At 47.4% G+C, this 144,179-nt stretch overlaps 2 protein-coding genes and 1 long non-coding RNA gene across 5 annotated transcripts in view; 2 read left to right on the top strand and 1 right to left on the bottom strand.

The window, feature by feature from the left end:
* Positions 1-59,213: 59,213 nt before the first annotated feature.
* LOC144893737 (uncharacterized) lies at positions 59,214-65,263 on the top strand. Its single transcript, XM_078785137.1, has 4 exons — positions 59,214-59,726; positions 59,946-60,318; positions 64,743-64,916; positions 65,186-65,263. Exons 1-4 carry the CDS (start codon positions 59,413-59,415, stop codon positions 65,261-65,263), a joined length of 939 nt encoding a protein of 312 aa, XP_078641263.1. The 5' UTR covers positions 59,214-59,412.
* Positions 65,264-66,989: 1,726 nt separating this feature from the next.
* Positions 66,990-128,385, bottom strand: LOC137434881 (cytoplasmic dynein 1 light intermediate chain 2). 3 transcript variants are annotated; one of them, XM_068128057.2, is made up of 13 exons: positions 128,297-128,385; positions 127,976-128,049; positions 118,972-119,088; positions 118,406-118,636; positions 117,820-117,983; positions 110,169-110,262; positions 108,888-109,023; positions 108,693-108,804; positions 108,404-108,463; positions 105,785-105,823; positions 75,401-75,519; positions 73,382-73,497; positions 66,990-68,159 (listed from the first exon to the last, which is right to left on the bottom strand). In XM_068128057.2, exons 1-13 carry the CDS (start codon positions 128,359-128,361, stop codon positions 68,050-68,052), a joined length of 1,437 nt encoding a protein of 478 aa, XP_067984158.2. In that variant the 5' UTR covers positions 128,362-128,385; the 3' UTR covers positions 66,990-68,049. The 3 variants fall into 3 exon arrangements, with proteins under 3 accessions (XP_067984158.2, XP_067984157.2, XP_078641104.1); XM_068128056.2 differs by having other exon boundaries at positions 73,382-73,501; positions 75,405-75,519; XM_078784978.1 differs by lacking the exons at positions 66,990-68,159; positions 73,382-73,497; positions 75,401-75,519 and adding an exon at positions 102,894-103,575.
* Positions 128,386-132,583: 4,198 nt separating this feature from the next.
* Positions 132,584-144,179, top strand: part of LOC137434637 (uncharacterized) — a 28,318-nt gene continuing 16,722 nt past the window's right edge. Inside the window, exons 1-2 of the long non-coding RNA XR_010985890.2 lie at positions 132,584-132,731; positions 136,966-137,046. This is a non-coding gene — a long non-coding RNA (uncharacterized LOC137434637). The remainder of the gene's footprint in view (positions 132,732-136,965; positions 137,047-144,179) is intronic.

The following is a 144,179-nucleotide window of genomic DNA, read 5'->3' as shown; positions in this document are numbered from 1 at the left end:
CTTTTACGGCGGCCGGAGTGCGGATCTTACCACCAACCTCCTTGAGAGAGAGAGGACCCAGGACCCTGGTGCTCATTTCGCCGATGACAGACGACATCAACTCCACCTGGTATTAATTCAACAGCTGAACGGGATTCGAACTCAGAACCTGAGGATCCCAAGCCTGCCACCTTAACCTTTAATCCAACAACACAACCACATCTCAACCCTCCTTCCCATAACCACCTGCAACCCACGATCTAAAATTACTCTCTTTCGTTCACCAGTCACCACTAATCAACAAGCACTAACACGGGCTATAACCACCCCTCCCCCCTCCTCATTTCGCCACGGACAAACCAAACCCACCACGGTCTCCAACCTTCCTGAATTTGGTGTCACATATATCAAAACCCAACTCAACCACACAACCGCTGCAAACATCCATGCGGTAAAGATGAAGTGAGATCAGATTTAAGATTAAACAAATAAAATGAGCAAACAGCTCGGAGAGAATAAACAAACAAAAACGTAAGGAAAACGTAAAATGAGGATCGTCTTGTGAAAGATAAAGACATAAAAAAAACCCGCAATCTCTCACTGCAGATCCCACCGAGAACAGCCGTCAAGAAAATGGGGGCGGGGCGTGGCGGGGCCTATCGAGGCTGCCCGACACTTTGCCTGAATACCAATAACGCATCCAAATAATAAAATCAATTTTAATTTCTGCTTCTTCAAATTGTTTATTAATTTTTCTGTTTAATAAGAATCAATGAGATTATCGGGTTGAAAGAACCGTCTCTGTATATTTACACACAATTAATTAAATATATTTTTGGTATCGATTCTTCCAATCTTGAATCGAGTGTTTAATAAAAATTAGGTTCTGCATATAAATAACTTTTGGTACAGATGGAGATCGAGGAATTAACTGGTTTATATTAAGAACTCAACGTGCTTACATCAAATTGGCCAAATTCGGAACTGACCACGGAAGTACTGCCTGATTGGACGTGCAATCTGTGTCATACGTTTATTGGTTGAAAAAAAAGCACGTCATTTCCGCATTTTGAATTCGAACCGTTCAACGTTTTTCCAAATATCTCGTGCGTGTTCTATCGGCGAGGCGTTCTTGGAGAAAAACAGAATAAACTTGATTAGTTTACATTCAACCGCCTCCGGCAGCTCTTACTTGGTCACGTTACATCATCAGTCAAGAGCCTGGATAAACACGGCTGAAAGTAAGTGAATAACCTGTTTAATGTTCGCACCTGCTGCACACCTGCTTATCTGGAGGTTGTGTGTGCCGAACGGTATTTAAATGTTTTCGGTGTCATTGATCGATGTACGGGGTGGCCACAATGTCTTGTCACCGGGTGTAAAAAATTGGGACATTCAGATTTATATTAATTTGTGAGAAATACCTGCTCCCCACGGTGATGTGTGTAACGGGGACACGTGTACGTACGCACACACCTGGCCGACGGCGGTTTGTTAATATTATTCTTGTTCTTTAGCGGCCCCAATGATTTCCTCGACGTTTTAGTGTTGGTTGGGGGAGGGGAAAGGTTAATCAAAGTCTTTCACGAACCGGCTGGCCAGGCCTGACGTTCGACTGTCGGGTGAAGTGGGGGAAGGGACGTGGAGTGGGGAAAGGGGAGTATGGGACGTGGGGAAGGGGGGGGGAATGGGGAGGAAGGGACGTGCATGGCGATTGTGATATACGGCAGGTTCAATGATATGTTCGGCCTGAACGGCATATAAATATAAATCAAAATGGCGGTGTGTGGAGTCGGCCATTGTACGCTGTCATGACATCAGATGTAATCGCATCACCCTGTCACGTGACCAGATTCTCAGCTCTGATTGGTAAACGTTTGAGGGGACATACATGCAGACGGACAAACACTCCGCCCGATGGGCTGCGCCGTAAAAATTTGGTTCCGCATGTAAATAACTTTTTTGTACAGATTCAGATCGAGGAATAAACTGACTCGCATCTGATTGGCCTATAGTTGCGCGTCGACACAGGCGCGCACGCTGATTGGTTGAAATGAAGCCCGCCCCCTTCTGCTCTGCGACCTTTTCGAGTCCGAATCTGATCGTCGTTGGTCTCGTCGTCCGACCCCGACGTGTTGCATTCCCGTTTATTATCACAAAGTGCTGGATGTAGTTTTGAAAAGTAACTAACCGGTTTGATTGGCTGAGTCTTTAATGACGTAAACGATCAACTTTTCATTCATTGTGGAACAGTTGAAAGAACGATCGTGACGTTTCCTGGGATGCATCCCTCATCGGCGACCTGTCAGTGTCCCCGTCACGTCGTTGGAGCCATGGATAATGACGAGAACGACGGTAAGTTATTGTTCACCGTTTTTTGCTCGGTCTCCCTGTCTGGAAGAAAGTTTTGTGCACGTGACTGGTGGTTGACCGTTTTCGGTGTCATTGAGCGACGATGTTTGAAAGTGTATTATAAGGTGATAAAATTAAGGAGGAGTGGGTAATGAGGTCGATGTAGCGAATAAGTGTTAGAGTTACGGAGAGGAGGTGTTTCGGATAATTGTGGAAGTTTGTGTGGAAGGAGTGAAGGCAGTTGGTGACGAGGAGGAGGTGTGGAAGAGGTAAAAGAAGATCAAGGAGACGGCAACACCTGCAGCCAGATGTGGGGTTAATACACCTGCACGGACAATCTTGTTAAAATTAAAAGGTGTGTGTGTGTGTGTGTGTAAAGTTACACTCCGTACTTGTATCTCTTCGTCATGTACTGTTTGAATGTCAGTTGCACCGTGATTACGTCTCTTATTTACGTACTATTGGAACGTACCTTTTAAACCTCAAGCTTCACACCGCTTAGACTCACTTTGACTCTTCAGAGTTTAGACCCTTTTGACATGAAGACCTTTTTAAGACCCAAAATGACCCGATGAGACACTTTACACATTTTTAGACTCCTTGGCCCTTTTGACATTCGGACCCCTGTAAACCCTATAGACCCCCAACTACGATTAGAACATACCCTTAGAGAACCTTTTTATTAGTGGGGCGGCTTAGCCCAAATATTCAAAAGAATTGTGCATTTTGTGATACAAGCACCAAATTTGGCACAAATGTACATTAATATGTTGCGAACATTTTCAGATATTGGGCCACTTGATATTCCGTAATTCTTTTTTTCAAATTTTTTCAAATTTCGTAATTTCAAATTTTTCGGGTGACACCGTCACAATTTCGGTCTTCGAGGCCGGCCGATAGGCAAAGTGTGACCGGAAGGGACGAGGTTCTCCTGACCACGTGGCCCTCGATCTGGGAAGATCCTTCTGACCCCTTGATCCTTCTGACATTTTAGATCACTTACATATTGGTCCCCCCCCCCCCCCCCCCATTCTAGCGAGCAGCCATTGTTTATCTCATTCACGCGATGATGCAATGTTAGTGCCAATATCGCCTGTAATGGGTTTAATTGGGGAGTGTTTTAGGGAAGAAAAGGAAGGAATTTATTTAATTCCATGGTTATTTACCAATGCTGACTCCCTGCGGGATCCTTTGTGTTTTATATCATTTACAGGTAATGAGCTAAAATAAGTGGTAATTCCGGTCCATTGCACTGAGGTAACTGTGATAACAGGGTAATCAGTGACGTGGTGGTAAGGGGGTGGTTTGGGATGTGGAATGAAAAGGAGGAGGGGGAGAAATTTTAAGGGGATGGTGTGAAGTGGAGGTTTGTGGGCGAAAGGAGGAGGGGAAGGAAGATTCAGGTGAGTGAAGTATCCCATGGGAGTTATGGGGTTTGAGATGGAGGAACGAACAGGTGGATTCAGGTGAGGGAAGTTTCCCATGGGAGTTACAAGGTTTGAGATGGAGGAACGAACAGGTGGATTCAGGTAAGGGAAGTTTCCCTTGGGAGTTACGGGGCTTGAGATGGAGGAACGAACAGGTGGATTCAGGTGAGGGAAGTTTCCCTTGGGAGTTATGGGGTTTGAGATGGAGGAATGAACAGGTGGATTCAGGTGAGGAAAGTTTCCCATGGGAGTTGTGGGGTTTGAGATGGAGGAATGAACAGATGGATTGATGTGAGGGGACTTCCATGAGTTACGGGATTTTAAATGAACAAACAGGTGGATTCAGGTGAGAGAAGGTTCCCATGGGAGTTGCAGGGTTTGAGATGGAGGAACGAACAGGTGGATTCAGGTGAGTGAAGTTTTGCATGGGAATTACGGGATTTGAAAGGCAAAACGGGCAAGGCTGTGAGGACAGAGTTACTGTTTGGAAGCTGAAGGGTGAGGGACTGGTGATGGATGGTTAGCCGAAGTTAAAAAAGGGTCGACAGATTTTTTGAAGTGGGATAAACAGATGGAGGGATGAAAGTGGGATTGATGTATGGAGGGATTAAAGTGTGATTGAAATATGGATGGACAGACATACATTCGGATGATATCCCTGACCCATGAGCGCACTCTCGCAGTGTTACTCTTCATATATTTACGTCAAACGGTGTCTATTTCATTTCATATTGTATGCGTATTGGTTCCCTTGAACAGTTGTAAATGGTCAAAATGTTGTCTTTTGTGCTGTGAAGTTTTTATTTATTTATTTATTTGCATGGCCAAATAATCGTGTTCATATCATGATATGGTTGCACCCGCAGGTCAGCCGGCTTTCAGCACACCATGGAACGGCTGGTATCAATGGTGCAATCACAACCATTCTGCTACAAGTGAGAAAAAAAACAACACAAACCCTCCCCAACCCTCCTGAACTTTACCAGGTTCTGATTTACAACTTTAGCAGGTAGATCTGATATTTACCAGGTTCTGATTTACAACTTTAGCAGGTAGATCTGATATTTACCAGGTTCTGATTTACAACTTTAGCAGGTTGATCTGATATTTACCAGGTTCTGATTTACAACTTTAGCAGGTTGATCTGATATTTACCAGGTTCTGATTTACAACTTTAGCAGGTTCATCTGATATTTACCAGGTTCTGATTTACAACTTTAGCAGGTTGATCTGATATTTACCAGGTTCTGATTTACAACTTTAGCAGGTAGATCTGATATTTACCAGGTTCTGATTTACAACTTTAGCAGGTTGATCTGACATTTACCAGGTTCTGATTTACAACTTTAGCAGGTTGATCTGATATTTACCAGGTTCTGATTTACAAATTTAGCAGGTTGATCTGATATTTACCAGGTTCTGATTTACAACTTTAGCAGGTTGATCTGATATTTACCAGGTTCTGATTTACAACTTTAGCAGGTTGATCTGATATTTACCAGGTTCTGATTTACAACTTTAGCAGGTTGATCTGATATTTACCAGGTTCTGATTTACAACTTTAGCAGGTTGATCTGATATTTACCAGGTTCTGATTTACAACTTTAGCAGGTTGATCTGATATTTACCAGGTTCTGATTTACAACTTTAGCAGGTTGATCTGATATTTACCAGGTTCTGATTTACAACTTTAGCAGGTTGATCTGATATTTACCAGGTTCTGATTTACAACTTTAGCAGGTTGATCTGATATTTACCAGGTTCTGATTTACAACTTTAGCAGGTTGATCTGATATTTACCAGTTTCTGATTTACAACTTTAGCAGGTTGATCTGATATTTACCAGGTTCTGATTTACAACTTTAGCAGGTTGATCTGATATTTACCAGGTTCTGATTTACAACTTTAGCAGGTTGATCTGATATTTACCAGGTTCTGATTTACAACTTTAGCAGGTTGATCTGATATTTACCAGGTTCTGATTTACAACTTTAGCAGGTTGATCTGATATTTACCAGGTTCTGATTTACAACTTTAGCAGGTTGATCTGATATTTACCAGGTTCTGATTTACAACTTTAGCAGGTTGATCTGATATTTACCAGGTTCTGATTTACAACTTTAGCAGGTTGATCTGATATTTACCAGTTTCTGATTTACAACTTTAGCAGGTTGATCTGATATTTACCAGTTTCTGATTTACAACTTTAGCAGGTTGACCTGATATTTACCAGGTTCTGATTTACAACTTTAGCAGGTTGATCTGATATTTACCAGGTTCTGATTTACAACTTTAGCAGGTTGATCTGATATTTACCAGGTTCTGATTTACAACTTTAGCAGGTTGATCTGATATTTACCAGGTTCTGATTTACAACTTTAGCAGGTTGATCTGATATTTACCAGGTTCTGATTTACAACTTTAGCAGGTTGATCTGATATTTACCAGGTTCTGATTTACAACTTTAGCAGGTTGATCTGATATTTACCAGGTTCTGATTTACAACTTTAGCAGGTAAATCTGATATTTACCAGGTTCTGATTTACAACTTTAGCAGGTTGATCTGACATTTACCAGGTTCTGATTTACAACTTTAGCAGGTTGATCTGATATTTACCAGTTTCTGATTTACAACTTTAGCAGGTTGATCTGATATTTACCAGGTTCTGATTTACAACTTTAGCAGGTTGATCTGATATTTACCAGGTTCTGATTTACAACTTTAGCAGGTTGATCTGATATTTACCAGGTTCTGATTTACAACTTTAGCAGGTTGATCTGATATTTACCAGGTTCTGATTTACAACTTTAGCAGGTTGATCTGATATTTACCAGGTTCTGATTTACAACTTTAGCAGGTTGATCTGATATTTACCAGGTTCTGATTTACAACTTTAGCAGGTTGATCTGATATTTACCAGGTTCTGATTTACAAATTTAGCAGGTTGATCTGATATTTACCAGGTTCTGATTTACAACTTTAGCAGGTTGATCTGATATTTACCAGGTTCTGATTTACAACTTTAGCAGGTTGATCTGATATTTACCAGGTTCTGATTTACAACTTTAGCAGGTTGATCTGATATTTACCAGCTTCTGATTTACAACTTTAGCAGGTTGATCTGATATTTACCAGGTTCTCATTTACAACTTTAGCAGGTTGATCTGATATTTACCAGGTTCTGATTTACAACTTTAGCAGGTTGATCTGATATTTACCAGGTTCTGATTTACAAATTTAGCAGGTTGATCTGATATTTACCAGGTTCTGATTTACAACTTTAGCAGGTTGATCTGATATTTACCAGGTTCTCATTTACAACTTTAGCAGGTTGATCTGATATTTACCAGGTTCTGATTTACAACTTTAGCAGGTTGATCTGATATTTACCAGGTTCTCATTTACAACTTTAGCAGGTTGATCTGATATTTACCAGGTTCTGATTTACAAATTTAGCAGGTTGATCTGATATTTACCAGGTTCTGATTTACAACTTTAGCAGGTTGATCTGATATTTACCAGGTTCTGATTTACAACTTTAGCAGGTTGATCTGATATTTACCAGGTTCTGATTTACAACTTTAGCAGGTTGATCTGATATTTACCAGGTTCTGATTTACAACTTTAGCAGGTTGATCTGATATTTACCAGGTTCTGATTTACAACTTTAGCAGGTTGATCTGATATTTACCAGGTTCTGATTTACAACTTTAGCAGGTTGATCTGATATTTACCAGGTTCTGATTTACAACTTTAGCAGGTTGATCTGATATTTACCAGGTCAGTCGCTGATTTACTTCGAGTCTATTTGCTTCATTTCCATAGAACGTGGTTAACATGTTATGGGACAGCAGTCAATTTAAGTCACGCTAGTCCGATATAACATCATTTTAAAATTTTTTTTAAAGTACAGTGTACTTCCGTTCATTTGATACCTAGGTTACGTATCTTTGTGAATAACCTGTAAATAAATGCTTTTGCGTCCGTGTTACCGTTTACTTATGAAATACACGCATGAAGTCACTTTGTCTCGGAGTGAGTTGGGTTGCCCTGATCACAGACGGCTTCAGTTATGAATCGTCCGTTAAATAACGGACTGGGTTTGGGAAGATTAGCGTCTGCACGGAAAGCCCCCCTCATCCGGAGCGGTGACCCCCCAAAACTGCTATTTTGGTGCCGGATGTGAGGGAGTATTGGTGCCGGATGTGAGGGAGTACTGGTGCCGGATGTGAGGGAGTACGAGCAGGTACCTGCATCTCCCTTCCGGTAGTCTCTTCACCCTCAACCCACGCCATTAAATTGTCTATTTGTGTACTTCCATAATTTCAATCATGTTCTGCATTGATTTGTTGAATTTTTCTCTTCAATATGTACTGAAATGAAGCTTAAGTTAAGTTCGGGTAACCAAATGTTTCTTTCCTAAGCAACACGTCATGCATCCCACTACGTATGTGGGAAAATCATATCCGCATAACATCGCAGTTTTCAGGAATGCATCCACGCCGTAAATCGCCGACTTACTGTACTGTAATTAAAACTTCTTTGTTTTTTTTTAAAAACTCAACTGGACCATGTCCAGCTGAATTTTTGTCGACACCCAGTGTCCGTCGTCTGTCTGTCTGTCTGTCTGTCATCTGTAATCAATTCGACGTCTACGCTCTAAAAATCACAAATATTGATTAAATTTGATGCAACTTGTTACGCAGCATCCTTAAGACATACACTCGTTTGGGATTGCATTTGGGCGTTGCATGCCGAAAAATGGGCGTGGCAGGGCGGCCATATTGAAAATCAATTTTTGTCATATATTTTTAGCACATATAAACTATGTAGTTTATGGTTCTATTATGCATATTCTAACCATGTTGATATAGACCAGTTGAGTTCAGGTTCCCTGGAACCTCGAGTTTTGTATTCACAGTCCAGACTCGTGGAAGAGCTGCAAAAACACGCAACAGGTAAGGACGTAACAGAAAAAAGGAACAACAAAAATAGAATGTGGAAATGCCACGATGGAGTGAGTAAACAGATGGAGACGGACAAACAAAGCATGCAGGTATGGGCGAGGGGTAGGAGAAAACACAAGGGGTGGAAGGGTGGATACAGAAGTAAAATTTGTGGGCGGGGTGGGAGGATGGGGGACTTGGGGGTGCTTCAACGGGTTAAGAATTATCTTGGTTTTGGATTGGGGATGATCGCAGTTTGTGATGAACAGCTATCATGAAGACCTGGAGGAAAGAATGAGATTCAAGAGAATGTGGAAGTTGGTTCCACAGTTGGGGGGGGGGGGGGGGGAGAAAGAGGAATGAATGAGTGGAGGTATACAGGGATTGTGTATTTTAGGATTTTCACCAGAATGGTGATATGTGGACCATGTGCTCCCGTCAGAAACCTGGGGTGACAGAGCACAGAAGGACCAGACGGTGCGAGACAAGAAAGGAGGCGGTGGAAGACAGAGAAAATGACCTGTCTGCGATGAGAAAGTGATAGACTGATCGGCTCAGCCTCAGCGTGGGAGAATTCAATAATCTTGAAGGCCTTGGTTTCCATGGAGTGAAGCTGAGCAAGGTGTGAGGCAGGGGAGGCAGTCCAGAGGTGGAGAGCTCTACTCCATGAAGCAGTGGATTAAAGCCTTGTAGGTGGGTAGGAGTTCAGGTGTGCCAAGGACGGACTTTGCACGACGAGGATTCCCAGTCACCGGTTGGATTTGGAGGCCAATTTTGAAATGAGATTAAACCCAAGAAAGATCATGGCTGGTAGTGAGACCCAGGAGTTTGAGTAACTGGACTTCCTCAAGAGGATTGTTAAGAAAGTATATTGGGAGAGGGAGGGGGTTGCCAGGTGGTCTTTTCAGAAAGAGAGATTGTGAATCTCAGGATTGAAAGACTTATTCCAAGTGTTTGATCAGCTTGTGATTCTGTCAAGGTCTGAAGAGAGTTATCGATGTCATGTTCTTGAAAACTGTGGGTTTTCTGTCGATGTCCCACTGTTTTCTCATGATAAATGTGACATTGCATCTAAAAACCCCATTTATGTTTGCTTAATTGTACATAGTCTCCTGATGTTTTCTTCTTTCCTGAAATACTCGTACACGCATGAGTTCGATGATCTTGAGATATTTAATAGAAAATGAGAAGCTGTCTTATTATTTTTTAAATATCCTCATGTCTGTGGTTTTAGATGACAGGGAGGGAGATGGAGATGACGACAGTCGGAAAATACACCTTGAGCATCTGGTGGATCAGCTGACCAACAACCCGGTAAATTTTGATGAAAATGAACTTGTAATGCTATTATTATTTTTTCCCTTTACTCTCACGTGCACACCCTGAATGTTGTTGAACCACAAATTGACGTTGGTGTTCTGCGGCAGTGTTTCCTTGATGGGCACAATGGAATGTCCAGATCCCAAGCCTTAGTGCTACGTTGGCATGAAAAATATCAGAGGGACGAAAGTGTACCTGTGCAAGTGCATGACAATGAGGCCATCAGGTGAGTGCGCAATACGGATTTTGTACGTTAGAACTGTCATGCTTCTTTCCCTCGCTTACACCTTTGCAATTCACATATTATGTATTTTCTTTCACTTCTCGACACCTTTCAAACATCCCCACCCCAAATAACACAACATGGTGGGATATTTCAAATCTTCACGAACTGAAGGTAGAATTTCCTTGTCTCTGAATTATTGTGTCAAAGAAATTCAAATATGGATGTCGATGAACTTGCTCAAACTCACTGATACTTGCAGAATGGAGAACATATTTTGATTGTGATGGTTTCTTGAACACCTGGAAAGCACCAAACATTTATATCAGTGGGTGAGTGTGTCAGTGGTGAGAAAAAGCTCTGTATTATGTGAGCAGAAGTCCCTGGTAAAAATGCCACGATGGAAAAAAAGGAAGCACTGGTTGGAAGAGATCAAAACTGTGTGGTCGTACAAGGAATGTCGAGTTGTTGTGTGCACCTGGTGCTCAAAGGTCCACAGAATCAGATTTATTTATTTTTGCATTTGATTACATTGATTTTTAAGTAATGAAGAAAGAACTGAACGTGTTTTCTAATTCCAATAATTTTTTGAGGTGTTCCAGTTAGTTTTTGAGGAATTGGATAACTGGTTCTAATAGTACAGTACTGATAGGTGTGCAGACCAGCGACTGTTAGCCGATACACCGCCCATGCATAAGTACGTCAATTCCCATTTGGAGAGTTTAAAAATGCGAACGACCAATAGGAATACGATTATGCATCAAATAAAGGTCACAATTGGGCTGTTGGAGTGCCGGTGTCAAGAACACTTGAAACCATGGCTGGGAGAAATCACATACGAGGCCCCAATATATGCCATAAACTAGACCAGCACTCGGTAGAGCGCATACCTCCGCCAGGCTGAACGGCTTATATTTTGTTTCCCACTGATAGGCCGGATCTGGATTCGGACCTCAACCAAAATCTAATCGGCTTGGGCTCGTCACCTAGCCAACTCGTCCTCCACGTTTAGTCATAACTCTTTTAAATATCATGTTATATATCGCTTTTTGCCTGATCTCTCAATGTTGAAGAATCACTTTAAAATTACATTTTCGTATGCGAATCCAGATTCGGATATTCACCAAAATGTAATCGATTCGTCCTTGTCAGACACCCAACCTCTCCACCAAGTTTCGTCCAAATCCGTCCAGAACTTTTTGAGATATCATGCTATTTATAGTTTTTGGCCATATCACCCAAGGGTGAAGAATCGCAAAAAAAAATTACACTGGCCGGATCCAGATCTTCACCAAAATCTAATAATTTCGTCCGTGTCACATAAGCTACCTTTCTGCCAAATTTCGTCCAAATCCGTCCAGAACTTTTTGAGATATCCTGTTCGCAGACAGGGGTGAAAACATAACCTCCATCCACCTTCAGTGGTGGAGGTAACAATCCATATACTGTTTACAAATAATCTGATTGCGAGAAAAATCAGACAGGCATGGGATTCAACATTTACGCGTAGACTCGCGTCTCGCGTAGACATCGTTGTTAGCTTATGATCATTGTCGCTTTCCTCAGCCTAGAAAGTCGAGACAGTCCTGATCTGTTTGTCACATCTGAGGGGAATGCGCTAAGTACAGAATGCCTTAAGCATGTCGAGTTTCCACCATACTTCTTCCAGTTCAGTCGTGCCTTGTGCGGGAGAGAAGTTAAATCGTTACAACCTACGTCATGTGACCCTGAGTCCCCCTGTCAAGTTTGGTTGAGATTGGATAAGTAACGACTGAATGTATCTGTCAGACAAACAGACTCCCATACACCAAATTGTGTATTCTTGTATGATTGAGGCCGATTATTATTTTGAATTTCTCAAACCAGCCCATGCTGGCGTGGAACTTGTGAATAGCCGTGGTGGAACTGGAGTCTTCGACCCCGGATGTCTTGTGCAAACGTTGATAAATGCGCAATGATTTCTCCCGTATCATCGGTCCACTGGAAGACACACTTTTCTGTTTCCATCCCGACATTAAGGGCTTTTCCCATCCTTTGAAGTAAGGATTACGGGCCTGGAATTGCACTTTTGTGCTTTGCGGAGCTCTGACGAAAACACTTGCATAGATATTTGACTCACTTTTTACGGATATACCTCACAGTCGCTTTTTTGATTCCATATTGTCGGCCGACAAATGCCACCTGATCTTACAACAAGATTTTTTTTTTCGCACGACTATTCTTTTCATAACCTTTCTCTGCCTTTTGGCATAATTAATTTTGTCCATCGTTTTGCCATCTTGGGCGCCATTGTTAACGGTGCATGAGAACCAACAAAAGGCTCATAATGCGAGATAATCGTGTATGCAGATGCAAATGATGATTCATCTCAGCTCAAAAACCGCAATTGGTCGAAATTAAGTCCCGCAATAACTTAATTTACACAATAGGTTGCCTGTGATTGGTCAAACCGATGATATTCAAACCCATGATATTCAAACCTATGATATTCAAACCCATGATATTCAAACCCATGATATTCAAACCCATGATATACAAACCTATGATATTCAAACCCATGATATTCAAACCCATGATATTCAAACCCATGATATTCAAACCCATGATATTCAAACCTATGATATTCAAACCCATGATATTCAAACCCATGATATACAAACCTATGATATTCAAACCCATGATATTCAAACCCATGATATACAAACCCATGATATTCAAACCCATGATATTCAAACCCATGATATACAAACCTATGATATTCAAACCCATGATATTCAAACCCATGATATACAAACCTATGATATTCAAACCCATGATATTCAAACCCATGATATACAAACCCATGATATTCAAACCCATGATATTCAAACCCATGATATTCAAACCTATGATATTCAAACCCATGATATTCAAACCCATGATATACAAACCTATGATATTCAAACCCATGATATTCAAACCCATGATATACAAACCTATGATATTCAAACCCATGATATTCAAACCTATGATATTTAAGTGTTTACTGCACGAAGAACAAAATGAAATGCTCTTGAGCTCATCATTTAGTTAGTTTTGCCCGAAAGGGGATGCGAGACTATTGCAATGATGGTCAGTCTGTCTCAGCGTTAATATTGTTACGGTTTTTAGAACCTTCACTAGTAAATTTTAGTTAATGTTTCCCTTATAAATGTTCCCCTGTAAATATCCCCATCAATTGGTTTGTTAAAGATCGCACCCGAGTTAGTCCATGTATAATAATTCATCATATAATTCATTCATCATATCATATAATTCATGTAATCCATGTATAATAATTCATCATATAATGTATATAATAATTCATGTATAATAATTCAATAATATAATAATGTATAATAATTCATGTATAATATAATATGTATAATAATTCATTTATTTTGTATAGCGCTTTTCAAGTCGCCCAAAGGCGCTTTGACAGAGTGCAAAACATAATGCATAACAATACATGAAAACCACAATTGCAAAAAGACAAGAATCAATAGGGAAATATTTAAAGCAAAAGGAGGGAGAAGGAGAAGAGATAGTCAGAGGTTAAATGCTGTGGGTTGAATGTTGAATGCAGTGTTGAACAGGTGGGTCTTTAGTGATGTTTTGAATGTGGTGAGTGAGGAGGAGTCTCTGATGGTGTGAGGTAGTGAGTTCCAGAGGGTGGGAGCAGCGATGGAGAAGGCCCTTTCCCCCCAGGATCTGAATTTGGTCCGGATGGAGGGGGTCAGGAGGTTGGTACCAGCAGAGCGAAGGTTGCGGGTGGGAGTGTGTCTGGAGAGGAGGTCAGCCAGGTAGGATGGGGCCAGGTTATGGAGGGCTTTGTATGTCAAGAGGAGGATTTTGTACTGGATTCTCTGGGGGATGGGGAGCCAGTGAAGCTTGTAAAGGACGGGGGTGATGTGGTCACGGGTCCGGGAATGGGTGAGTAGACGGGCAGCGGAGTTCTGAATGTATTGGAGTTTATTGGTGATTTTTGAGGGTGAACCATAGAGGAGGCTATTGCAGTAGTCGAACACGTAGCGAACCACAGGACCTCTCCGTAGTTATTTCATTATTATGTGTTTCAGTTAAGGATCTGTTCCCAGTAGTTGAATCTGTGTTGCATTAATCAAATAAGATAGGCCCCTTTCAATTTCCCCAATCGCCTCACCCACGTCTCCGCAAAGTAACGGTCGAGCAGCGTTCGCTTCCCCTTGTCTTGGTTCGTTTGATTGCCCCAAGCCGCCATTAGCCATGCGGTCAAGCCGAGGAAGAAGGGGGCGGAGCCGCCAGATAACGGGCGTGGCACGCCGACGCACCACCCGAGGCTGGGCCAGCGAGCCCCCACCAGCCAACCAGGGCTGACGAAAGGCCATCGCGGGCGTGGCTCCATGAAGCGTGCATTGATTGCAACACGGTAATATAAGGACGAGCGCGAAGCCTTTTTACAGAGAAGGCAGAGAGAGACGCGTGAGAAGGTACGAGTCAGGTGAGAAGGTACCAGTTGAGTGAGGGTTCAAGAGAGTTGGAGAGAGGGACGCGTGAGAAGACGGAGCATCCCAATCCCATCGCTATATGCAACGTCCGCTCGCGGTGAACGATACGCGCTCACTGCCTGCCAGGGTTTTCCCGCCACGACGCGAGTCGACTCCTGGAGCCGGACCTCGACGCCCACCGTCTGCCTGGGCCTTCTCATCCCTTCTTCCAGTCATTCCTGCCTGCTATTCCCCTTTCGTGTAAATCTGTTGGTCTGTCCTGTTTGTTGTCTTGGGGAATAATATAAGAGTGCTTTAGGCTGCCCTGTGCCTTCTTCTTCTTCTGTATATTACTTTCGTTTCTTCTTTGGTTTTGTACATAATTAATAAATGTCTGGTATTCCTTACTTTGGTTTCTTCTTTCCCCCGATCGCTTTAGTCCCTTCTTTCGATTGAGTACCTGTGGCACGATTTGGCCAACGCTCGGAATCGGGTGGGTCAAATGCTAATGGCTCAAATCGCGGATTGCTAAACCGCTCGGCAAATACCATCTTGTCCGTGGTTCGAGCGGTACTTGTCTCCCTGTTTTGCGGAGGGATTGGTAAAGCTATTCGGGAGAACACCTTGACCAATAACCCTGACCAATTTCACCCCGCAAAAGAGCGTTATAAGTGCCAGGACCAGAGACGGCCAGCTTAACAGGCCAAGGGGAGTGCCGTCTCTGAGATCCATAACAATTGGTAGTCAGGAGTCAGGAGGGATCTGGAACCTGGGACTAAATTATTAGACCAAATTTTGGACACCAATTGTGCGCCCACCGTCTTCCGAAACGGAAGACATTTTGTTGTGTGTAAAAGATAACGAGTTTATAAAACCTGTATCAGACCAGTGTTGATGTATGGAAACGAAACGTGGGAAAGGTGGATCGAAAATGTAGAAAGAGTAGAAATAAGCGAGATGAGAATGATACGATGGATGAATGGATTGTCCCTGAAAGAAAGAATATCGAGTTCAGAAATCAGGAGGAGGTTAAAAATCAATACTCGTGAAGAAGATCTTAGGAAGAGAGGACTTGGTTGGTAGGGTCATGTGCAACGAAAGTGAGATGATGCTCATGGTAGAAGGAAGAAAGCCGAGAGGACGTCCTCACGGGGCATGGATTGAATATGTCAAGAAAGATATGGAATGTGGGTTTGCATGGAATGGATGCAATGGATAGATCCGTATGGAGGAGGAATGCCATCATTCGACCAAGCACTTTAAACAAGGTGTGCGTGCAGATTCGTGCAACCTTCAATTTGTACATTGTGAGTGCAATAAGTATCTAAAAATACTGCCAGCAGTCTCTTTATTGAAATGTACTTTTTGGTGTTTGTTGAATTGGGCATTAGTGCCAAGATTTAAGCAGATGAAATGATTGATTAAAAAACAATTTTATCACGTCGACATGGCGAAAACATACTCAGGTACCTCACTTTCTCCCCCTCTCTTTTTCCGATGCAGAGAACAGAAAATAATTGAGAGGTTACGGGAAATAGCATCAAATTTGAATGCTACCATGGAAGGAGAAGGTGCGATATCCAACAAAGCACCTATTGATGAAGGTGTGCCGATGGCTATTCCTTCAACAAGCAAGCTAAACGCATGTCGGAATAACAGCGAGATGCTTCCCTTGATGCTCGATTCTCCACCTGCACGCACGTTTGCTCCTGGAGCACAGAGCACTCCTCTGCTGAGGAGATCGTTTAAGAACAACAATGGTTCAAATTGCCAAGATATGAATGAGGAAACTACATGGCAAAATATATTTGATAACAGCCCTGGCTCTTTTTTAAACAACTTCACTCCGGTTGAGTCGCCTGCTCACACAGGTTTATCAGGACTGTTGCAACGTGGTGCCTCTCCCAAAGGCAGTCCTTCATGGTCCTTCAGGAAGCGTGGCAGAACCAAACATGGCGAAAGGACACCAAAACGGGAAGAGTTCAGGGTGTTGGGTCGAGGAAGAAACAACATCGCGACAGACCTTTCTAATGTGGCTGGGCCATCTGGTATTCAGTCAATGAACCGAACCAACCTCAAACATATTGTAAAGAGTCACAAAAAATGGGATGATGATTCATTTGACGATGTCATTTCACAGGATCCACATTGTTTGAATGAGATCGACACGGTGAGTGGGACGTTGAGCGGTGTATATTACAGCAAGGCTATTGTGACAGCTGACCTCACGAACAAGCGGAAAAAATATGAAAATGGCAAACTGAGGTCAAAACCATGTTTGCTCCCGAAAACAGACACTCAACCAATTGGCGCTCTTGCACAAGCTCAGGAAGCTGGTATGCAAGCTGCGAAAGATTGCATTGAGGATGTCATGGCCACGTGGCAAAATGATAGCTGGGACAATCAGCAGGAAGTCGGCCAAATGTCTGCTTCCACTGAACAGGACAAAGGGAAATCTGCAAGAAATCTGCCGTGTGTTTCTCACAAAGTGAGTGCACGGCGCACCCTACGGCTGGGTGAGTTGACACCATTGCTTCCACCCGTGTACCCGATTAGAAATCTAAAAAGCCGTTCTTGTATTCTTTAGGCCATTGCTTCGTGCTCATTTCCATACACAGCACATTGCTTCACATCGTCATGGCAACACATTATTGTATAATCAGCCAGTATATAACCAGAAAGGCTTCAAAGTCACCAAGTGGATGAAACGGTGATGTTGCAATGGCGGGCCTGAGCAAGGGAGAACTTGGTCGGTAGCTTCACTTTTAGTCTGCATGGTGATCGCTTTTGACTGACGTTTTTGTACTGCAAGAGCCCCTCTGTGTTTGCAGTCGTGACATTGTTGTGATGACGTCATCACAGCGTTTATCCAAGATTGGAGCACTTCAATAACCCCATTTTTATATCACCCGACTCCACAACAATGGTGATTTTAAAAAAAAAATTGGTATACTGAATCGAGGCTCGTGAAAGAGCTAACATTTACTTCACAAACAAATCAACCAGACAAACAAAATATATAAAAAGAGGGAGCGGAAGACAAGATGGGGAGAGAAGGGGAAGCACACAAACACAACATTTGAGAGCAGGGAGATGTGTGGGAGGAAGAGAGCTTGGGGGGAGGAGGCGTGGGATGGGGCGGGGTGGGAGAAGTATAAAACACAAGGACACCAAGGACTTCCAGGACAGAAGTTGGTATTTCAAAAAAGTGGAATTGGGGTGAAATTAGCAGGGGTAGAAAAGATCAAGGTTTTGGATGGGGGAAGATAAGAGATGGTGGTGAACAGCTGTTTTAAAGACCTGGAGGGTGGAGTGAGATTGAAGAGAGTGAGGGAGTTTGTTCCAGAGGCGGGAGAAAAGGGGAATGAAGGAGTGAAGGTGAGCAGAGAGTCTTGATTTTGGCAGTTTAACCATAAGAGGGTTGCAGGCAGATCTTGTGCGACCTGTAGGAATATTTGCGGGACAGATCCCAGAGAGAGCTGGGGGGCAAGGCCAGAGAGGAGTCAGTAGAAGACGGAAAGACCACCAACCTGCCTGCGGTGAGTGAGTGAGAGGCCCTTGGAGTTAGCTTCATCGCGGGAGATTCCAATGATTCTGAATGCTTTGGTTTCAACAGCGTGAAGACGAGCTAGGTGTGAGGCAGGAGCACCAGCCCAGAGGGGAGAGCAGTATTCCATTGAGCTGCGGATGAAAGCCTTGTATGTGGTGAGGAGCTCAGGTGTGCCAAGGAAGGACTTCGCACGACAGAGGATGCCCAGTCGGCGACTGGCTTTGGAGGCCAGATTTGAAATGTGGTTTTCCCAGGAAAGATCATGGCAGATAGTGAGACCCAAAAGCTTGAGTGACAGAACTTCTTGGAGAGGATTATTCAGAAAGTGTATGGGAGGGTTGTCCAGTCGGTCTTTTCGGAGAGACATCGTAAGAGTGTGAGATTTGTCAGGATTGAAAGACATGTTCCACTTGTTTGCCCAGTCTGTGATTTTGTCCAGGTCTGCAGAGAGTGAGGAGGCTGCAGACTGCCGATCTGAGGGATGAAGAATGGAGCGACAGAGAGTAGAGTCCTCAGCAAAGAGATAGAGAGGATTTTCAAGAGAGTCAGAGAGATCATTGATGAAGACCAGAAAAAGCACAGGGCCCAGAACACTGCCTTGGGGAACTCCAGCCTGAACAGGAAGAGGAGATGAGAGAAACCCATTCAGGGCCACACGTTGACTACGACTAGAGAGGAAGTCCGCCAGCCATGCGTGGAGATTTCCATGGATACCAAAAGAGGAGAGTTTGGTGAGCAGAGCGGGGTGCCAGACCGTATCGAAGGCACGTGATATGTCAAGGGAGACAGCTCTAATTTCCTGTTTGGCATTGAGGACCTCCATCCATTGTTGAGAAAGCAGAAGCAGCATGTCCAGAGTAGAGTGACCAGGTCTGAAACCAAATTGATGATCAGAGATCAAGCCATTGGAGAAGAGGAAAGATTTCATATCTGAAGCAATGATGGAATCCATGACTTTGCTGATAATTGGGAGAAGGCTGATTGGTCTGTAGTTGCTGGGATCTGTTTTTGCACCTTTTTTGTGCAAAGCGGTGATGTTGGCAGATTTCCAAGCAGATGGCAGATGACCTTGAGCAAAAGAGAGGGTGAAGAGAACAGAGAGAGGGAGTGAAAGAGTGGAAGAACAGGATTTTAGGACCCGTGGGCTGATGCCGTCAGGTCCAGTTGCAGAATCAGAGTCGAGGGTTGACAGAAACTTTTCCACCTTGTCAGGAGGAAAGGACACAGAGTCCCTGAGCAGCTGGGTATGACTGGGTACAGTGGATAGAGAGAGGGATGGGTTTGGGACACAAGATTTAGAGGCAAACACAGAGTTGAGGCATTCAGCTTTTTCACTTGCGGAGTCGGCCGTGTGGCCGTTTGAGGTGAGGGAGGGGATTGAGGGGGAACAAACACCAGAAACAGATTTGACCAGATGCCACCAGGATTTGGAAGAGGGAGACAGATAAGAGAGTTCGGTCCTGAGAACGGAGAGATATTGTTTCCTGGCTCTCCTGAGGGTGGACACACACATGTTTCGGGCTTTGTGAAAAGAAATGAGATTTCCTTCCGTTGGATTTGCTTTCCAGGAGGCGAAAGCAAGTTGTTTCTGGGCAATAGCCTCGCCACAAGATTCCGTGTACCATGGACGGGAGGAAAGGTATGACAACTGAAGACGAGATGGGGTAAATCTGTGCATGAGAGAAAGCAATTTACTTTGGAAGAATTCCCAGGATGAGTTTATGTCAGAGGCGGTAGAGATGGGAGACCAGTCCAGATGATTGATGGCTGCTTGAAGACCGTGCCAGTTGGCCTGAGTGAAATGCCAGACTCGTCGACGCTGAGGAGGCTCTCTGAGAATGGTCAGAGAGATGTCCACTTTAACAAGCACATGATCAGATGAGCCGATTGGAGCAGAAGAAGAGCAGCAGACATTTTCAGGGAAGTTAGTCATAACCAAGTCCAGAAGAGAAGATGCTCCGTTGACTGAGATCCGGGTCGGGAAATTGACAAATTGTGTCGGTCTCAGTGAGTCGCAGAAGTCCTTTGCTGAAGAGCCATGGCTGGTGAGAGAGGTACCCACACCCAGCCAACTGGCATGGTGACAATTGAAATCACCACATATGAGGAAGAGAGAGTTGGGATGGGTTGATAGAAGTTGGTCCATATTATCAGACGAGATGTAGATGGAGTCATCACTGTTTGGTGGACGGCACAACACACATATGAACAAAAGGTGGGAGCGAAGGGGAAGCCGTAGCCAAAGGTATTTCTGGGGGTGAGGTGGAGAGAGGGCAGTGCAGGGCGAGTGAGGAAGAGTTTTTTAAATAAAGATAGCAACCCCATATCCAGGACGAGGCTCAGGTCTATCATACCGGAGGAGGGAGTAACCTGGGAGAGATACCAAGGAATCAGAGACATCATGAAGGAGGAAAATTTCTGACAAGCAGATCACGTCTGGTTTGTCAGAATCAACCTGTATGGAGAGATCAGTCAAGTTTGAGCGAAGGCTCCGGATGTTTGAGGTCCATACTGTTAAAGAAGAGGAAGGGGGAGCATCGGATACAGCACAGGGGGGGTGGTAGGGTAAGATGTGGAAGAGGAGGAAGAGGTAGGGAGAGCTGTTGAAGGTGTGTCAGAGATTTCAGAATAGCTTGGAGAAAGGGAAGAATGGGGCGGACAAAAGGTTTGATGGTGATTGGGTGTGGCGAGGTGTTATTTGAGGAGGGGGAAGAGTGAGGCAGAAGGCTGAGGGAGATGAAGGTGAAAGTTGGAAGGGGGAAGAAGCGGGGAGGATGCTTTGAGGAGGAGGGGTGAGGGGAGTCTAGGAGGGGAGGAGTGAGAGAGAGTCTCAGAGGGGAGAGGTGTGGGGGGAGTTTAGGAGGGAAGGGGTAAGGGGGGAGATTTGAAAGGGATGGGTGATGGGGAAGATTTGGAGGGGAGGGGCAAGGGGGTAGATTTAGAGGGGAGGGGTGATGGGGAAGTTTTGGAGGGAAGGGGTGATGGGGAAGATTTGGAGGGGAGGGGCAAGGGGGAAGATTTGAAAGGGATGGGTGATGGGGAAGATTTGGAGGGGAGGGGCAAGGGGGAATATTTAAAAGAGATGGGTGATGGGCAAGATTTGGAGGGGAGGGGCAAGGGGGTAGATTTGGAGGGGAGGGGTGATGGGGAAGTTTTGAAGGGGAGGGGTGATGGGGAAGTTTTGGAGGGAAGGGGTGATGGGGAAGATTTGGAGGGGAGGGGTGAGATTGGATTTTGAAAAGTGTACGATTAATGGGAAACGAACATTTATTGCAAAATGAGTTTCTTGAGACCTTAGAGTCAAAAATATGTTTGAGGACGCTTAAGGATGGGTGGAGTGCTGGAGAGTTTAGGGAATGTATGAAAGAGGCACTGTAAGAGATGGAATTTTTTTTTGGAATGAATAGATTTGGTGAGCAAGTTGAAAGCATCCTTTTATAGAAGAGGAAGAAAAAGGTGTTATAGTATACGACAGAATAGTTCTTCAGGGGACAGTTTAAACATTTTTTTAAACGTGATCACGTGATCACGAACAACGTGGTCGAAGAACGAATGAACAAATAAGAACGAACAAACGGATAAGAACAGAGAAGGAAATATATATATATATATATATTTTTTTTTTTTTTTTTTTTTTTTTTGAGTTGAGATTTTAAAACAAGGAAGTATGGGGTGAAAAGACTGTGAAAAACAGAGACCGAAAGTAATTGCAGCGCAATCGAAGAACCGCTGAGACAAAAACAAAGCCTCAAGCCAAGGTCGGACACGGTAGCCTACTACACTAGGCCTCAGAATACGTGACACGAACTAACCGACGATTCTGTACACAGGTATGAAAAACCAACACCGAGAATCCTATTAAAGACACACCAATAGTTACATACACCGAAAGAAAGATACAGTTTCGACAAAAACACAATTGTGAAAAAATTACTTAACTTCGAAAGCGTGCGCGCATGGACAGCTTTAAAGAGACGTGACCTCCAATCTTGCGCATGCGCAGTATGTCAAACTTTATCAAACTATGTCAAACGCATGCGCAGTATGCGCAGTATGTGCAGTATGTGCATGCGCAGTGTGATGCTTCCTGATTGTGATTGGTGGGCGAAACATGATGTCCACGTGGCAGATGGCACTCGGGAGTTTCAAATACTATCTGGCCTCACCAATCACAATTAGTGGTGCACCATCCGCCAGTACACACAGACACACCCACACAGACAGGCACGCAAACACAGACACACTTATTTTTAATTAATTTTCTGAAGTTTGTAGAACTTGATTTTCACTTGGATGTTGTGGGTTACGATGTGTAAATAAAGGTGGAAAAAGTTTGATTTAATGCAATTTAATTGCAGGCTACAAGGCAACAAAAGGTGAAAAATTTCAAGGGTTTGTAAACTTTCGTGTGTGTGTGTGTGTGTGTGTGTGTGTGTGTGTGTGTGTGTGTGTGTGTGTGTGTGTGTGTGTGTGTGTGTGTGTGTGTGTGTGTGTGTGTGTGTGTGTGTGTGTGTGTGTGTGTGTGTGTGTGTGTGTGTGTGTGTGTGTGTGTGTGTGTGTGTGTGTGTGTGTGTGTGTGTGTGTGTGTGTGTGTGTGTGTGTGTGTGTGTGTGTGTGTGTGTGTGTGTGTGGTTATTATTTTAATATAATTTGAAAATGTAAAAGTGCCGTTTATTTGACCACCCTCAGTATTAATTATCTTGCTTCTCACTGTCCCATCGGTGTTATTTGTATGCAATGTTGTCGTTATAACTCTCGTTTGTTTACTGATCAATCAGAAGCCAAGAAATGCACTCCTGAAGAGATAGAGCAGAAGAGAAGACTGGCTCTCAGAAAGCTGAGGAAGGCACCGTAAACTTTTTTTTTGTTGTTTTTGCAGCTGAGCTGATTTCTTTTTTTTCTTCTTTTTATTTTCATGCAAATTGGCATCCTTGCATTTATGGTTCAGGAGTGGTCAGTTGGAGGACCCCTCTCATTGAACTCTCTCCGTTACATTTTTGTATGTTTTGAGTTTTAACCTCGACGCACTTTGAGCTGCTCATCTCTCCAAGTTCAATGTCAGACAATCGTATTGACTGTCCATATTGTTTTTGGTGCCTTAATGCACTTTTTTTTTTTCTTTCGTGGCACTTTTTTTTGTTGTTTCAAACTTTATGCCATTGATACTTCCAAAGTCGAAAATGTGACATTTTATTTTTTAAATAACTGTTGTTACACTTCAACCCTTCAACAGGCAATTTGTTTGTTGTGGATTCGTGTCGTGGTGTGGATGCAGAAGTTGTGTGAACAGGCTTACCTTTTCAAAGACCAATATGTGATTGTATTTCAGTTTAAGCAACGACTGTAATCGAACCCGTGATATTCACTAAAGGATGTGAAAAGCAACAGAATGTGTTTGCACATGCCTGTGATGACTGCCATTGAGAGAATTGTCTGACATTTGTTTTTCATTATGAACTGTGGAGCATGAAAAAGGAAAGAATTGGTTTACAAAACTAGAATTTAGCAACAGATGGCTCCAGGGCTGCCAAGTTAACTAGCTCAAGGGATGCACACTCGAGTTGTCATAATCATCCCCCAGAGATAGATGGAGTAAAAAAAGGTTTTTGAAAGGTGATGGGGTGGCCAGCCGATGGGGCCGTATTCCGAAGACTACAGGAGTTGGCGAGGTTTGCAGTTTACTCATCCACTGGTAGTTCCACGACGAACACGTCTCCTTCGCCAGAACTCCTCTGAGCAGTCCAGCCTTGTTGTAGATCTCGACCCAGCTATAAACTGTCATTTGGTGTTTCGCAGGCAGGACGAGACCAATTAGTGCACCGTCGTTTGCGTGGACATTACAATGGGTCCCCCTCTGTCAGCATTAGTTTGTGGACGTTTAAAGATCCCACGGGGCTTTCGTGTAGAGTCCAACCCAGTGTCCCGTTCATGGCAGTGCGGTGCAAGGAAAGTGCAGTTAAAGCAACCTGGGAAGCCGATCGCATCAATTGCCTTCCAGCACAATACCCGAGCCCTGGACAGTGGAAGAGAAGTCCACATTTGGAGCAACAGGTGATTTTGCAACTCTGATCTATGGAAGGGAAAGAATAAACAAAGAAAAACATTACAAACTCGGTCAAGCTAGTCACTATCATTGCAGCTCTGGCTCATAACTCTCATCTATTTACCATAGATAGCTGTTTGCAAGTGGAAGCACAAAAAGAAAGTTTTTGTTGCATCAACATACCAATAACACTTAGACATCTTTGGCTTTGTAATCATTTTGTGACGTTTATCAAAGGTAACCAAATTAATGTGATGAAGGCTCGTGCAAAACTCCAGTTTTCAGCGATTATTCATTGTGGAAATAAAACAAACACGTGACCTGTCATGATGGAAATTAGTTGGAAGTTAACAGTTTTTTGTTTTTTTAACCTGTGACGGCGCAGGTCTACAAAAGCTTCGCGTTGTTGTTGGGGTTCTCATTGGGGGGCCATTTTTGAAATGTGCACCCATTGGTCATTGAGCCTCTGGACCACACCCACATATGTCGCTTGACTCCACCCACCATAGCACGAGATGAAATATGGCCGCCATCTTCGTTTTCTCGTGGGCCTAACACATTCGGCCTGCAGGCCTCTGCTGATAATACACTGCCCAGGTTTGTTGTCAGATTTCCATTGGCTTTGTTTGGGTCGAGTGTAATTCATGACAAGGGAACCCAAAAAAATCTAATATGTTGAATAATAGTCAGGTTTAATCAATCCCATCAGAAAGCACGGTAATCACACGTTACGTTAGGTGGTCAAATGTTATGTTACGCAAATGATTAAGAACCAAAAAAATAGCGTAACGTAATTTTTGAACAGCCCCTTGTTGGAGTGAAGCAATCTGTGACTGTGTCACGTCATGAATCGGCTAGTTCTGATATAACCGTGGCGAGGGTGACGTGGGTGAGAGGTGTCGAGTTGATCTTTGAATAGCGCATGAAATATGTTTCCCAATCTGCCCGTCACCACATGTTGTGCTGCTGGTCGCTTGTTCCAAAATGTACAGAAATCAAGAACAAAAGGGATATCTAAAATATGATGATACCAGGTTCTCGCGTTATGGGTAAATATGCTGAGGGTTGTGAGAAACGTAGAAATGGAAAATCAAGTGTGAACGTTTTGTGCTGTTCTCTGCAAACTCAGCTCAACGGATAATTGTCATGTGTGTCCTTGACCTGGAACTGTTACCGGCAGTGTTGGGGTCAGGTAGCCATCAGTGGTGAAATGTAAACGAAAGTGACCTGCTGATTCTCATTGGACAAACGAGCTATATCCACACCTCCTCGTGGTATAGACCGGAAACTAGCTCTGAGGAACCAGGCTAATGGGGCTGTGGTCTTCAGGATGACCACCTTACAAATTACATCAGGGAAATACTGACTGTGTTGGCCTGCCTTCCTCAAAAACCAAGGTGGGAGCCTCACCAGCCGACTTTGTCCGCACGAGCTTAGGGAGCCAGCTGTGCTAGATAATCTCCTGGAGAAAAAAAACAAAACGATGAGAGAAACGGAGGGATCTATCCAGATGTACCACCTGGAATACCCTCGACCGATGGATTCATCAAATTATACACATCACTGCATGCAACATCCAATCTATGATGCCCTCAAGAACTGATACACATGCCCAGCGAATTGGAGGGACTACAAGTAACCACAGAGGGATTAACAGAAGTTAGGTGGACTGGAAGCGGTACTTTAGCGGTCCACACACGTACACAAATGTATTCAGGCCGCGATGCCGATTTACTCAGCGAAGGACTTTCTATCACCATGGAGCACAATGCCAAGAACGCACTCACGACCTGGTCCCCAATCAACAGTAGGTTAGTCACAGCCAGATTCAGGCACAGATATGAACACCTCACAATTATTGCAGGTTGTGCTCCAACAAATGAGAATAATTCGATGAGAAGGAGGAATTTGACACCAAGCCAAGGTCTCATCCGGGTCCTTGATGACTGATGTTTGTTCTTGATGACAAGCCACGGATTGCATCTCGCACGACAGAAACTGCATAATCTGCAAAGCACGAGCGGCCTGTGTGCCACCCATTAAAGCCAGGAGGTGCCTTCTTGCATTTAATACAAGAGTTTGGCCCTCATTGGTAAGAATTTTTGCATTATGCCGTTCTGATGAGAACGGCATGGTGTTGAAATCATGGGGACTCACTCCTATGGAGGAGGGGTCCAATTGTATGACCATGCATTCTGGCCCTTCGGGGTCAGGATGCATGTGTTTTGATTGACCATGTGCTTCAGCCTTTGGGCTGAGGTGCATGTGTATGCTAATGCAACAGCCTTGATAGATGGTGTGCCTTGGCCATGGGGTCAAGGTGCACGTCCAAAGCTTTATAAATGTTTCATTATTTTTAACCTTTTTATATGGAAAGTCACCTTCAAAAGAGGCAAATAAGGCCGAAATCTGGATTGGCAGCTCTGTTTGCTGTTTAACCAATGATGACCAAAGAATCAAATCTCTGTTTGACAAAGTAGCCGGGCTGATGCCTCTGGGACGAAGGTGACATTTTGTTCTTCGACTTCCGTCCGTAGGAGATCATGACAGCGTTCTTTACGATGTATGTCGTTGATTATTATCTCCGCCATTCACAGCACACCCCCCTGGTTTTGGTTTGCATTGGTGATAATGATGGTCTGGGTGATAGACAGGCTGTTCATTCTTTGTGGATTATGCGGTTTCCACTGAGACGTAATCCGTGGCTGGTGCTCACCATTAAAGCCACGAGGTGCCTTTTGCATACGCACACACACAGACAGACAAACACACACAGTTTCTCTGCCACCCTTCCTGGTTGAGCTGGTCTGGCCTGTGTCCTGGCGTCTGCTCACCTGTATACTTGCCTGCCATGGTTCTTGCTTGCTCACCTGCACGCTACCGGCTTATGGTTCTTCGAGCAGGCACACGGCGCCAAGCCCAATGCGAAATGACCCGGAGCAATCGTGGGGAGTGGGACCACACGGTGTACGGAACGTTTCTGCACTCTTCTCCGTCCATCTCGTCATCCCAAGTGAATTAAACTAGGTTAACCATGAAGTCGTCAAGAGCGCCTGGGTTATGACCCTTGCCAGAGGAGAGGGTATTGCATGTGGGTCCGTTTGTTTGACTTTGTTTGTTTGTCCGCACACAACGTCAATATGTTTTTCTCTGCAACCGTTGGTCCGATTGGCACGAATTTTTCCCCGTAGGAGCACCTCCTCCTGCAGAATTTTTAACTAAATGCAACGTCGTAGGTCACGTGGTATGGGCGCCATTTTGGTGAAATCGAAAAACTCTCTGCCTCAATCTCCAAAACCACTCCACGCAATAAATTGAAACATGGCTCAGTGCCAAGAACTCCCCATGGGGAACAACATATACGACGGGCAGTAAAGAAGTAACCTTAAAATATTTTCCAAGACTTGTTTATTGCATGTATGTGGCAACAACTGTTATTTTCAACATAATCTCCATTGCGTTCAATGCATTTTTTCCACTGCAAATGTTCGCATTCAAATTAGCGACGAGCAAAACGTTAACGTTGAATGAAGCACAGAAGTAACCTTTTTGTGAAGGGATTGGGATTTTGCGTTACTTTCCTGTATTCTTTCTTCGTATTCCATGGTACCTGTAATAGTAATACCGACTCTTCTTCAAACAGAAACCGAGTTCCTACTGAATTATTCAGTCCATACCAAATGGTGGTAAAACAAACGAGGAGTATGATGGCATTGTTGTGCAGGCAAGCCCTAAATTCAAATTAGAAGGATGAATCTCCCTCATTTTTCATCACCCAGCGGTGACCAGTCCAGTGTCGGGTGTGTGTTTGTGCTGGTTTAGCTCGATTCGCTGGAGTGTTCTCGTCAAAATTGCCAAACTCGAGCACGCAGTCCAGACGCTGCTCTGGTGTTGGCGGGAAGAAGGCCTCGACGCGCCCTTGTTCGCGCGCTGCTAGCCAGGCGTATGCGGCTGCAGCCTCGCTTCCCCGCGTCGTCGCTCACGAGGTCCCGTGCGTGAACGCAGGGAAGGAGGATCGTCAGCGCTCCAACATCATGTGTTGGTTTGGCGAATGTGTTGGTTTGGCGGATGTGTTGGTTTGGCGGATGTGTTGGTTTGGCGAATGTGTTGGTTTGGCGCATGTGTTGGTTTGGCGGATGTGTTGGTTTGGCGCATGTGTTGGTTTGGCGCATGTGTTGGTTTGGTGCATGTGTTGGTTTGGTGCATGTGTTGGTTTGGTGCATGTGTTGGTTTGGCGGATGTGTTGGTTTGGCGGATGTGTTGGTTTGGTGCATGTGTTGGTTTGGTGCATGTGTTGGTTTGGTGCATGTGTTGGTTTGGCGGATGTGTTGGTTTGGCGGATGTGTTGGTTTGGCGAATGTGTTGGTTTGGCGAATGTGTTGGTTTGGCACGTGTGTTGGTTTGGCGAATGTGTTGGTTTGGCGAATGTGTTGGTTTGGCTAATGTGTTGGTTTGGCGAATGTGTTGGTTTGGCTAATGTGTTGGTTTGGCTAATGTGTTGGTTTGGCTAATGTGTTGGTTTGGCGAATGTGTTGGTTTGGCTAATGTGTTGGTTTGGCGAATGTGTTGGTTTGGCACGTGTGTTGGTTTGGCGAATGCGTTGGTTTGGCGAATGTGTTGGTTTGGCTAATGTGTTGGTTTGGCGAATGTGTTGGTTTGGCTAATGTGTTGGTTTGGCTAATGTGTTGGTTTGGCTAATGTGTTGGTTTGGCGAATGTGTTGGTTTGGCTAATGTGTTGGTTTGGCGAATGTGTTGGTTTGGCTAATGTGTTGGTTTGGCACGTGTGTTGGTTTGGCGAATGTGTTGGTTTGGCTAATGTGTTGGTTTGGCTAATGTGTTGGTTTGGCTAATGTGTTGGTTTGGCGAATGTGTTGGTTTGGCTAATGTGTTGGTTTGGCGAATGTGTTGGCTTGGCACGTGTGTTGGTTTGGCGAATGCGTTGGTTTGGCGAATGTGTTGGTTTGGCTGATGTGTTGGTTTGGCAGATGTGTTAGTTTGGCGGATGTGTTAGTTTGGTGGACGTGTTGGTTTGGCAGATGTGTTGATTTGGCGAATGTGTTGGTTTGGCGAATGTGTTGATTTGGCGATTGTTTTGGTTTGGTGGATGGGATGTGTTGGTCTGGGGGATGTGTTCGTTTGGCGGGTGTGTTGGTTTGGGGGATGTGTTGGTTTGGTGGATGTGTTGGTTGGCGATTGTATTGGTTTGGTGGATGTGTTGGTTTCGTGATTGTATTGGTTTGGTGGATGGGATGTGTTGGTTTGGGGGATGTGTTAGTTTGGCAGATGTGTTGGTTTGGTGGATGTGTTAGTTTGGTGGATGTGTTGGTTTGGTGGATGTGTTCATTTGGCGAATGTGTTGGTTTGGCGGATGTGTTGGTTTGGCGAATGTGTTGGTTTGGCGAATGTGTTGGTTTGGCGAATGTGTTGGTTTGGCGAATGTGTTGGTTTGGCGGCTGTGTTGGTTTGGCGGATGTGTTGGTTTGGCGAATGTGTTGGTTTGGCGAATGTGTTGGTTTGGCGGATGTGTTGGTTTGGCGGATGTGTTGGTTTGGCGGATGTGTTGGTTTGGCGGATGTGTTGGTTTGGCGGATGTGTTCGTTTGGCGGATGTGTTAGTTTGGCGGATGTGTTGGTTTGGCGGATGTGTTGGTTTGGGGGATGTGTTGGTTTGGTGGATGTGTTGGTTGGCGATTGTATTGGTTTGGTGGATGTGTTGGTTTTGTGATTGTATTGGTTTGGTGGATGGGATGTGTTGGTTTGGGGGATGTGTTAGTTTGGCGGATGTGTTGGTTTGGTGGATGTGTTAGTTTGGTGGATGTGTCGGTTTGTGTTGGCGGATGTGTCGGTTTGGCGGATGTGTCGGTTTGGCGGATGTGTCGGTTTGGCGGATGTGTCGGTTTGGCGGATGTGTCGGTTCGGCGGATGTGTCGGTTCGGCGGATGTGTCGGTTCGGCGGATGTGTCGGTTCGGCGGATGTGTCGGTTCGGCGGATGTGTCGGTTCGTCGGATGTGTCGGTTCGGCGGATGTGTCGGTTCGGCGGATGTGTCGGTTCGGCGGATGTGTCGGTTCGGCGGATGTGTCGGTTCGGCGGATGTGTCGGTTCGGCGGATGTGTCGGTTCGGCGGATGTGTCGGTTCGGCGGATGTGTCGGTTCGGCGGATGTGTCGGTTCGGCGGATGTGTCGGTTCGGCGGATGTGTCGGTTCGGCGGATGTGTCGGTTCGGCGGATGTGTCGGTTCGGCGGATGTGTCGGTTCGGCGGATGTGTCGGTTCGGCGGATGTGTCGGTTCGGCGGATGTGTCGGTTCGGCGGATGTGTCGGTTCGGCGGATGTGTCGGTTCGGCGGATGTGTCGGTTCGGCGGATGTGTCGGTTCGGCGGATGTGTCGGTTCGGCGGATGTGTCGGTTCGGCGGATGTGTCGGTTCGGCGGATGTGTCGGTTCGGCGGATGTGTCGGTTCGGCGGATGTGTCGGTTCGGCGGATGTGTCGGTTTGGCGGATGTTTTGGTTCGGTGGATGTGTTGGTTCGGTGGATGTGTTGGTTTGGCAGATGTATTTGTTTGGTGGACGTGCAGCAGCGGATCCAGGGGGGAGTGGGGTTCAGGGGGTGCGCACCCCCCCTCCGGACTTTTGATAAATTATAAGCTATGAATATCCTGGATCGCCCCTCAAGCCCTCATGTCCAGATTATTTTGAACAAGGAACGTTTCAGGCAGCTTACCAGCGCTCAGAGGTTTAAAATCACTTTTGCTTTATTATAAAACACTCCAAGTGCGACGGTAAAAAATCATACTTTCATCACATAAATCCATCGTCCAAACACTGCCGCCAATACTCCCTTGATCTTCTACCTCAGAAACATGTGCATTCAATTTCTCGACCACCTCAGCCAGGAAATGGATACCCGGTTCTGTGCTGAAAATCGGGGAGGTAGTAATCTGTTTTTGCTGATGCCATCTGCAATAATCGCCGATACCTGCGACATATTAGCCCTACATCAGAAGCTCTTGCGTTGGAAAAACGACATGGAACATCCCGCAGGACTGATAAATGAGCTTCGAGACTGGCAGATGTTTTGGACAAGGAAGCCCAACAACACGCTTCCAAACACATTCATGGATTGTTTCTGTCCAGTCGATGGAGACGAATTTCCATCCATCAAAGTCCGACTCCATATTGGATGCACCCTCCCTGTCGGCTCCTGTGAGGCCCAACGCTCATTTTCTTGGCTGCGTCGTCTGAAGACTTTCCTAAGATATTCAATGGGAGAAAGTCGCCTGGCATCTCTGGCCCTCATGAACATACACCATGACGTCACCATATCCGCACATGATGTGTGTGACATTTTCATTCAGAAACACAAGCGCCGTCTATTCTAAAATAGCATAATTTACGATTAATAAAATAATTCACATTCCGCTGTCCAATCTGAACTTTTTTGTGGGGACAACCCCCTGCCTTGAGCTTCACAACCTCGGCGCATGGCGGTGCCGGGCTTTGACCAGCACACACTGTCATCGCCATCATTTCACACTATGGGAGTGCACAGGTCTTTTTCAACTACGAGTGAGCCCGTTGGTCCAAATGGACCAAATTTTCATCGCCTTTCATGGCCTTGCAGCACACCTGCCTGCTGCAGTGCTTGAGTATAAATGCTATGTAAAATATTATCATTGTTTTTGTTATTTATTTAGTAATGAGAATGGCATGCCATGGAAGGACCTATTAAGCTGCTTCTATACACCTAAACATGGCGTGCGTTTAGAAACATGGGAATTATTCTGGTGTGGCGGACACGATAGCTCACTGGCGTGATGGCATCATTCCGCGCACCAAGTGGGCGTCGGCCACGCCCGAGGGGTAGGCGTGGCCTCGGGATACACACGGGGCTCGCAGCCCCGAGCTCCTGAGTGCTACAATAGGGCTCTTTCAATAAAGACCTCTCTCTGTGGTTCGGAGGGCAGGTCTTCCGGTGGTCGTTCGTCACTGCCGACGTGCCCATGGCACTGCTTGGCGCGGACTTCCTGTGTGCAAATGGGCTGTTGGTGGACATAAAGCACAGAAGGCTCATCCAGGCCGAGACGTTCAGCTCGCTCGCTTGCGCGCTGCCCGGCTCGTTGAGCAGCTCCCGGAGCGGCTCGCCGAGCGGCTTGCTGAGCGGTTCGGTTCCGGCCAGGTTGATCTGTATGCTTCCGGCAGCGGACGAATTCACCCGCCTCCTCGCCGGCTTCCCGGCCCTCACGCGGCCCACCTTCTCGGCAGGGGCCGTCAAGCACGGGGTGGAACACCACATCCCCACCGCCGGGCCACCGGTCTATGCCCGGGCACGCCGCCTCGAGCCGACGAAGCTCGCGGTAGCTAAAGCGGAGTTCGCTATGCTGGAGCGGCTCGGCATCGTGCGTCGCTCCGAGAGTGCTTGGGCGTCGCCGCTCCACATCGTGCCAAAGCCCGGCGGGGGATGGCGACCGTGCGGGGACTACCGGCGCCTCAACGACGCCACCACCCCCGACCGCTACCCCGTCCCCCACATTCAGGACTTCTCCGCCCGGTTGGCGGGCATGTCCTTCTTTTCAAAGGTGGACCTCATACGCGGCTACCATCAGGTCCCCGTCAGGCCGGAGGACATCCCGAAGACGGCCGTCATCACGCCATTCGGACTTTTCGAATTTCTTCGGATGCCCTTCGGGTTGAAGAATGCGGCTCAGGCGTTCCAGCGACTAATGGACAGCGTCTTGCGCGACTTGGATTTCGTGTACGTCTACCTGGACGACATCCTCGTCCCCAGCGCGTCCCGCGAAGAGCACCTCCACCATCTCCGCACGCTCTTCGAATGCCTGGGCCAGCATGGCCTCATCGTGAACCCCGCCAAGTGCCGGTTCGGCGTCGCCGACATCGACATTTTGGGGCACCGCGTCACCAGGCACGGGGCCGTCCCCCTAGCGGCCAAAGTGGAGGCGGTGAAGCGGTTTCCGTGCCTTCGCACGATCAAGGGGCTCCAGGAGTTCCTGGGCATGGTAAACGTTTACCATCGGTTCCTGCCCCGCATCGCCCAGCTCCTGCGCCCCCTGCACGAGGCCCTCCGAGGGAAGCCGGGCAAAGGTGACGTTACCTGGACCGAGCAGATGGACGTGGCGTTCGCGGGCGCGAAGCTCGCCTTGGCTAACGCCACCATGCTCGCGCACCCGGCGCCCGATGCACCGATCGCCCTCACCACCGACGCCTCGGACTACGCCGCGGTGGGCGCGGTGCACGAGCAATGGGTGCGTGGTGCCTGGCAACCGCTAAAGTTCTTCAGCCGGCAGCTTCGCCCGCCCGAACGCCGTTATAGTACCTTCGACCGCGAGTTGCTCGGGCTTCACCTGGCGGTCAGGCACTTCCGCCATCTGCTCAAGGGCCGTGCGTTCATGGCCTTCGTCGACCACAAGCCACTGGTCTTCGCGATGGGCAAGGTCACCGAGCCGTGGTCGGCCCGGCAGCAGCGTCACCTCTCGGCCGTGTCCGAATATACGACGGACATCCGGCACGTCACGGGGAAGGACAACCCGGTGGCGGATTGCCTTTCCCGGTCCGTCGCCCACGCAGTCCACCTCGGCATCAACTATGCCCGGATGGCGGCGGACCAGGCCGCCGACCCCGGCGTCCAGGCCTTGCGGACCGCCGTCATGGGCCTCCGCATCACCGAGGTGCCGTTCTCTTGTGCGACGTCTCCCTCGGGCGGCCTCGCCCCATCGTGCCCGCGGGCTGGCAGCACCAGGTTTTTGACGCCATCCACGGCCTGTCCCACCCGGGCACGAAGGCCTCCCAGAGGTTGGTCGCCGACAAGTTTGTCTGGCATGGCCTCCGGAAGGCCGTCCGCGGCTGGACCAGGACGTGCCTCGCGTGCCAGCGCGCGAAGGTGCACCGACACACCCAGGCCCCATTGGCCCCGTTTACGGTGCCAGAACGTAGGTTCGACCACGTTCACGTGGACCTGGTGGGACCTCTGCCCCCCTCGCGGGGTTTCACCCATGTCCTCACAATGGTGGACCGAACCACCCGGTGGCCGGAGGCCGTGCCTTTGGCGGCGACGACGGCGGCGGACTTCGCGCAGGCGTTCACCGCCACCTGGGTCGCCCGGTTCGGCGCCCCCTCGGAAATCTCGTCCGACCGGGGCCCCCAGTTCACCTCGGAGCTTTGGGGGGCGGTCGCGTGGGGGCTCGGGGTCCAGCTGCACCGAACCACGGCCTACCACCCCCAGGCCAATGGCCTGTGCGAGCGGTTCCACCACTCGTTGAAGGCCACGCTCCGGACCACCCTCCGCGACGGCGGCTGGGTCGACAGGCTCCCCTGGGTCCTGCTGGGCCTCCGGACGGCGCCCAAGGACGACCTGCGCACATCTGCGGCGGAGTTGGTCTTCGGACAACCGCTGCGGGTGCCGGGCGAGTTCCTCCCCGACCCCACGGCACCATGGTCCGCGGCGCAGGAGCGCTCCGCGCTGCAGGAGACAGCCCGGAGGTTCGCCCCGGTGCCGACGGCGCACCACGGGCACCCACCTACGCACGTCGCCCCGGAGCTTCGCACCGCGGAGTACGTCTTCGTCCGGCACGACGCCCACCGGACACCACTGCGGCCCCCGTACGGCGGGCCTTTCTGCGTGCTGGAGACCGGGGTGAAACATTTTACCTTGGACATCGGCGGTACTCCCGACCGCGTCTCAGTGGATCACCTCAACCCGGCCCACCTCGATGTGGACCACCCACCGCCGGTGGCTCGGCCCCTGCGTGGACCCCCGGCACCGCCCAGCCCCGCCGGCACGCCGCCCCCCGGTCCTGCCCCCATCCCGGGTGCAGCCGGAGGCATCCCAGCTGGCATCCCTGCACCCCGGACGCCGCCAGTCGCCAGAGGGCGCTTCGGCCGGGTCATCCGTTTGCCCCGCAAACTGGTCCTCCAGGTGCGCGGGAATTCTGGGGGGGCGCGTGTGGCGGACACGAAAGCTCACTGGCATGATGGCATCATTCCGCGCACCAAGTGGGCGTCGGCCACGCCCGAGGGGTAGGCGTGGCCTCGGGATATACACGGGGCTCGCAGCCCCGAGCTCCTGAGTGCTACAGTAGGGCTCTTTCAATAAAGACCCTTTTGATTTACCGCGTTGTCTGCTTCCTCCTTGGTAAGCAAGTAGCGCGCGTAGCACTGCGCTTCACTGGATTCTTTGTAGTTAATTAACCTATTGGACCAGGGAAGAACGCGAGGAACTGCAAAACTTCCAAGAACGCACGAAATGCCGTTTCTGACGATCAATTTTTTTTTTTAATTTCCTGGGGGAGAACCCCCAGACCCCCTCAAACCCTTCCTCCCCAGCGCTATAGTTTAATGCACCCCCCCTCCCCCCCCCCCGGGTCTTGAAATTTCTGGATCCACCCCTGGAGAGGTTGGGTGTACGACAAGGACGAAATGATTAGATTTGGGTGAAGCTCCGAATTCGGATCTGGATACTCGAATTTTTATGCTTCCGCTGACGAAGTCGGAGGAAGTAAAAAGTGAAACGGAACCCAAGTGCGTGGATTTCTTTCCCTCAGCCATGGCAGATATCGTGGTATTTGCATAGAGTGATGTGATTGGCTGCATTCCTTTTCAAATCAGGTTCACAACTTTGGGTGAAAGAGGGAATGCAGAAGAGGCAACAAAAGGGGATGTGGCGGGTGGGGATGGGAGGGGGTCTTTTGAGTTCTCTGGGTCATTTCGATCGTCGGCGACTTTTGGATCTTCGGGGTCTTTTGGGTCCTCGGGGACTTTTGGGTATTTTTGGTCCTCGGGGATTTTTGCGTCTACTTGATATTTTGGGTCCTCGGGGTCTTTTGTGTAATCTGGGGCTTTCAGGTCCTCAAGGGCTTTTGAGTCATCTGGGTCTTTGAGGACTTTTGGGTCATTTTGGTCTTTAGGGTTCTCGGGGACTTTCCTCTGCGTCTTCAAGGGTCTTTTGGGTCTGAAGGATCTTAGGGGGTCTTATACCGGCACCTGGTCTCTAACGCTGGCACCGTCCGAACAATGGAGATCAGTGGTGGAGACTGAATAAATTTGTTGTCGGATTGACGAACACTCGCACCCCCTGCTAACCAATAAGAATGGACAGGATTCGAATATTTTCGAATTGCCGCAGTTACCATCATAATCGATGACAAAAACCGCAATCTATAATAATTCACCAAATGTCCGTCCTGTTACATATTTATGTGAATGTATGTGAATTACCATGCAGGTGTTTGCTTCCGTGTGTAGTATATTAAGTTGTTGTGTAGTTGTTGTGGTTGGAGGGTCAGGAGCCCTTCTGAAAGTGTGGCAGGAAACGGAAGTGGCCGGAAGCGGAAGTGACGGGAAACGGAGGAGAAAAGACACGAGGGAAAGGAAGGTTTCTTCTTCCTCGCCCCGCTCCGACAAAAGGTGGAAGCGACCTTGCGCTGCGTGGAAAACGCGCCGTTTCGAAACGTCTGGCGAGAGGAGTTACCTGGGCGGTAAATACCTTTTGACACGTCCAGTCACCGTGAGTTCGTGCACGAAACCAAGCGTCCGGGACAGTTTGCCCCGTCTACAAAGACGCGTACGGGTCCGCACGTTGGGCCTCGCTCGCGTCGGAAGCCGCGCTGGGTTTTTGCCCATCTACAAGGACGCGTAAGGGTCGCACTTGGGGCCTCGCGCACGTTGGACGCCGCGCTGGGTTTGCCCCGTGGCTTGGCAAGGAGGTGCGCTGCAGCCGCGGCCCCAGTACGAGACTGCACGTTGGGAGCACGTCCGCCCGGGGTTCGTCCAACCGTCCGTGTGCGGAGAGGAGAGACATTGACCACGGAGGGAGTCAGGAGTGGGGCTCACGTGAGGAATGTATAAGATTAAGATGGCCATCTTAGAGTTTGTGTAGATGAGTTCACATGGTTGTAATATTGATTGTGCCTGGTTGTGTATTGTTGATTGCTCGGGGAAAATCTCCGTGGTTGTGTCTTTGAAAGTGTTTGGTATCATTACCATTGGAAATATATACTTGCACATCAGTTGTCTCCTGGGTGAAATTCCTATGGATTGCGTGGCGAATGCGCCTATATAATACTATTTGCTGGCGAAGGTCCTCTCACGGTCCGGGGGTCACCGAGACCTGGTATGCACTGAGGGGACCACGTAACAGAATTGGGGGCTCGTCCAAATTACGATTTGCGGTTTCGCAATTGGGTCTACGTCCGGGATCTAAAAGTGTATAAAATAATAAAATAATAATATTTTTGGTAATTAAAATTTATTAATTAATTATTAATTGGTAATATTTTTTTTTGAGAAATTGGGGAAAGTCTTGGGGTGAAGGTTAACAGGTGTTAACGATAGGCACCATGGCGTTTGTGGCACAGAACTTTGGGGTAACCCCGAGTGAGGCACAGTTCCGAGCGTTGCTAAAGTCGGATCTCTTGAAATTGGCCAAACATTTTAACTTGGAGGTCCGAACTAATTTGAGGAAGGCAGAGTTGCAGGCCACGGTGATACAATCTATGGTGGGATTAGGAACATGGGACGAGTTAGCCTGGGAGTGGCTACCCGAAGAACCAGAAGACGTGGAGCTCCGGAAACTGGAGTTGCAATTACGGAGCCAGGAACGGATCAAAGAAGAAGAAAGGAAAGCAGAAGAGAGAAGAGAAGAGAAGCAAGCAGAGGAAAGGAGAGTGGAACGAGAACTCCAGGAAAGGTTAAAAGAAGAAGAAAGGAAAGCAGAAGAGAGGAGAGAAGAGAAACAAGCAGAGGAAAGGAGAGTGGAACGAGAACTCCAGGAAAGGTTAGCAGAAGAAGAAAGGAAAGCAGAAAAGGAAAGAGCAGAAGAAGAAAGGAAAGCAGAAAAGGAAAGAGCAGAAGAAGAAAGGAAAGCAGAAAAGGAAAGAGCAGAAGAAGAAAGGAAAGCAGAAAAGGAAAGAGCAGAAGAAGAAAGGAAAGCAGAGGAGAGGAGAGAAGAGAAACAAGCAGAAGAAAGGATGAAAACAAGGGAACTCGAAGCAGAGGAGAGAAAAGCGGAAAGGGAATTAAAGGAACGTGACATGGAGCTTCAGCGGGAAATCAAGTTCAAGGAGCTGGAGTTAATGAGAGAACGGGGAGAGGCACCACCCTTGCTGACGGGGTCGACACCTCACCAGAAAACCTGGGATGTGGGCAGACAGGTGAGGCTGGTTCCACCGTTCAGTGAAAAGGAAGTCGCGAAATTCTTCCCACACTTTGAGAAAGTGGCTCGACAATTAAACTGGCCGGAGGAGGCCTGGACCATACTCGTACAAAGTGTGCTGGTGGGGAAAGCTCAGGAAATTTATTCGGCGCTACCAATGGACCAATGTGCAGATTATGAGGTACTGAAGAAGCACATCCTCAAGGCCTATGAGTTGGTTCCGGAAGCTTACAGGCAAAAATTCAGGAATGCCAGGAAGAGGGAGAGTGAGACCCATGTGGAGTTTGCCAGAGTGAAAGAAAACATGTTTGATCGGTGGTGTGAGTCAAAAGGAGTCGGGAAAGACTTCGAGACATTGCGGGACTTGATCCTGGTGGAGGAATTCCAGCAGTGTGTCCACGAGGACATCAAAGTGTACCTGCAGGAAAAGAAGGTACCAAAGTTGTGGGACGCAGCCACCATGGCAGATGATTATGCCTTAACCCACCGAATAGGGGTCCACGAACCTAACTCCTCGCCTAGATCTCCGCAGGGGAGGTGGGGAACAGCAGGTGCGGAGAACGACCATACATGGCGGCGGCCTCGAGATGATTATGGGGACAACTATGATACCCCACCGGTTCGAAATCAGAGGGATGCGGGCCCAAGACAAACTTATAGTTCGGGGGGCCCGAGGCAGACCCCGAGTTTTTCCTCCGGGCCTACTTGCGCGTTTTGCAAAAAACCTGGACACTTGATGTCCAGTTGTTACCTCATGAAAAGGGACAACCCAGAGCGGAGTCCGACTATTACAACTCCGAATGCGATGGCTAGCGTAAGAAATCGCCATCAAGAGGGTTACCAACCATTTATTTCCGAGGGGTTTGTGTCACTGGATGGAGCCTCGACTAACCGGAGACCGGTTAGGATATTGAGAGACACAGGGGCCCATCAATCTTTAATGCTTGAAGGCATTTTGCCATGGTCCGAGGAGACGGCAACGGGGGATAGTGTTCGTTTACAGGGGATCGGGGGCGGTGTTAGTGCTCCCCTTCAGGTCATCCAGTTGGAGTCCGATTTGGTGTCAGGACCGGTCACCGTCGGTTTACAAGCCACGTTTCCTGTAGAGGGTGTATCTGTGGTTCTCGGGAATGATTTGGCCGGGGGTCAAGTTTATGGTAACCTGAGGGTTGATAAAGAGCCCAGCAGGGAAAATAACACCACACCAGCTCGGGATGGTGACAAAAGTGCCAAGTTATTTGTAGGGGGACTGAACTTCAAAACAGAGGAAGAAGTTCTGACCTCTGTCTTCAACAGATATGGGCCGCTGGTGGAAGTGCGGTTGGTAAGAGACTGGGAAACGCAACAGTCAAGAGGGTTCGGCTTTGTCACGTTTGCCAGCACAAAAGACGCCAGAGAGGCAGAGAAGAATTGGAATGGCAAGGATTTGGAGGGTCGGACCATAACAGTAGGGAAGGCATTTCGTAGGCGTCGAGAGGTCTACAGGAGAGGACAACTGGGCGGTAGTTTTGGTGGTGGCCGCAGTCAATATTATTATGGAGGCTCCCTGAGTTACGGCCGCTCCCGAAGGAAGAATTGGCAAAGTAGTGGCCGAGAAGAAGACCGGTATTCAGGGGACTACAGGGACCAGTGGTCCCACCCTAATTATTAGGGACGTTCTGAGAAGTTGAAGCACTGAAGGCGGCGGAGCCGCCGAGCCAAGATTCCTACACGAATTAACCGTGAACGCCGTTCCTAAAGGCGCCCATGTAGAGAACTTTCCTGCACGGACTAACCGTGAACTCCACGTTCCTCAAGGCGCCCATGTAGAGAACTTTCCTGCACGGACTAACCGTGAACTCCGCGTTCCTAAAGGCATCCATGTAGTGAATACTCGGCTTGGCCTCCCGGAAAAGTGCTATCGAGTGGCTTAACTGGCTTTATTTTTAAGTGATAACTGTGCCCGGGGGGAACTGATAATGTGGGGGGGTTGAGTTATCTGGTTTGTTTCTCCAAATTGGCCGGCAAAGAAAGTTTTCGCTGGGTTCAAACTTTCTTTCTTGAAGGGGGGGAGTGTTACATATTTATGTGAATGTATGTGAATTACCATGCAGGTGTTTGCTTCCGTGTGTAGTATATTAAGTTGTTGTGTAGTTGTTGTGGTTGGAGGGTCAGGAGCCCTTCTGAAAGTGTGGCAGGAAACGGAAGTGGCCGGAAGCGGAAGTGACGGGAAACGGAGGAGAAAAGACACGAGGGACAGGAAGGTTTCTTCTTCCTCGCCCCGCTCCGACAAAAGGTGGAAGCGACCTTGCGCTGCGTGGAAAACGCGCCGTTTCGAAACGTCTGGCGAGAGGAGTTACCTGGGCGGTAAATACCTTTTGACACGTCCAGTCACCGTGAGTTCGTGCACGAAACCAAGCGTCCGGGACAGTTTGCCCCGTCTACAAAGACGCGTACGGGTCCGCACGTTGGGCCTCGCTCGCGTCGGAAGCCGCGCTGGGTTTTTGCCCATCTACAAGGACGCGTAAGGGTCGCACTTGGGGCCTCGCGCACGTTGGACGCCGCGCTGGGTTTGCCCCGTGGCTTGGCAAGGAGGTGCGCTGCAGCCGCGGCCCCAGTACGAGACTGCACGTTGGGAGCACGTCCGCCCGGGGTTCGTCCAACCGTCCGTGTGCGGAGAGGAGAGACATTGACCACGGAGGGAGTCAGGAGTGGGGCTCACGTGAGGAATGTATAAGATTAAGATGGCCATCTTAGAGTTTGTGTAGATGAGTTCACATGGTTGTAATATTGATTGTGCCTGGTTGTGTATTGTTGATTGCTCGGGGAAAATCTCCGTGGTTGTGTCTTTGAAAGTGTTTGGTATCATTACCATTGGAAATATATACTTGCACATCAGTTGTCTCCTGGGTGAAATTCCTATGGATTGCGTGGCGAATGCGCCTATATAATACTATTTGCTGGCGAAGGTCCTCTCACGGTCCGGGGGTCACCGAGACCTGGTATGCACTGAGGGGACCACGTAACAGTCCGTCTATCTGTTTGTCTGTCCGTCCGTTCGAAGGTACCGCAAAAACGGCTGAACCGATCGCAACGATATTTTGGGTGGGCAATCCTGGGATCCCCTGGAGTAAAATAGGCTATATAGTTTTTCCAATTTCAGCTTTGGCCTCCAGCATTTTCAGGTTTGGACTCCCGCATAACATTATTTTCCCGGGTACCGCACAAACTGCTGCACCGATCGCTGCACTGCTGAACTGCACCGATCGGACTCGGTGACCTCGGACAAAGACCTTTAATAAGGACATGGGTTGAATCCCTGCTTGAGAGAATGCCAATCCTCTCTCCGCCATCACGGTCGTCTCTCCAACTCACAATCCCACGAGATATGCGGAAAGGACGACCCAAAACCAATTATCTTCTTTTTGATTCATATATAAACATCATGAAAAGTAAATAATGACCTCAGCCAAAGTTCAAACGATGTGGGTTTAATCTCTACATGAGAGAATTCCACATAGCTATTTGGGCGGTGTATATGCTAACAGATCGCTGTCTCCATCGATCTTGCCAAGGCCGTAACACCTATCGGCTCAAAATCCTTTTAACTGTTGACTTGGTAGTTTTTACAATGAAGGAAACATTAACAATGTTGTGAAAAGTTTCTTTTGTGATTAATTAGTGATTGGAGATATGTTGTTTGGAATGAAAAAAAGAGATATCGAGTTCAAGTGAATGACGACATGCCGTGATGGTTTCTACTTTCTAAAATCTAAACGTGAACTTCGCGGATCGCCATATGCAGATTCGCCACGGACCCACGATCGATGTTTCTTTCCGTGAACGTACCCGTTTGTTTTCGAACGGTACGTTTTTCATGGAAGTCCTTCACGAACTTGCTGTCCATGTCTGACGTGCGACTGAGGGTGCTACAGGAATGTGGAATTTATTGGTTTTATGCTTTAGCATTCGCCGTATCTGCATTGCCTGTTTGCTTTTGGCCTCCCACCCGTGCATAGCACGGGTATCTCACTAGTCCATAATAATTTATAGATTAAAAATTTGGAAACGCTCTGCGACCCTCTCACAGGTATGCAGGTGTGTTACATTATTAATAAACTTGTAGAGTGCTCGCCTGATTTTAAACACTCAAGCAAGCACTCCAAAGAAACTGTTGATAAGGAACGGCTGGTTTGGCAAGTGGTAGCAAGCCGATTGCTTATGGCAAATACATTATGTTGCAAAGCCTGGTTGTCGTTAAGGGCGCAAAGACTGCCTGGAAACCTGGACTGCCTGGGGTCTTTTGAGTTCTCTGGGTCTTTTCGATCGTCACTTTTGGATCTTCGGGGTCTTTTGGTTATTTTTGGTCCCTGGGGATTTTTGGGTCTTCGGGAACTTACGACAATTCACCAAATGTCCGTCTGTCCGTCCGTTCCCAGGTACCGCAAAAACGGCTGAACCAATCGCAACGACATTTTGGGTGGGTAATCCTGGGACCCCCTGGAGTAAAATAGGCGATATTGTTTTTCCAATTTTTCCCTATTTTCCCAATTTTTCCAATTATCCAGTTTTTCCAAACACGATGGAATAATATTTACCGATATGAACAGTGATGTGGCTTTTATTGAAATTCTACAAATACTGTTTAGATTTTGATGATGTGCGTGTGATATGATTTAACGGATGTTTATATAAATCGTTTAAAATTAAAAAGCCTTCAATTTCTGATATTTTGCTTTTTCATTTGGGCCTCCGAATTGAAGCCCCGCCCTTAGGGCCGGTAGGCTCCCCCAGCTCTCTCTGTGCTCTGTCCCCCAAATATTCCTACAGGTCACACAAGATCTGCCAGCAACCCTCTTATGGTTAAACTGCCAAAATCAAGACTCTCTGCTCACCTTCACTCCTCTTTTCTCCCGCCTCTGGAACAAACTCCCTCACTCTCTTCAATCCCACTCCTCCCTCCAGGTCTTTAAAACAGCTGTTCACCACCATCTCTTATCTTCCCCCATCCAAAACCTTGATCTTTTCTACCCCCGCTAATTCACCCCAGATACACTTTTTTGAAATTCCAACTTCTTTCCTGGAAGTCCTTGGTGTACTGTGTTTATACTTCTCCCACCACCCCCCCCCCCTTCCCACGCCGCCTTCCCCCAATCCCTCTCCCTCCCACACATTCCCGATGTCCCTGCTCTCAAATGTTGTGTTTATGTGCTTCCCCTTCTCTCCCCATCGCTCCCCTTTTTATATACTTTGTTTGTTTGTCTTTGATTTTTTTTGTGATAAATGTTAGCTCTTTCACGAGCCTCGATTCTGTATACAAAAAAAAAAAAAAAATTTTTTTTTGAAAAAGAGCATGGTAAAGGCTCACGAGTTTGCGAGGAAGCAAATTTACCTGGCTTCCTCACATATGAAATTATAGAATGACGCTCGGGCACACACCTCGTTTCCTGCCCGGATACCTTATTTGGCCCTACTGGCCCTGGAGGAGGGAGGGTGTGTGCCCACAACTCTCCTCGCCCTGCAAGGGCCCCAGGGTGGTGCTTCGGCAGGTGACTGATGTGGTGTTCAAAATTCAGATGGGCCCGCATGCCCTTGCAAAGATAGTCCACGGGGATAGATTGAGCTCCTACATGGGTCGGGAGGCTCCTGGGTGGATTAGAAGGGTGAGGGGGAAACTAGGTGTGGTGGATGGCACTCTTGGACCCGAACAACCTGCAACTATCTGCACTTGAGGTAAGTGCCTTGATGTGTACTGTCCCAGGCTTCAGGACGTGTTTATGTAAATTGGGACATGATAATTTGGAGTAGGGCGTGGGTGAGAGTGATGGAATAATTGATGGTTTAAAGGGAGAATTGAATGCCCAGAGTGACAAAATTGATGGATGGACAAGTGAAATAGAGAAAACAAAATAATGAAACCCAGCCTGATACAATTGGGGCACAGGAAGAGCAGGAATGGGCAACATAATTTGATTCAAAACGGGAAGAGATGGCATTGGGAATGGAAGTGTGAAATCGAAGCTGATACACTTGGGGCACAGGAGAGGGAAAATTTAAATAGGGCATGTTTAGAGGTAAACAGGGAAAACTCAAATTTTAAAGGGGAATGTTTGACTGGAAAAGACCTGGAAGGTTGTCGCGCTTATGTGGATGTCACAATGTACCAGCAGGTGGAGGAATTGGAAAGTGTGCATCACCGGGGCGGTGGTTTCGAACAGGTAAAGGAATTGGAGCCCCGTGTTACAGAACCGGACCGGGTATTTATCGATAAAGACCTGTTGGGGTCAGAATTGATTGGGGATGATGATGTGAATGAATTTGCACCGGAGCGGCTGAGCACCTCGGACAGTATCATCAGGGAGGGGATTGATTGAGTCCCAGAGAGTCTGGGGGATGAGGTGGGTCAGTTCGTGAAATATCCCCAGGATGAAATTCAAGTGATCAAGGGGACCCTCACCATGGACCATAATTGCACACCAGAGGCTCCAAAATTGGATACCCAGCTGGGGGGGGGGGGGGGGGGGGGGTTTGGCCCAGAGCTGGACTCAGACAGGGAAATAGAGCCTTGGAAAAACTGGTCCCCATAGAGAATTTGGAACAATTGGAGGGAGGGGCAGAAAAACCCGAAGAAGGGATTGTTACCTGCAGCTGCGGTTGGGCACACGAGGCCAAAAATGTTTAAAGTAAATTTAAAATTGAATTTAAATTTAAATGGGAAGTCGATTTGGCACAGCCATGGAAGGAGTTGGTCACCGAGCTGCATGTGATGACCTGCCATGCTGTGCTGGTATATGGACGTGGGTCGAACCGCATGGACAGGGATGATATAGCCCACCAGACAACCATTGGGGCATCTGTGGAACGTGGTGGTGTGAGCATGATCTTCCACAGATGATCTGTTGTGATTTGTGGACTCTCGGTTTGAGAAGAGAGCCATGGGATTGGATTGGGAATTTGGAACGAGCCGAGCATACGGGGCCATGCTCGGCTGACAAGTGTATGGAGAAGCACCCTTCTTTGGTGAAGATAGTGAAATGTGGAAAAATTGGCATGAGTAATCTAAGGGTTAGATGGAAATTTAATGGTGCATTTTGTGAAGAGGCCATGGTGGACACTGACAGCAGTGGCACCATTGTTGATCCAGGTGTGTTAGACCAAAGTGTTGGAGGCTGGGACAAACAATGGATCGAGTAGCAGGACACAGCCTTCAACTGGCTGCGGGGACGACTGCTCCAATATTTGGCCACGGGCTTGTGGAGATGTAGTTGTGTAGTCTGGAGGTCAATGTGGTGTTATGGGTGTCCGAGGTGTGCGGACTGTGTCTTCTGGGATTGAGTCTCCTGGGGGAGCATGGCTGTCGACTGGACCCTGGGTGTGGTCAAGTGTGGGTGGGCACTGGGGGCTGCATGTGGTCGGACTGGGGGATGATGTGGAGGTGCAGGGGACGTGGCTGTTGGGATGCTCTGCACTGTGACAGTGCCTCCCAGGTCCAAGGCCTTGGGAATGGCGGAGTTGGCAGCAGGTGCTCACCACATTGGCCATCTGGGGCTAGTGGAGCCAGGTTCCACGCAGGGGGCCAAAGGATAGATGATGGGTGGCGCCATTAGACACTCATGGGCCATATTGGCGTTTCAGTTGCTCAACTTACCCGATGGCCCTTGCACGGCAGAGTGGCAGAGCTGTCATAGCCAAGGGTAGTAAAGGTCACCGGCGGAGGTGGATCCACATACTTGCCAGTACAGAGGACAAAAGGAAATTTGGTGAAATTTGATAGGCCCACAACACAACAACATGCATTTTAAGGCCATTTTCCCTGCTAGAGCGGGGGTTAGCCTTGCGGTCCCCATGACAATCTTCTCCATTTTGCCCTATTTTCTGCATCTCTCCTTGTTAACCCCCTTGCCTACATTTCTTCTTCCACCATCTTTAGCCAAGTCTTTCTCGGTCTTCACCATCCTCTACTTCCTTCTACATTCATTTCCATCACTCTTCTCAATCAGTCACTTTCATCCTTCCTCAACACATGACCAAACCATCTCAGCCTGTTCCTCTTCACAGCATCAATCACAGGCTATATTCCCATCATCTTTCGCAATTCATCATTTGTCTTCCTCTCTCTCAACGATACTCCGCACATCCACCGAACCATTCGCATTTCCACCCTTTCCAGCCTTCGTTGCTGCTCTGCATTCATGACCCATGTCTCGCTCCCATAAATCATAACACTTCTCACATATGCAGCATACACCTTTCCCTTCAGCTTCAACGACACTCCCCTCCTCATCAGCACGCCACTCAGTTCCCGAAACTTCTTCCATGCACATCTCACTCGAGCAACCGTTGCCGAGTCTGATCCACCTTCTCCATTCAGCATGTCTCCGAGGTAGCAAAATGTTTTCACACCTTCCAGCTTCACGCCGTCTCCAAGATCCAACTCAACATTTCCTCCATCTGCAGCTCCCTCTGTGCACACCTTACATTTGAATGTAGCTGCCACACTGGTTAATGACCCTCTCAGACCACTACATTTTTGATGAACCCACTCAGTGCACATTGTACATTGAATGGAGTTCACTCCGACACCCTTCCTGAAATTTGATAGGCCCGATGGGACAAATTTTGGGATTCAGTAGAGTGGATTGAACTCTTGGACCCGACCAACCTGCAACTACCTGCACATCAAGGTAAGGTAAGGTGCCTTGATGTTTACTGTCCCAGGCTCCGGTACTTGTTTATAAATTGGGACCAATAATTTGGAATGGTGAGGGTGAGAGTGATGGCATGGTCAGTGAGGGGATTGGAGTGTGTGCCACAAAGTGTCTTGTGGGTCGTGTCTCTATGTGTCAAGGTTGTTGTGTTTTTGTGTGGTTGGGAGAATGGAAATGGAATTGTGTTTGGAAATTTGGGAATGTGAATATGGGGAATTCCCATGTAAGCAGGCCATGGCAGCATATTTTGATGAAATATGCGGTTGAGAATTGAATGGCAGCGGGGGAGGAAATGCTATTGTGGATTTTGTGGGTGGGGAAGGTGTGTGTCCGCAGGTACAGTGACTGCAGCTCCCCCCCCCCCCTCCCCCCCTCCCCACCGAGGCAATTGCCCCTGGCAGCCAGTGGTGTCTGGACATTGGGAGCCCGTCGGTGGGGAGGTCTGGTTGGGCGCCCTGGGGTATGGAGACCCCTAGCGACCAGTAAGGCGGGGGGGGGTGAAATAAGTGCTTTGTTGATTATTGAAATGTGTGTGAATGGTTATGGGATTTGTGTGAATGAATGGGGGAGAAATTCACCGAGCCATGTCACTCACCAGTAACACCAGGACAGGGCCCGCTGAAATTCGGGTACATTGGGATGGCTCCGCAGGTAACGTTGGGTATTGTGGCATGCACCGGGGGAAGTGATCTGTAGACTGGGGTTGTACAAATATTTTTGAATTTTTGAGGTTTTGCATTTTTGGATTAACGTTTTGTGGTTAAGGTAGGTTTCTGTGTTTTGACATTTTTCTTCCTGCCCCAGGAGTTAGGAGCGAGGATTCCAAGGATTGTACATATTTGCATTGTTGCTTAAGGGGTGTAGAACGGTAAGGAGAATAGGTGAGTAGCTACGGCTCGATTCCCACAGCCCTCCTGGTTTATTTCATAGACTAATTAAGTGTGAGTCGGTAAGTGTTAAGGCTGGGGAAGGTGGGGCCTGCAGTAGGGTGGTCCAAAAATGCAAAAAAAAACACTTTTTTATCTGGATTTTGATGCTCTATTGGATTATTGTTAGAAATGGTCTAAATCATTCACCCAAAAAATATTTTGCATCTGAGTCATCTATAAACTCATACACACTCAACATATAAATTTGTCATTTTGGTCAATTTTAATGACTTACAAAGACCTTAGAAATATTTTTTTCCTAAATAATGTCATTGATGGTACATACCCCTGTGAAGTCCTCATGGTCGAAACATGAGTCAGACATGTATGAACATGTTTCAAACATGTTTCAAGCATTGTCAAACATGTTTCGACCATGATGATTTCACACTCACAGGCGCAAGCGCATGCAAAGAGTCATGAACCACAAAATGGCTTAGTAGCTGGGCGGCTTAGCTAAAAAATTCGGATCGATTGTGCCTTTTCCCTTAAAAGCATGAAACTTGGCACATGGCTAGAATACCCGAAAAGAAAGATTTTTAGTCCAGGGGGCATCCCCAATTTCACCCCATATGGCGGCCATCTTGAAATCCAAGATGGCCGTCATACAAGACCTATTTTGATGAATATCTCCATAATTAGAACAGATATCAAAATGGTTGAAGTGCCTATACCTACATTTTTAGGGTCTAGGAATCCAATGGCAACATAAAATATTCAATAGTATATGGCAGCCATCTTGAAATCCAGATTATACAGGAGGATATCAAATTATACAGCACCTTTAATGAAGGAAAGGCAGTTGTTATTGAGCGTTTTAATCGCACTTTGAAAGAGAAACTATATAAAAAATTCACACAACTCGGTTCTCAACAATGGGTATGCACTTTGAAATGACTGCACTGAAGACATCGGGTGACTGGTTATCTGGAAGCGGCTGGGTAGAAGCATTGGTGCAAGCCAATATTGCCTCAGCGGGAAGTGCAGATTCTTTCCTGCGAGCTGCACATGTTTCACGCTCGCGCAATGCCCATCAGGTGACAGCTGCAGCCTTGCACATACTGCAGCATCGGGCATACAATGACTATGCAATAGAAGCTGAGACGAAACTTTCATTTACTGATTGGTGTGGCAAAATGACTAAGGAACACCCACAGTTCCAATACTGGAGTCTCACGATGGCATTGGAGAACAGCATCCTGACCTTTGTGCGCTCATTGAGGGAGGCTGACTTTGAAATGTACTTAGATGCTTTATGGGAGCTTCTTCCGTGGTTCTTTGCTCTTGACCATACGCACTATGCAAGATGGGTCACAGTCCATTTGCGTGATATGATGGACTTGCACAAGACACACCCTAAAGTTCTGGATAATTTCCGAGCTGGCATGTTCACGGTACAAAAGACCCAACGCAAATTTTCTTCAATTGCTACAGATCATGCACATGAACAGAACAATGCACGTATCAAGGGAGATGGAGGAGCTGTGGGTCTGCTGGACAATGCCCATGCTCTGCAAAGATGGATGGTTGCAGGTCCAGAGGTCTCAAGGGTGATTGATGAGTTTGAGACTGCACAGGAGCAACATGAAAGCAAAGCGCCATCACTGCATCATGATCAGAATAAAAGCACCCAGATGACCTTTGACAAACATGTCAGATCACTTGTATCAGTTATCGAGGAGCTAGGTAATCCATTTCTTGAAGAAACCGCTGACCTTTTGGTCCTTGACACAAAGGATATAGCAAGTGCATCAGTCGTACAAAGTGTGAAACACGTGCAGAAAGTGGGAAAGGAGGCTCTGGAGTCATTTGTGCAAGAGAGGCTAATTGAACGCTCAAAGCCTTTGAATGACGTCGTCCCGCGCAAAAAGTTACCTCTGTTTGGCAGCTCATCAGTAACAGACCAGCTGACAGATAAACACAAGGTAGCCTCATTGAAGAGTGATGTTCAACTGTTTTCTCGCCTCTATTTTGCCTGTCAAACCCGCGAGGGAAACCTAGATGAATTTTTCCGTCATGAAAATCAATCTTTCCCTCCATCTCTGTCCAAGGATGGGAAGCTTCGACCTGGTACAAAGAGCGACCTTTTGGACTGCTTAGAGGAACTTTCACCATCAAGCACACAGATGCCAGAGGTGACATGTGTCATACTTGACGGGGCAGTAATTGTTCAAAAGCTAAAGCCCGATGTTGGCACAGTCAAAACATTTGGCGAATATGCCGAAAAGGTCTTCATCCCATTTGTTTTCTCACAGTACAAATCTGCAACCCGACTTGATCTGGTGTGGGACCGTTACCTACCCGACAGCCTTAAGAGCATGACCCGTGAAAAGCGTGGCAAGGGGGTTCGCCGACGAGTAGATACCTCAGTTGCAATTCCTGGACAGTGGCAGAACTTTCTTCGAGTTGATGAAAACAAGCGTGAACTCTTCAGCTTCCTTTCCAATGAAACAATTAAATCATTTGAAGACCAGCGCAAGGAGCTAGTTGTCACACTTGATACAGAGGTTCTTACTGCTCCACCACGCATTGATCTAGAATCACTCTCCCCGTGCACTCAGGAAGAGGCAGATGGTCGGATGTTCCTACATGCTGCTGATGCAACACAGAGAGGGCATAGTGAGGTCCTCATACAAACTGTGGACACAGATGTTGTCATGCTTGCAGTCACAGCATCCCAGAAGCTTTCAGTGATGATATGGTTACAATTTGGGACAGGCAAGAACATGCGATTTATCTCTGCACATGATATAGCCACAGCTCTTGGCCCTGAGAAATCTAAAGCCCTCCCCATCTTTCATGCACTAACAGGGTGTGACACTTCTTCAGCGTTTAATGGGCGTGGAAAGGTAACTGCATGGAATGTGTGGGAATCATTCCCTGAGCTCACAGAGGTACTAGCAGAAATTTGCCACCAGAGCACAGAGATAACTGAAACCTGCATGAACGTCATTGAGAGATTTGTTATTCTGTTGTATGATCGCACAAGTACTGCTACTGACATTAACATTGTACGAAAGAAACTGTTTGCAAAGAAGGGCAGACCTGTGGAATCAATTCCACCAACACATGATGCCCTTGTGCAGCACGTAAAGCGGGCAGTATACCAAGGCGCACTATGCTGGGGACAAGCATTGCATGCTAAGCCTGATCTACCACGCCCCACTGAATGGGGTTGGCAAAAAACGTCTGCTGGCCAGTTCAAACCAATATGGACAACACTTCCAGAGGCTGCAAAGATCTGCAATGAACTTGTTAAGTGTGGGTGCAAAAAAGGATGTACTGGTCGTTGCCGGTGTAAGAAAGCTGCACTTCCCTGTACTTCTCTCTGTGCATGTGATGGAGAATGCAGCAAAGACTAGAAAACCACAAGATGGCACAGTTACAGTCTGCGATGTCATAGACACTTTTAATCACTGAAGAATGCCAACCTGTTAAGAGTATTTATATGCATTCCCAGTATGCATGATACTATGCAAAATTAATATTTTCATATGACTGCTTAATATTTTATGTTACCATTGGATTCCTAGACCCTAAAAATGTAGGTGTAGGCACTGCAACCATTTAGATAGCTGTTCTAATTATGGAGATATTCATCAAAACAGGTCTTGTATGACGGCCATCTTGAATTTCAAGATGGCCGCCATATGGGGTGAAATTGGAGATGCCCCCTGGACTAAAAATCTTTCTTTTGGGGTATTCTAGCCATGTGCCAAGTTTCATGCTTTTAAGGGAAAAGGCACAATTCATCAGTTAAGCAGCCCCACTATCGTACAATAGTGCATGTACTTTTTCCACCTAGGTTGCTATTGGATTGTTCTCATTTAGCCAAATTTGGTGAAAAACACCATATTTCAATTGAAGTGTGTATGAGTTTCTAGATGGAATTGAGCGAAAATATTTGGTGGGTGAATGTTTTAGACCATTTCTAACAATAATCCAGTAGAGCATCAAAATCGGAGATCGATGTTTTTTGGACCACCCTAGCCTGCAGTGAACCTTGCGCAAGCTTCGGTTCCAGGAGGGGAGGCTATGTTACGTTTGTGGGAGGTAGACAATGATTACCTTAGAGCCAGGTAGAATTGTACAGGTAGTGTGCTCCGACTGTCGTGAAGAAGAAGAAACCCCATGTATCATAAGTAGGGATCCGGTAGACCGTATGTCGTGTAACAATGTACAAGTGTCCCCATGAGGGGTGGGGTTTTGTTAATTAGCTAGGGTTTATGGGTAATTAAATCCCTATATGTAATCACCTCTGTTATTCGTCCCCTACCTTAGGGGACTAATAGGGGACCTTAGGTGTACACCTTAGGGGACTATAAGTTTGCACTCCGTCCCTCCGTCTGTCGGTCCTTCAATCCGTCACGCAAAGAACAGCTTTACGGACTTTTTTCCTAAACTCTTAATGCCAATGATTTCAAACTTGGTACATGGTTTTGTCATGATACATTACAGATCAAGTTCGAACTTCACGACGTTTCGATCATTTTTGACAAAGTTATGGCACTTTGAACTTTGGGAATTTCCCCAACAGTTTTCCGGACTATAATTTGGAGTGCGGTAAGTCATAATACTGTCTTCTATGAGTCTGACAGTGCTACCCAATGCCGGTAGGGGACATGTATTGCAGGGCAAAACTCAGAATGCTTGTTTTTCCTCTGCTCCTTATGACAATGCAGCCAGCACACACCCATAGCAAGAAATCGCGCATTTATAACACCAAATAAAAGCGACCGGAACCAGGGCATTGAACCACTGCTGATACCACCAATGGGTGATCACAAAAGCAGGCAGGCCCGTTAGGCCACGCCCCGAAGAGCAGCGATTGGTTAAGGTACGATGGAGTGATGTGGCGGCGACTGGCTGATAGGAGCAGGCACGGGTGGCATCGGATGACGTCAGAGCCTTGAGTGCAAAGGAGTGAGAGAGCTGACATTTTCTCTCTCATTATCTCTCACATAACTATTCATATATTTTATTGAAGCCATCCCATCCATGGGGCTGGAACTCCCTCAAGGAGCAAGCAGCCAATTACGGTCCCCACCGCTTGTGGAGGCGGTCCCAGAGTTGAGGTGAAAAGTGGTTGCGGTTTCCACCGAGTGTTGGAGCTGGACCTGGACCTAAAAATATTCGCTCGCCTTACCTCTACCTAGCCACCATCTTCTTCTCCCGTCTTCTACCGCATCATTCCTGCCAAACTGCCCGTCCCGAGCAGCACTTAGTCTGTGCACCAGTGACCTGCATCTACCAATTGCTTTGTGCCATCCAAGACCTCGCTTGCCCCAGTGTTCTTCATCGTGGGAATCGGTATTGTTGGCACCTTAGTGGGGTATATTTATTTATTTACTAGCAAAGGTACATCATTATTTATAATTAAGGTATGTTATTTGACGGGAATATGAAGAGAGGGGAGAGAGTGAAGAGGGGATGGGAGGGAGGGGGGAGGGGAGGAAGGGGTCGGGGAATGTATGGGAGTACACAGTATAAAGCAAATGAACACTACCAGTACCAGGAATTTCAGGAAAGAAGTTGGAGATTGAAAGAGGTGGATTTGGGGTGTTTTAATGGGGGTAGAAAAGATCAAGGTTTTGGGTGGGGGAAGATAAGAGATGGTGGTGAACAGCTGTTTGAAAGACCTGGAGGGAGGAGTGGGATTGAAGAGAATATAAATTTTGAGCACTTAAATTTGCAGAAACCATTGCGGCCTGTACCAGAGAAAGGCCTTTTTGAGCAGGCCGAAAAAGCATAAGACCCTCTGAGGGATAGCGGACTGACTACGGACAAAGCCCGTTTCATTTTAATTAAATAAGGCCATATTCTTTTTCAAAAAGGGCGTTTTATCACACCCAAACACCCAGTTCTCATTCATGCACTCCCCTTGGCGTCAAGAAGTATTCATGCAAAGTTTGGGGCCGCTAGGTTTCATGGTTTTGGAGTTATGGAAGAGACGAAAACACACACACACACACACACACACACACACACACACACACACACACACACACACACACACACACACACACACACACTCTTATTATTATAGTGTGGCGGACACAAAAGCCCACTGGCGGGGTGACATCATTCCGCGCACCAAGTGGGCGGTGGCCACGCCCGAGGGGTAGGCGTGGCCTCTTGATATACACCGGGCGCGCAGCCCGGAGCGCGCCAGTGTTACAGTGAGCTCCTGAAATAAAGACGCTTATAAGTTACCGCTTGTCCGCTTCCTCCTTGCTCGCAAGCAGCGCGCGTAACGCCGCGCTTTACTGGTGACCCCCTCGACGTTGGATCTGCCGGAGCGATCCTTCCACACGCGACGCCATTGCCATGGCCAACTTCATCAAACTTCCCGAATTTTGGGAGGCTCAGGCCGAAGTCTGGTTCGTCCAGGCCGAAGCCCAATTTCAGCTTCGGCGCCTCACCGGCGATGACACGCGCTATTGCCACGTCGTCGCCTCCCTCGGGCCCGGCACGGCCGCTCGAGTTGTGTCCGTCCTTCGCCACCCACCGGACGGCCACAAGTACGAGGCACTCAAGCGGCTACTCCTAGCCACGTTCGGCCTCACGGACGACGCACGGGCCGACCGCCTCCTGGATCTCCCCGAGCTCGGTGACACGCGCCCGTCGGTCCGAATGGACCATATGCTGTCACTGTTGGGCGACGAAGCCCCCGGTTCTCTATTCCGGGCGCTTTTCCGTCGCCAACTTCCAGCGCAGGTCCGTCTCGCGTTGGCCGGGACCGGGCTAACGGAACCCCGAGCATTGGCGGCCGAGGCGGACAAGTACTTCGCCGCTTCGGACACGCGGGCGAGAGTCGGCGTGGCCGTCACGGCCCTCGTGGCTGATGCTGCTAATGCTGCTAATGCTGCTGATCCACAGCATCAGCTTATACAGCATACGCAGCATGCTGATACGCACCTCGTGACCGCCGCCACGCCCCGCCCACCGCCGCGGCGAAAACCGCCACCGCGGGGAAACCCGCCAACTCCACCGGCCTGGCGGAGCCAGCCGCACTCCTCCAGCTCCACCACCTGGTGCTGGTTCCACGCCAAGTTCGGCCACGAAGCTCGGCAGTGTCATCCGCCATGCTCCTTCAACAGGTCGGGAAACGCCCGGGCCGGCGCTCAATAGTGGCGATGAGCGCCGGCCGTTCGAGCAGCCTGCTGTTCATAAAGGACACCTTCTCCGGGCGCCGTTACCTGTGCGACACGGGAGCGCAGGTGAGTGTCGTTCCCGCCGGCACGTCAGACAAGCACGCCGCGGGTGGGGGCCCCGCGCTGCTTGCCGCGAACGGGACGCCCATCCGTACGTACGGAAAACGCTGCCTCTCTCTGCGGTTCGGAGGGCAGGTTTTCCGATGGACGTTCGTCACCGCCGACGTGCCCATGGCACTGCTTGGCGCGGACTTCCTGTGCGCTAATGGGCTCCTGGTCGACGTCAAGCGCAGACGTCTTGTCCAGGCCGAGACGTTCAGCTCGCTCGCTTGTGCGTTGCCCAGCTTGTCGAGCAGCTCAACGAGCGGCTCGCCGAGCGGCTTGCCAAGCGGCTTGCCGAACGGTTCGGTTCCGGCCACGTTGGTCTGTTCGCTTCCGGCAGCAGACGCATTCACCCGCCTCCTCGCCAGCTTCCCGGCCCTCACGCGGCCCACCTTCTCGGCGGGGGCCGTCAAGCACGGGGTGGCCCATCACATCCCCACCGTCGGGCCACCGGTCTACGCCCGGGCACGCCGCCTCGAGCCGACGAAGCTGGCGGTGGCAAAAGCGGGGTTCGCTACCCTAGAGCGACTCGGCATCGTTCGGTGCTCAGAGAGCGCTTGGGCGTCGCCGCTGCACATCGTGCCGAAGCCCGGCGGGGGATGGCGACCGTGCGGGGACTATCGCCGTCTCAATGACGCCACGACTCCCGACCGCTACCCCGTCCCCCACATTCAGGACTTTTCCGCCCGTTTGGCGGGCATGTCCTTCTTCTCGAAGGTGGACCTCATACGCGGCTACCATCAGGTCCCCGTCAGGCCGGAGGACGTCCCGAAAACGGCGGTCATCACGCCATTCGGACTCTTCGAGTTTCTGCGCATGCCCTTCGGTCTGAAGAATGCGGCTCAGGCGTTCCAGCGACTGATGGACAGCGTCCTGCGCGACTTGGATTTTGTCTACGTCTACCTGGATGATATCCTCGTCGCCAGCGCGTCCCACGAAGAGCACCTACGCCACCTCCGCACGCTCTTCGAACGCCTGGGCCAGCATGGCCTGATTGTGAACCCCGCAAAGTGCCGGTTCGGCGCCGCCATAATCGATTTTCTGGGGCACCGTGTCACCAGGCACGGAGCCGTCCCCCTGCCGGCCAAGGTGGAGGCGGTGAAGGGGTTTCCGCGCCCCCGCACGATCAGAGGGCTGCAGGAGTTCCTGGGCATGGTGAACTTTTACCATCGGTTCCTGCCCCGTATCGCCCAGCTCCTGCGCCCCCTGCACGAAGCTCTCCGAGGTAAGCCGGGCAAAGGCGACGTTACCTGGACCGAGCAGATGGACACGGCGTTCACGGGCGCGAAGCTCGCCTTGGCTAACGCCACCATGCTCGCGCACCCGGCGCCCGATGCACCGATCGCCCTCACCACTGATGCCTCGGACTACGCGGTGGGCGCGGTGCACGAGCAATGGGTGCGTGGAGCTTGGCAACCGCTGGCGTTCTTTAGCCGGCAGCTTCGCCCGCCCGAACGCCGTTACAGTACCTTCGACCGCGAGTTGCTCGGGCTTCACTTGGCGGTCAGGCACTTCCGCCATCTGCTCGAGGGCCGTGCGTTCACTGCCTTCGTCGACCACAAGCCGCTGATCTTCGCGATGGGCAAGGTCACCGAGCCGTGGTCGGCCCGGCAGCAGCGTCACCTCTCGGCCGTGTCCGAGTACACGACGGACATCCAGCACGTCGCGGGGAAGGACAACCCGGTGGCGGATTGCCTTTCCCGGGCCGTCGCCCACGCAGTCCACCTCGGCATCGACTATGCCCGGATGGCAGCGGACCAGGCCGCTGACCCCGACGTCCAGGCCTTGCGGACCGCCGTCACAGGCCTCCGCGTCACCGAGGTGCCGTTCGACGGCGCGGGCGCGGCCCTCTTGTGCGACGTCTCCCTCGGGCGTCCTCGCCCCATCGTGCCCGCGGGCTGGCAGCGCCAGGTGTTTGACGCCATCCATGGCCTGTCCCACCCGGGCGCGAGGGCCTCCCAAAGGCTGATCGCCGACAAGTTCGTCTGGCATGGCCTCCAGAAGGCCGTCCGCGGCTGGGCCAGGACGTGCCTCGCGTGCCAGCGCGCCAAGGTGCACCGGCACACCCAGGCCCCGTTGGCCCCGTTCACGGTGCCGGAACGCCGGTTTGACCACGTCCACGTGGACCTGGTGGGACCTCTGCCCCCCTCGCGGGGTTTCACCTACGTCCTCACGATGGTGGACCGCACCACCCGGTGGCCAGAGGCCGTGCCCTTGGCGTCGACAACGGCGGCCGATGTCGCGCAGGCTTTCATCGCCACCTGGGTCGCCCGGTTCGGCGCCCCCTCAGACATCTCGTCCGACCGCGGCCCCCAGTTCACCTCGGAGCTCTGGGGGGCGGTCGCGCAGGGGCTCGGGGTCCGGCTGCACCGAACCACGGCCTACCACCCCCAGGCTAACGGCCTGTGTGAGCGATTTCACCGCTCATTGAAGGTCGCGCTCCGGGCCACCCTCCGCGACGGCGGCTGGGTCGACAGGCTCCCCTGGGTCCTGCTGGGCCTCCGGACGGCGTCCAAGGAGGACCTGCGCGCATCCGCGGCGGAGTTGGTCTTCGGGCAACCGCTGCGGGTGCCGGGCGAGTTCCTCCCCGAGCCCACGGCACCATGGTCCGCGGCACAGCAGCGCTCCGCTCTGCAAGAGACCGCCCAGAGGTTCGCCCCGGTGCCAACGGCATGCCACGGGCACCCACCGACGCACGTCGCCCCGGAGCTTCGCACGGCGGAGTACGTCTTCGTCCGCCACGATGCCCACCGGACACCACTGCGGCCCCCGTACGACGGGTCTTTCCGCGTGCTGGAGACCGGGGCGAAGCACTTCACCCTGGACATCGGCGGTACTCCTGACCGCGTTTCGGTGGACCGCCTCAAGCCGGCCCACCTCGACGTGGACCATCCACCGCCAGTGGCCCGACCCCCACGTCGGGGCCGCCCCCCTGTGGGCGGACCCCCGGCACCGCCCAGCCCCGCCGCCACGCCGCCCCCCGGTCCTGCACCCATCCCAGGGGCAGCCAGGGGCATCCCACCTGGCATCCCTGCACCCCGGACGCCGCCGATCGCCAGGGGGCGCTTCGGCCGGGTCATTCGTCTGCCCCGCAAACTGGCCCTCCAGGTGCGCGGGAATTCTGGGGGGGCGCGTGTGGCGGACACAAAAGCCCACTGGCGGGGTGACATCATTCCGCGCACCAAGTGGGCGGTGGCCACGCCCGAGGGGTAGGCGTGGCCTCTTGATATACACCGGGCGCGCAGCCCGGAGCGCGCCAGTGTTAGTGAGCTCCTGAAATAAAGACGCTTATAAGTTACCGCTTGTCCGCTTCCTCCTTGCTCGCAAGCAGCGCGCGTAACGCCGCGCTTTAATAGATTCATTGTACACAAGTTTGAGAGCCCCCTTATCCATCCATATCTGTGTCCGTTGGCCGTTTGGTCTACACCGTTTATGTAAGCGTCTCGTCAGCCCTTTTTCCTGTACTATTTATAATATATCTTATTATAATAGAGCAAACGTATATGGTTGTGTATGTTTACAAGCGACCAAAACGTCCTCTTCTTCTTCAAATAAAATTAACACCCAAAACACAGTCCGTGAACTCTTAATTACGTTTAGACAAAGGTGGGCGGTCCGCTTCGAAAGTCCGCTTATCCGCTGCAGCGGACTAACGTTTTCGAAGCGGATAAGCGAATCGGAACAACCCCCGGAATCCGAAGCGGATAAGCGTAAGCGGACTACCGAAAAATTAAAGCGCATCGCGATTCGCCAAATCAGCTGTTAGCCTGAGCCGTTACTCTAGAATTGTGAATATTTATTTAAGTGAATAATAAGTGAAAACTGAATATTTTATTGGACGCTAGAGCGGCAATAACGTCAAGATGGAGAGATTTCTGACTCTCCAGCCCAGCGGCAGTGCCAGGGACAGGCACACGAGCGACGCAAACCAGCAGTCCCAGCACAGCGACATCCAACTCGGCCCTGGGCAAGAAGCTTGTGACCACCGGCGTCACAAGGTGGAACTCTAGCCACGACGCCTACAAGTGCCTGCTGACCGAGGTGCTTGACATGGACAAGAGGAACAACCTGAACCAGATCTGTCAGTGGCAGCACCCCCACCCCCTGCCGCACATCACGGAGGACAACGTGCAGATCTGGTCGGAGTACGTCAAGGTGACCGCCCCCCTCGCCGCCTGCCTAGACGTACTCCAGGGCGAGGAGAAGGCCTACATGGGGTGCCTTCTCCCCCACCTCCAGGTGCTCAAGGACTCCCTGGAGGCGCTGTCCATCGACGGCAGCATCGTCCACGCCCAGAACCTGGTGGCCAGCCTCCTCCAGCAGCCGTCCTGCGCCAGGAAGGGAACAAAGGGCTTTGACGGCAGGTTAATTCTTATATTATTATTATATTTTATCGCAACGAGTTGAAAATTAATAAGTGCTTCTTTCTTCTTATATTATATTATTATTAAATGATTTAAAAATCCTTGCCGGTCTAATGATTCATTTGAACTGAATTAAAATCAGTTGAATGACATTTAATTTTTCAATTTACAAATCTGAAATTATTTGACATTTGTTTTATAACTTTTCTTTTACTTCAGGTTCAGCCACCTCTTCGTGGACATGGACCTTTTGATGGCCACGGCGCTGCACCCCCAGCACAAGCTCGCCACGGTCAGGGCCATCTGCAGGAGGCAGAACAACGACGCCATCTGCGACCTGGTGAGGGACAAGCTCATCAGGGACCTGCTCGCCCTCGTCCTGCCTGACGAGCACCTGGACCCTGCCCCCCAGCAGGGACCCCAGCCCGGCTCGAGCAGTACGGACTACCTGTTCGCCATGGAGGAGGGGCAGCAGGAGGAGAACCTCGAGGAGAAGATCAGGGAAGAGGTCAACAACTGGTCGAGGAAACCGCTGAGGGGGAACCCGGGGCTCTCGCCCAATCTCTTCCCGCTCGAGTTCCGTGATGCTTGGGTAACTCTATTTCTCAGGCATAACACGCCGCTCCCGAGCTCTGCCTCGGTCGAGCGCGTGTTCAGCTACGGGTCGGACATCCTCAGGCCTAAGAGGTCGGCCTTGGCTGCACCGAACTTCGAGGCCCTCGTCCTCATGAAGGGTAACCTCCAAATCCTCAAGAAGGCCCACGAGGTGGAGGAGGAAGACGAGGACTTTTTTTTTTTTTTTTTTTTTTTTTTTTGTATACAAGATCGAGGCTCGTGAAAGAGCGAACATTAATCACACAGAAAGACAAACCGACACATAAAACATATAACATAGGGAGCGGTAGACAAGATGGGGAGAGAGGGGGAAGGACACAAACACAACATTTGAGAGCAGGGACCGAGAGACATGGAGACATCGAGAGATCTGAGAGAGGGCGAGGGCTTTGGGGGGGGGGGGGGGCGTGGGAAGGGGGCGGTGGGAGAGGTATAAAACATATGGACACTGCCAGGACTTCCAGGAAAGAAGTTGGAATTTCAAACAAGGTGGATCTGGGGTGAATTAGCGGGGGTAGAAAAGATCAAGGTTTTGGATGGGGGAAGATAAGAGATGGTGGTGAACAGCTGTTTTAAAGACCTGGAGGGAGGAGTGGGATTGAAGGGAGTGAGGGAGTTTGTTCCAGAGGCGTGAGAAAAGAGGAATGAAAGAGTGAAGGTGAGCAGAGAGCCGAGATTTCGGCAGTTTAACCATCAGAGGGTTGCTGGCAGATCTTGTGCGACCTGTAGGAATATTTGGGGGACAGAGCACAGAGAGAGCTGGGGGTGCAAGGCCGGAGAGGAGTCGGTAGAAGACAGAAAGACCACCTACCTGCCTGCGGTGAGTGAGTGAAAGGCCCTCAGAGATAGCTTCATCGCGGGAGATTCCAATAATTCTGAAAGCTTTGGTTTCAACAGCGTGAAGCCGAGCTAGGTGTGAGGCAGGAGCACCGGCCCATAGGGGAGAACAGTCTGTTGACTAGTAGACTCTCTTGTCAAAGAAAGGACGGGCAAATTGATTTTTCTTTAATGTAACTTGCATATATTAAAATTATATTTAAATTAACTGTAGAGTAGAGTAGAGTCGAGTGGAAAACTTTATTTCAATAAATTTTTAATAAATTTTATTTAAATAAAAATGTATATTTTTGATCTTAAAAGCTTTGTTTGTCTTTGTAGTAGTTAGAAATGGCTATTTAGGCTTAAAAAGCATTAAATTCCCTTTAGAAACCTCAAAAATCGCTTATCGAATCGAAGCGGATAAGCGGATAACCGGTAAGCGGACTAAGATTTTCGGCCGCTGAAGCGGATAAGCGAATCGGACTACACGGGCTGGCGGAGCGGATAAGCGGTAAGCGGACTTAAAATTTTCCGAATCGCGCCCACCTTTACGTTTAGACTGCTGAGACATCAGACCTTTGACGACCCTTTAAGTCCTCCAAGACACTTAAGACCACCAAGACCTCTGAAGACCCAAAATACCCTTAAAGACCCAAAAGACCTCGAAGACCTAAAAGACCCCAAAAACCCCCAAAGATCCAAAAATAGCTTTAAAGGGCCAGAGGATCCAAAAGACCCTGAAGACCCAAATAGGCCTGAAGAAACAAAATACACCGAAATGGTCAAAGATGCCTATCCCTCCGAAACGACGTGTGGTGAGGCACGCGGAGCGCTCCGAGTCACACTAGTATTTCTAATAATATAATTATAAGAGACATTTCCTTGCTTGAGTGTTCAGCCACAAGGTTCAGTTTTTATTTCATGATCCTTGGGGAATGGTAACTAAGTCGGAATAACTGAATGCAGTACATAGCAACGTTTAATAAATCTGGGAGAATAAAAAATCTAATAAATTTGATCCAAAACCAAATTTGATCCATAATTATCGGTCATGTAGTTTGTGAGAAAATTATTTAGTCAAATGTTAACGGATGTACATACGGACAGACACCGGGACCCACTCCATGAGGTTATATTGGAGAAATACTCCGAAATAATCGAATAAGGTAGAAATTGAACCACATTTGAAGCTTTACAAGTCAAGGATCAAAAAGGACCATCACATGTGTATATATGGCTTTTTATTTTGCCTGTTTAAGTGAAACACATGGAAGCAGAGTGTTACACAACCCCCACCACACCCACTCCAACACATCCTTCCCCAACCCTCATCCAAGCGTGGTACACACACCAAGGTTCAGCATTAATCGCCTGCACAAGACCTTTCAGCAATTAAACCTTCCTGAAATGACAAGGCCACATTCGCTGTGGTTGAATTAATTAGGACACGGAGAATATCACCACAACACCAAACGTCCAGACCTTAAAAAAGGATAGATTTCTTAACTTGGTAAAGGCTGAAGTGTATACAGTCCATCGATACAGTACGTCCGCAAAAGCACCGCCATCTAGAAATCTTATCCTGAGTGCAAAGCAATAAAGGTGTGGAATTAATCTTTTCATTTTTGGAGTGTTTGTGACATTAGCATGTGTTGTGATACCAGATTGTATGTGTGTCATGTATATGCGTGTGTGTGTGTCCTCACGTATATGCGTGTGTGTGTGTGTCCGCACGTATATGCGCGTGTGTGTGTGTGTGTGTGCACACGCATATGTGTGTGCGCGCGCACATGTCCGCACGTATACACGTGTGCGTGCGTGTGTCCACACGTATATGCATGTGTGTGTGTGTGTGCGTGTGCATAAAAGAGAGATAGAATTGTGACGAACAGAAATGAAAAAAACGAGGTGTGTGTGTGTGTGTGTCTGCACGTGTGCGTGTGTGTCCGCATGTATATGCGTGTCCGCAAGTATATGCGTGTGTGCGTGTCCGCACGTATATGCGTGTCCGCACGTATATGCGTGTGTGCGTGTCCGCACGTATATGCGTGTGTGCGTGTCCGCACGTATATGCGTGTCCGCACGTATATGTGTGTGTGCGTGTCCGCACGTATATGCGTGTGTGCGTGTCCGCACGTATATGCGTGTGTGCGTGTCCGCACGTATATGCGTGTGTGCGTGTCCGCACGTATATGCGTGTGTGCGTGTCCGCACGTATATGCGTGTGTGCGTGTCCGCATGTATATGCGTGTCCGCACGTATATGTGTGTGTGCGTGTCCGCACGTATATGCATGTCCGCATGTATATGCGTGTCCGCACGTATATGCGTGTGTGCGTGTCCGCACGTATATGCGTGTGTGCGTGTCCGCACGTATATGCGTGTGTGCGTGTCCGCACGTATATACGTGTGTTGTCAGCGTTTGCAGTAACCCAAATATTTACTTACCCACACATGCCTTTTCGACAAAAACGTGCCCAAGTGTGAACCGTTTAAAGAAACCTCAAAATAAAATAAATTAAACTTCTTGATGAATTCCAGTTCCGTTGTTGGATTTCCACCAAAGGTCGGAATCGTTTGATATTTACACAAAAAGCACAAAGCTCCTCTGAACGCTCACCATTAGCCAGGCCGTCCCGCTTGCAATACGGCATGGAATAATTTAACAACTGGAGTGGTTGTTGAATTCCAACCACCGTGAACCTGTTTTTACACATTAGTGATGCTTTCCCCAAACGTTACGCGCAACAAAACACAGTTCAAACTCGTCAAGTGGTACAGAGACCTGTACAAGAGCACAAGGGATGTCCAAGTGGACGACGATGTTGCGAAAACCAGGACCAGCAGAAATTAGTCATGGAAGGGTAGAATAGGATTTCTCTCCGAGCAAGGACAGGTCAAAGTTCAAGTAAGGAGAGCTCTGCCAAGTTTCTTGTGCCATTGTGAGTATGTGCGGGTATAAGCAAAGCTTGTTGCGAAATATTCCTTGAAAGGCACATCAGTAATAACCCCTCGTTCGGTTGTACGCACGAAGAAAGGTGGCGGGCGGCTTGAAAAAGGAAAATATGGACTTCATCAACTACAAATTGATGTTATTGAGAGCATGTTAACCACCATGGGAAACAAGGTGTGCCTCGAGTTAGGAACGCCCCCTTTTTGGCAAAGATAGGGCTAGTGCTCGACACGCAAGCGACCACCTCGTTTCCCACAGCAGTCGACATACTAGAACAAACCTGTGGTTGATAAAACCCGTTGTTTGTAGATAAATGGTTCCCCAGCCAGCAGTAGACACTATCAAACCATACATTTGCCATTTTATACCCGATATAAAATTGCATCGTACCGTACTAGTGGGGGCCGTGCATGGGTAATGTTTTCTTTTCATTTCAAATTGATGCAAAAGTTTCGTTTTCAGTACCAATTTGAAGGTTAAGGGCCTATAGAACAATTTTGGTTTGAGTGTCAAGCACTCATATATAAAAAAAAATTGGGGGGGGGGGATTTGGAGAATTTTTTTCATCACGAATCTTCCCCATACCCACCTGCGTTGTCATCCAAAGGGTCCCTCAACTCTTGTACCAAGTCAGATTTGTTGGTATACATCGTGGAAGCCAGTACGAGTAGCGCCATTTTGGTCGACGAGGAGCTAGTTGCGCCAGATGTTTACGACTTCATTGTTATTGACGGTGGGGTACTGATACACTCACTTCCTGGTACAACTGTCCAAGGAAACACCTTTGATTCCTATTTCGACAAGGTATTCTGCCCAAGAGTTCGCCACAACTTGAAAAGATCGACAAGAGTAGACATTGTCTGGGACCAGTATCGTGCACTGACAATCAAAGGAGGCACAAGGGGAAAACGAGGAATATGCACCCGACAATGCATATCTGGTACTGCCAAAATCCCAGGAAATTGGCAGACGTTTCTGGCGAACGTTGATAACAAGAAGGAACTGTTCTCATTCCTGTCAAAAAAGATAACCAGGACAGTTCCCAGATGACAAGGATGTCTACATCACTGCAGGTGATCAAGTCCACCATGTTGGAAACAGTCCACCAATGGATCAATGCAACCATGAGGAAGCTGACACTCATGTCCTAGTACATCTCCTCCACGCCCTCCAAACATCTTCACTTGGGATGGTTCATACTGGAGACAAAGATGTTGTCGTAATCCTTCCGAGTAATTTCCATCACATCAAGGCTCTGAATCCGGCCGCAGAAATCTGGATCTCCTTCAAAGTGGGAAAGACAACCAGAATGATCTCGCTGAACACCATCGCCACAAACCTGGGCACGACAACGTGCAAAGCCATGGCCCTCTTCCACGCATTCACTGGATCAGACAGCACCTCTTCCTTCAAGTTTAAGGGTAAGTGATACTGCTGCAAGTTGATGCACAAAGTGCCATCCCTCATGGAGGAATTTGCAACTATCGTCGACACTCCATTCCAAACATTGCCAAGGCTGAAAGAAGTGGCAACGAACTTTGTCTGTCGGCTGTACTCCAATGAGTCAAATGAGGACAATGACGTTGACCTTGTCCGAATGGGGGTGTCCTCACAGAAGACCCGGGACGTGGAGAGAATTCCCCCAACGAGTGATGCTTTGGATCAACATCTCAAAAGGAGTGTCTTCCAAGCGAGCATCTGGACAACAGCCCAAAGGTCCATGATGCCTGTCAACCACCCCACTAATCATGGGTGGAAGGAAGAGGACGGCAAGCTGCTTCCAATTTGGACCTCACTGCCCCTCGCCAAGGATGTATTCCACCTGGATGTGAAGTGCACTTGCACAAGTACCTGTGCTGTGTGCAAGTGCATGAGGGCACAGTTGAAGTGCACTCGTCTGTGCAAGTGCAAATGTGAGAAGTAGCTGGACCAGAACAATTTCCAATACTGACATGGTCGATTTGTTAGCCACTTTCTTATTAAAACTATTGTTCAAGGAGTTATTCAAGCAATTGTCTGAGCAGTTACTCACCACCATGTTGTAGCACAGTTAAAACATAAATAAAAATGTCACTATATCATTGGGTCCGAGTATAATTGTCCAGTTAATTTTTTTTAAACATGTTTCAGCTTACTGGGCCTATGACCCTTGGTCTTTTTTTGTGGATATGCGCCGATACCGGCAAAATTATTGCTTCTATGGGCAATATGCTTGAAATACAAGTTGTTACTCCTGATCCCGAATCCATACATACCTCATATGTTCAGATCGGATCATCCAATCAAAAGTTATAACAGTTTCCATATTTTGCATAGGCCGGTGGGGGGTTGGGAACCCCCCACGTCCCCAGAAGCCCCATTTTTTATCTGAGTGATTGACACTCGAGCCAAAATTGTTCTATAGGCCCTTACCTTCAAATTGGTACTGAAAACGAAACTTTTGCATCAATTTGAAATGTCTTGGTGTCCAGGCACCCCACTATACGTAGTCTCTCCAACATGAACTTGCTCTCATCTCACAAGTTACTTCCCTTTTCACCTTTTTCACAATTCAAAGCATCATTTCTAACACTATTACACTCTAGCTGATTAAAGCCACCAGAGGCAGCCTTGCTATTTAATTAGTTGTTTAAAATCGATGTGTCTTGTCTAGGATTCACTACCGGGGGTTCGAAGTAAATACAAAGAACCGCATCGTGTTCAGATCCCATGGAGTAGAAGTCGTGCAGCCTGCTTGACCGACGGTGCACTCATTTGGCTATGTGCCAGATTCGATGATAAACGTAACACTGAAACCTCCGACGACGTGCTGTGGAGGGGGCGAAACACTCAACCTCCTAGTTAGTACTGTCACGCATGACACCATGTGCAATCCCGTCATTTTTGAGCCAATTTTAATGTTTGCAAAACTACTGTCGAAGCTCGCGTGCGTTTGACTAAAAGAAAAACCGTATAAAATAGGAGTCATTTTGGTGTGGTGAGGAATTTAACGTTGGCGAGCCAACAAACTGTCCCTTTAATAATACGCTAGCCTCCATCACACAGCACTGTAACATGGCGTTACATCTGAAGAGTCAATCCCATCACTGAACTTGGTCACGACTACAGCTCAGGCACGACCAGCAGAGCTGTACAACATACGCTTGCCTTCAAAGCACACGTACAAATACAGGCACACTTGCGAATTCAAAATGAACATTTCAATTCCACCTCACGATAATTGTAAACACAGCTCATTGGCAGCCTCTTGCATCGAATGCCAACACTGAACCTAGAGATAGGCGTTTGCATAGGCCCCGCACCTGTGCGCCGACGCAACATGCAACGCCATGATCACGAGGGGTGCCGCCCCTCACGACCGACACGGACGGACGCAGATCAGCAAAAGTTTGTCGTCAGAACGAAGTTAGGAATTCTCGAATTTCAGGCGCACTATACATTACACCTGCATCCCATCGCAAAAGGTGCGGTGTTTTGGTCAAAGGTTATTTTACATAAATATACCACAGTCAAGTTGCTTACATTGTTCGTTTCCAAAATTATTGCAGCATCGTTCAATTTTGTAATAACCACCTCCTCCCCCAAACCTACCCACAGCATAATATACTCTTGGTTATGTTAGCAATACCAAAAGGGTTCAAAAAGAAACTTGTTAATGGATAAACAAAGTCCAATTGGAACTGTAAACCTCTATCGCTTTGTAAAAAAGTTGCAAAAGCAAGCAGCATCAAACAGCAAAATAAGACAAGGAGTTAAAGTGCCCGTTCTACACTAGTGTTTCACTCAAACCTGTGCTATTGAGAAATTACCATCATCGACATAATAAGTGCAAAGGATCTTCGCTAGTCCAAACCGGCACGAGTGGCGAACGGTTCCTTTTCTCATCCTCCGCACGTGGAGGAGCAAGGCAGCATACAGACTCCTCTTTGGCCTACGGTCATTCCTCCGGTCGATCAGTAGGCATGGGAGAATTAGTAACCGGCGTGTCCCCTCGCCTCACCATCCGATCTAGTTCAGCTTGGTATTCTGACATCGTAGCTTTGGATCCTGAATGAGAGACGGAGAAAATAGCCGAGAATGAACAAGGAATGGCACAAGCTTTTGCTCCTGTATGAGCTTAGAGTCCAACAGACATCGAAAACAAGCGCAGGAGGAAAAATAAGAAAATCGAGCAGCGGGAGAAATGGATGGAGGACTGGAGAGGGGAAATGAAAGAGAAAAAGTAAAAATGGAGGATAAAAAGGAATCCATGATGAGGCATGATCATGCAGGAGATCAGAATATAACGAGAATCCCACCCAGATGGCATCAGTGTGCCGATTATCGTGTGCCCAGATATTCCCAAGTTATTGAGCCAATTATAAGACGGAGCATTTATTCGACACAGGATTGGTTTATTCTTCAAATATCTGGGATTAATGAAACTGTTGTAAAAACGGCGGTCCCAAGTATCGAGAAATGCAACCGGGATTCGATAAAAGTGAAATGATGGGGGTAACTTGGCTGCTGGAAAAGTGAGGAACAAAAGGTCAAGAATAAACCATGTGTCATTTGACCTTACCAATAAAGCTTCTACAGGTAACTCGTGTTGACTCGTTAAGCAACGTTTAAAATGAAATGTCTTAACATAAATCACTTGCTTGAAGCACTGACGGTTTTGGACTGGAAGAGGAGAAAGAGGAAGGAAAAGGGGAAAAAATAATAATAATCAGGATTGGTAAATATATCAAGCAGGGAAAAGTGGGAGCGCATGGATCGATTCCATACAGACCTTTCTGCCATGAGCATCTGGCCGTGTGGTTGTGTGCATGAGGAGAAAGACAAAGGCAGGGCGAGAGAACAGAGGAAGACAAGCAGGAAAGGGGGAGGGTATAGTCTGTACACACATACACACACATACACACACATACAAACGTTAAGATGATTACAAGTTGCCATTCAATCTTATTAGTAGTAACAACTGGTTTGGAGAAATGGGGACACAACATGTGCATCATAGTCATATCATGGGTGAAAGTGGGATTTCTACTCATGATGCATGTCAATGACCATAAGTTATCTCAGACAGTTCTGGGGTTTTTAAGACCCCTCCGGCCTCAGTGTTGAACAGACCTCTAACGGTTTATTTATTTCGAAATCACTGTGTGGGTACCCGGAACATTTCTGAAGTCTTCTAAACTGCCTGCCAGCATATTGTTGCGGTTTTGGAATAAAGGTTAATTCCCCCTCGTAGGTAGACGCACCACAACATGAAGCCTCACGATAGTTCAGTTATTTCTTAGTAAATGTAAGCGTAGTCCTTTCCTGTGTTTAGTTTTGCGTTGAGTAGGCCAGTGAGCTTAGGTGTTCTTTTGGCGCTTTGCTTTGGTGCTTTTGGTTTGGCGCTGAAATGCCACGTGGCAGGCCTGAACAAGTCTACCGAGGCCGAAGGGAGGCGCGGCAGGAGGAGTGGTCGGTAAGCACGAGCCGCCAATCAGGGCTCGAGGGGAGTGGCTAACCACGACGACCAGAGGCGGGGTTTGGAACATTGGAGTCGGGCCGGGGCGGGGCCGTATAACCCTGCTCCGAGTCCCCCCACCGCAGATGAGTTGCGCGCGAGTTCCGAGATGAGATGAGTTCCCGGTGAGTTGAGTGCCCGGTGAGAACAGTCGAGTAAGAGAAGTTCTCGGTCAGAGTCGTGCAAGTTACAGTTCCCTGTGAGACGATTTACAGTTCCCCGTGAGAGTGAGTTGGGTTGAGCTTGAGAACGCGAGTGGAGCTGCAGGACGAACGAATTGAATTGCCGATTGTACACGAACTTTCCCCGTGCCCTGTGTTCTGCGCTGTATTAATCGCGCGCTCGAGAGGACGACCCGCGCCTGGCTACAGACGCGCAATTTCCTCCTGCCTGCCTTCGCCTGGTACGTGTCACGAACATCGGAGAGCCACGCCGGGCGAGCTGTCCTGGAGCGACTGACGGCGAAGCGCGCGAACATTCTTCTCTTCTTCTCCCCATGTGTGTGAGTGGGCCCGTGTCTGGGGATAAGTAAGATTGATTAAGCTCTGCTCTGTGTCCCCTTTCCTCCTTCATTCTGAATCATTGTACAGTGTAAATAAATCGTGTTATTCCTCTGATTTGATCGTCCTGTCTCTTCCATCCATTGGCTTTGCATGGTACGAATAAAACCGCTCGAATCGGGTTCCAATAAAAGTAACAGCACGAGTCACGTGATATGCATACCGCTCGGGCGTACTCGATTAAGCGGGGCTTGTGCGAGGCTCGATCCCCGCTTTCGTGGCAGCGTGGGTTAAAGGTACGTGCGAATTTGTCCTGATACCCTTTTTCACGTTTGCCCGGAAGTGGCGATTCGGTCTTGCGGACCCGAAGACCCAGGGGGGAAAAAGGGGTTTAATCCCCCCTTTGTAACGGGGACGGGCTTCGAGAGATCCGCAACAATATATTTTCAACTGCCATAAACCCCAGGCCAGTCCATCCCGAGGTGGTTATGGGGTGCATCGATACAATAACGTTCTCTTCGGGAATTTGGAGTTTGTTCAGGGTGCTGGCAATGACTCACCGACTCTTCGTCAAAAGCCACTGAGAAATATTTAATGTCCACCAACTAATGCTGCCGACAGGACACCAAGCTTCACGTGCATCCAAGATACGGCACACTTTGTGATAAAAGATCTTGCCCATGAAGCACCAATCTGACAGTTTATTGTCGGATCGGGAATCAAACTCAGAGTAGAAAGCTCAAAGATAAGTGCTCTACCTGTGCACCATCCTGGCGAGATAACATGGCATTGGTTGAACAGTTTTTTTTTATCACCAACCATCAAGCAGGTTTTGTGGATTGCATTAAGTAAGTTTTTTGCCAACCGTTGTTCACTCGCACCCTTCTCACCACCACACTGCACCGTTACTGGCGACTAACCACCTCACCTGATTATTTTGGTTCAACCAACCTGCAACTTCCACACTGACATCATATGTTGGAACTCCCCTCCTCCCAACCCCATTACCCCATCCACATCGAAAATATTTCCCCCAAATCAGCTTTCCAGAAGAAACGGTTCACCACCCCATAAAAAGAAGCATGGGAGGTGGCCACGGAACAGCCGAAGGGCGATTGGCCGAATCAATGCCGTTGGCAGAAGGATGGTAATTTGCGCCTAAAATCCACAGTCATGGCGGTGGGACGATGCTGTCCCCATGCTAGCAATGAAACATTCAATGACAATGATGAAAACTAGAGTTATTGAACACGATACCCCATGCAGTGTTCAAGTATATACTCCAATTTTAATAAAATGATTTTAAAGATAGTCAAAAAAATTCTGAAAGTTTAGCGCGATTGAACCAGTGTGAAAGTGTTATACACCACCCTGTAGAACATGCCCAAATACTGCAAAACTGAATGTTCTTGGAAGTATTTAGAAGGCGATTTGTGTTCTATAGTGTTAAAGTATATAATTACATTTAGATAAAATAAAGATTGTCGTATATATAACGGTCAAGCCTGGTGTTGGGCTAGCGGCTAGGGTGCCAGCTTAGGATCCTAGGATCCTGGGTTCGAATCCCGGTCGATCGCTGAATTAACGCCAGGGGTGTTGACTCAGCCTGTCATCCTTCCGAGGTCGGCTAATTGAGTACCAGTTCACTGGTAATTCCCTGTTTGTCGTAAAAGGCGACAAACAGGGTTGGCGGCAGGAAGGGCATCCGGCCGTAAAACATTGCTTCAAAAAGGGGACCAACAAAAACAACAACAACCACGGTGCCCGAAAAAGGCCAACCCCCGCTTTGCGGGGAAAAATGGCCTCTAAAGGTGGGTTTTTTTTTTGTATATATAACGGTCGTATAAAACAATTCCGAAAGTTTCCGGAAGGCGGTGATACAGCATCTTTTACAGCAGCCTAACACACAATATTCGTTCTTCGTGCCTGTTTTTCGTGTCCTTTATGACGTCCTTAAAAACAGTGTTTCCCGTTTGGAATTATTTTCAATTTTGTTTGACTGCCAGACAGGGAGACAGAGTAAAACATTATCTCACTCCCGTCTGTGCATGTGCAATTGGGACAAATTCAGTCGCAAAGTACTGATAAGCTGCAGGTTCTTTTTCCGATTTGTGTTTCGATTTGTGTTCAAAATAAAATTTTCCATTGGAATAAGTTGTTACACGATCATAAACGGACACTTATGGACAAACGGACCGACGGAGAGAAGCGAGGCAATTGCTTAACCCTGCGTTACGCTTCGCGTGCGCAAGGTAATTACCTTCAAGCAAGTGCAAGAAAAGTACTGCCTGAGATGAAGGGTAAAGCAAATGGCGGCGCACTTCATGGCGGGCAGAGAGGGAGGTGACCTCGGTAGCATTTGTGGTGTGAAACGAAGGATTTCATCATCGGGCAGTAACCTCCTTCCTGACCATGCATTACACATGCAGTTCAGTAATCCATCCACAAGTGTCTGCTGACTGTCTCTCTATATAACCACCTGTCAGGATGGGATTCATTTCTGCTATAGTCTGGCTTCAAGTTGGTAAGAATGAATAATGAAATATGCCGTGTACTCGCCATTGCATTACCATGGTGGCCGTTGTAATGGACGAGAATGCTTGCTTCATAGTGTTGTGTCTTTTTGTAGATGAGTCATATTCAAGTGGATTAAAGCTCTGATTGAGTGTTTGTTGTGGACATCCTTGATTTTCACGACAGCATGCGTGGTTTTCTAAACCCCTCACGACGTCACTCGCAAGGATCTCAGACAAGCGCTGGGTCATTCTCATACCCGTGTTGCAACTCCAGATATCAGACTCAGACTCAGCAGATAACTGACAACTGAGCCTGATCACCTGGACTCCCACTCCCACTCCTGGTACGGCACGGCACAGCACGGCTCTTTATCGTATGCTCAATTCGTATCTTGCAGCCAAACTATAAACAGCCTGTTGTATTCCTGCAAGCTTCGCAGATATACCCATGCCAGATTCCACCCTGCCGGACTTTGGATTCATGAAATGGTATGGGTCTGCAGCAGGCGATAGATGGGAGGGAACCATAATCATAAACAAGGTGGGAGGAGGGTATCCAGGCCCATGGGACATCCCTGCAGCTTCAATCCAAATTGATGTCCAACCTCATGTTTACAGTCAAAAAGCACAGGGGTTTGCCTTAGCCTTAATAAACGTACATACAAACGGGGAGCATGAGGGGGTGGGGGGGCACTCCATCCCATCAAGGCATAATATATTAAAGGTTACGTCACTCATCGGGAAGAAAACACCCACCTTTATTCATGACATTGGGAGAAGATCCAGGAGATGGAGAGCAGCCCGGACTGCCAGCAGCCTTCTTGGTGAGCAGGCTGTTGAAAAAGTTTGCAAGTACTCCTTCATTGCTTGGGCTACCTGCAAGGAGTTCAACGTCCAAGGAAACAAGTTAAAAGACAATCAATAACTAACACACACACACGCCTCAATAATCTACGCAAGAAACACCTATGTAGAAAGAAGCACCTATGTACGAGTAGGATGAATGCATTAGGAAAGGGGATGGTGAATGTTATGGAAAATAAGAATGAGAAAGAACAATATGAGGGCAAAGAAAACGTAGGATGAGGGAGATGGAAAAGGGAAGGAAAGATGGGAAGAGGAATAAAGTGGGAACGATAAAGAAGGCTTGAAGAGGATGCTGGGGGCTCAAAATGTCACCGTTGTTGCGTACATATGCATGTGGACCCTTTTGAGTTGTGCAATATCAGCAAATGTCCGGTATCGTAGAATGCCCAAACTTTCCCCCGTCCCACTCACCCACCAAACGTCAATCATCCGATTTGTGATGAGGTGCGATGAGGAATTCCTCCTCAAATAAAAACGGCACAGGCCCTGGCCTTCCCAGGTGTTCTGGCATCATAATGGTGGATCTGCACTGAAGTTGTGCACCTGATATTCGTTTAGTGCCTTGACCTATTTTTTTCGGATTGTGACCTAATTAACAAAAAACACCTATTTGATCACAACTTAAATAATCTTCCTCCTTTTTTCATGATGTTGATTGTACATGTGGACACATTTTCTTCATTTACACTCTATCGCTAAATGTTGAAGGTCATGGTCACATGGTGGTCGGAAAGAAATACGGCCATCGTTGGATCATTCGCCAAGGGTAAGTTGAAGGTGATCACTTTGTGAATGTGGATATCTAGTTGCATGCTGGCTTCACACAAATTCTAAACAGACATGGCAGCATGGAAAGGTGCTCCACAATCATGCTGGTAGGTACAAGGGCCCTCACGGAAGTATTGGTAGTGCAGTGTGGTTTCAAAATATTACAATAAGACCCCGTGAGAAAACAAGTACAGTTTTGCATCGAGAGGAAATGTGAGAGACACGATGGTTCATTTTGACTTTGGGTGTGATGTCCCAATACTTTTAGTAATGGGGACATTCATGTGTGCACATTCACACAATTTAGCTGAATAATCACACTATATTAGACTAGAACGGCACTCGGTAGCGAGCATACCTCCGCCAGGCTGAACAGTTTACATTTTGTATCCCACTGATAGACAGGATCTTTATCCGGACTTCAACCAACATCTAATCAATTTGTCCTTGCTCACAGACAGACAGATAGACAAACAAGACGGGGGTAAAAACATAACCTCTTTCCACATTATATGAGGTGGGGTGGACGAGTTAAGATTTTTGCCCGATCACCACATTTTGCATACATGTTGGTAGTACCCAAGGTAGACACGAGTCCCTCATCCCTCTCATTATGAATGAATGAATGATCATGAATGAATGATCGTTTTAAGGCCATTTACCCCACTAGAGGGTAAATTTACTGTAAACCCCTCCTACAATGGTTAGCCTTGCGGGCCCCATGACAATCATGGTTCCCTGTTTGAGGCAATGTTTTTATGGCCGGATGCCCTTCCTGACGCCAACCCTGAGTCGCCTCCTACAATGCGCAGGGATACGGTGTACCTATTCTAAATCGGGGTACACACCGTGATCATTCATCCCAGCAAGCTGGTACTCAATTTGCCGACCTCGGAAGGATGACAGGCTGAGTCAACCCCGCTGGTGTTAATTCAGCGATCGACCGGGATTCGAACCCAGGATCCTAGGATCCCAAGCCGGCACCCTAACCGCTAAGCCAACACCCAGCTAAGCCAACTCCTCTCATTGCAGGAGGTATTTGACCGGACATTGTTCCGGGAGGAAGCGTATGTTTCTAAGTAAGGTAAAGTCCAGAAATTGGAACCATACTTTCTTGTTGTTGGGCTAGCAAACCGGGACGTGCCTTTGATGATGTTGCTCGAATCAAGCTTCTTGCTTCCTATAGGTAGAGGGGACACACTGGCCACATTCATTGGTCCAGAACGACCGGTCATTCTTAAAGGAGTTCCTGGTGTATCCTGCATGCATCAAAACAACAAATTACAAAAAGCAATACAAGTAATACAACCACACTTCACCAAAGATGTAACACAATTGAGGTGTAAATGGATGTACTGTATTGCAAAATGTTGTGCAAATAAATAAATAAAGTATTGCAAATGTAAGGAACATGATCCCAAGCTCTTGGAGCCTTTGGGTTTAAATCGGATTAATATCGGATTGTCATTTCACAGGCCGAGCATGTAGGCCATGGGGCATAGGGCTAAAATGTGCTCAATTTGACAATTTCGTGCAACAACGCAGGGGATTACTTAAAATTGCTATAGATGGGTTGGGGATGTGCTCCTGAACAAGAAACACCATGTCCCCAGACACCAGGGGTGCTCATTAATTTTTAACGCGCACTTGATGAAAATGCAAGTAAATATATATTCATCAACTATACGTTACTGCATTTTCTTTTATTTCTGGATAGTTTGAGGAGTAAAATGAAAAAAATTGATTGTGATATTGCTTCTAGACCTCCTTTTCACTAAAATACACCAATAAACATGATATTTTTGTATCTAGATAGTCATAGCGATAAGTTGAAAATGAATCCAATCTGAAAATATGGTCCGCCGCAGCTGAAACACATGTTGTGCCGCAAATAAATCATTTTTATTTTACTTTTTTAAAATTAACTTCTCACTTCTACCTTCTATGATCAGTTCATCTTCTTTGATTTGAAGAATGGCAATGAGTGGCAGTTGACGGCTGACTCCTTTTACTTTTTAGAAGATTCATTTTCAACTTATTTATTTAAAACAGTACAACATGTATACATTACGCATGTCATGGAAAGTGCTTGCATGATGAACAGTGTTTAAGAGTACTGTTACTTTTGCTTCGTTTCCATGTTCAATACATAATGTATACATGCCAGGATAAGGCAGACAGACATAAATAATTGAGACAATCAAATTTGTTTATGATATCCATTACATTATAATTTACATCATTGTTCAATTTACAGCTTTCAAGTTTGAGAAATTTGTACTATTAACTATATTCACAGGTATAAGGTCGAAATCATGAACACAGGACTTTCATTTAAAAAATGATTGTACTTAAGAATAAATTAATTTTAAACATGTCAACCACACATAGATGACAATCAGTGAACAAATCACTGATCATCCAGGATTCGAACCTGGGAACCTGCGCTTTACTAGTGCGACGCCCTAACCAACTGAGCTATACGATCAGATGGAGAAGAACGGATGATTTTAAATCAATAGGTCTTCAGTTCTAGTCCCGTTCCTCTAACATCCTCTCATCTGAGAAGCGTATTGATTTAAAATCATCCGTTCTTCTCCATCTGATCGTATATTTCAGTTCAACTTCAACTTCAGGTTAGAGCATCTTACTAGTAAAGCGGAGGTTCCCAGGTTCGATCCTGTATGATCAGTGATTTTTTCACTGATTGTCATCTATGTGTGGTTGACATGTTTAAAATTAATTTATTCTTAAGTGTGACATGTAATTACAGTGTGACTGTAATGAGGTGTGACATGAGCCTGATGACATAAACCACAATATCCCCACATATCATGATACTATTACTAAAGTAAAAGAGCATGCTTGCAATAGTACGATTTGTATTATAAATTGTAGTCTTGAAATAGATAAACAAAATCATAAAATGTACATTTCATCATGCATGACTTGCTGAGTCTGCTGTACATTTGTCAATTGAATTTGAAGATACTACTCTTCTAAGGCCAACTCCAAATCTTCCGGAACTTGTTACTAACTTGCTTGAATCAAGCATGATGATTTATTTGATCATGATATATGGCAATGTAATGTGAATTCTATCATCACGATCAGATTCTATCATCATGATCATGTCTATGTTTGCAGAACAATTGAAACTTTTGGCTAAACTTAAAGCTTACTAAAAAAATTACTACATAATCATATTAACTTACCATGAGATGTAGATGTTTCGGTCTTTTTCTCCTTCAGCCTGTTCACTTTACTGATGTCACAAAAGCGACGTGAACAATCATAATGGTAGCCAATGTTGGGATTTTCTGGTTTGGCTTCAATGCAGGATTGTGTATCGGCAAAATCAAGCCCCAGCTTTACCGCACAGTCGGCCAGTAAATCGCGTTCTTTACAGTCATAGAGCAACCATTTACTCGCAAATTCAACAAAGCGGGCCCAGTTTTTATCATTGAATTGAATGAAATTGCTTTTAGTTTTATGGACAACATGCATCACGCAAAATTTGGACGAAAATTGAACAGGTTTTCCTGTCACTGCCGAAGCAATGGGCGTCGCCATCTTGGTTTGTCAGCTACCGAACGGAGCTTAGTATGAGCTGCGTGATTGGCCAATTACGGCACCTGACGTATCTGGAGCGCTCATTCGCTGAATTTATCACGTGAACAACCTTGTCCGCGAATTTTAAACCTGATTTTTTTATCGAAATTCTTTCTTTATTTGTATTTTAATGTGCAGGTATATTTATTGGGGACATTATTATATCGAATGGAACGAATATTTTGCTGATTTTCATGAATAAATCAAGTAATCCCCATTCCTGTTGCACGAAAAAGTGGATTTTAATGGTATGCCCCATGGCCTAATGGCAACACAAAGTGTGCCGTCCCTCGGACGGACGTTAAACTGGGTGGCCCATCTGCTGGCATTAGTTGGTGGACGTTAAAGTTAAATATCCCACGGTGTCCTTCGCGAAGAATAGGTGAGTTAGCACCGGCGACCTGAATAAATCAAATTCCTGTTATAACCTGCAGGGGCATTGCATCAGCAGCGTAGCTCGGCCCCAAGGAAATGGTGCTACTTGCAGTCATGTGCAACGTACAAAGGAATAAACAGAAGAAGAAGAAAATACTTGCAGATTACAAGTTATCATAATTACAAATATCACTATTTCAATGAAGCAGATGTGATAGATTGTCTCATTGATGCTATCTTAGCCCTCCCAAATACTCTTCCTCATGCGGGGATATGTTAAGGATCAGTGTTATGTCAACAAACCACCAGAGTTTGCCTAAATGCCATGGAATGTTCAAAAAAAGCAACAAATACACAAAAAGCAGACCCATTCTATCATCCGTCCAACACCCACCTTCTAAGATTAGACGGATGATAGAATGGGTCTGCTTTTTGTGTATTTGTTGCTTTTTTTTAACATGCCGTGGCATTTAGGCAAACTCTGGTGGTAATAACTGGTCTGGTGGTGGTAACTGGTGGTGGTCTGGTAGTAATTGACAATTATTACTCAAATCAGTCAGTGATTACTCTAATCAGTGATTATGCAAAAGTGCTTACAGACAAACAAGTTACTTTTACTCAGCTCAATTAGGTACTGATAAACTGTTTAACCAGAGCAACTCCTGCAAAGGTTTACAGGCCAAATAATTACTTCAACTTCCTGCCCAAATTACTCACAACCAATTCGACTTCCTGCCCAAATTACTCACAACCAATTCGACTTCCTGCCCAAATTACTCACAACCAATTCAACTTCCTGCCCAAATTACTCACAACCAATTCAACTTCCTGCCCAAACAATGCATCTTAACACTGACGAGACCCTTTAACATCCCTGAGAAAGGCCTTAAAAGGTTAAAACCCTGAGTCTTTCTCAACATTTTAGAATTAAAGTACAAGCTTATGTAAAAACCTAAATCTCAGCCTCTCACAACCTACAATTGACACCATCCAAAATCTAGGCTTGACAAGTCTGTACAAGGCCACTCTTCCCTCTTTGCCTTCAGAATGTCAGTAAACCGCCATCTCATGCCATCTTCCCTCCATACCCATCCATGATAGACTGAGAGATGGTCAGAGTTTAATCATAAACTCACGCCCATAAAGTTTGATGCTTTTTAAGCGTGTTACATTACCTTGATATACAACAAAACCCATTTCTTGAGTTGCACATTTCCAGCATTTGGAAGTGGCAGACCCTTAAAAACACCCTCAAAACCCTTTTTCTGAAATACTTGTGCCTGAGGCTGATTATTATAACGGTCCACGAAGGGTTTTAATCAGAAATCTGCGCCCAAGAAATATGTTTGTTGCAAACTGCTCTATTCCAATGGAATGAAACAAAAATGCAACCTCAGAAAATTTCTGGCTCGACACTTTCGGATAAGAATGCCCTAACCTAAGCCCGAAGCGTCAGAAAAAGTCTCGGGGAAAAAAAATAATTAAAATGCGGAGACCGAGCAAGTTTCCACTTTGAATAAATCAGAAAGATGCATGTGAATAATGATGCTGTGCGCAAGAAGTTTTAATGTTGATAATCTGCATACAAGAAGAACCCCTATAAGGGTTCAAAAAGGGTCTTAATCAGAAATTTGCACCAGATAATCTTTTGTTGCAAGCTGCTCCATTCTAATGGTATGAAACAAAAATGCAGCGTAACAAACCATCTGATCCAGCACTTTCAGATAAGAAGGCCCCTTAGGCTCAAAGAGCCCAAAATAGTCCATGTACCATTCCATTAGAACGTATGGCCAAACACGGAGGTGGCGAATGAAAGGAGAAGTAACATGGAGGGGAGTGTTTCATCAATTGAACAAAATTGAAAATAACAGAAACACTTCAGTAGATTCAACCCAATCATCAATTAGAGGTTTAAGGCCATTTATTCTCCAACATGGTGGAAGATGTGCCTGTGTTTCCTGTGCACAAGCGATTGTTCCAATTCTACATACATCTGATCTGAAGCACCAATGTTAAAGCAACTCTAACCATTGCTTTATATGGACTCCATTAATACGCGCCATGCATGTTTTCAGACACACTGGGTTCGAAGATATCCAAGCTTCCAAATACCCTGGACTCACCCACCACCGAACCATATGCTACTGAACCACATACTACGCAATCACCCACAATGGAACAACCAGCTAAGGAGGCACCACCTACAACTATTGCCAAAACAACAGAATACATCATTCATGTGTGTGCATCCGAAATCAAAAATATAAAACCGCTCACAGACGACAAGTAGTTGAACATTCTCAGTGCTTCCGAATCGAGAAAATCGTTCAAAAACTTCGACACGTCGAAATGTCGCACCATCATTGCAGCTCTACCAGAGTACCCATTGCCAGATCAAGGCTACCATGGTAAGTACAACAAAAATTTTGCTGCTATTCCCATTCAGAATTTTATTTTTAATGCCAGGAACAAACTTTGGTACAACACAGGTGATTAAGGTGGTGGTCAAGTTTCATCGAAATTGTGCGTGTAGTTTCAGAGTAAAAAAATATAAGTTATGTCAAATTTGGTCGCAATCCCATCAGTGGTTTCGGAGAAGAAGTTTCAAGTGTTTACGGACGGACGGACGGACGGACGGACGATGTGCCATCGCATAAGCTCCCTTGAACTTCGTTCCAGGTGAGATAATAATTCATCGAATGATAACAAACAAAATAATTTTTCTTCATGTGTTTCTCTTCGTTTTTTTGTCGGAGGACTTTAGCCATCGGCTTTGCAGCGCATGTCTGTAAATGTTCAGCCATGCCCTGCAGTCCGTCCTTGGTTTAGCAGCGCACTAGTCTGTCCTTGGTTTAGCGGCACACTTTTCTTTTAGGAAAACGTGACTTCATAACTGTTAAAATTTTCAACACAATAAATATCAAATCTTGAAGAACAGTCTTTCTCTATGTCCCTGCAGCTTTTACTTCTGCAGGAAGTTAAATGCTACAAGTGCGATTTCTGACCCCTTCGAGCCAAAGGGGTCTTCTTATCCGAAAGTGCAAGGTCAGAAAGTTTCTCATGTTGCATCAGCAGCATAGCTGACATTTTTGTTTCATATGTGGAAGTACTGTACTGCATTAATGTACTGTATGGCATGGTATTAAATGTACTGTATGGCATTAATCAAAACCAATATGGAAGTAGAGATCTTGACATCATAGTGATCGTTGGAATTGGAAACCGAAGCAGATAGACGATTTCGTAAATGAATGTCAGGAATTTGCACGAACGTGGTAATCTCTTGTTCACCTGGTCACAGCCCCAGGCTAGAACACCCTCCTATTGTGAGGCAAATGCAACTCCCAGCAGGGGGGGGGCGAACCGGCTCCAGTAAGGCGATCGAGTAACGGATTAGAAGCAGCGGAGAAGGGATTACGATTTCAGCGGACAGAGGATTAACTCAAGCGTGCCGATATAAACCAGAACAGACTTTGATTCAAGAGGACTTGCTGCGAGGAGCTCTGACGAACGGGACCATGGCGGAGGAACATCAGCCGAACGAAAAGGACCATGGAAAAGAGTTAATCTCAGCCATTGAATAATGCGGTATTATTTGGTAAATGGAATCAAGTGAATAACCAGTTAATAAAGTTGTGACCTTTTGTAAAACCTGTTTCCGACCATTGGCGTCTTGAGTCTCACCCTCCACTTCCGCGACAATATGGAGGCACCGCTGAAATTTCGAGTGGACGTCGCCAAGGTGAGCATGTAAGCATGACGTCTTGGGGATCTGTCCATTATGAAATATGAATTCTGAAGATGGAGGATTTGGTGTGTGGGACTTGCATTCCGTAGGTAATCCAAGGAGTGTAAAAGTATTTTTGTCACGACCGTCCAAGGTAAAAGTCACGGATGGAACGGTTTAAATGATTCTATTATTCGTGTGCTTGCATATGCGTACGGTATACGCTGGGTGTTAAGAGCCTTACTCTGGTCTGCGGGCAAGTCGGCTCATGAAGTGCACCATGAAGCGATTTGTTTGCCGGGTCGGTAAGGTCCGTACACGTGTACAATCGTGTACACCCGTTTTAAATAGAGAATTTTTTTTTCAGTTTTCCCGCCATAACTAAAACTTGTTGTGTTTTTTTTTGGACGAAATTTGCTCGATAAATAGCATGGGTGACACGGATTAAATGATTTTATGATTATGAATTAATGAGAAAATGATTTTATATTTAAATATAAAAATTGATCTGCTTGGTGTTAGTTTAAGGGCTGTTCCAAATTTATCTTGATTATGAGACAAAAACAGCAGAATGGGAATCGGCAGACAATGGAACAGCTAGCGACGAGTGTTTTGTGAGTAGCAACCACTCTCTGGTCGAGGCTCATAGAAAAAATTGATACTTATTGATTTGGCACGCTTACAATAGATATTAATGGCGAGGGTTCTGTGGTCGTTCGTTTTGGCTTTGCGAATGGACCAAAGAGACAAAGTGAGAAAGAGAGACAGACAGAGAGAGATAGACAGAAAAAGAAAGAAAGAGAGACATAGAGACAAACAGAGATAAAGATGATAGTCAGACACATAGAGAGAGACAGACAAAAAGAGATAGACAGAGTGAGACAAAGTGAGAAAGAGAGACAGACAGAGAGAGATAGACAGAAAAAGAAAGAAAGAGAGACATAGAGACAAACAGAGATAAAGATGATAGTCAGACACATAGAGAGAGACAGACAAAAAGAGATAGACAGAGTGAGACAAAGTGAGAAAGAGAGACAGACAGAGAGAGATAGACAGAAAAAGAAAGAAAGAGAGACATAGAGACAAACAGAGATAAAGATGATAGTCAGACACATAGAGAGAGACAGACAAAAAGAGATAGACAGAGTGAGACAAAGTGAGAAAGAGAGACAGACAGAGAGAGATAGACAGAAAAAGAAAGAAAGAGAGACATAGAGACAAACAGAGATAAAGATGATAGTCAGACACATAGAGAGAGACAGACAAAAAGAGATAGACAGAGTGAGACAAAGTGAGAAAGAGAGACAGACAGAGAGAGATAGACAGAAAAAGAAAGAAAGAGAGACATAGAGACAAACAGAGATAAAGATGATAGTCAGACACATAGAGGGAGACAGACAGAGAGAGATAGACAGAAAAAGAAAGAAAGAGAGACATAGAGACAAACAGAGATAAAGATGATAGTCAGAGTCAGACACATAGAGAGAGACAGACAGAGAGAGATAGACAGAGAGAGAAAGAGAGAGAGACATAGAGACAAACAGAGATAAAGATGATAGTCAGACACATAGAGAGAGACAGACAAAAAGAGATAGACAGAGTGAGACAAAGTGAGAAAGAGAGACAGACAGAGAGAGATAGACAGAAAAAGAAAGAAAGAGAGACATAGAGACAAACAGAGATAAAGATGATAGTCAGACACATAGAGAGAGACAGACAAAAAGAGATAGACAGAGTGAGACAAAGTGAGAAAGAGAGACAGACAGAGAGAGATAGACAGAAAAAGAAAGAAAGAGAGACATAGAGACAAACAGAGATAAAGATGATAGTCAGACACATAGAGAGAGACAGACAAAAAGAGATAGACAGAGTGAGACAAAGTGAGAAAGAGAGACAGACAGAGAGAGATAGACAGAAAAAGAAAGAAAGAGAGACATAGAGACAAACAGAGATAAAGATGATAGTCAGACACATAGAGAGAGACAGACAAAAAGAGATAGACAGAGTGAGACAAAGTGAGAAAGAGAGACAGACAGAGAGAGATAGACAGAGAGAGAAAGAGAGAGAGACATAGAGACAAACAGAGATAAAGATGATAGTCAGACACATAGAGAGAGACAGACAAAAAGAGATAGACAGAGTGAGACAAAGTGAGAAAGAGAGACAGACAGAGAGAGATAGACAGAAAAAGAAAGAAAGAGAGACATAGAGACAAACAGAGATAAAGATGATAGTCAGACACATAGAGAGAGACAGACAAAAAGAGATAGACAGAGTGAGACAAAGTGAGAAAGAGAGACAGACAGAGAGAGATAGACAGAAAAAGAAAGAAAGAGAGACATAGAGACAAACAGAGATAAAGATGATACTCAGAGTCAGACACATAGAGAGAGACAGACAAAAAGAGATAGACAGAGTGAGACAAAGTGAGAAAGAGAGACAGACAGAGAGAGATAGACAGAGAGAGAAAGAGAGAGAGACATAGAGACAAACAGAGATAAAGATGATAGTCAGACACATAGAGAGAGACAGACAAAAAGAGATAGACAGAGTGAGACAAAGTGAGAAAGAGAGACAGACAGAGAGAGATAGACAGAAAAAGAAAAAGAGAGACATAGAGACAAACAGAGATAAAGATGATAGTCAGACACATAGAGAGAGACAGACAAAAAGAGATAGACAGAGTGAGACAAAGTGAGAAAGAGAGACAGACAGAGAGAGATAGACAGAAAAAGAAAGAAAGAGAGACATAGAGACAAACAGAGATAAAGATGATAGTCAGAGTCAGACACATAGAGAGAGACAGACAGAGAGAGATAGACAGAGTGAGACAAAGTGAGAAAGAGAGACAGACAGAGAGAGATAGACAGAGAGAGAAAGAGAGAGAGACATAGAGACAAACAGAGATAAAGATGATAGTCAGACACATAGAGAGAGACAGACAAAAAGAGATAGACAGAGTGAGACAAAGTGAGAAAGAGAGACAGACAGAGAGAGATAGACAGAAAAAGAAAGAAAGAGAGACATAGAGACAAACAGAGATAAAGATGATAGTCAGACACATAGAGAGAGACAGACAAAAAGAGATAGACAGAGTGAGACAAAGTGAGAAAGAGAGACAGACAGAGAGAGATAGACAGAAAAAGAAAGAAAGAGAGACATAGAGACAAACAGAGATAAAGATGATAGTCAGACACATAGAGAGAGACAGACAAAAAGAGATAGACAGAGTGAGACAAAGTGAGAAAGAGAGACAGACAGAGAGAGATAGACAGAAGAACATTTTTGGGAACGTTTTTTCACATTACTTTCCTGCAACATTGAAATAATGTTGTTGTAAAACGTTTCCACAACGTCGCCACAACGTTTCACTTTCGTTGTTGCAACGTTTTGCTCCAACGTTTTGGGAACATTCAAATGTTGTGTTTTGCTGATGCTAATTACCTGAGGTAATTACAGTAATTACAGTTCCGGTAATTACAGTAATTACAGTAATCATTACAGTAATTGCAATAATCTTATTACAGTAATTACATTACATTAACTCAGGCACCTTTTGAGTAAGGAAACTGATATTTGGACATGACACTGACCAAGTGATGTGGCTGTCAAGGAAAATTTTGATTTATTGATTAATCATTTAATAAATTAACTCGTTGATTTATAAATGACTTATTTAATTTAAAGTCCTCAGAGATACATCTTCGGATGAAATACTTGCAGATTGGTTATGCTATGAGCCAATTGATTAAGGAAAATATTTTGTGATGGCCATATTGGCAATTTTGTGGCCATATTCGTGGCAACTCAGTTAGTGCCACTGCACCTTTAAAATGCATCCCTGCGTTCATTTTTCGATCGATTGAGTTGAAATTTTGAACAATCGGATCTGGACTGTCGTTGTTAACGACTCTAGCATGCACTCGTCCAATCAGGATGGAGCGTTATGGTCCCCGGATCATCACTGCCCGCAGTTTTTAATTAATTTTACTTTCCTCTTGGTCATATAATTTTGAAGACATGCATGTCATGATAGAGGAAATGTTTGTTCTGTTGAACGGAATAAATGTTGTTTATTTGAGTGGGTGTGTATTTTTGTGTATTTTGGATATATTTTCACGACTAATTCCAGTTAACATCCTGCAAAATTTGCTCGTTTGCTGGCCGAGTCGAAATTGCGTTGAGTTTCTATGGCATGCGCCATTAAAAGCGCTGTGTAATGGTTGAGCTCCCTTTATTTCGTTTTGGTCATGCGGATGAGCAGACAAAGTGTCGAATGCTGCGGCTGGAGCAGTAGAAGCGATGTTTTAATTGAAATGATGTAATTTAATTCAACGTGGTAGGTGGGCAACACCACAAAGCATACCTCTTTTTAAGGTGTGTATAAACCCATGAACATTTCAGCAATCAATACGATGCTGAAATGATGTAATTTAATTCAACGTGGTAGGTGGGCAACACCACAAAGCATACCTCTTTTAAGGTGTGTATAAACCCATGAACATTTCAGCAATCAATACGATGCTGAAATGATGTAATTTAATTCAACGTGGTAGGTGGGCAACACCACAAAGCATACCTCTTTTAAGGTGTGTATAAACCCATGAACATTTCAGCAATCAATACGATACTGAAATGATGTAATTTAATTAAACGTGGTAGGTGGGCAAAACCGCAAAGCATACCTCTTTTAAGGTGTGTTCAAACCCATGAACATTTCAGCAATCAATACGATGCTGAAATGATGTAATTTAATGAGTAATTTAATGAGTAATTTAATGAATAATTTAAGGTGTAATTTAATTGTGTAATATGGTCGACCTTGGGTTTGTTTGGGTTTTGTTGTTTATTTTTGTAGGTGGGTATTTTTGTGTATTTTGGATATATTTTCACGACTAATTCCAGTTAACATCCTGCAAAATTTGCTCGTTTTTCTGGCCGAGTCGAAATTGCGTTGAGGTCCTATGGCATGCGCCATTAAAAGCGCTGTGTAATGGTTGAGCTCCCTTTATTTCGTTTTGGTCATGCGGATGAGCAGACAAAATGACGAATGCTGCGGCTGGAGCAGTGGAAGCGATTTTTGAATTGTTCAATGATTATTCGATATTGTTATGACTTATTGTCAATAGGTATACTAAGTGGCCATGAGGTAGCCTGTTGCTATGTACAGTTTTATTCTAGTGTTGATTATACCACATAGCTGTGGTGATAAAGGAAATGTTCGTTTAAATAGATGACTATGATATGACCATGACTATAAAATCATGATGATTATTATGAATGATATCATAGGGTTCAAATGCAGAATGATTGCATGAACGTGGGAAAGAACTTTCAAGCCCTATGGGATCAATTGGGTGTTACAAGCGATGGAGTTTCAAAATTTAGCATGATTGAAGGAATTTTACAGTCTTATTTCAGGAGTTTTACGAAATTTAAATTGCCAAGAGATTTTGGGTACTATTAAAGGAAAAATGATGAGATATTTTTCCAATGAACTTTAATATCTGCCATCCATTTTGGCTGTCTCACGAATGAAGGATGAGTTGCCTTTAGTGGTTGCAAAGAAAATTTGTGGAGACCAGGCAAAATGGGGAAATATGTCAGATATGACCCTAGGACAGGACGGTGATTCATCAATTGACATGAGGTACGAACCAGAGGTGACGACCGATAAAATTCGATCTCAGTCAATGGATGGACCTGTCCTGATATCATTGGGGAAAGGGCTTATGCAAGGAGTCATCCAAAATGATTAATTTGATTTATTGATGAATATTGATGAATTAATTGAAATTGAATAATTGATTGAATTGTTGATTGATTGAATCTAATTGATTGAATTTAATTGAATAAAATTAACTGAATAAATTGAACTGAATAAATTGAATTGAATATATTGATTGTTTGATTGATGAAAATGCGGTCTCAAGAAAGAAGCTTTGATATCTTTGCGAGATATTATCAATGTGGAGACAACCTGGGAAAATTGAGCAAGGTGGTGAGTTTATATACAGATATATATGTGCGGTTACCATTGTGTGATTTCCCCGTCAACAGAGCGGACACCTGAGGATTCACCCATTTCATACTGACCCTTTGGCTCATCTGCAAATACTGATCTGTGAGATTGGATTGTGCAAAAGCCACAGCTGAGGGAGATTCTCTGGAAATCACCATGTGAACAGGTGGAGAGACCCTTCCTGGAGGTACGAGTGAAGCTTTAGAGGAACCTGGAACAAGCTACAACACATCCAACGCTACTTTGATAAAAGGCAGAATGGGAAATGGAGCCTGCAAGAATACACAAGGACAACCAGAAATTCCACAAAAAGGTACTTGTACACATCATATGTACGACCGTTATGGTGCCGAAGCTATAAGACAGGTCGAGAATTGGTATTTGTGGACAAAGGGACATGATGAGGAGTTTCCAAGAGATGGTACATTCGAGCGAAGTCGATTGGAAAGATTGGAACAAAGATTGAAAGCCAGGAAGAGACAGAATCTAACGGTAGACTGGCTTGCATTCCATCTTTGGGATGGTGAATCCAGACAACGGGAACAGCAAGAACGGATAACGGATCTAGAACTTAAAATAAAAAGGATACAGGATACAGTGGAGGAGACAAATGCACAACTGCCCTCGAAATTAGGAACGAAAGTGACAGTTGTCCCATCAGATTTCCAGTTGTCTCCCCAAAAAGGACGGTACAGAGAATTTTTTCGTGTTTCAGGAGATAACGAGAGATTGCAGTGGCAACTCAGGGATGTAGAGATGCAGCCCAGCAATACAAGTGCACAGGTGCACAGATCAGACAACGACAGAAACCGGTGTTTCAAATGTGGACGGATGGGACATTGGAAAAGAGGATGTCCGTATACCAAAAGGAAGACAAGTTAATAGGGTAAACCAAGATCAAGGGTACCAGTGCTGACCGATACCTCAGACAATGATTAGGCCTTCATTGCAACAAATCCCAAATGACGATTGGCCTCAACAAATTAGATTACTGGACAAACATGAATAACTGTCGATGATTCTTGTGTCTGAAAAGTTTTCAGAGCAAGAATGATTCATTTTTCTTTTTGCTTGTTAACAAATTAATAATTAATTGATCAAATGCCAAAATTGGATCTTCTATTTTGGGCACAGCAATTTTAAATTTACAAAGTTTGGAACAATTGCGTTGCAATTTTTAGCAAACCAAGTAACAAGAGTCACATGATGATCAGGTGGGAATTTCGGACTATTGTTCCGCACGATTGATAGGTCAATGGTCGACTGACATGCAAATGGGTGTGTAGTCAAAATTTGGATAGATTATTGTGAAGGCAGAAAGGGTAATTTCAATTTGACATCATAAGGGTTTTCTAAGAATGGACTTTTGGTTTATTTGTCTATAAGCATTTTGAATTTGATTGACAAATTTTATGAAATTGAAATAAAATTGACACCCATCTGATCTGTAAATAATGGTTCCAACGCAAACAAATATGCATAATGCATGTGTGTGTGTGTTTTTGTGTTTCAATCTTACAAGATTGTTGACACCGACAGTGTGCCTGTCTGGAAATGGATAGTTATATGTGGATGGGATTGGGATATGTGGATGGGATTGAATATCCAGAGAATCCGTAAAATAAAATAGAAATATAATTTGATTATGAACATTATCTCTTTTGTCAAGGGAAATGGAATATAAAAAAATTTGATGTGCTGGGTTATGAGCAGCCATTAATTAATAGTAAAATTGTGAGTAATTTTGGGATTCCATTTTTGATAGAATGTATATGAGAATAACATCTATTTATGGATATGAGCTTCATAAAAGGAAATGAGGAAGTACAAAATCATCCAAATTTGGGAGAGGTCTTACACTGACTTCCCAGAATACTCTGCTCATGGATTTTATATATATAAACTTGAATTTTATCAGCATATAAATTGTGCTGTATGTATGGATGTGTTTTAGGCATAGATGATATGGGAAAAGAGTAAAGAAAATTTTGCTGGTTTGAACTATTGTGGGTTTTTCAGTTCTGGAGTTTAAACAAAGTCACTGGTTAACAGATGAGAAAGGATAGTAAATAAATTATTCTCTGCTGGGCAAATTAAGTACGATATTACTAAGACTTATGAGAGCTATTGTTCCGCCTTACAGCAGTGGAAAATTATTGGAAAAAATTAGATCCAATATAATGAATCTATAAAAGAATGTGATAGGGATAATATCCTCAATTTGTACTAATTATTTGATTGTGGGTAAAGGAATTAAGTCATCGTAGTGGATTGTTAACAGCAGCCTGAAAATGTCCTGAGAGTGTGCATCCATGTAATCAGAAATCCCAGATTTGTTTTTACAAACAACATTTTGGTAGAGGTCTTGTGTGGAACACTTCCTTGGTAGATAAAAACGGTACTGCATGCTGGCAGCCACTTTTACGGCCAGTTAGGCCAAACAAATTGAGAGGAAATTGTAGTTAAATACGTAAGTTACACATGGCTATTTGTAAAAAAGGAAATTTGTTGAGATGGGAAACATTTTTTCGAAGGTTTATTAAGGTGTTATAATATGACATGTGGCAAGGCAAACTATTGGATGGGAAAATTAGATCTGGCTATAGAATAAATTTATTGACCCCTTGAAGTTAATCCTTCGAATCATTGTTTCACTGGCATTTTTGTTCAAATTGGAAATAGTTTGGTAGAGCTTTGGTTAAAACCTTTGGTTGCGGTATCTTGGAACGAATTGATAAACCATAGGAGATTGATAAGAATAGAAACAAATATGGACCCAAAATAGAAAGTTGGATTCATGCCTCTCATTGCAAGCAAGCACATGGGGCTAAGGTGGACGATCCCACAGAAAATGAGGCTGCACCTAGCAGCCCAGCAGAACATTCAGTGGTAGAAAAATGATAGTCATGATTTACAGTCATTTGAATTACATTTTAACACCCCTTGCATTGATAAACATTACATTTTCAACATGTGATATTCCTACTTGGAATAGTGACATTTATTTGCCTACATGACATACAATTACCTGCTGATATTAATACAGCATGAGTGAAAAAAAATGTATCACAACTACACTCATGATCAGGGGATTGAGTTCAACCCCGGGAGATAGGGGGATCAGGGTAAGACAAATAATCTGATTATGTTACATATTAAGGGATTTTCTTTATTTACCTTTTAGGAAGCTTGTTAGTTTGGTATATAATGTTAAATGTCATCGACATATAACTATGTCATAGATATGAATATATACAAGGAGTAGCAGACTTGTTTGTTGGTTTAGTAGTTATATTGGCAATTGTTTTAGTGGTGGCTTGCTTGAAAGCCTTAGTGACGGTGTGTTTGAATAAGGTAACCAACAACACGATGATAACACATGAAGTGACAAATGAGGAAAGAAATGTGGAACCAGAAAAGGAAGACTTTTATGGCGACATAAACAGTAGAATTAAGATAATGGCATAACGACAATGTTATGAGTTGTGTCAATTACAATATCAATGAACTCATATCACCACGAGTGACACACTGTTAGGAAAAAGAGGGAAAAGAAAAAGTGGAGAGGAATTATGGTAATAATACATTATGCTTAATTTGTTGGTTTGGGAAAATTGTTGTTGGGAATTAGGTATTCCCGTTTGTGATTGTAATCATATACAATGCTATTCTTAGTTTAGTAATAAAATACATACCTGATTGAATATTATTTGTGTGACGCATATAAATGAATATAACTTTTTGTGTTAAGGAAAAACAACAAATTGTTGAATGTGAAACTGTCGGAAGATATACATGATTATGCTGATTTCATGGTAAGATGTACCCTATCTGATTCAGTGTGTGCGGAAAGCAGATTCAGATAGGACTGAGCATAAGGATAAGACGAGATCACATTTTGGAGGGATTGCTAACGGAATTGGGAAGAAGAAAGAAAGAAAATTTGTGGCTAAAAAATGAAGTTAATCGTGGCATACACCCTCTTTCTCAAAGAATGATGAAGACATTCTCCCGTGTAACTTGGAGATGAATGCTTACCTTCACCAAGGAAATTTATGTGACCATTTGCCTGGATCACACTGCAACATATGAAAGAAAGGCGATCACTTACTCTTGTTCGAAGACTTCGAACATTCACCACATCAGAAGTTGCAGGACAACGACATTTTACCTGCAACCTCTGTGAAATGCGGGGACATATGTTATTACTTCACCAACGTCCGGGGAACCAGCATGGAGCTGCAAAAAAACGGCTGTGCCCTTGTCACAACAGCTGTGCACGATTCTGCTGGATTGCTCCTGGTAAGGACCATGAATGACCTGAACACCATGGTCCCAACATCATTGTGGATGCATCCGGCATCCCTGTTCCACATCTTGCTGGCCAATCAATGTCACACCAATACTTGCTGCCCACTCACAATAAGGGAGGAGGCAAGTCGACTACAACTGGGTGAAGGCCTTGTTCAGGAATTACTATGGTTTACAGCAAAAAGTGGCAAGAATGCTACAAGGAGAGCAGGGTCAGTCTATGACTCCGAAATGTTACCACAACAGCGAAATCCTACACGAAGTAGTGCAGGAGCTATGAAGACATTAGGAGAAAATGTTTCATACCAGGATTCAAACACAAGTGATCAGCCCTTCCTTTCAAACAAAGTCAACATTTGTGTGGAGGCAAACGTTTTTGCCAGATGGTGCAGATGCTTTATAAAACTTGAAAATGAAGTGAAATTGTTGTATCTTGGTGATGGTGAAGTGTTGTTTTGAAAATATATTTGTGATGCAAATGCAATAGATTGAACAATATGGAAGGAGTCAATGACCAACGAAATGTTTTTTTGATTCTTGCAGGATGACGGTGTATGCCCAAGGGAATTTGATTACCAAAGTTATGATTATTTACTTATACTTGTAATGATGTTTACTTGCAGTGATTGATTATTTACGTATACTTATATTGATGTTTACTTGTAGTGATTGATTGTTTACTTATATTGATGTTTAGATTAATGGTTAATATAAACAAAAACAAAAAAATGAGGGAATTGTGGAAGTACTGTACTGCATTAATGTACTGTATGGCATGGTATTAAATGTACTGTATGGCATTAATCAAAACCAATATGGAAGTAGAGATCTTGACATCATAGTGATCGTTGGAATTGGAAACCGAAGCAGATAGACGATTTCGTAAATGAATGTCAGGAATTTGCACGAACGTGGTAATCTCTTGTTCACCTGGTCACAGCCCCAGGCTAGAACACCCTCCTATTGTGAGGCAAATGCAACTCCCAGCAGGGGGGGGGCGAACCGGCTCCAGTAAGGCGATCGAGTAACGGATTAGAAGCAGCGGAGAAGGGATTACGATTTCAGCGGACAGAGGATTAACTCAAGCGTGCCGATATAAACCAGAACAGACTTTGATTCAAGAGGACTTGCTGCGAGGAGCTCTGACGAACGGGACCATGGCGGAGGAACATCAGCCGAACGAAAAGGACCATGGAAAAGAGTTAATCTCAGCCATTGAATAATGCGGTATTATTTGGTAAATGGAATCAAGTGAATAACCAGTTAATAAAGTTGTGACCTTTTGTAAAACCTGTTTCCGACCATTGGCGTCTTGAGTCTCACCCTCCACTTCCGCGACACATACTGTAACGGTTTTGAGAAGTGGGTAACGAATGAGAAGTGTAACGGTTTTTAAGAAGTGTAACGGTTTTTAAGAAGTGTAACAATTTTGGAGGAAGTGTAACGAATGTAAAAAAGTATGGTTTTGTTATGTGTAAACACCCTCGTAATGTAAATAATGGTCGCAGCCGTCCTCCTAGTTAATTCCATGAAACTTACACGCAGGTCACGATATATCTTTTTAAATAGTGTATTTCCTTATTCCATGTAGGCTAAATCTGTGTTTCCCACTAGATTGACTTTGCATTGTATCAAACAAAATAAGAGTAGGCCCTTGCAATTTCCCCAAACATCTCCGCTCTCCAAAGTTCCTTTCAAAAGGGTGCGAGTTGTGTTCAATCCCGCAAGCCGCCATTGCCCATGTGCTAATCTCGGAGAAGAAAGGCGTGTCTCCACCTCGTCATAGAGGGGAGGAGTGAGCCAGAGGGTCGCATGGCCAATCAGCACCGCGGTGAGCGAACCGGTAGGCGTGCCCTCGCAGCCGGCGGCTTGATTCCGCCCCGAGTTATAAAAGCGACTGTAAGGGACTGCTTTAGGAGATGACCTGGGAGATGAGCGAAGAGGCGGCACCAAGAGGAGCGGTGAGATGCGAAACGCTCCAAGCCAAAGAGGAGAGGTACTCGGCAAGGAAACCAGCTTTGGAGAGACGCGCTGAAAGGAGGGAGACGGCTCCACCAGAAGAAGAGGAGCAGGTGTGCCGAACCAGCGCGTGACGTCTACAGCAGCGGATACGCGACGGAGGGTTTTCCCGCCAAAAACCGCGAGGAATTGAGAGCTGCTGCCTCCGACCTTGCCTCCCTCTCAAGCAATCCACCTCAAGCCCTACCTGCCTGCAATATCCCCCGAGTAAGTGTGAACGTCGTCTGTCCTACTCGTCTTGGGATTAAGTAAATTGAGTAGAATAAGCTAACGATGCACTGTGTGACTGCTTTTTCCATCCATTGCTTGTAAATAATTTCGGTCGCTCTTCCTTTTTGCTTGTGTGTGTATAATAAATCTGTTCTTCCTCCGTACTCTGTCTTTTTCTCTTTTCCTTCTCTTTCGGTCGCTTTAGAGGTTTCCCGATTGAATATCTGTGGGGCGATCTGGTCAACGTCGGGTGGAATCGGGCTAATCGGGGAGTAACTGTTCGGACGCGGTAATACCAACCGCTCGGTAAAATAACATCTAAAACCGCGTCTGTAACAATTGGTTGTCAGGAGTTGGATTCGGACCTGGGACTAAATTTGTTAGGCCCAAATTTTGGAACACCAATTGTACTATTAGAGTAACAATTGGTGTCTGGGAGTGGGATTCGAGGCCCGAACCAAATTTTTAAAACGTGTAGAAAAAAAAAAATTTTGGTCAAAATTACGAGCCGACGAAATTTATTTTGTTTTAAAGCAAAACCCGAATTTTGAGATCGCGCCATGGACAATCAAGGCGATCGGATGTCGGTGGGAGAGATAGACAGGGTGGAATCGACCCAGGACCTCGGGGAAATGTATGTGGAGGAAAGGGAGGAGGAGAAAAATAGCAATGTGGTTGCGGAGGTTTCAGACGCACAAAATGGCGCTCTCGCGCACGTGGTTGAGGGGGCCACGGTCGCGGAACCAATGAGCGCGGCCCAAATACAAGCCTTCATGGCCCAATTCATGGTGGAAATGCAGAAAAAAAGCGACAGTATGGAACAAATAAAGGCGCTCATGGTCCAGACAAGTGAAGACCTGAGGAATGACTTGGGAAACCAGAATGGGGGTAATGAGGGACGAAGCGAGGGGTACCGGTGAGGAGTTAGACAAGAAATTTGGGAAGTTCGACAATAATTTTGAGGGGTTAGACAACGGGATAAAAGAGGTGAAAAATGGGTTAATGGGGTTAGAAGATAGGATGGAGGACAAATTGCGGGAAATAGGGGAACAATCTGCCCGGGAAATCAAACGAATGGGGAACCAGATAGAGGAGGTGCAAATCAGGTTAGAAAGTAAACTGGATGCTCAGAGGGATGAATTGGGACAGATGAGGGTGGCATCTACAAAAGAGATGGAGGAAATACAACGAGGTGTGAGTGAGGAGGTTTCGGGGCTACGCGAGGAGGTAAAGCGAGGTGAGAAGCGTATGGAGAAAGAGGTGAGGAATAATACGGCTAGGTTACAGGGGGGCATAGAGGGTCTGACGAAGGGAGTAGAACAGCTGACAGTCGGACAAAGGGAACTAGCGGACCAAGTGGAAAAGAACACTGCAATCATCGGGGGTTTAAAAGCGACACAAAAGGACATTAAAAACGAATTAATAGCAACACAAAAGGAATGTCAGATGGTACATGAGGGGTTGACGAAGAAGTTGGAGGAGGTGACAGAAGTAATGGAGACGAAGGACCGAGAGGTGAGGACGCACATAGAAACGGTTAAGGTGGCGTTAGAGGAAGAGATAGAGGGGGCGCACTGGGAGATGAAGGAGGTAAAGGAAAAATTAGAGGAGGTGGAAGAGGGGGTGAGTGAAATTAAGAAGAGACGGAGGGAAACTAAGAGGGAGATAAAGGAGGAAGTCATGGAATATGTACAAGGTCTGTGTTCAAATCATGATGAGGTGCTCACTAACCAAATAAAAAGTTTGCAGGTGGCAGAGGAGGTGCGACGACGAGGTACGGAGGTGAGTGGCAATGTATATGATGTGAGGGGAGATTCAGTCGGCTTGGGGGGTGGTGTAGACCCGGGTGTTCGTGAGGGACCAATGGTAAGATGTATGACTGGTCCGGAGTGGATGGACAGGGGAGGTGTGCAAGGAGGTGTGGCTATGGGGAGTGAGGGGGGTGCTGGTGAGCAAGGATGTGGGGGTATGGCGTGGGTAGCGGGTTGCGGAGGGGCGACCCAGGCATCGACACCAGGAGGGGTAGTGTTTGGAGGGACGGGGGACGCGCGGGAGCCCCCCGGGAATAGCGTACTGTGGGAGCCCGAACGGGTTGGTCCCGCGTTGATCCCGCAAGGAGTGACGCGCGGGGTCCGGCCTTCGGGCGCCCACAAGGTCCCACTCGCGCCGTATGACGGCAAGAGTGATTTGAGGGCGTACCTGGCGCAGTTTGAGTACGTGTGTAAAGGCAACGGTTGGAATCCGGACGAAGGTGGAGTACACCTGGTGGGGGCACTGCGCGGTGCGGCGGCGGAGGTGCTGACGGCTTTACCACCGGGTGCTCTCACCCTGCCAGCTCTCCGTGCGGCATTAATTAATCGGTTCGGCATTGAACAGCAAAGCGAGCTTGTTAAAGCCCAACTTGCGCAGCGAAAACGCAAGCCCCAGGAGACCATCGGGGAACTTGCTCACGATATTCGCCGCGCGGTCGGGATTGCACACGCGGACATGGCAGCGAGTTCCCAGGAAAGCCTGGCGCTGGATCACTTTATTCAGGCCCTTCCGGATCTGGAGCTCCGGCAACAGCTCGCCATGTGGCGCCCGCAAACCATGAGTCAGGCGGCCGACGCTGCAGCCCGTTGGGAAGCAGCGAGGCCCCTGGCCCGGGGAGGCGAGCGCCACGCAGTGGCGGTGCGTCAGATGGGGCCCGCCCCCGACAGGGGCCCTGACCTGGAGAGCATGGTCCAGAGGTTAGTGGATCGGCGCCTGGCGAGACCAGGCGGCCCCAGCGGTGGCACCCGGTAGTCCCCGACAGAGTACCCCAATTCGGACATACAGGGGGGGGGGGGAATTTGGAATACCGGAGGCAAGCACCTTACCAGGTGAGGTGCTATAATTGTGCTCGGATGGGTCACCGTGCATGGGAGTGTCGAGCTCCGCGCCGGGACGTTTCCCGCCAACCGATGCCCTCAACTCCGCCCCGTATAGATCGGCCTAGCCGACCTCAGACACCCCCCCCCCCCCCCCCCCGCCAGGGCCCGGGAAACTAGAACGTGCCGGGCATGCAGGGCGGTGTTCGGCAGTAGGGGATGGGGAGAAGCCCTCGTTGACGCGACAGGTCATTCATTGTGGCCGAATTGGGACGGGTAGTTTGACAATTCGGTGCAAAATTGCCGGCGTGGGGGTAGACGCCGTGGTGGACACAGGAGCCAGCGCCACGATCATCAGCCCCGTGGTCCTTAATTCGAGTGCAGACGGCTGGGGTAAAATCCAGCGTCTGGAAAATCATAGTTTGCAGTTGGCTACCGGGGCAACGGCTCCGATCATAGGGCGTGGTTTTGTGACCCTCAAGTTGGGATCGGTAAAGCAAGAGATAGAGGTTTGGGTGGCGGAGGTGTGCGACCCATGCTTAATAGGGTTGGATTTGTTGACTGCCAGCGGTTGTAAAATCGACTTGAGTCGGGGGATCCTGCGATGGGGAGTGGAGGAGCTACCATTGGAGGGGGTGAGCACGGCCGAGAGGGTGGAGCTGGAGGCTCCTGAGGCCGTGACGATCCCTCCAGGGGCCGAGGCCATCGTGCCGGCCCGATGGTCAGCTCGCCCGACATGGCAGGAATCCTGCGGCCTGGTCGAACCGGTGGCAGCGCTATCCATACCTGGTTTAATCGTGGGCCGTACCCTTGTAAAAACGGACGGGCCGGTGGTGGCCGTCCGAGTAATTAATATTAGCACAGAACCACGCACTATAGTGAGGGGCACGAAGGTAGCTGGCTGCACCCCAGTTAGAGAAGTCGCGTCAGTGAGGGGCGAGAACGTCCAGCCGAGCCGGCCCCAGGGGGAGCCTTCAATAAGTTCTAGGAATTGGCCCGATCCCATTTGCGAGATGGTAAATCGTAGTAGTGTAGAGTTGGGAGGTACCCAGAGGGAGGCCTTACACAAACTGGTTGGGTCCCATTTGGACCTCTTCTCCTTGTCCACCGAGGATATTGGACGTACGGGCCTGGTGAAACATCAGATCCACACCGGTGAGGCCCGGCCTATTCGTCAGGCCGCCCGACGGCTCCCTTGGAGCAAGAGGGCGGAAGCTGACGAGCAGGTTGAAAAAATGCTCGACGCAGGTGTGATCGAGCCCTCGGGAAGTCCTTGGATGTCACCTGTTGTACTGGTCAAAAAGAAGGATGGGACCACGCGGTTCTGCGTGGACTATCGCCAGCTAAACAACGTGACACTCAAGGACTCGTATCCCCTGCCAAGAATTGATGACACCCTCGATGCCGTTGCGGGCTCAAATTGGTTCTCGACTTTGGACCTCAAGAGTGGGTATTGGCAGGTGGAGATGGATAGGGCAGGGAAGGAGAAAACGGCATTTTCCACAGGTAAGGGACTGTATCAGTTTACTGTGATGCCGTTTGGTTTGTGTAACGCCCCCGCCACCTTTGAAAGATTGATGGAGCATGTACTAGGCGGCATGCCATGGCAATCATGCCTGGTGTACCTGGATGACGTCCTAGTACATGCCAAAACGTTCCCCCAGGCAGTAGCTAATTTGGACCAGGTGTTCGGGTGCCTCAGACAGGCAGGGTTGAAGCTGAACCCGAGTAAGTGCACTTTGTTTGCAAGAGAGGTGGCCTATCTAGGTCACGTGATCGGCCGCGAGGGGGTAAAAACGGACCCAGACAAAATTAAAGCGGTAGAGGAGTGGCCCGCACCACGTACCATCAAGGAGGTGCGGGGATTTCTGGGACTCTGCTCCTACTACCGGCGCTTTGTGGCGAAATTTGCGGAGTTGGCCCGTCCCCTCCACCGGCTTACGGAGAAGGGGACGCGATTTAATTGGACACGGGAGTGCCACAAGGCCTTCCAAAAATTGAAGGGGTGTCTAACATCCGCACCCCTTCTAGCTTACCCCACTAGTGACGGGGCATTTACCCTGGACACGGATGCGAGCCAGGAAGGATTGGGCGCAGTTTTGTCTCAGACACAGGAGGGCGTGGAGAGAGTGATTGGTTACTATAGTCGGGCCTTAAGTAGGCCCGAGCGAAATTATTGCGTCACTCGCAAAGAGTTATTGGCTATGCTGGCTGCCATGAACCATTTCCACCCGTACCTGTACGGGCGGAAATTTTTGGTTAGAACTGACCATTCCTCCTTGCAATGGCTCCTTCGGTTCAAGGAACCGGAGGGCCAAATTGCAAGGTGGTTGGAAAAGTTGCAGCAGTACGATTTTGATGTGGCCCATAGGGCCGGGAAGGCCCATGGTAATGCGGACGCACTCTCTCGGCGTCCTTGTCTGGGGGAAAACTGTAAATTTTGTGCGAGACACGAGGAGAGGGAACAATTGGGCGATTCTGCCCCGATTCTCGTCGTCCGGGCAACCCGGGTGAGAGGGCCAATTTTGCCACTAACCGCGGACGAGGAATTTGGAGAGTTGGCTTGGAGCACGGCCCAGCAGGAGGATCCTGTTCTGGGGCCGGTGTTCCAATGGGTCAAATTGGGGCAAAGACCAAAGGGGGAAGAGGTCACCCCCCTCGGGGCGCAAACAAAGGCGTATTGGGCTCAGTGGCAGACCCTGGAGTTGAAAGGCAACATCTTGTATCGCAAGTGGGTGGAGGTTCCCTCTGATAGAACTTCCTGGCTGGTGATAGTCCCTGACAAATTCAAGAACGTCATATTGCAACAGGTGCATGGTACCCGCTCCGGCGGCCATTTGGGCAGGACAAAGACAATATCTCAGGTCCGCCGGAGGTTCTATTGGGTGAATATGGGGCGCGACATACAGGACTGGTGTCGGAGATGCGACGCCTGTTCTGCCAAAAAGGGACCAGCACGGAGGATGAGGGCCCCCCTTCAATTACATCAGGTGGGGGCCCCCCTTGAGCAGGTGGCTATGGATATTCTAGGACCGCTGCCCCGCACCCGCCAAGGTAATAAGTATATCCTCGTTGTAATGGACTATTTCACCAAGTGGCCGGAGGCCTATGCCCTCCCCAACCAAGAAGCAGGGGTGGTAGCACAGGCCTTCGTAGAAGGATTTGTATGTCGGCACGGGATTCCACAGGAGCTGCACACCGATCAGGGTCGAAATTTTGAGAGCCAATTACTAAAAGATGTGTGCAGACTCCTGTCAATTCGGAAAACAAGAACCACGCCCTTGCGGCCACAATCTGACGGGATGGTGGAACGGTTCAACAGAACATTGATACAACAACTGGCATTGTTCACCACCACCCGTCAGGATGACTGGGACGAACATCTCCCGTACCTGTTGATGGCCTACCGAACTAGCCAGCACGGGGCCACCGCATGCAGTCCAGCGTTGCTTATGTATGGGCGGGAGTTACGGGCTCCCGCCGACTTGCTATGCGGTCCCGTGCCAGACACCACGGATACACCGCCGAGGGAGGGTTACGCACGTCACCTGGAGGAAGGCATGGAGCGGGTCCATGCCTTCGCCCGCCGCCAGCTCCATCTGGCGGGGGCCAAGATGAAGCGTAGGTACGACGACCGGAGCCAGGGGAGTCAATACGCTCCGGGGATGAAGATTTGGTTCTTTAATCCCCGGAGGCGGAAGGGCAGGTGCCCGAAACTCACCTCCCCCTGGCAAGGCCCGGGAGTCGTCCTGTCGCAAATCTGTGACATGGTCATTAAAATCAAAATGGGGCCACGGGCCCCCCCTCGGATCGTCCATGCCGACCGGATAAGACCTTATGCCGGCGAGCAGGCGCCCTCATGGATCGCCTCGGCTCTAGATGCCGAGGCAGGACCCAGTACCTCTTGCGACGGGGGCTCGTAGCGTCAGAGGACTGGGGGGGGATGATAGTGGGAACGCCCCATGTGGTGGGATGGCAACTCTGTCATCCCTCACAGGTGGGGCAAATGCGCAATAGATTATGGGGTGTATGGCAGTGAAAACTAGCCCGGGTGGGTTAGGTTATATTGTAGGGATCTAGCGAAGATGACATTAGGTGACGTTAAGGTTAGTTAGTGACTGATACCTGTAGTGGGGACGCAGGTAGATTAGTGTGGATTATAATGACGAGGGAGCGCAATAGTTTAAAGGGACGACTGGGAAGCGCAAGTTTCAGAGGGGAGTAGTTAGCTGAGATGATGCCGTGTGTGTGAAGATTGAACAGGTGAGAATTGAACAGGTGTGATTGCACAGGTGTGCAACTGAACAGGTGAATGGAGCAATGTATGAGGGAGTAGTGGTGATTGCGTGTTGTGCTGACCAAATGCTCCAGGAAGAAAGGAGGGTGCAGGTGGCACCAGGTGTGAGGGCACAGGTGTGCAACAACAGGTGTATGTGGCTGTGTGGAATAAATGGTAGTGTGGAATATCTGGAGTATAGGAATGGATGGTCGTGGAGTGAGTATGGTGGAAATTGTGGAGTGGAGTGGATGGTGCGAAGGTGTGAATGGGGGAAGAGTGGACCCCCATCACGGATACCCGGGGCGGGTAGTGTAAGTGTTAGGTAGAGGGTACAGGTAAATTGTGGTTGGATATTGGCATCTGTGGTGCGGGTGAAAGAATGGTCTTTGGATGGGTGCATTAGTGTTGTGGAAATGGCTGGGCGTGTAGCCTGTTAGTGTGTGTAGTTGGTTGGGCGCTCCACCACTGTGAGGATGTCGGCCAGGTGAGGCCGCAGCTGGGCTCTGGGAGCCGGTAGTAGATGTTGTGGATGGGGCCCGAGGATCCGGAGGACGGACCCGAGTAGCCCAGTGCCAGAGGGCACCAAGGGGTGACAGAGCCAGGAGAGGGCCTTCCCCAGTTAGTTAGGTTAGGGTGAGGAGCTAGGTAAGCTCGGGTGGCAACTGCAGTGGTGGAGGTGTGCAGGTGGGTAGACCTGCTGGGAGAGCTACACGTCGCAGCCCAGAAATTGTGCGAAGGCACCGGGAGATGAATCGGGGGAGTGAGACCCCAAATTGAGAAGCACCACAGTTTGGGCAATGGGAATTGGTTTTTAGAACCCATAGTGTAAATTGGCCAATGGATTGGCAGGGAAAGACCCCGGGTAGTGTAAAGTGTGTTAAAGTCATTTAGAGGATAGTTAGGAAGAAGGATCTCCTCGCACCATCTGCATCCACTCACCTGAGGTGACAGGTACTCCGCACCATGCCATGTTTAATTATTTTTTACTGTGCAAATGTTTGGATTGTGAGACGCATCATGACGTGGGTGTGACATTGTGCTTTGATGTTCCATCTCTGCCTCCTTATGAGGATTGATGATGAATTTGGTGATGGCAAATTTTGAAGTAGAGGGATTGTGGAGACGAATTTGGTATAGGGGAAATATGGGGAAGACGTGACAGTAGTGACGAATTGGTAATGTGTAGATCTTGTACATATGGGGTAAGGGCAAGGGTAGTGTAGGTGACAGGGGGGTGACGTACGGTAGGGACGAGCTTTCTCACTCCGCCCTCCGTACGCATTTCGCCTTGCATTGCCTTATTGACGTGTACCCTTGTGACCTTACCCCTCGCTCAATTGTCTTTCTTTTGTCTCCCACATGACCTGTGCGCCATTGGGTGCCGAGGGGAGCGTGCGTGAGGTGGCCATTGTGCGCCCGAGATTCCCAGAACCAGCATGCATTGCGTTGATGTACCACTTTATGGACCGCTGTTCTGCGGCCAAGTACCACTTGATGGACCCCAGGTTCTGGGGCAGGGCACCTCTGTTGGAGACCGGCCATAGTGGCCAGGGAATCTTGCTTGCGGACCTCGGTAAGGTGGCACCTATGCCAAACAGGTGGACCACCCTTAGTTGGCCCCTGAGGCCCTAAATAAAAACGAACACAAGTTGTGCTTTTTATTATGTCCAAATAGGCCGCATGAAGCCAGAAGACGTCGGGAAGAACATCGGCCCAGCAGAGAAAGAGAAGACCACCACCAGTTGTTTTGTTGTGTTTATTAAGAACCATGGTGACTGCGCACCGAGTGGTGCTTTTGGTGCTTTGTGGTGCTTTTGGTGCTTTTGGGTGCTTTGGTGGTGTTGGTGCTGGTGCATCGATGCAATGCGTGCTGTCTCCTCCCTCCCAACAGGAATTTCTTTTTCTTGTTCCCTAAGAAAAAAAAAAAAAACACAGGTCCTGGGTTGCGTTGTAAATAAGAAATCACGTCATTGTAAATAATGCTCCCCACCGTAAATGTATAGTTTGAGAATAATTCCGTAATTCGGTTAGCTGTGGGCTTGAGTCTGTTAGACAGGGTGCAATGCAATAGGGGGACATACTTATTTGTGTTTTAAGATTGTCACACTCAGGGTCAGGTTAATTGTAGAGGGAATTACACCTACGTCCTACGTGTCACACTAAGTTAAAGTTTAGTAGGCCCGAAGACGGGCCTGAAGAAAGGAGGGTGCAGTGTAACGGTTTTGAGAAGTGGGTAACGAATTTGAGAAGTGTAACGGTTTTTAAGAAGTGTAACGGTTTTTAAGAAGTGTAACAATTTTGGAGGAAGTGTAACGAATGTAAAAAAGTATGGTTTTGTTATGTGTAAACACCCTCGTAATGTAAATAATGGTCGCAGCCGTCCTCCTAGTTAATTCCATGAAACTTACACGCAGGTCACGATGTATCTTTTTAAATAGTGTATTTCCTTATTCCATGTAGGCTAAATCTGTGTTTCCCACTAGATTGACTTTGCATTGTATCAAACAAAATAAGAGTAGGCCCTTGCAATTTCCCCAAACATCTCCGCTCTCCAAAGTTCCTTTCAAAAGGGTGCGAGTTGTGTTCAATCCCGCAAGCCGCCATTGCCCATGTGCTAATCTCGGAGAAGAAAGGCGTGTCTCCACCTCGTCATAGAGGGGAGGAGTGAGCCAGAGGGTCGCATGGCCAATCAGCACCGCGGTGAGCGAACCGGTAGGCGTGCCCTCGCAGCCGGCGGCTTGATTCCGCCCCGAGTTATAAAAGCGACTGTAAGGGACTGCTTTAGGAGATGACCTGGGAGATGAGCGAAGAGGCGGCACCAAGAGGAGCGGTGAGATGCGAAACGCTCCAAGCCAAAGAGGAGAGGTACTCGGCAAGGAAACCAGCTTTGGAGAGACGCGCTGAAAGGAGGGAGACGGCTCCACCAGAAGAAGAGGAGCAGGTGTGCCGAACCAGCGCGTGACGTCTACAGCAGCGGATACGCGACGGAGGGTTTTCCCGCCAAAAACCGCGAGGAATTGAGAGCTGCTGCCTCCGACCTTGCCTCCCTCTCAAGCAATCCACCTCAAGCCCTACCTGCCTGCAATATCCCCCGAGTAAGTGTGAACGTCGGCTGTCCTACTCGTTGTCTTGGGATTAAGTAAATTGAGTAGAATAAGCTAACGATGCACTGTGTGACTGCTTTTTCCATCCATTGCTTGTAAATAATTTTGGTCGCTCTTCCTTTTTGCTTGTGTGTGTATAATAAATCTGTTCTTCCTCCGTACTCTGTCTTTTTCTCTTTTCCTTCTCTTTCGGTCGCTTTAGAGGTTTCCCGATTGAATATCTGTGGGGCGATCTGGTCAACGTCGGGTGGAATCGGGCTAATCGGGGAGTAACTGTTCGGACGCGGTAATACCAACCGCTCGGTAAAATAACATCTAAAACCGCGTCTGTAACAATACCATTAGAATAGAGCAGTTTGCAACAAAATAAATTATTGGGTGCAAATTTTTGATGAAGACCCTTTGTGGACCCTTATATCCTTGTATGCAAATGCTGGTGATTTCCATTTTTGGTGGATGAGTTGAGTAGTTGACAAGAACAAGAGATTGGATTTTGGTTAAGGTTTGGATGCAGATCGGGCCTTGTCAGTATGATACAAAACGCCATAAAATAATAATGGCAAAAAATAATTATCAGCCTCAGGTGGAAATATTTCCGGAAAGGGATTTTAAGGGTCTGCCACTTCCAAATACCGGAAATGTGCAACTCAAGAAATGGGTTTTGCTGGATGTCAAGGTAATGTAACATGATTAAGAGCATCAAACCTTTTGGCCCCGAGTTTATGATTAAACTCTGACCAGCTCTCAATCTATGATGTTTTCTACCGCCCGTTAACCCTCACTGCACCAACTCCTCTCGTCTGCAGGCTTCCCTCTCCCTAATTTCTTAATCATTCATTCATCCAACTGCTCAACATCTGCCTGTTCCCCACACAATGCTCTAAATGGACAACCTTCTCTCCTCTGTCCACTCTTCCATGACCATACTATTTATTCTTTTTATTTATTTATAAAAATTAGCGGATTTTTCAGAAAGTCAAGTACAAGTCCGAGCGATGTTCAAAGGTGGAACTTACCCCAAGATGAGCTGCAGAAGGCTGCTTGGAAATCACCATCTGTAAAGGAAAAAGAGCAGACAAAGTGAATTTATTAATAATTTATCCAAATGTGCTACATTGTGGGATTTCAATTCTTTGCCCACTGTGTGCCAAGCTAAAATTGTAACGCACATGGGCAAAGGAACACGTTTCATTTCATTGTTGCTCCACCATGGACTACTCGGGCATGAAAGTGCTTGTGTTTGAAAACATATTAACAATTAAAGAAAGGGAACTCAAAAGGCACTCGGTAGAGCACATATCTCCACCACGCTGAACAGTTTACATTTTGTATCACACTGACAAGGCCCGATCGGCATCCAAACCTTAACCAAAATATAATTGCTTGTTTTTGTCAACTACTCAACTCATCCACCAAGTTTTGTCATAATTCGTTTTGCCATAAACTTTTTATTCAAACTGGGAAAACATAAGAGAAATGATCTGCTTATCATAATTATTCTTCTTCAAACTCAAAAAGCATTACAGAGAAACTCAGCCATGTTAATTATTGTTCTTCCAGAGAAACTGCAAAATACCTGCCCAGGTATTCTTGAAACTCATGAGAAACTATTTATTAAAACTCCTAGAAAACATTACAGAGAAACAATCTGCTTATGTCTTCTTCTTTAAACTTGCCCCCCACGTGCCTGTGTTGGTGTGACATGTGGTACCTTGGGTGGTGCCTCGCCTGCTAAAAATGTTGCTATTTTATTTCCCCCCTTTTTCGTCCCCAGTCGCACCGCGGAGCGAAAGGGGGACTATGGTTTTCCCCTCCGTCCGTTTGTCCGTCTGTCCGTCCGTGCGTGCGTGTGGGCGTGTGGGCATGCGTAAGCGAAGGACCGCATTCGAATTTGGTGTGTGGGTGCAACCCACGTCAAAATCCAAGATGGCCGCCACCATGTATGTCTGATGCTATGTATGTCTGAACCTTGTGAGCTGAATATCTTGAAAAATAAGCGAAGTACCAACTTCTAATCTGGTGTGTGGGTGTATCTAGGCAAAAGGAAGAACGCTATTGAAAATTGGGTCACCACGTCTTCACCGACGGGGGACCTAGGCGTAACGCTTGTTGTGTCATCTGCTTTCATTATACGACCAATCACTTCCACATAAATACATACACAAAAATTAACGTTAACCAACCTCGTGATGGATGTCCACCATGTTGGTTTGAGATTTGAAAAGGATCAACTGACATTTTGTGCACCATGTGCCTTGATATATTTTTGATTATTTTTTTGAAGATAAACCTTTGGCATTGCAGTTTTGATGTATTTTTTCGTGTATGTATAGATTACCACAACAACTTAACGAGAAGGATCGCCGTGAAGGCTTCTGCTGCTGAGCCGGGGTACTCCGTGGGGAAATCTCCAAGTTATAATCTCCAAGCAATGAAAGCAAATTTATTTGAAGGGGGGAGGGGGAGGGATTTAAATTTATTTTAAATGGTGAGTTGGGTAATGCTTGTTTGGGTTTATTTAAGAAGCGAGTTAAGGCGATGCTGGTTTAGGTTTATATAAAATGGTGAGTTGAGGGAATGCCAGTGGGTAAAGGGGTCTTAAGGGTCTAAAGGGTATTCAGGGTCTTGAAGGTCTTCATGGTGTGAGGGTCTTGAAGGTCTTAGGGATCTTTTCGATACATTATAGGGATTATTTATTAGACTAGTGGGGCACCAGTGGGACACCCAAGGGCAGTTAGATGGTGCACGAAGAGTTTTACAAAGTGGGTAAAAACCTCACTCTTCTCCTCTCCTCAACCCCCCCACCTCCCACCCCTCACCCATCTCCTCTCCACCCCTCACCCATCTCCTCTCCACCCCTCACCCATCTCCTCTCCACCCCTCACCCATCTCCTCTCCACCCCTCACCCATCTCCTCTCCACCCCTCACCCATCTCCTCTCCACCCCTCACCCATCTCCTCTCCACCCCTCACCCATCTCCTCTCCACCCCTCACCCATCTCCTCTCCACTCCTCACCCATCTCCTCTCCACTCCTCACCCATCTCCTCTCCACCCCTCACCCATCTCCTCTCCACCCCTCACCCATCTCCTCTCCACCCCTCACCCATCTCCTCTCCACCCCTCACCCATCTCCTCTCCACCCCTCACCCATCTCCTCTCTACCGCTTCACTCTCATCTCCACCCTTCAATCTCATCTCCACCCGTCACTCTCATCTCCACCCGTCACTCTCATCTCCACCCGTCACTCTTGTCAGCTAACCCACAACCACATGCTGCATATGAATGATGCCAAGCGATCATCTAAAGCAAGACCATATGCACACCATGGCAGCTTGGCATTACTTAAAGTATGTCCAGGTAAAGGTTGAATATTCCTCAAGATAGAACACCTATCACTCAAAATATTTTGTGATTCTGTTCGAATCTGGTGGGGGTGGGGGGGGGGGGGGGAACTCAGATATTCAGAAAAAACGCAGAATCCATGTAAATTCCTCGTACGTGATTGCTGTAAAATCCATTGGGATTTAAATGCAGGGTGTGGATCTTTCCGGCAAAATTTAAATTCCGGCAAAGAAAGGATCCTTCCAACAAAAACCGTGAATAGGTGTAAACGTTCACAGGTGCACACATACCTGTTGCCTTGAAAGGAACGTTTGCTCGTCTTCAGACGTCAACTCTTTCTCCTGTACCAACTGAGGCAAGAAAACTGGTTCAAACTTATTAATCTGACGCTGCATGGCAAACAATTGTAAAAGTAACAATAAAAGTTATCCAACCCGCATCCTTGGTGCTGCCATAACTAATCTTTCGAATATTCCACTCCTTACAGAGTCCACTCATGTGTAGCGTGCACAGGAATGTAATCGGCTCGTGTCTGCAACCTTTGACATCAAACAAAAACGACTCCAACTCCAGTCCTACCTTCCTGATGGATGGCTGGAGAATGACCTCCTCGTACCTATCGTCTGATTTGACAGACTGCAGACTCTCGTGCAGGATGGCCATCTTCTTCTTGTTGTCCCATCCAGCCGGTCTAAGAGGAACATCAAAATTCATCACCACACATGCACCCCTTGCAGTCTTAAAGATGAGTAATAAAGGTAGAGAAGCACTCACATAAAGATGGAATCCTTCTCCACCACCTGTGCAGGAGTCTCAAAAGGAAAACCATACAGCCTGTGCACTAGGTATTTGTAGAGCAGCTGAACGTTCCTGTCCTCCTTGATGGATGTATACACGAGAGCAGCACCATCTGGATGGTGTTAAGGAATTCCCTTTTTAGGACACATTAACCAAGACATGGTATACTTGTACAGGCTGATGGGAACCCTTTACAAGGAGGTGGGAGATTGCAAATAGCCAGTCTATCGATCAAGTCCATGCCGTGATCCTGCACAAGAGTTGTGGAAAGACACCGGAGATAACAACACGAGTGCAAGACAACAGAAGAAGGAAGCGCGTGGTCCTCTTATCAGCAAAGTGACTCAGTTTGAGGGAAATTTGAGTGGCAAACTAGAAGGAATGTAGTTTCAAATTTCCTATTTTATTTGAAATCTTCTATATTTATTGTGTAAAACATGTTGTTGAGAAATTATCTGTGGAAAATAAATTATTTAGTGACTTTTAGTGAAATAATTTAGTGACTACGACTACATTAGTGCGTGCATAATTAATCCCACCTTTCGTGGAGTTGGCCATGGGGAAAGAGGGAGGAAGGGAGGAGTTTGGTCCAAGTTCTTCATGAACAGGCTGATGTTCGAAGCCAATTTGGGCAGGATTTTGTCATTTGCTTCAGGGTGCTGGCGGTGACTCATCTACTCTTCGCTAAAGACGGCGTGGGATCTTCACCATCCACCAATTTTTATTTTTAAGCAGGAATACCCAGTTTAACGTGTATCCGAGGGACAGCACACCTCATGATCAAATGCTCAGCCTGCGCAGCACCAATCCAACAGTTTACAGTTGGTTCGGGAATCGAAACTAGCGAGATTGGACAGCTAAAAGGTAAGTGTCCTACCTGTGCAGCAACCTGTCGGACTGAACAAAACTTTTCAAGCAGGAAAAAAATTTTGGAAATAAAAAGACTGTGGAACTCAGATGCAAAAACTCCCAAAAATGAAGAAAAGGAGGGTGGGGGCCATTTGGGAGGAGATATAGCATTTTAAAAGAGCATCAACAAAAAAATAAAATCCAGAACAGGATGGTTGTTTCCCAATTTTCCTGATGCATTTACTTTTCCAGGGATTTCATGGGACTCCACGTGCATCAATCAGGGTGACTAGAGTGAAGAAGCGATACGACGGGATGGGCCAAAAAGCCTTTACAGGCACGTTTGCATCTATCCCTGCCAGAAAAACATTTAATCCAATCACAACGTGGGAGGCCATCGAAGGGTACATCTTAGGCAAAAGGTGCGAATGTGGAACTGGATGAAGTCAAAGTGTTCTTCTCGGTAATCGTATTCTTTCTCCAGCATGCTCAGCGCGTCACTCTGGTTGGAGGAAGAGGGCAAAATGAAACAAACAGGTCTGATGCTTGTACAACCACAAAATAAATAAAAACCAATGCCAACTCCCCGTTCTGGTTTTGGGCAAACGTTCCACTCATTTCCACTAAACGCAAGTTGGTTAACACCCAAACATACAAGATGCGAGTGAAGATGCGTTTCGTGTACATGATGGACCAGAACCAACTAACCAATCCACGTTAACCGTTTAATCTTAACCACTAACGAACCTACTTGAACGAACAGGTATCAAACATTGCACGACTTAGGGGGAATGAGACTTGCAATGCAATGTCACTTGTGCGTTTATTACTTCCAAAAATCGAAGATTTTTCCAAGTAAGTACCATTCCAAGTAAGAACGCTTCAGACAAAGTACGATTCTCGGATATCAAATCCTTCCTCTTCTCCAATGGCTTGATCTCTGATCATCAATTTGGATTCAGAACAGGTCATTCTACTCTGGACATGTTGCTTCTGCTGTCTCAACAATGGATGGAGGTCCTCAATGCCAAACAGGAAATCAGAGCTGTCTCCCTTGACATATCACGTGCCTTCGATACGGTCTGGCACCCTGCTCTGCTCACCAAACTCTCCTCCTATGGTATCCATGCAAATCTCCGCTCATGGCTTGCAGACTTCCTCTCTGGCAACGTGTGGCCCTGAATGGATTTCTCTCATCTCCCCTTCCTGTTCAGGCTGGAGTTCCCCAAGGCAGTGTTCTGGGCCCTGTGCTATTTCTGGTCTTCATCAATGATCTCTCCGACTCTGGAAAATCCTCTCTATCTCTTTGCTGATGACTCCACTATCTGCCGCTCCATTCCTCATCCCTCAGATCGGCAGTCTAAAGCCTCCTCACTCTCTGCAGACCTGGACAAAATCACAGACTGGTCAAACAAGTCGAACATGTCTTTCAATCCTGACAAATCTCACACTCTTACTGTGTCTCTCCGAAAAGATCGACTGGAAAACCCTCCCATCTACTTTCTCAACAATCCTCTCCAAGAAGTTCTGTCGCTCAAGCTTTTGGGTCTCACTATCTGCCATGATCTTTCTTGGGAAAACCACATTTCCAAGCTGGCCTCAAAAGCCAGTCGCCGACTGGGCATCCTCCATCGTGCAAAGTCCTTCCTTGGCACACCTAAGCTCATCACCACATACAAGGCTTTCATCCGCAGATCAATGGAATACTGTTCCCCCCTCTGGGCCGGTGCTCCTGCCTCACACCTAGCTCGGCTTCACGCTGTTGAAACCAAAGCTTTCAGAATCATTGGAATCTCCTGCAATGAAGCTAACTCCGAGGGCCTTTCACTCACTCACCGCAGGCAGGTTGGTGGTCTGTCTTCTACCGACTCCTCTCCGGCCTTGCTCCCCCCCCCCCCCCCCAGCTCTCTCTGTGCTCTGTCCCCCTAATATTCCTACAGGTCGCACAAGATCTGCCAGCAACCCTCTTATGGTTAAACTGCCAAAGTCTAGGCTCTCTGCTCACCTTCACTCTTTCATTCCCCTTTTCTCCTGCCTCTAGAACAAACTCCCCCACTCCCTTCAATCCCACTCCTCCCTCCAGGTCTTTAAAACAGCTGTTCACCACCATCTCTTATCTTCCCCCATCCAAAACCTTGATCTTTTCTACCCCCACTAATTCACCCCAGATGCACTTTTTTTGAAATTCCAACTTCTTTCCTGGAAGTCCTTGCAGTGTCCATATGTTTTATACCTCTCCCACCTCCCCCCCAAGCCCTCTGCCTCCCACATTTCTCTCAATGTCCCTGCACTCAAATGTTGTGTTTGTGTCCTTCCTCCTCTCCCCATCTTGTCTACCGCTCCCCTTATTTTGTGTTTTATGTGTCGGTTCTACGTTTTGTGCGATTAATGTTAGCTCTTTCAGGAGCCTCGATCTTGTATAAAAAATATTTAAAAAACACCTTTAGAGGCCATTTTTTCCCCGCAAGCGGGGGTTGGCCTTTTTCGGGGACCGTGGTTGTTGTTGTTTTTCGGTCCCCTTTTTGAAGCAATGTTTTACGGCCGGATGCCCTTCCTGCCGCCAACCCTTTTTGTCGTGTATACAAAAGTCTTGATCTTGTATACAAAAAAAAAAAAGTGTATTGGTTGATCACGTGTGTTATTCTGTCTGTACGTTTGTCTATGTCAATCACCAAGAAGTCACGATTTGAAACCGATCTTCACGAAACTTCACCAAAAGGTAGAGTTGGTTATAAGGAAGAAGCCAATTGGTTTTGAGGTTAACATCGGCCAAAAGGTTAACATCGGACAAAAGGTTAACATTGGCCAAAGGTCAACAACTTAAAAGGTGAAATTTTTAAAATCCTCAATTTTCATCCAAATGACTTGAAAATTGAAGAGTATTTGCATGTCAGGTGACTGAATTCAACCACCAATTATTTTTAAGGTCAAATTTGTTTTATGGATTTTGTAAGCATCATTCTCTGCACGACGTCTTTCTTTTTTTTTTACGGCGTAGCCCATAGGGCAAAGCCATCTAGAACAGTGTTTGTCCGTCCATATGTATGTATGTATGTATGTATGTATGTATGCATGCATGTCCCCTCAAACGTATACCAATCAGAGCTGAGGATCTGGTCACATGACATGGTGATGTGATTACGTCTGATGTCATTACGGCAGTGTGGCGGCTGACTCTCCATACTCCGCCATTTTAATTCCAATTTTGCTCAGGCAAAACATATCGTCGAACCTGTCATAGATCACAATCGCCATGCTCTACCTTTATGTTTTTCATTCAGTGTGAAACACAAACAAACCGATTGTTAAAATGACCATCAAATATCAAAAGCATCGGCGTTGCGGCTCTTCCAACAATATGGTACGGTACGTATAAGGCCTTAGGCGTTGTTCCTCACCTTCGGAACGCTTCAGACAAATTAAGCCCAGGTTTCTTAATACAGTAGTGTATCGTTTCAGGAGTATCGTTTTCGTAATAATAATATAGTAAATATAACCATAGTACTTTAATCCCAATGTCGGGAATGGAAAGTTAATGGATTGAAGCGGTGTATGGTTCATGATCAATGATGAGCGGTGTTCAACACGAATGTTAACGCGGAAGTAAGGAATTCGCCTCGATTTTTTGATAGTAATATCATTTTTGAAATAATGATAACGCAACGTTAATATTAAAGTAAATCTAATCGTAACACTAATCCATTCATAGTGACTGCAAACGTACTGGAAGTTAAAATATATATCATCTTCTGCATCTTAAAGTAGTGGCGGTTTTGTGTCCGTTACATCATTTCGTCTATGCCGTTACGTCATTACGATGGCGGACTCCACCGACCGACATTTTAATTTACTAGTAGGCCGACACCCGCTCACTACGGGAGCTGCAGAAAGGGTCATTCCTCTTTGGGGTATATAGATTACAGTCGATCTATGGTTGGGTCTCAAGAACATTGGGTGTGTGTTCATTTACCAAGTTTCTTGTGGAGAGATCGCCAAGTGGTTTAAGCATTCGAGCAAGCACTCCATTCAAAACCCTTAAGGAACGGCTGGCTTGGCAAGCGCTAGCTAGCAGCTTGGTAAATGAGCACACCTCCAACCATTGTGGGGTATATAGATTACAGTCGTTCTTCGCTCAGTTCTGTAAGTAAAACTTACCTCACGGATGTCGGGATTCCAACAAATTTCTTTGTTTAATGCTATAAACAGCATTAGTGACTGTTTGAAAGGCTAATCATGTGTGTTTGTGGTTTATAATATTTTACAAGCCCAGCTATGTCGTTGTTAGACTTTTGGACTTGTTTATTGTTTACTTCTATTTATTACCCTCGCCTGAGGAGAGGGTATTGCATTTTAAGCCGTTTGTTACTTGCCGGAAAAAATTCCGGCAAGTACGTTGGTTGGTTGGTTTGTCTGTCCATCTGTCTGTCTGTTTGTGCGCAGTACTACGTCTACATCGTTGCACATAGCATCGCCATACTTTACACACATATTTGCCTTGCCCTGAAATAGACTGTGCCCAATATTTAACTCTCCAGACCCAAGGCCTCCAATATGACGTCATAATTCGACAAGTACAAAATTCATCCAATCAAGATGCAATTTCTTCAGCGTCATGTAGGCATAAACTAGTGGAGAAAAAAATATATAATGATGACGTCATCGGTCACGTGGTTCGGCCGCCATCTTGGAAAAACCGAAAAACTTTGCACCTCTATATCTCCGAAAGCGCTGCATAGAAAAAATTGAGACATGGCTCATTGTAAGGAACTCTCCATGTGGAATAACATCTGTTAATGATGTCATAAGTGCCTCCATTATGACGTCATAATTCGACAGGTACAAAACTTCATCCGATCAACATGAAATTTATTGAGCATAATCTAGGGATAAATTGGCGGAGAAAAAAAAAAGATGACGTCATCGGTCACGTGGTTCGGCTGCCATATTTGTTTCAACACAAAAGCCTTAAAAACCATTGAAAACATCCTGGCGAGGATCTGCAATCTCTGATTGCTCTTTCTTGTTTATCTATTGTGTTACAGCTATATAGAGCTGACCTCTTAACCATTCCAGTGATCCTTCTTTGTCTATCACCAACCTGTCCAACTCTCTCCCCCCCCCCCCCCCCCCGTTTTGCCTTTCTCCCTGTTGTTGATATTTCATCTTGTATTTTTATTTTTCTTTGCAATTATTGGGGCTGTATTTGTTGCTGTTTCGGTGGTTTGCTGTGCGACATCTTCTATTCGCACCTGTTTTTGGAATTGGAACTTTTTTGCGAGGTGAGTGCAAAATATTTTTTGTTTTGTTGTCTTTGTATTTGCATACAAATTGTATTCAGTAATTTGTTGACTTTCTTACATACTCTGCTAACCCCACAGTCATCGCCCTGTGCACTTGATTGACAAGCCACCACCCTCCTTTCCTCGGCAGATACTTTCTTGGGCTGCATTAACTTTTATGGAACATTTTGTGGATGGCGAGGAGTTTCCTTGTTTTGATATCTAATTTTTTGATGTGACCAGCTTACTATTCCACAGCTGTACTGGAATACTGGTATTGTGAGTTGGTTTTTGGCTTTGATTTTGTGCCTTGGAGATAGGTACATTTTCAGGATCAGCCTCGTTCTACACAGATATTCTTCAGTAATTGTTTTGCACATTTGTTTTTGACATATTTGGTGGCCCTCTTCTACTCCGAGGTGTTTGCATGATGCTTCATTGGCTAGCTCCTGTATTGTTGTATCGAGGTCGATTTTTATGTTGTCCGTTTTTGTTGGTCTACCTTGCACGAATCTGCACTTGGCACACTTATCTAGGCCAAATTCCATTTGAATGTCGTCGGAGTACCGTTTCACTAACTTCAATCGTTCTGCCAATTTCCATTGTTTGGTGCAAAGAGTTTTAAATCATCCATGTAAAGAAGATGTCACCTTTTTGTCTCTTTGGACGTTCTCTTATTTTACGTCAGGGTGTATCCGTGTCCTTGCTCATTAATGAGGTTGCTCAGTCGGTCCAGGGCCAAGCAAAACAGAAGGGGTGAAAGGCCGTCTCCCTGGAAGATTCCTCAACGTATCTTCAATCCTGGTATTTTGATCTTTCCTCCCGAGTGTAATATCAATGTGGTATTCCAAAATCAGATTATTTGGGGATTGATCTTGTCCAACTGAATGCATTTTATCATCAATGAATGTGGGACAATATCAAAAGCTTTTTTTAGTCTATCCATTAGGTGCATAATTTTGTTCTTCCTGTGTTACAATTTTCGAGTATGGCCTTATTACCTCTGCCGCCAAAGGTGGATGGAGGTTATGTTTTCACCCCTGTCTGTCAGTTTGTGAACAAGATATCTCAAAAAGTTGTGGACGGATTCGGACGAAATTTGTCAGAAATATAGCGTATATGACAAGGACGAAATGATTAGATTTTGGTGAAGATCCGTATTCGGATCCGGCTACTAGAATTTTTTAAATGATTCTTCACTATTGGGAGATCGGGCTAAAAAACGATACATAGCAGGATATCTCAAAACGTTGTGGATGGATTTGGACGAAACTTGGTGGACAGGTTGTGTGTGTGACAAGGAAGAATCGATTCAATTTTGGTGAAGTTCCGGATCCAGATCCAGCCAGTAGAATATTTAAAGTGATTCTTCACCATTGAGTGATATGGCCAAAAACGAGCAGCAGATCAGGGTATGAAAGACTGGACCCTATGGTGATTCCTGTGATTGATTTTGACTAAACGTCATTCTGTATTGTGATTTTCTTGTCTACTCTGAGATACAAAATGTAAACTGTTCACCAGGCGGAGGTATGCTCTCTACTGAGTGCCGTTCTAGTTTAGTAGGAGGTGGTCTATCATTTTGTAGCATCCATTTTTGCATATCCCTTCTGTTTTGCCTCCAGGCCTTCTTGTGTTGGGTGATGGTATATGATGATTCCCATTATTTCTATGATGATTCCCATCAGGAGTTTGTACGTTGTTGGCAGACAGGTTATTGGTCGATACTCATGAGGTAGTTGGGTCTCTTGTCTTGTCTCGTGAGTCTAAAGCCTGAGCTTTTAAAGTTTGGCATTTTTGCTAGTTGTTGTTTTATTCTTTCTTCATTAAATATCACTGGAGGCATTTCCTTTAGATGTTTTTTTTTCTTCCAAGTTTTGGATCCAATTCACCTCTTTGTTGTGTTATTTTGGGTCCTCATATATTCCTTTCCAGAAATTGTCACGTTTAGCTTTCTCAAGGAGATTTGGCACGTTTTGCTAAATCGTTTCCCTAGTTCGCCGGAGAATCTTTTCGGGTTATATTCAAACATACGGTTCTGCTTTCTCCCTTTGTTGACTTAATCATAGTTTTTTTAAATCTTTCTTGCGATCATCTTTCGTTTGAGTTTGCTTTCAGAAGCCATTACCTATAGATTTTTATTTCCAATAAAGTGCAAGTGTGTGGGTGTGTGTATGCGTGTGTATGTATGTGTGTGCGTGTGCGCACATATATATAGTATGTCATACAAAGGAAAGCCACAGTCATACTCATTACAATAATTCCGACATGAGACCCGGTCCAAGTCGGACACATTTTCACATTTCATGCGGGATTTGTTCACACAAATGAGAAACTAAATGAACGGGTCTTCCAACATTCACACATTTCCCAGATTACATCCGAGCATCATTTTAAATCCCCACCCAGCACAAATACAAATCCCTGAGAGGACGGTATTGTGTAGGTACAAAACAACCGATACCCCAAGGGTAGAGGGCAAGCAATACCCCGAGGGTACAGAAGGGTTGACCTCTGTGAGCCTTTCAACCAAATCTTTGCGAAGGCACTTTTGATGCATTGCCAAAATCATGCATGATTGCTGGCAGCTGTAACATGGACTTCTCTTGTGACAGTCACCTCGATATGCATGTTCATGCGGAGCACAAGCAAAATACAAGGTGCAATGCTGGATAGTCACGTGACCCATGACGCACGATAAAAAAAAAATCCCTCGAAGACGAAAAGGTTTCCATTTTAAAAACCACGAGCGTACATATCAAGCAGTCATTTTGAGGTACCTTAGTGCACACAACCACAATAGGCACTCCCAGGTTGCAAGTGAGGGTGCCATCGTCCAGAGGCGTCAGCTCAACTTCGTCAAGCTCCACATCCTGTGAGCCAGGCCCTCCTCTGGGACTCGCATCACGTCCTGGCTCAATGTAACTCTGGTACTCTTTTATGACTGTGGACAACATCAAAGGTAAAGAAAAGCTCTCCCAAAAACAAATGTCACGTTGATGTGAATGAACCACATTTAAACTATGGTACGTGAAGATGAGCATTCACCTGAGATTTGCGCTTTATCAGGTTTGTGCTTTTACCTTAAGCCCCTGTCACACCTTGACGATTTAGCCAGCGTATGCCGACGTATCAAAATTGAGTGCTGGTGTGAGTCATACGCTGGCATACGTCGACAAATTTGTGCATGCACGAAATTTGTCGACAAGCTCGGCGTACTACGACGTATGCCAGCGTGCTTCAGCGTGCTCTTAACGTAGCCAAATTTTTCATACGTCGGCATATGCTGGCTAAAACGTCAAGGTGTGACAGCGGCTTTAGAAATAACATAAGAATCCAACAATCGCACCTCCTCGACGCACTCACGTTTGTTCTCCATGTCCTTCATCTCTTCAGAGGAGAGATTTAAGGTGTGGATGTAGTCCCGCAGCACGGCGCTCCAGCGATTCAGTGCCTCTGGAATTTGCCACGGCCTCGCCAAATCAGCGACAAGCAACACGAGTGAAGAATGCATGTTCCCAGACGTGAGCGCAAAACGCAGCAAATTATGGTGGAAAGGATCCCCATCCATCACCCATACGCTGCAGCACGTACGTTCTGCACAGAAAAAAAAAAAAGGAAAACACCAAGTCTGACATCCCAAGGCGGGACGTGCGGCCCAGGGAGCTCCGGGCGGACACGCCGTGCCATCAGGGGAGTGCCGGGTGGGATGAGCTGCCCGTGGAGCACTGGGAGAGACGCGCCACCCAGAGAGCGCCAGGCAAGAAGCAATTCAGAATTTACACTCCAAGTTCCACTTCTCATCTATAATCAAACTTTTGCCACAAAAATGTAATAACATAATGCTGCCTAGCACAAGGGAAGTTTCCGGGAGCTGCTGTATAGAGAATTCATAACAGTAGACATTTCTGGTAATTATGTGAGTGGCTTACCATCCCTGTCTTCATCGTGCACGTTCAGGTAGCGATACTCTATCCCACGACCCTTATGTGCTTCGGTGGTGCCATTAAGTCGAGCTACCAATGCAGTCTTCCCCGAACCATCTTCACCTGAGTGGCGAGGTTAACAAGAGGGAGAATTTATTTGCTATACATGTTCCCTGCTGGTCCCAATTAGTTCTTTTTCCAAGCACTCAGCACATGTGAGCCATATACAGGAGGAAAATTTGTTTTAAGTATGCAAAGCTACAGAACAAGTTGCAGTTTCTATAACTTATAATAAAGCCATGCATCAAGTTTCAGTTCAATATGCTAAAGGGTAATGGGAAAAAGTCTGGAAAACCACAGGTGGGAGGGGCGGACAGATGGACGGACAGACGCACAGCAAACCTATAGTCCTCTCCAGTGAGACCAGTAGTGGACTAATAACCGTGTTAAACAACCTTCACACAAAGCACATGAATCATCCATCCATGCCTGCATGGCCACGGTAATATCTCATCCCAATTTTCTTTTTTTAAATCCCATCCATGTTGTTGCTTGGCAAAGGCAAAACGATTCTGAAAGCACAGGTGATGCATTTATATACAAATGCAACAATGAAAACCCTAAGGGACTAAAACATGCGATCTTCATATGAACATACACAAGATGAGCATTCATTAAAGATCTACCATCCTGGAATTTATTTGATTTAATTTACTTATAAATCTATCCTGGAATCCACACATTACACAAATAGCTATATCTGCCTCGAAGAAACTAAGAGTCCTGTTCAGATGTCGAAGATTCGTCTTCTCTCAACAGTTGCTTCAACTATATAAATGATTGATTCGTCCTTGTCTAAAGTACTGCTCTCACATCTGAGGAGGTTCCAGCTCCACATACACTTCCGGTCAAAAGTTTTAGAACACCTCAATTTTCCCAGTTTTTATTGAAATTTACGCAGTTTAATGTCCAGTGAATAACCTGAAATTGTACAAAGGTAAGCAGTAAACTGCTCGAGGTAAAAAAAAAAAAGTTTAGGTCAGCAAAAACTGGAAATAATGTAAATTGCACAGTTATATTGTAAAACTAGAATGCCACTCAGTAGAGCACATACTCCCGCTGTGGGTTTAGTTGGAATAATACATTTTGTTTAACATCCCCTCTGCCCAAAACAATAAATGAAAAAGAAAGTAAGCCCTAACTGTTAGAGAATTTATTTTAATATATCTTGGAATTGGAGGAGAAAAACATCATTTAAGAATAAGAATAAAAGCTTTAATGCAGTAAAACAGAAAAAAATCTTTCCCAAAATTTTTTCAAAAAAAATTCCTGGATCCGGAATAATATCCTGAGCTTCACCAAAAACTAATCAATTCTTCCTTATCCCAAGGGCAATCATCCCACCAACTTTCATCCAAATCTGTTCAGAACTTTTCCAGATATCTTGTTCACAAACACACGAACATACGAACACACACACACACGGACGGACACAATCGAATGCGTTACTCCCTAGCGGGAGTTAAATAAACCTGAAAATCGCAGAGCCAGAACCAGAATTATTTATTTGGTCTGGGAAGCCCATGCGAGGTTTCTTCTTCTTCAGCCTCTCACAACCCTGGGTGAATATGCGATCTTTTAAAAAAAAAGTTGGAATTTTGCCAAATCTGTTTTATTCGTTTGTTAATATACCTCAGCCATTGACAAATTTGGAACTAAGTCTTTATAGGTTCATCAAATACTGACACCGCGAATGACATTCGCTGAGCTAAATGTTGATTCTCTAGTCGTAGTCAACGTGTGGCCCTGAATGGGTTTCTCTCATCTCCTCTTCCTGTTCAGGCTGGAGTTCCCCAAGGCAGTGTTCTGGGCCCTGTGCTTTTTCTGGTCTTCATCAATGATCTCTCTGACTCTCTTGAAAATCCTCTCTATCTCTTTGCTGACGACTCTACTCTCTGTCGCTCCATTCTTCATCCCTCAGATCGGCAGTCTGCAGCCTCCTCTCTCTCTGCAGACCTGGACAAAATCACAGACTGGGCAAACAAGTGGAACATGTCTTTCAATCATGACAAATCTCACACTCTTACGATGTCTCTCCGAAAAGAACGACTGGACAACCCTGCCATACACTTTTTGAATAATCCTCTCCAAGAAGTTCTGTCACTCAAGCTTTTGGGTCTCACTATCTGCCATGATCTTTCCTGGGAAAACCACATTTCAAATCTTGCCTCCAAAGCCAGTCGCCGACTGGGCATCCTCCGTCGTGCGAAGTCCTTCCTTGGCACACCTGAGCTCCTCACCACATACAAGGCTTTCATCCGCAGCTCAATGGCATACTGCTCTCCCCTCTGGGCTGGTGCTCCTGCCTCACACCTAGCTCATCTTCACGCTGTTGAAACCAAAGCATTCAGAATCATTGGAATCTCCCACGATGAAGCTAACTCCAAGGGCCTCCCACTCACTCACCACAGGCAGGTTGGTGGTCTTTCCGTCTTCTACCGACTCCTCTCTGGCCTTGCCCCCCCCCCCCCCCCAGCTCTCTCTGGGCTCTGTCCCGCAAATATTCCTACAGGTCGCACAAGATCTGCCTGCAACCCTCTTATGGTTAAACTGCCAAAATCAGGACTCTCTGCTCACCTTCACTCCTTCATTCCTCTTTTCTCCCACCTCTGGAACAAACTCCCTCACTCTCTTCAATCCCACTCCACCCTCCAGGTCTTTAAAACAGCTGTTCACCACCATCTCTTATCTTGCCCCATCCAAAACCTTGATCTTTTCTACCCCCGCTAATTTCACCCCAATTCCACTTTTTTGAAATACCAACTTCTGTCCTGGAAGTCCTTGGTGTCCATGTGTTTTATACTTCTCCCTCCCCACCCCCCTTCCCACGACTCCTCCCCCCAAACCCTCTCCCTTCCACACATCTCCCTGCTCTCAAATGTTGTGTTTGTGTGCTTCTCCTTCTCTCCCCATCTCGTCTTCCGCTCCCTCTTTTTATATATTTTGTTTGTCTGGTTGATTTGTTTGTGAAGTAAATGTTAGCTCTTTCACGAGCCTCGATTCAGTATACTACAAAAAAAAAAAAAAAAAAAAAAAAACTGAGGTAAAACAAACAAACAAGCAAAATAACAGTTTTAAAGCATTATACGTATCAAACGATACATTTTATTAAACGGGGAAACCTAATACACACTGGTGGTTTTGAAATGACAGAATATGTCTTTATTAGAAAAAAAAAAAATTACATTGAAGACGACGCTGCTAAAAAAATACACCACTCTAACGCATAACCACGAGTTTAAACTACATTTACAACAAATATGAAAACTATTTTCATATCACAATGTTAAATATAGAATATACATGTATAGAAGATAATGTTTTTTAAAAATGAGCCCTATCTTCCAATGGTAAAAAAAATCCTTCAAAAAATTCCTGGATTGGGAATAATATCCTGAGCTTCACCAAAAACTAAACAATTCTTCCTTATCCCAAGGGCAATCATCCCACCAATTTTCATCCAAATCCGTTCAGAACTTTTCCAGATATCTTGTTCACAAACACACGAACACACACACACACACACACGGACACATGTGAATGCATTACTCCCTGGCGGGAGTAAAAAAAAGGCCTTCTTCAGGGAACAAGTAATGGGTTAACAACTTACAGCTGTTCTGCAGCAATGTAAGTAAATTAAGCCTTGAAAGTTGATGCAAACAATTCCTACAGGTGTCCCAACCTCTGCTGATTACTTGATTACAAACCCCCTGTCTGTATAAAAGCAGTATTGGAACAGACTGTTATTACACCCTCTGAAGCATCATTTGGACAATATTGCACTACAAGTAGTATATTTGGACAAGTAGTATATTGGAAACGAGGAAACTCTGACAGGAAGAGGTCTGGCAGACCCAAAGCCACAGCAGAATCAGAAGACAAGTTTCTGAGAGTCAACAGCTTGCGTGATCGGCGGCTCACAGGACAACAGCTTCAAGCACAGCTTAACACTGGTCGAAGTAAGCAAGTCTCAGTTTCAACTGTGAAGAGAAGACTTTGAGCTGCAGGTTTGATAGGTCGAGTGGCAGTAAGAAAGCCTTTGTTAAGATGGCAAAATAAGAAAAAGAGGTTTGCCTGGGCCATGAAGCACCGCCAGTGGACTACTGAAGACTGGAAGAAGGTCTTATTGACCGATGAATCGAAATCTTTGGTTCATCACGCAGGGTTTTTGTACGCCGTCGAGTAGGCGAAAGGATGGTTCCTCAGTGTGTGACACCAACTGCCAAACATGGAGGAGGAAGCGTGATGGTCTGAGGCTTTTTTGCTGGATCCAGAGTCGGCGACTTGCACAGAGTGACTGGCACCCTGAACCAAAAGGGCTACCACAGCATTTTGCAGCGCCATAATACCCTCTGGTATACGCCGAGTTGGTCAGGGGTTCATCCTACAGCAAGATAATGACCCTAAACACACCTCAAGTCTATGTCAAAACTACCTTCGAGGAAAAGAACAAGACGGTAGGCTTCATATCATGGAATGGCCAGCACAGTCTCCAGACTTAAACCCCATTGAGCTGGTTTGGGATGAACTGGACAGAAGGGTGAAAGCAAAGCAACCTACAAGTGCAACACATTAGGTGGGAACTTCTGCAACTGTGTTGGGAAGAACTTCCCGAACAATATTTGATTTCCATTGTAGAAAGAATGCCACGAGTGTGTTCGGTGGGTACACCTGCAAAAGGTGGCTACTTTGCTGAGTCAAAAATTTAAATTTAATTTTGTTAAACAAAATGATTCTGTGATTTCTTTTTTATCTCCAATTGTTTATTTGTTCTATGCTTCATTTCAGAGTACATTGAGACATTCAACTGCGTAAATTTCAATAAAAACTGGAAAATTTGAGGTGTTCTAAAACGTTTGACCGGTAGTGTCCTTACTGGACAGAATTGAATCCAAAGTAATTCGACTTATCAACTCTCCGAATCTGACCTCCAAAGTCAACCCGCTCAAACTACGCCACCAAGTTGGCTCTCTTTCTCTTTTCTACAGATATTACTTTGGCTTCTGCTCCCAAGAATTTGCTGCTCGTGTACCTCCGCCATTCGCGAGGCCACGGAATACTCGACAAGCCACTACATCTCAAGGGTGGGCCGTTATGATGTTCGATTCTTCCACATCCACTGCCACGTTCTGGAACTCTTTACCTTCTCATGTATTTCCAAACACTGGTGACCTTCCCCTTTTCAAAAAGCAGATCTTGTACTTCCTCAAAAACTCTTACACTATTCGATCTTTCTTCACTTTTATATCAATGCAGTTCTATTATTTAAGGCCTGGTCTATTATTTAAGGCCTGGTCTCGATGAGGACTATATATAGTCTGTGACTGGAGCCTTCAACAACAACAAAAAATTCCAACCGACAGGTCATTTGGTTCTTCATAAAGTGCAATCCAGATATGATGCTCCCGGGGAAAGGGGGGGGGGGGGTTGTTGCGGGGGAACGATGATCGGGGCTAACTGATGTAAAATAGACAAGTTATGCCATTAATAGACATTCAGCATAAGTGTGTGGTTTTTGTGTGAAAATGATAAAGCACGTGTCGAAATTTGTTGAGGAGCTTATAGAAATAACCGTAACCCCTCCCTCACCATAATGCGTTGAAAAGCTTCCCACTATCCCCCCAAACCCCCCCTCTCCCCCCCACAACCCCTCACCCTCTCATTAATCCTTTGAATGGTTCCCTCCATAATCCGTCTGTGTGTCTCTTTAAATGAATCATTTTGCCAGCTCTGCAAGTCCCAGCAAGAGAGTTCAGTGGGTACGGCACGGGGAGAGGAGCTCAGCTCAGTTAGAGTTTGTTTGGAGAGTTGAGCGAATAGTTTGGGAAAATTGCAGTAAAGAGATATGTACTGCGGAGCCCAGCAAGTTGGACACAGCAGACAAATGACAAAGGAAAATGTGATGCCTTAGACGAGCGGCTATACGGAGCCTGAACGTGGGATGTCAGACACGTCTCTTTCTGTGTTTCCCTCCGTTTCTTTCTTTATCTTCTCCCTCTCCCTCCCTCCTCCACTGCACTCCCCTCCCCTCCACTGAATTCCCCCCACCAACTCCTCTCCTCCCTCTCCTCCCTCTCCTCCCCTAACCCTCCTCCCCTACCCCTCCTCCCCTACCCTACCCCTCCTCCTGTACCTCGACCTCTGTCTCCCACCTCTGTCTCCCACCTCTGTCTCCCACCTCTGTCTCCCACCTCTGTCTCCCACCTCTGTCTCCCACCTCTGTCTCCCACCTCTGTCTCCCACCTCTGTCTCCCACCTCTGTCTCCCACCTCTGTCTGCATTCAACCACCACCAATCCCACGCAGGCATCACATGGGGGCGTTTTTATTCCGCATCTCGTGACCTATCAAAATCTGAATCATCGTGGTGGGGAAATTGAACGGAGCCATTACCATGCATGTCTGCCTTACCTTATTCCCCCTACCCATCCTTCTCATTATTTATAATCAACGTGTGTCTCACCACTGCCGTATTGTCCTGGTGCGCAGTTCGGACTTGGGAAATGATAACCACTGCGCAAGTCGAAATCATGGCCATTGGGAATTGCTGCGAAAAGCCCTCATGGAGGTTATAAATTTGTGGAACCTTTTCCCGGGGTTGGCGTTTGGCCCCAATACTTTTAAACAGATACATTACGTTGGTGACAGATGTCATTGGAGTTTCTGTACATCGGAAACCAAAGGAAGGATCCCTTTGTCTTTCACAGCGGACAACATACGGTCTGAAAGGACGACCTGCCGCTGAATTGATGATCATCCAAATGGAAGATTTGACCTTATGTCCACCCCAGAGTCAACCGTTACAATGGTGTCCGGAAAATATTGCAAGGGTCTTCAGTCCAAATCCATCGAACGTTACAATATTCTCACACCCGTATTATCGCACCTTGTCCACAGTTTTCTGCTCATGATGGACAGGTGATGCATTGCCGTGGGCGCTCAAGCATGCATTCGGACAACACGAGTCTGTTTCCATTTCCACAAGGACCTGAAAACACGAGACTTGTTGGCGAAGGCCCTGAAGCAGTTGCTGGTTTGGGATGCGATTGTGCCAAATCGGCTTGATCTGTGATGCAGCAGCCATTTAACATCAGACTCATTTGAGGATTGAAAGGAAGACCAAATTAGGGCTGTGACACTATGGTGAAAAAGGAAAACTAAAGAAGAGCCTACCGTCATCACATGTGGATTGCAACCAGGCAAGAGTAAATGGCACGAACGAGCAAACTGGGTTTTGAATCGACAGGCTCAGTGTGGTTTACACAAGACTGGCTCAGTTTACACAAGGTAAGAATTTGAATCTTCAGTTAATATTGCAATTTTTTTCTTCTGGACTTGAACCCATATCTGGGAGATCAATGCAGCATCTTTACCATTTGGCCACAATCATCTCAGAAAAATCACCACAATCATTACCTCTCCAAGAGCCCAACCCCACCTAAAAACTACCACAGAGCTTCATGCTGGAACACTCTATGACAGGGTTCCACCAAGCTAAAGCAGCAGCCACAGAGCTCCACTCCACAGCAATCTACCACAAGACCCTGCTCCGCATCAGCTGACCACAGGACCTCGTCCCGCAGCAGTCTACCACGGGGCCCCACCTCGCAACAGACGACCGAGGGCACCCGCCCCGCAGCAGTCTACCGAGGGCACCCGCCCCGCAGCAGTCTACTGAGGGAACCCGCCCCACAGCAGTCTACCGAGGGGACCCGCCCCACAGCAGTCTACCGAGGGCACCCGCCGCGCAGCAGTCTACTGAGGGAACCCGCCCCACAACAGTCGACCGAGGGAACCCGCCCCACAGCAGTCTACCGAGGGCACCCGCCCCGCAGCAGTCTACTGAGGGAACCCGCCCCACAGCAGTCCACAGAGGGGACCCGCCCCACAGCAGTCCACAGAGGGGACCCGCCCCACAGCAGTCCACAGAGGGGACCCGCCCCACAGCAGTCTACCGAGGGCACCCGCCCCGCAGCAGTCTACTGAGGGAACCCGCCCCACAGCAGTCTACAGAGGGGACCCGCCCCACAGCAGTCCACAGAGGGGACCCGCCCCACAGCAGTCTACCGAGGGGACCCGCCCCACAGCAGTCTACCGAGGGGACCCGCCCCACGGCAGTCTACCGAGGGGATCCGCCCCACGGCAGTCTACCGACGGGACCCGCCCCACGGCAGTCTACCGAGGGGACCCGCCCCACAACAGTCTACCGAGGGGACCCGCCCCACAGCAGTCTACCGAGGGGAGCCGACCCACAGCAGTCTACCGAGGGCACCCGCCCCGCAGCAGTCTACTGAGGGAACCCGCCCCGCAGCAGTCTACCGAGGGAACCCGCCCCACAGCAGTCTACCGAGGGGACCCGCCCCACAGCAGTCCACAGAGGGGACCCGCCCCACAGCAGTCCACAGAGGGGACCCGCCCCACAGCAGTCTACCGAGGGGACCCGCCCCACAGCAGTCTACCGAGGGGACCCGCCCCACGGCAGTCTACCGACGGGACCCGCCCCACGGCAGTCTACCGACGGGACCCGCCCCACGGCAGTCTACCGACGGGACCCGCCCCACGGCAGTCTACCGAGGGGACCCGCCCCACGGCAGTCTACCGACGGGACCTGCCCCACGGCAGTCTACCGAGGGGACCCGCCCCACAGCAGTCTACCGAGGGGAGCCGACCCACAGCAGTCTACCGAGGGGACCCGCCCCACAGAAGTCTACCGAGGTGACCCCGTATCATTAACTCCCATAGACTGTAGAGACCCACTCTTCCCACGGAGCCCCGCCCCGCACACAAGCTCCTCCCTTCTCCCCGCCTTGGTCTCGTGGTTCACAGTCATGTTGACGCCCTAAAGTACGTAATTCTAAAGATAAACAAAAGGCTCTTTGAGAGCACACGATGCTCGAGACGAATTCCTGGGCAGGAGTAGAGATAATAGAATATTTAAAAACAAATCTCACCGAGAAGCAGCACATTGCGATCCCCCGGCAATTTGGAGCTCGAGCGGGTGGACACTTCCCCGAGGATGGAGAGCCTAGAGATCAGGAAGGTCGGGGAGAGATGGTTGCAGAGCGAACAAAGTCATGCTCATGGTTTGGTTAAGAGGAATAGTGGTGTAGTGACACCGAGTTTGATATCGCGCCGGATGTAAACGTGTAACGCGTGGCGGGTGAATCTAAGCCGGGAATGGGCAAAGGACGAGAAGCCGAAACGATATCGAACATGACGTCGCGTCCAGAGATCAAGAACAAACACAAACACAAAACCCTGACTGAACCCACCACAGGTTGAGTGGTTCTTCTGCCTCAGCTCTTCCAAAGCACGGCGTATCTTCCACCGGCTCCATGACCCAGCCGCATTCGTGTGCGTGTGACGTGACGTCATTACGTAATTGTATGTAATTAAAATGCATTTCGAACTCACGACGGCAGAGGCTATGAAAACGTTTAAGTGCGTCGTATGTTATTGAGATTTAAATCCTTATATCCGTAGAATACTTCTGGTCCGAAGAATAAATATTTACCACATGCTCTAGGGTTATAATAGAGAGGAGTCGATATTCGTATTTAATCGTGGCAACTGTGCTGACCTGTGCTTTCTTTACCAGCTTTATAATCTTTAATGTATTTTAAGGTAGGTTTTTTGGGGGTTTTTTTCTCTTTACACATTCTTTATGAGTTCAGGTCCGCGGAATGCTTTGGGGTATATCGCAATATAAATTCTGCATTGGCTGGTTCCGTCAATCTTTGATTCAACGCAGTGGTTTATTTTCGAAAATATAGTCTATATACAGATGTAACATAAAATATATATGATCTTTATCCGATAATTATTTCATACGGATACATTAATAATATAATAAGTATATTTTAGCGGTTGCCGAAGACGATAAGAAGAGGCCATTTCGTTGGGTACAAAAGGTAGTTTATTGTACAGAAATCTCCAGCAACTGCTCACGAACACGAACGGAAGTCGTAACGGCTTACATAAAACAAGCACCCTCTTCGGAGGGCGTGGCTTCAACAGCCGCGCGTGCGTCACGACGACACAACCAAACGCCCGTGTGCGTGGGTTAGACCAAACCCATCGTAATGGTAACCGTCACATGCGGATAAATGAATAAGGTAACCGCAACATGTGCATAAGGTAACCACTACAATATAATAATAATATAATAAATAGTAAGTACTTTCAGTCCTGGCTCATGAACTAATGTTCACCATCCACCATAACCTCTTGTCTTATGATGCGACCACCCAGCACAACTGACCTCCAAAAGCAGTCGCAGACATTTGTCCCAAACTCAATAGTGTGCACCACCATTCTATCCCAAGATTCCCAACCCTCAATCTCCCCTACTCTTCCTAACCAAAGATTCTAACTTACAGGGCCACAACCTCATCTTTACTGAACTCTTCACACTTGACTGGTCTTTACATCAACCAATCATACAAATCACAAAGTTTAGTAACTCCTGCCATCTCTTCCAAGATTGCTGAAAGTGGTGCTGGTCTTCAAAACGGGACTCCACATCACCACGTTTTCAAAGCTAGAAGGGCACTCGGTAGTGCGCACACCTCCACCAGGCTGAACGGTTTACGTTTTGTATCCCACTGATAGGCCGGATCTGGATGCAGACCTGAACCAAAATCTAATCGGCTTGTTCTTGTCACCTAACCAACTCATCCACCCCGTTTAGTCATAACTCGTCCATAACTTTTTAAAATATCATGTTATATATCGCTTTTCACCCGATCTGTCAATGGTGAAGAATCACTTAAAAAATTATACTAGCCTGATCCGAATCCGGATCATCACCAACATCTAATCATTTCGTCCTTGTCACATACACTACCTCTCTGCCAAATTTCGTCCGAATCCGTCCACAACCTTTTGAGATATTTTGTTCACAGACAGACAAACAGACAGATGAAAAATCAGTCATAGAGCAACACTAGGCAAAAGGGCACAAAGTAGAATGGCACTCAGTAAAGCATTCTTTTTACCTCACAAATAAATTGGTGGTTGAATTCAGTGACCTGATATGCAAATTGTCTTCAACTTTTAAGTTAATCCGATGAAAATTGACAATTTTAGAAATTTGGCCTATGTTGACCTTTTGGCCTATGTGGACCTCAAAATAATTGGTGGTTGGTTTCAATAAGCTGATTTGCAAATCCTATTCAGATTTCAAGTCAAATGGATGAAAATTGAGGATTTTAGAAATTTGATTAAAGTGGTTGACCTTTGGCCTCTGTTGACCATGTGACATATGTTGATCTCAAAAATAGTTGGTGGTTGAATTCAATTCACTGATATGAAAATCATATTCAAATTTCAAGTCAATTGAATGAAAATTGAGGATTTTATAAATTTGATTAAAGTGGTTGACCTTTGGCCTATGTTGACCGTGTGACATATGTTGATCTCAAAAATAGTTGGTGGTTGAATTCAATTCACTGATAGGAAAATCATATTCAAATTTCAAGTCAATTGAATGAAAATTGAGGATTTTAGAAATTTGAAAAAGGTGGTTGACCTTAGGCCTATGTTGACCTTTTGGCCTATGTTGATCTTTTGGCCTATGTTAACCTCAACAATAGTTGTTGGTTGAATTCATTAAACTGATATGAAAACACGATTCAAATTTCAAGTCAATCGGGTGAAAATTGAGGATTTTAGAAAATTGAAAAAAGTCGTTGACCTTTGGCCTATGTTGACCTTTTGACCTAAAAAAAAAAGGATTTTGTCGGACCACAAATTCTGCCGTTTGATGAAGTTTTATGAAGATCGGTTTAAAATTGTGACCTGAAGGCAAGTATACAGTAAGTGCGCGGACAGACAAATACACAAACACACACACACAAAACGGTGTGATCAACATACCTGTCAAAAAAATTTTTGGGGGGCAAGTAAGACAGACAGGGGTAAAAACATAACCTCCATCCACCTTTGGTGGCGGAGGTAACGAGACTCTACATCACCACGTTTTTAAAACGAGACTCCACATCACCACATTTTAAAAACGAGACTCCACATCACCACATTTTATAACGAGACTCCACATCATCACATTTTTAAACGAGACTTCACATCACCACATTTTTAAACGAAACTCCACATCACCACATTTTTTAAACGAGACTCGACATCATCACATTTTTAAACGAGACTCCACATCACCACATTTTAAAACGAGACTCCACATCATCACATTTTTAAACGAGACTCCACATCACCACATTTTAAAACGAGACTCCACATCATCACATTTTTAAAACGAGACTCCACATCACCACATTTTTAAACGAGACTCCACATCATCACATTTTTAAACGAGACTCCACATCATCACATTTTTAAACGAGACTCCACATCACCACATTTTTAAAACGAGACTCCACATCATCACATTTTTAAACGAGACTCCACATCATCACATTTTTAAAACGAGACTCCACATCATCACATTTTAAAACGAGACTCCACATCATCACATTTTTAAAACGAGACTCCACATCATCACATTTTTAAACGAGACTCCACATCACCACATTTTTAAACGAGACTCCACATCATCACATTTTTAAAACGAGACTCCACATCACCACATTTTTAAAACGAGACTCCACATCATCACATTTTTAAATGAGACTCCACATCACCACATTTTTAAACGAGACTCCACATCATCACATTTTTAAAACGAGACTCCACATCACCACATTTTTAAAACGAGACTCCACATCATCACTTTTTTAAATGAGACTCCACATCATCACATTTTAAAACGAGACTCCACATCACCACATTTTTAAACGAGACTCCACATCACCACATTTTTAAACGAGACTCCACATCATCACATTTTTAAAACGAGACTCCACATCACCACATTTTTAAAACGTGACTCCACATCACCACATTTTAAAAACGACACTCCACATCATCACATTTTAAAACGAGACTCCACATCATCACATTTTTAAACGAGACTCCACATCACCACATTTTAAAAACGAGACTCCACATCACCACATTTTTAAAACGAGACTCCACATCACCACATTTTAAAAACGACACTCCACATCATCACATTTTTAAAACGAGACTCCACATCACCACATTTTTAAACGACACTCCACATCATCACATTTTTAAAACGAGACTCCACATCACCACATTTTTAAACGACACTCCACATCACCACATTTTTAAAACGAGACTCCACATCACCACATTTTAAAAACGACACTCCACATCATCACATTTTTAAACGACACTCCACATTACCACATTTTAAAAACGACACTCCACATCATCACATTTTTAAAACGAGACCACATCACCACATAAAACGAGACAACACATCATCACATTTTGAAAACCTTGAATACTCATTTATTCTAACCAACATGTTTGTCTGGTTGGAATGAATAATTGAATTTGCATACCGTACGTAATATGTGAACACACCCTCCCCCCTCCCCCCTTCCCTCCCCATTGTATGGTCCCCCGGTGTTCGATTGCACGTCACCCGATCTTGTGTAAAACTCAAACGAACTCGTCTTGTCACGAATGTTTTCACACCAACCGGTTCAGCACCTGATGAGTGACGACTCAACGACACCTGCACGGTGCACCCTCTGCCAAGCCGCCCCACACACAATCTAACACTCACTGTATGGAAGACTCCGCGGTCTTGGATTCACGAAGGTAAGACGAGACGAGCACACACAAGACAACATTTTAGAAGTGAGGGATCTCTTGGTGGCTCCCGGGAGATCAGGAGAAGGTAGTGTGGGTGGGGTAAGAGGAGGAGGTGGAGAAGGAGGAGCAGGACGAGGAAAAGGGAGCAGAGAGGAGAAGGGAATAGAGGGGTGGAGAGGAAAAAACCGAAGAATTGGAGGAGGAAGAAGTGGAGGGGGAAGAAGTGGAGGGGGAAAAGTGGAGGGGAAGAAGTGGAGGTGGAAGAAGTGGAGGTGGAAGAAGTTGAGGTGGAAGAAGTGGAGGTGGAAGAAGTTGAGGTGGAAGAAGTGGAGGTGGAAGAAGTGGAGGTGGAAGAAGTGGAGGGTGAATAAATGGAGGTGGAAGAAGTGGAGGGTGAATAAATGGAGGTGGAAGAAGTGGAGGGTGAATAAATGGAGGTGGAAGAAGTGGAGGGTGAATAAGTGGAGGTGGAAGAAGTGGAGGGTGAAGAAGGGTAGGTGGAAGAAGTGGAGGATGAATAAGTGGAGGGTGAATACGTGGAGGGTGAATAAGTGGAGAGTGAATAAGTGGAGAGGAAGAGGTGGAAGGGGAAGAGGTAGAGGGGGCAAAGGTGAAGGGGGAAAAAGTGGAGGGGAAGAAGTGGAGGGGGAAGAAGTGGAGGGTGAAGAGTGAAGGGGGAAGAAGTGGAGGGGAAAGAAGTGGATGGGGAAGAAGTGGATGGAGAAGAAGTGAAGGGGGAAAAGTGGAGGGGGAAGAAGTGGAGGTGGAAGAAGTGGAGGTGGAAGAAGTGGATGTGGAAGAAGTGGAGGGGGAAGAAGTGGAGGGGGAAAAAGTGTAGGAGGAAAAACTGGAGAAGGAAAAAGTGGAGGGGGAAAAAGTGGAGGGGGAAAAAGTGGATGGGGAAAAAGTGGAGGGGGAAAAAGTGGAGGAGGAAAACGTGGAGGGGGAAAATGTAGGGGGAAAATGTTGGGGGAAAAAGTGGAGGGGGAAAAGGTGGAGGGGAAAAAGTGGAGTGGGAAAAGGTGAAGGGGGAAAAAGTGGAGGAGCAAGAAGTGGAGGTGGAAGAATTAGTGTAGGTGGAAGAAGTGGAGGATGAATAAATGGAGGTGGAAGAAGTGGAGGAGGAAAAAGTGGAGGAGGAAAAAGTGGAGAGGGGAAAAGTGGAGGAGGAAAAAGTGGAGGGGGAAAATGTAGGGGGAAAAGGTGGAGGGGGAAAATGTAGGGGGAAAAGGTGGAGGGGGGAAAGTGGAGGGGGAAAAAGTGGAGGGGGAAAATGGAGGAGAAAAAGGTGGAGGGTGAAAAGGTGGAGGAGGAAAAAGTGGAGGGGGAAAACGGAGGAGGAAAAGGTGGAGGAGGAAAAAGTGGAGGGGGAAAAAGTGGAGGGGGAAGAAGTGGAGGGGGGAAATGGAGGGGGAAAAGGTGGAGGGGGAAAAAGTGGAGGGGGAAAAAGTGGAGGAGGAAAAAGTGGAGGGGGAAAAAGTGGAGGGGGGAATGTAGGGGGAAAAGGTGAAGGGGGAAAAAGTGGAAGGGGAAATGGTGAAGTGGGAAAAAGTGGAGGGGGAAAAAGGAGAGGAGGAAAAAGTGGAGGGGGAAAAAGTGGAGGGGGGAAAAGTGGAGGGGGAAAAAGTGGAGGGGGAAAAGGTGAAGGGGGAAAAAGTGGAGGAGGAAAATGGAGGGGGAAAAGGTGGAGGAGGAAAACGTGGAGGGGGGAAAAGTGGAGGAGGAAAAAGTGGAGGGGGAAAAGGTGGAGGGGGAAAAACGGAGGAGGAAAAAGTGGAGGGGGGAAAAGTGGAGGAGGAAAAAGTGGAGGGGGGGGGGAAGTGGTGGGGGAAAAGTGGAGGGGGAAAATGGAGGGGGAAAAGTGGAGGGGAAAAGGTGGAGGGGGGAAAGGTGGAGGGGGAAAAGTTGGAGGGGGAAAAAGTGGAGGGGAGGAAGTGGAGGGTGAAGAGTGAAGGGGGAAGAAGTGGAGGGGAAAGAAGTGGATGGGGAAGAAGTGGATGGGGAAGAAGTGTAGGGTGAAGAGGTGTAGGGTGAAGAAGTGAAGGGGGAAGAAGTGAAGGGGGAAGAAGTGGAGGGGGAAGAAGTGGAGGTGGAAGAAGTGGAGGTGGAAGAAGTGGAGGGGAAAGAAGTGGAGGTGGAAGAAGTGGAGGGGGAAAAAGTGGAGGGGGGAAAAGTGGAGGGGGAAAAAGTGGAGGGGGAAAAGTGGAGGGGGGGAAAGTGGAGGGGAAAAAGTGGAGGGGGAAAAAGTGGAGGGGGGGAAATGGAGGGGGAAAAATAGAGGGGGAAAAATAGAGGGGGAAAAAGTTGAGGGGGAAAAGTGGAGGGGGAAAACGTGGAGGGGGAAAACGTGGAGGGGGGGAAATGTAGGGGGAAAAGGTGGAGGGGGGAAGGGTGAAGGGGGAAAAAGTGGAGGGGGAAAATGGAGGGGGAAAAGGTGGAGGGGGAAAAAGTGGAGGGGGAATATGTGGCGGGGGAATAAATAAAGGGGGGAGAAATAGAGGGGGGAGAAATAGAGGTGGAAGAAGTGGAGGGGGAGAAGTTTGGGGATGAGGGAAGAAGTAGAGGAGGAGAGGGAGGTGGTGGAGAAAGGGGAGGAGGACGACAAGGAGAATGAGGAGAAGGAGGAGGCGGAGTAGTCGTCGCTGCTAAACCCTAATGAACGGGTCGTTTTAAATTCCCCACATCGAACGACAGCAAACTGCCATGTAATACGCATGTATTGTAGTTTATTGGAAGACAATGGGTTGTTGATATTTTTGTTCAATTATAACCCCAATTGTCATTGTATTATACATTGTAGTTGTCCGTGCAATAGGGTAGTAGACTATGGATCATTCAGCTGAATAATCAAGATGTCCAGACAATGTGAGATATTAGTCCCCTACCGGTGTACAACGGAGGGGACTATAGGTTTGCACGCCGTCCCTCCGTCCCTCCGTCCGTCAGTCTGTCAGTCCGTCAGTCCGTCACGCAAAGAACAGCTTTCCGGACTTGTTTTCTAAACGCTTAATGCTAATGATTTCAAACTTGGCACATGGTTTCCTCATGATAAGTTACAGATCAAGTTCGAACTTCACGACGTTTCGATCATTTTTGACAAAGTTATGGCACTTTGAACTTTGGTAATTCTGATAATTCTGATGATCCTTAACTCAGTGCCATTTTAAATTTTAATTTCCTTTAAAAACCAATTTCTCTGCAATAATAGGACCGATTGAGATCAAATTTTCACCGTAGGAGGGACTCGGCCCGTAGAATATTTTAATGGTAATTATGACGTCACAGGTCACGTGGATCGGCCGCCATATTGTTTTTTTGTGAAAACACGAAACCCCTTTTTCTCTGCAACGGCTGAACAGATCGAGGCCAAACTTTGCAGGCAGAATCGCATACCCTTGAGGAACAAAAAGGTCAGCGAGCATGACGTCATGCGTCACATGGTTTCAGAGTTATGACGTTTTTAAGCATGAACCTTTAAAACCGAGCTCCTCCCTCATTTTTGATCCAATTGAGGGGAAACTTCACAGATCTGTTGAGCATGTCAATCTACTAAAATGTACTTTTGGAATATGTGATAGGGCACTTGGTTTGGCAGATATCGTTAATTAAACAAAAATATTTTTAAAATGGATATCTCTTGTTTATTCCAGAGTTCTCCTCAAGCCGCACCGCGCGCCCTCAGCCTCGTCTCGCGAACGTCAAAAGGGCGACACAGCGCGCGCTTTCCGGAGGGGCGAGGCCAAGCCGAGCAACATATATATACACATCGATCATTGATCGTGAACCGGAAAATATAATAAATTACTAATATTTAGCGACTCGAAAGGTTCTTTATCAACAACTTATTTTCTCGTGCTTCTGCTGTCCTGTCTGCAAGGTGTATAAATCGAAGTCCCGAGTGCGAATCACAGGTGAGCCCATCCTGAGGTAATTAGCGATTTGGAACGATTCAGAAACTGTGGGTAAATAACCCTTGGTAATTTCCCCAACAGTTTTCTGGACGACAAACTGCCGGTAGGGGACATGTATTGCAGCGCAATACTGAATACTCAGAATGCTTTTTTATCCTTGACCTTTCTTTCCTTCTTATCCAAACATCAAATGATTGTCGTATTGTGGTGCCCAGGTATGGAACGAATATGAAACAATGTGTTACATCATGTCACCTCTCCTTCTCTCCTTCTCTCCCTCAACGGTTCTGGTTTTGAATCTTGATTTTGGGATTCTCATCCTGTATTAGCCGTTTGCTCCCAAAAGAGGTCGCTACAGACTACAAGTGTGGCCCGTGGCGTCATCTTGTGGAGGAAAATCACGTGTGCAGGTACGTCGCTATGACAGCATGCAGTCACTGCTCAACATCCAATCACCGATGAGTCCAGCGGATGACATAACGCCTGCTAGCTACGGCTCACGTTTCCTCCGTTAGTTACGGATGACATTTATTGGTTACTGATGCCGTCTACTGTTACAGAACACGCTCCCTCTGTATTATATATATACTATATATATATAATATATATATACAGTAGTGATGGTTTATGGCGCTCGGGGCGAAGGTCAAAAATGTCGCCCCCTGTAGGTACTGACATCGTCAGAAATTCCTATCGAGGGGTTATATGAAAGAGCTGAAGCTTCCCCAGCGGGTTCAGCAGCAGAGCCCTGGAACCTGTTCAAAATGAGAATATATTTAGATATGATCTCCTGAGGTGATTCGGCTTATTAACTACAAATAATGCGGAAAAATTCCTGTGTTTCTAAACACACGCCATGTTAAGGTGTACAGGGCAGTTTAATAGGTCCTTCATTGCTTGGTATTGTGGCGGGCACGATGACTCACTGGCGCAGTGACATAATGCTTCTCGGCATTTTGGCTGGGGACCTGGGCGAACCTGGCAGGAGTAATGCCCTGCTGGTGGATTAAGGGGTCTCACTCCTATTAAGAGGAGTGGTCCCAACTGTATGACCATGCATTGTGGCCCTTCGGGGGCATGATGCATGCGTTTGAAAGACCATGTGCTTCCCCCTCGGGGTTGAGGCGCATGTGTATTGTTATGGGGACAGCCTTGTTGACGCTGTGCCTTGACCATGGGGTCAAGGTGCACGTCCGAGGCTGTTCAAATGTTTGGACTTTTTACCTTTTTTCATTGTAAAAAAGGCAGGCCTTCGGACGGGCCCTAAACGCATAATTCCGAGCACCAGTGGGTGTCGGCCACGCCCCAGGTGAGGTGTGGCCTCCAGAGATACACGCGGGCTCGCAGCCCCGAGCACGGCAGTGCTGACGAGTGAGCAAGCAATAAAGAGCTCGAGTTAACACAAAGCGTTGTGGCCTACCTTTGTTTAACGTGTGTGCCCAGCACCACACTGGTGACCTCCGACTGGTTCAGCCGTTGCTGTTCCCCGAACGCGCTATGGCCACCAACGCTGTCGCGATCAAGCTACCGGAGTTCTGGGAAGCGCAGGCCGACACCTGGTTTCTACAGGCCGAGGCCCAATTCCAGCTCCGGGGCGTCACCGCGTACGACACGAGGTACTTTTACGTGGTCGCTGCCCTTGGATCCGGCACGGCCGCCCGAGTCGTGTCCTTCCTCCGGCACCTGCCGGACGAGAGCAAGTACGCGGCGCTCAAGCGCCTTCTCCTCGACACGTTTGGCCTCACAGAGACCGACCGCGCTGACCGTCTTTTGGACCTTCCCGTCCTCGGCGACACACGACCGTCCACCCGCATGGATTACATGCTGTCCCTGCTCGGCGACGGCCACGCAGATTTCCTCTTCCGTGCTCTCTTCCTCCGCCAGCTACCTGTACAGGTACGGCTCGCGCTGGCCGGTTCGACCATGACGGAACCACGCGCCCTGGCCAGGGAGGCGGACAAGTTTTTCGCGGCCCACGACGCACGGCCGGCATATAGCACGGCCGTCGTGGATCCCGGCGCTGCGCACGGCGCGAGTGGTTCGGATCGCCACGTGGCATGGTGTTCGGATCCTCCCGAACACGGCGTAGGTTTGGCGGATCCACGCGTGGCCGCCGCCATGCCCCGCCCACCACCGTCGTCACAACCGGCGCGACAACCACCACCGGGCCAGACCTGGTGTCATTTCCATACCAAGTTCGGCCACAAGGCCAGGTCCTGCCGCCCGCCTTGTACTTTTGGCAGGTCGGGAAACGGCCAGGCCGGCGCTCGCTTCCTGCCATGAGCGTCGGCCATACTGGCAGCCTGCTGTTCATAACAGACACCTCCTCGGGTCGTCGCTTCCTGTGCGACACGGGAGCGCTGGTGAGTGCCCTCCCTGCCTCCGCGTCCGACAAGCAAGCTGAGGGCCGGGGCCCCGCTTTGCTTGCCGCCAACGGCACGCCCATCCGCACGTTCGGAAAGCGTTGTCTCTCGCTGCGGTTCGGGGGGCAGCGCTTTCAGTGGTCGTTCGTTACCGCTAGTGTCCCCATGGGCCTACTCGGAGCGGACTTCCTCTGTGCGCATGGGCTGCTGGTGGACGTGAGGCACAGACGCCTTGTCCAAGCCGAAACCTTCAGCTCGCTTGCTTGTCCGCTGAGCAGTTCATTGAGCAGCTCCCTGGGCGGCTCACCGAGCGGCTCGCCAAGCGGCTTGCTGAGCGGTTCGGTCCCGGCGAGGTTGGTCTGCACGCTTCCGGCAGCGGACGAGTTCACCCGCCTCCTCACCAGTTTCCCGGCCCTCACGCGGCCCACTTTCTCGGCGGTGGCCGTCAAGCACGGGGTGGAGCATCACATCCCCACCATCGGGCCACCGGTCTACGCCCGGGCGCGCCGCCTCGACCCGGCGAAGCTCGCCGTGGTGCAGGGGGAGTTCGCCATGCTGGAGCGACTGGGCATCGTCCGGCGCTCCAACAGCGCATGGGCATCGCTGCTGCACATTGTGCCCAAGCCCGGCGGCGGGTGGCGGCCGTGCGGAGACTACCGCCGCCTCAAGGATGCTACCACCCCCGACCGCTACCCGGTCCCTCACATCCAGGACCTTTCCGCCCGGTTGGAAAAAATGTCCCTCTTCTCCAAGGTGGACCTCATCCGCGGATACCACCAGGTCCCCGTCAGGCCGGAGGACATACCGAAGACGGCCGTCATCACACCATTCGGCCTCTTCGAGTTTCTGCGGATGCCCTTCGGGTTGAAGAATGCGGCCCAGGCATTCCAGCGGCTTATGGACAGCGTCTTGCGCAACTTGGACTTTGTGTACGTCTACCTGGATGACATCCTCGTCGCAAGCGTGTCTCGTAAGGAGCACCTCCGCCATCTCCGCACGCTCTTCGAACGCCTGGGCCGACATGGCCTGATCATTAACCCCGCCAAGTGCCGGTTCGGCGTCACCGAAATCGACATTTTGGGGCACCGCATCACCAGGCACGGGGCCATCCCCTTACCGGCCAAGGTGGAGGTGGTCAGGGGTTTTCCGCGCCCCCGCACGATCAAGGGGCTCCAGGAGTTCATGGGCATGGTGAACCTTTATCACCGTTTCCTGCCCCGCATCGCCCAGCTCCTGCGCCCCCTGCACGAGGCCCTCCGGGGGAAGCCGGGCAAAGGCGACGTTGCCTGGACCGAGCCGATGGACACGGCATTTGCGGGCGCAAAGCTCGCCTTGGCTAACGCCACCATGCTCGCGCACCCGGCGCCCGATGCACCGATCGCCTTCACCACCGACGCGTCGGACTACGCGGTGGGCGCGGTGCACAAGCAATGGGTGAAGGGAGCTTGGCAGCCGCTGGCGTTTTTTAGCCGGCAGCTCCGCCAGCACGAACGGCGGTACAGTACCTTCGACCGCGAGCTGCTCGGGCTCCACCTGTCGGTCCGGCACTTCCGCCATCTGCTCGAGGGCCGCCCGTTCGCGGCCTTCGTCGACCACAAGCCCCTGGTTTTCGCGATGGCCAAGGTCGCCGAGCCGTGGTCGGCCCGGCAGCAGCGTCACCTCTCGGCCGTGTCCGAGTCCACGACGGACATCCGGCACATCGCGGGGAAGGACAACCCAGTGGCGGATTGCCTTTCCCGGTCCGTCGCCCACGCGGTCCACCTCGGGATCGACTATGCCCGGATGGCGGCGGACCAGTCCGCCGACCCCGCCATCCAGGCTTTTCGGACCGCCGTCACGGGCCTCCGCGTCAACGAGGTACCGTTCGACGGCGCGGGCGCGGCCCTCTGTTGCGACGTCTCCCTCGGCCGGCCTCGCCCCATCGTGCCCGCTGGCTGGCAGCGCCGGGTTTTTGACGCCATCCGCGGCCTGTCCCACCCGGGCACGAAGGCCTCCCAAAAGCTGGTCGCCGACAAGTTCGTCTGGCATGGCCTCCGGAAGGCCGTCCGCGATTGGGCCAGGACGTGCCTCGCGTGCCAGCGAGCGAAGGTTCACCGCCACACCCAGGCCCCGCTGGCCCCGTTTACGGTTCCCGAACGTCGGTTCGACCACATTCACGTGGACTTGGTGGGACCTCTGCCCCCCTCGCGGGGTTTCACCCACGTCCTCACCATGGTGGACCGCACCACCCGGTGGCCAGAGGCCGTGCCTTTGGCAGCAACGCCGGCGGCGGACGTCGTGCAGGCGTTCATCGCCACTTGGGTTGCCCGGTTCGGCGCCCCCTCGGACATCTCGTCCGACCACGGCCCCCAGTTCACCTCGGAGCTCTGGGGGGCGGTAGCGCGGGGGCTTGGCGTCCAGCTGCACCGCACCACGGCCTACCACCCCCAGGCCAACGGCCTGTGCGAGTGCTTCCATCGCGCCATGAAGGCCGTGCTCCGGGCCAGCCTCCACGATGGCGGCTGGGTCGACAGGCTCCCCTGGGTCCTGCTGGGCCTCAGGACGGCGCCCAAGGACGACCTGCGCGCATCCGCGGCGGAGTTGGTCTTCGGACAACCGCTGCGGGTGCCGGCGAGTGCCTCCCCGACTCCACGGCACCATGGTCCGTGGCGCAGCAGCACTCCGCCCTGCAGGAGACCGCCCGGAGGTTCGCCCCGGTGCCGACGGCGCACCACGGTTGCCCGCCAACGCACGTCGCCCCGGAGCTTCGCACGTCGGAGTACGTGTTCGTCCGCCACGATGCCCACCGGACACCGCTGCGGCCCCCGTACGACGGGCCCTTCTGCGTGCTGGAGACCGGAGCGAAGCATTTCACCCTGGACATCGGCGGTACTCCTGACCGCGTCTCCGTGGACCGCCTCAAGCCGGCCCACCTCGACCTGGACCACCCCTCGCCAGCGGCTCTGCCCCCGCGTCGGGGCCGCCCCCCGGCGGGCGGACCCCCGGCACCGCCCAGCCCCACCGTCACGCCACCCCTCTGCCCTGCACCCATCCCAGATGCCGCCAGAGGCATCCCAGATGGCATCCCGGAATCCCAGACGCCGCTAGCCGCCAGAGGGCGCTTCGGCCGGGTCATCCGTTTGCCCCGCAAACTGACCCTTCAGGTGCGCGGGAATTCTGGGGGGGGCGCGAGTGGCGGACACGATGACTCGCTGGCGCAGTGACATAATTCCGAGCACCAGTGGGTGTCGGCCACGCCCCAGGTGAGGCGTGGCCTCCAGAGATACACGCGGGCTCGCAGCCCCGAGCATGGCAGTGCTGACGAGTGAGCAATAAAGCAAGCAATAAAGACCTCGAGTTAACCCAAAGCGTTGTGGCCTACCTTTATTTAACGTGTGTGCCCAGCACCACAGTATTCCAATTACCAAATAAATAACAAAAACAATGATAACATTGTAACAAGGCATTTATTAATACTAATAATATTAAAACAATAATAATGTTCGTACAATTTGGCAATAATAAAACGAACGTATAATCCTCGCCATGGTCCAAGCAGACCTGGGCTTGGTGAAAGGTAAACTAATGCTGAAGCAGTAAAGCAGGCAGGTATGATATGCTGCAAGACCGTTAACAAAAACTACATCAAAACATTCATGCAGCATGGTGTGGTATTTATATGCAGCATGGTGTGGTATTTCTATGCAGCATGGTGTGGTATTTATATGCAGCATTGTGGTGCTGTGCACACACAATTCGTTTGCCAAGAAGGTAGGCCACAATGCGTTGTACAAACTGAAACCCTTTATTAACAGCTCGCACGTCAGCACTGGGCGGGCTCGACTTTCGAGCCCCTATATATGTCCCGAGGCCACGCCTTGCTCCCGGGCGTGGCCGGTCGGCCAAAAGGCGGGGCATGTATCTCAGTTCCACCCTGCGCCTCGTGACGCCTTCGCTCCGGGCGTGGAAGCGCAGCTCGGGCCACCCACTGGTGTGCAGAATTATTGCCCACTGACAATGTGTCCGCCACACGCGCCCCCCCAGAATTCCTGCGCACCTGAAGGGTGAGCTTGCGGGGAAGACGGATGACCCGGCCGAAACGTCCTCTGGTGATGCGTGCAGGGCTTGGGGGGGGGGGGGAGTAGCGGGACGGCGGGGCTGGGGGGTGCCGGGGGTCTGCCCGCCGGGGGGCGGCCTCGACGCGGAGGCAGAGCTGCTGGCGGGGGGTGGTCCAGGTCGAGGTGGGCCGGCTTGAGGCGGTCCACGGAGATAGGATCTGGAGTACCGCCGATGTCCACGGTGAAATGCTTGTCCCCGGTCTCCAGCACGCGGAAGGGCCCGTCGTACGGGGGCCGCAGCGGTGCCCAGTGGGCGTCATGCCGGACAAAAACGTACTCCGCCGTGTGAAGCTCCGGGGCGACGTGGGAGGACAGGAAACCGTGGTGTGCCGTCGGCACCGGGGCGAACCTCCTGGCGGTCTCCTGCAGGGTGGAGCGCTGTTGGGCCGCGGACCAAGGGGCCGTGGATTCGGGGATAAATTCGCCCGGTACCCGCAGTGGTTGTCCGAAGACCAGCTCCGCCGAGGACGCACGCAGGTCGTCCTTGGGCGCCGTCCTGAGGCCCAGCAGGACCCACGGGAGCCTGTCGGCCCAGCTGCCATCACGGAGGCCTTCGTGGCCAGGTGGGACAGGCCGTGGATGGTGTCAAAAACCGGGCGCTGCCAGCCAGCGGGCACGATGGGGCGAGGCCGGCCGAGGGAAACGTCGCACAAGAGGGCAGTGCCCGCGACGTCGAGCGGCACCTCAGTGACGCGGAGGCCCGTGACGGCGGTCCGCAAGGCCTGGACGTCGGGGTCGGCGGTCTGGTCCGCCGCCATCCGGGCATAGTCGATCCCGAGGCAGACCGCATGTGCGACGGACCGGGAAAGGCAATCCGCCACCGGGTTGTCCTTACCCGTGACGTGACGGATGTCCGTCATGTACTAGGACACGGCAGAGAGGTGACGTTGCTGCCGGGCCGACCATGGCTCGGCGATCTTGGCCATCGCGAAAACAAGGGGCTTGTGATCGACGAAGGCCGTGAACGGGCGGCCCTCGAGAAGATGGCGGAAGTGTCGGACCGACAGGTGGAGCCCGAGCAGCTCGCGGTCGAAGGTGTTGTACCGGCGTTCGTGCGGGCGGAGCTGCCGGCTAAAAAACGCC

Source organism: Myxine glutinosa, chromosome 9, assembly GCF_964187855.1.
Source record: "Myxine glutinosa chromosome 9, kmMyxGlut1.1, whole genome shotgun sequence".
NCBI lineage: Eukaryota > Metazoa > Chordata > Myxini > Myxiniformes > Myxinidae > Myxine > Myxine glutinosa.
The sequence above is the reverse complement of the archived record's forward strand: the minus strand, read 5'-3'. Positions and strand labels throughout refer to the sequence as shown.

Coding starts and splice junctions, on each gene's coding strand:
- LOC144893737 (XM_078785137.1), top strand. CDS start 59,413: ATGGACAAGAGGAACAACCTGAACCAGATCTGTCAGTGGCAGCACCCC. Junction 59,727..59,945: donor ACAAAGGGCTTTGACGGCAG/GTTAATTCTTAT, acceptor CTTTTACTTCAG/GTTCAGCCACCTCTTCGTGG. Junction 64,917..65,185: donor TTGATTCCTATTTCGACAAG/GTATTCTGCCCA, acceptor ACATCACTGCAG/GTGATCAAGTCCACCATGTT.
- LOC137434881 (XM_078784978.1), bottom strand. CDS start 128,361: ATGGAGCCGGTGGAAGATACGCCGTGCTTTGGAAGAGCTGAGGCAGAA. Junction 128,050..128,296: donor GAAGAACCACTCAACCTGTG/GTGGGTTCAGTC, acceptor CCTGATCTCTAG/GCTCTCCATCCTCGGGGAAG. Junction 119,089..127,975: donor TCGCAATGTGCTGCTTCTCG/GTGAGATTTGTT, acceptor CTCGCCACTCAG/GTGAAGATGGTTCGGGGAAG.